This window comes from Heliconius melpomene, chromosome 2 (genome assembly GCF_056956725.1).
Source record: "Heliconius melpomene rosina isolate 202511_hmr_F chromosome 2, ASM5695672v1, whole genome shotgun sequence".
Classification (NCBI taxonomy): Eukaryota; Metazoa; Arthropoda; class Insecta; order Lepidoptera; family Nymphalidae; genus Heliconius; species Heliconius melpomene.
The window spans coordinates 7,039,030-7,183,208 of record NC_140390.1 but is presented as its reverse complement, the minus strand read 5'-3'; the positions used below and the strand labels follow the sequence as shown (position 1 = coordinate 7,183,208).

Here is a 144,179-nt window from a genome sequence, read left to right as displayed (position 1 = left end):
AAAAATTAAACTTTTTATAAGATAATACCTCAAAATTCAACCTTGTATGTTTCATTGTAACTGTTAAAACCTAAAATAATAATCGTTTCAAACTTTGATAGACTCAACCATACAATGCTATGTACTTTACATATTGTATACAATTTAAATTGAAATAAATTTTATTGCAAGATATTCACTGTTTTCTTTATCATTACTTTCTGGCTACTAACATCCTCTGTTCTATCAGCAAAATAGCTATGCGCTTCGTTGTCAGACACTGCGTACAATGAGAACTCCCTACACTATCTTGCATTTTTTTTTTCATAATTTATCTTTTTTTCATATAAATATTTTAGTTATCAATTTAATTAGAACAATAATAGGGAAGCTATAATGGGCTAGTAGTTATTTCTTATCTGTAAACGCATTAATTTAGCTTTGTGTCACTTGACATACATTCAAAATAAATCTAGAATAGGGAGAGAGAGATTGATGCTCTCAAACCATCGCTATGATATAAGCTTCGTAAGCTTCTCTGCACGTACATTAACATTACTATGAAAAAATATAACAGTTAGATGGTTCAAAGTGACAATTATTATAGAGAGAGAGAGAGTCAATAGAGTAATAGATTCGTTCGTCATTTTATAAAGCCTGAATGATTCTGTGCGCATACACCCAACACCGGTTAGTACTATCAGGGAATTTGAAACTATTAGGTAACTATTATGCAAAAAATACCTAACTTCCGTTAAATTATAAAGGTCAGTTTTCTTATATCTTCTTGGGGGTAATATTAGAAATGACGTTGTCTATTGCACGAAGAATCAGTACGCTGAAGTGGAACTGAGCCGGCCACGTTTCCAAACGTACCGACGGTCGATGGAGCCGATACGTGCTAGAGTGGAGACCGCGCTTAGGCAAGCGTAGTGTAGGACGCTCTGCAGCACGATGAACAGACGATTTAAAGAAGGTGGCTGGCACCAGATGGATGTGAGAAGCCCAAGACCGGGATGGTTAGCGCTTGATGAGGGAGGCGTACGTTCAGCAGTGCACGGCGATAGGTTGATAAAAAAAAATTGTTACATACTTAACATGGTTATAACTACCTGCCAGATACCCCCAAATCCTGTCCATGTATATTAGATTCGTCAGTGCTTGTAATTTATTAGAGTTTATGGTGGCAGAACGTATGTCTTAGTAGGTCATGGCGCTTGGTCGGTTTCCAAGAGGCGCGGGTTAAAATCTCGTTATTTTCAACTCTTTGTACGATTTTTGGCCCCAGACCTACATAATCTTAACAAAGTTGAAATCTCGAAGATTAATAAACTTATAGATAGTTAAGACTGTTACGTTAAAGTGGGGCCCTTTCAGAGGTAGCGCCAATTTAAAGTACACGCTCATCTACGCTTAAGTAGAAAGGCTCATATTTAAATATCGTCTTCACTCTGTGACAACTTCATGAATCATGTCTGTCTACGTCGGATATATTTACGAGTATATGTATTTATTATATACATATATTCTACTATATGTATGTATATTGTTTATTAATACATAGAGTATTGTACTATATTACAAGTGTCTATGTATCAGTATATTGTTTTGTATATATCTAAATACATTTATTATTTATTTACCCACCTTAAAATTATGACAGCTTCTTTTCACCCCAAAAGTTATCTGTAAGAGATGGCTACTTAGCCTTAATACTAACTTTTTGTACATTTGTTTTCTTTTTTGTTTTTTATTGTGTATTTCAACGTAAGTCAAATTAACGTCACCAATGGCGGGTTAAGATAGTTATGAAAGATATTAAGAAATATTGAGTAATTTTCAAAATTATAATATCTTATATATCTTACTAACAGCTTGACATAAACGAATTTACACCGGGTCACCCTCGGGTAAAAACGGTGTGGCAGTAGTTATTTCTCAAGAGCTTCAGAACTGGTTTCTTGAACCGGCATCCCCCACCACGTCGCCGTAATCCTGGCGAACTATCTCACCGGCAGGACGTTTAGCGTAAGGGTGGAGAGTGAGATCTCGTCCAGCCACCCTATCGCCGCAGGCGTCCCCCAAGGCAGCATATTATCGCCTGCCCTATACTCCTTGTACACCGACGACATCCCGACGCATCAAGACGCAACTCTGGCGCTCTACGCCGATGACATTGCCCTCTTTACGAAGTCACTTAACCCCAGCACGCAGCCGTGAAGCTCCAACGCGCCCTCGACCTGCTGCCGGACTGGCTGGCGGAGTGGAGGCTCGCACTTAATATCGCCAAGACCCAAGCGATCAGCTTTGGGCCCCACCACAAACTGCCTCCTCCGCTGAGCTTACAGGGCCAGCAGGTCCCCTGGAGCAGCCGAGCCACCTATCTGGGCGTGGTGATCGACCGAAGACTAAACATGGCAGGGCATATAAAAAAAGCAGCCAGCGCGGCCAAAATCGCGCTCTCCTTGTTGCGTCCTCTATTCCGATCGAAGCTCCCCCTGAGAACGAAGTTGTCGCTGTACAACGCGTACGTCAGGCCGCACCTGTCCTACGCTGGCCCGGCGTGGTACGCGCTCACCGCGAAACACAAAAGAAGATCCTGCAGGTAGTCCAAAACGTTGCCCTCCGGCGCTTTACCCAGGCTCCCTACTTCGTCAGGAACGCTACCCTTCAGCGTGACCTGAGGATAGAGAGTCTGGAGGATCACATCGGCCGGCTCGCGAGCAACGCGTATCGCCGCGCCGATGCTTCGGACCACCTGCACTTACGCAGCATCGCTCCGCTCCACACTCGACCGCCGGATGCCACCAAACGCCCGCCGAGGGATATCATCCCCCCATCCCCTTCAGACTCCGACTTCTGAGCAGCCACCTCGGTCGCTGGTCGTCTAGCTGGGCCTCTCTTGGGGCAACCAAGGGTCTCACCCGGCTGGGCTGACCGCCCAGGTGGTAAACGCTTATCCCCCCCCTCTCTACCCCTTCAAGCCTCCACTTCACTATGCCTGCCTCGGCAGGCACAATCCCACCGGGCCTAGTGCCCATCCCAACGACGTGGCCATCTTAATGACCACCGCAAGAAACCACGGTCAGAGGGCATCTGCCTGTAACCGTTTCCCGGCGCCACGGCGCCGGAGGAAATGAAACCGAAACCGATAAGGCGATTCCACTACCAGCACTCTTATAGTTAAGAACTAGTTTTAATAAAAATTGTATTCTATTTTAGTAAAATAGTTTTTATATACAAAGTTTAAGATATTTTTACTGGCGCCCATCGGTGGGGCCTAGCTAAGTGAACAAAACGCGCAATCATAAGTAATTCGGCAAAAGTTTCGCGAAGTCTCTCAAGACTATGGCTAGGCAACGAAACCAAATAAATACGTAAAAATACTGTTATCAGTGGAAGAAATGATCAAGGAAGCTGCTGTCGTGAGCATTCTGTAAGTACCAAGTAGCATTATCTTTGTCACCATTCCTTCCCATCTGAAACTCCCAACTTTTGTATATAATAGCTATAGGAATACTAGTAGTGTTGTTCACTCTCCTTCTAATAGTGAGAGTAGTAAAGTAGCGCGAGTCAGTCGTCCTACCATTTTAGAGTCCCGTGTTTACATTAAACAATGGATCCAAAAACATTACTTTCGTTCGTTCCTTCATATAATGGCGATGCATTTACTTTATATAATTATATTATTGTGCTAAGCAATAACTACAGATAGCGGGTGGAGATACGCCACAAAATGTTATGTTATTATTAAGTAAATTAGAATCTAAAGCTGCTATATCAATATCTATGATTGAGCATGATTTTAAATGGAATGATATAGAATTAGCATTAAAAAGAGAATGCGGAGATAATAGAGATTTAAATACGTTATTAATAGAGTTAGGAAATGTTAAGAGAAAAGGTTTATACAAAGATTTAATATTCGAATTAAAACAAAAGTTATTTTTTATTAGAAGTAAATTATTAGATAAATATAGTGAAAAATTTTTAGTAGATGAGGTAATGGAGCCGTACATAAATACCGCCCAGAATACCTTAAGAAATAGTTTACCGTATCATGATCAAATATATGTATCTAACTGTAATTTTAATGAAACGGCAACTAGAATATTGCAATTAGAGGCAGAAGGGAGATATAATAAATTTAAACAAAATTTTTCTAGTGTTTTACCGCCGCCGCGTAATGTACATCAAAATGCGTATTCGCAATATAAATCGAACTTTAATTATAACCAGAGACAAGCTTATCCGTCTATATCGCGATTGAATAATTTTCCGATGCGACATAATTATAATAATAATTTTATAATAACAATAATTACAACCATAATAAAAGTCAATGGACTCCGAATGCAAATATTTTTTTTTACTAGACCGCAGAATACTTATTTTAAAAGGAATCAATATCATCCTAATACAAATAGGATCCCGCAGGAAATGGGGGATGTTTCAATGCAATCAGCCCCTCCATTGCGTCCTGGTCGGGTCAATTTAGGGAAAGGTATTGTTGCTGAGGAAGTTTTCCACCATGAAAATAATTTTGATAATATTAATTTAAATTTACACGAAATTGCCGACCACGACAATACATCACATAGAAAAGAACATGTGAAAGATAAAGAGAATCACGATGCAGATGCATTAAATATAATTGAAATATTCCAGACAAGTTGGGATTTATTACAAGCTCATTGTGGTGAGGAAATATAGTTAGAGTACACCATGTGAAATAAAAATAGAAAATCCTGTAAATACTGAGTCCAATTCACGGCTTTCAGACAATAAAACATTAAGTAAAACAATACATTCATGCCAACAAGATAGTGATAGTGGCATACCAATTATTAACAATTATCCACCGAAACGTTTGAGACGTGTAGTGTTTGAAAGTGCGCCTTACGAAAACGCGAAATATGAAAAAAGTATGTGGTATTTTTATATTTCACCAAACAATGAGGAAAAAGTTATTAAAAATTTTATGTTAGAATATTTAAGTAAAGAAAAATATGCGTTTATAATTCCTAATGAAGAATTATATTATAAAGTTTCAGAAGTATATAGGAAATATTTTGATCATAGTAAGTTTAAGCCAGTTAGATATACTAAGTCTTTAATAGAGATAGATAATAAAGAGAAACAATTACATTTGATTAAAGAATGTGTAAACGGTCATGGTCAATATGTTTAAATTATCTCAATGTACCCCCTTTCACTTACATTTGTTAATTGAGTATTTGATTTTCTTTCCTTTTTGTTATTTACCATGTTTTGCTGATTCCGACGCTCACATTGTTTAATATGTATTTATTTAAGATAACTCTGTATTTCTCTTTAAGTGAAATGTAATTTCTTTTGAGAAATAAATAAACTCTTTAACCACATTTATTAAATGATAGACATGCAGGTATTGAAAGTGTTTATAAGCAATTACGGAAAAAATATTATTTTGTAAACATGCGAAAGATTATTAAGAAATATATTTTAAGTTGTGAATGTAGGAAACAAAAGAATTATAGGAATGATAGATTGAATAAGCCTCCAAAAGTATTTAAAATAGATGATAAGGTTTATTTAAAAAATTCAATGGTATATAGGCACAAAACGAAATCAAGATTTCTGGGTCCATACAAAATCTTAAGTATAGAACCGCATGATAAATATAAATTAGAAAGATGTAAATCACATATATCAAATTATAAATATTATTTTAGAAGATATTAAAATATTATTTTTTTTTCAGTAAATACTAGATTGTATTGTAAATTTAATTAGATTTTTTAATTAATAATTGTGTAAAGTAGTATATAGAAAATATGAAATATTCTACCTATTATCCAATACAACCTTCCCTGTTCCTATCCTATAATGCGAACGGTAATTATAGCATACAATATATGATGTCGAAGATTATACTGAACTAGAACATTAATATGCAAAGGAAATATTTTATAAAGAAATACTTGTGAATAGCGGAAGATGTCAAATGAAAAAAAAAACCATCAATGGAAAAAAGAATTACAGCTGATGAAGATGGAGAATAAATGAAATTCCAACATTAAACTATGAAAATCACAATATAGTATAATATGGTTGACAACTATTATAACTATTATAACTATTATTATATTGATATACCTAATTTATGATTAAATTCTCAGATCCAGGTTTCGTTCGAAATATGTACTTCGAATTTGGAGGGGGACAGTTAACCTAGTCTAACATTGTTGTAACACATGGTTTAAATAAAAGATAATAAATATAAAACAAGTGCTCGACGGCATGTGGGCCCTTGGTAGATTTATGACTCCGAGAGAAAGTTCTTTAAAAGCATTACGAGAACCCAGCCGCACATGTTGGGGCACATGAACATTTGGATGTCGATGTCAATAGGCTGATAGATTTCCGACTTCCAGGGAATTTCATATAATAACTCCATGAGAAACAAAGCATCGTGGGAAACGAGTCACAGGGGTGGGGACACCCGAATTTGTATTAAAGCCGACCAACCTTAGGGATAAGGCGATTCGGATCGCCTGCCCGCCGTCGAGAAAACACCTCTGCATACTCCAGCGGCACGAGTCCTTACCAGTCCCAGGAAGTCTCCAGTATTTAGTTACCATATAGATTGACCGCGCGATCGCTGGCGGCCATCTTTCGGCCCAACCCAAGCGAATGCCCAGATTGCCACGCCAGCATGGAGGCAGAGGTCCTCTCTCGCCTCGCCTCCCCTGCTCTACCCCTGTCGCCGCCACCATTTTTCTCCCCGTCCGCCGTGAGGAAGGCGATCTGCCGTCTCAAGCTCAGGAAGGCGCCTGGCCTGGACGACATCACCAACGGAGCACTACGCCACCTACCACTGAAGATCGTCGCAGCATTGGCCAGGCTCTTCAGCGCCGTTCTGCGCCTGGGCTACTTCCCCCAGGCGTGGAAGGAGGGCCTGGTCATCATGCTCCCCAAGGCCGGCAAGAACTCCCGCCGCCCTGATGCCTACCGGCCAATCACCCTGTTGAGTTCTCTAGCCAAACTGTTCGAGAAGCTACTCCTTCCGCTTCTCCTGCGGCACCTCCATCCGCGGCAAGAACAGTTTGGCTTCCGCAGCGGCCACTCAACCACCCTCCAGGTGGCCAGGGTGCTTCACTTCGCTGCAGCAGCTGCTAATAGGAAGGAGAGTGCTGCTGCAGCCTTCTTCGATGTCGCCAGCGCGTGCGACCGCGTCTGGCATCCGGGGCTCCTGTTGAAGGTGCTCCGCGCTGGCACCCCGCACCACATCGCAGCCATCATCTCCGCCTTCCTCAGCGGGCGCTCGTTCGCGGTGAGGGTTGAGAACGCCCGCTCCCGCTTTCACCCGATTGCCGCCGGTGTACCCCAGGGGAGTATTCTCTCCCCTGCGCTCTACTCCTGGTACACCGACGACGTGCCAGCCGCCCAGGACACGCTACTCGCCCTGTACGCGGACGACGTCACCCTGATGACCAAGAGCCTCAACGCCAACCACGCCGCCGTAAAGCTCCAGCGAGCACTCGATCTGCTGCCGGACTGGCTCGCGGATTGGAGGCTCTCGCTCAACGTGGCCAAGACCCAAATCCTTTCACTTGGGGGCCACAGGAGCCGGCCTCCCCAGCTAAGCGTGCAGGGGCAACAGATCCCATGGAAGCCCACCGCGACGTACCTTGGCGTCGTGGTTGATCGGAGGCTCTCAATGTCGGGGCAAGTGAAGAAGGCCGCTAACGCAGCGAAGGTAGCGCTGTACCTGCTGCGCCCCCTCTTCCGCTCTTGCCTACCGATCCGTCTGAAGATCTCTCTGTACAAGACGTACGTCAGCCGCACCTCACCTACGCCGACCCGGCGTGGTACGCCCTCGCGAGTCCGCGACAACGCAACATCCTGCAGGTGGTCCAGAACGTCGCCCTCCGGCGCGCTACCCAGGCTCCCTACTTCGTCAGGAACGCTACTCTCCAGCGTGACCTGAGAATAGAGAGCCTGGAGGATCACATCCGCCGGCTCGCGTCCAACGCGTTCAGTCGTGCGGATGTCTCGGACCACCTGCACCTTCGCAGCATCGCGCCGTGGTACACGCGGCCCCTTGACGTACGACGCCTGCCGAGGGACCTCCTCCCTCCCCCTGAATCCGATCCCGAGTCCGATTCCTGAACTGCCACCTCGGTCGCTGGTCGCTTAAGCTGGGCCTCCCTCGGGTCTACCGAGGGTCTCACCTGGCTGAGCTTGACCGCCCAGGTGGCATCTAGCTCATCCTTCCCCCTGAAACAATCCCCCCCCCCGTGCCCCTGTCACACAAGACAGGCAAAATCCCCCGTCCCATAGGTAAACTGCCACCCCAATGACGCACCCATATTAATGGGTGGAGATAGCAGCCGCGATAATAGGGCTAACGCCCTGCCATCGCTTCCCGGCTCACGGGCCGGAAGAAAGAACACAATGTTCAATAAGGCGATTCCACTACCAGCCCTCTTATAGTTAATAAGAACTAGTTTTAATAAAAATTGTATTCTATTTTAATATAGGTAATAGGTTTTATATACAAAGTTTAAGATATTTTTACTCGCATACACTTTTACCTACTTTTTAGACTATTAATCTTCATAATTATCTTTGATCAAAATTACTTTGAAACTTATTGAAACAAAATTATCTTTGATCTATCTCTAATAAATAAGTCTAGTCTATTCTAAGTCTAATAATTCATTTTATAATAGAAAACGGTCAAGCGCGAGTCGAGCTCGCCCAGGGTTCCATACAAAACAGGTTAGACTTAGCCTGAGCCCTTTCATCTGACACCTCACTTGAACTAGCGCCTCTAATACCAAGTTTTGCCCCCCCTCTAAGGGTATTATTTTTAGGGTTCAACCGAAAATGCTTAGTTTCCCTGTTTTTTCGAAAAAACCGCGGGCGGGTCGCTAGTATTGTATATTTTCAAATAAATTTAAATTTGTTGCCGTCTATTTTTTGAATTAACAAGAAAAAAATAAGAAAATAACTTTTTCTGTGTGTAAATTTAATAACGAAAATAACGATCTACAAAATTCGAAAAAGAAAATCAATTTATTGCGTTTCAGAAGTTAAGACGCTAAACAATATGTTTTCTAGAAAAAAATATAGCTCATCTAAATTAGTTAATTAAGTTGAGACTATCAACATTTTATTGACAATCAAATTAAAGTAGTTCTATTTAATACTTGAATATGTGTTACCTTTACGAAAACTAAAGAATAAAATCAGCTTTACGCTGTATCCCGCACATACACAGGATAGGCAGAGGGAACCTTAAATACACTCCACTTTCCGCCGAATTTTGGAGGCATTCCGTGTTGAGTGGCAGAACTCAACGCCGCTCTTTTTCTCGATACCAGAGCAAAGCGAACATATAATTAAATCAGTAAATATTTATTTCATTTCCTCGATTGGAGATCGAACCCACAACTGTCGCGTTACAGTCACGTTCTTGAGCCGCTGCGCCACCTCAAACCTAAAACCTTTTTATAACAAATTATCGTGAATGTTAAAACTATTTATATAAAATCATTACTTATATAGATAACAAGTTACATGCTTCATTGTTAGTCTTTCATTGTTTGAACGTCAAACAATTTACCACCAGTTCATCAGTAAAATTAATGCCTAATTTCTATGGTTTCTAAGAGGCATGGGCTCGAGTTCCGCTATGTTCAAATTTTATACGTTTTCTATATAAGTATTTTTATTTTCTAAATGTGAAATGACACTTTAAAAATGTTAAAAATATATATAATAAACTAGCTGCCCGCCCGCAGCTTCGCCTGCGTGAATTACTTTATTATTATTTCTGTCTCCATGAGTACCTACGTCCTATAAGTGACGTCTATGCAAAATTTGAAACTCCTAGCATTTGTAGTAACGAAGTTTCATATAAACTATCAACCCCAAAAACAACCCCTTAGGCGTCGAATATTGCAAATTCCCGTCCTAGCGAGCACCCACGTCCTATAAATAACTCCTCTGCAAAATTTGAGATTCCTAGCACATGTAGTTTCTGAGATTTCGTGATGAGTGAGTGACCTTTCGATTTTATATATATAGATAGCATACTAGCCAGGCTATAACTCTTAGCAACTATCATAGGGTAGCGAACTTTTGTAAAAATCTCCCTACAGAGATACAACTAACAACATAAATAAGTTGTAACAAGCGTATAAGAATTTCGATGTAGCTTGATGAGAACGTATGTCTTAGTAGGCAGAGCGCCTGGACGGTTTCGTATGTTTTTCTAAATAAGTATATTTTTTCCCTGAGTGTAAAAATACACTTTAAAAATAATAAAAAGTCTTATACTTGATAACGCGTACATACCTACATAAAGGAAACATTCCTTTATCTCTTGCCAATTGTAGTTGTTGTAGTTTTCTTCCTTTCTCCGGTCTCGAGACCATTTGTTTTAGATAGTCTTCTTTGATATAATAATGCGTATCTTTTACTTCCTCTTTTGTTTCATTATTTTTATTTTTGTACCTAATGTTGAGAAAGTATCCGATCCCTTCTGTATCCCGCACAAAGCAGGGTAGACAGAGGGACAGAAGACACTCCGTTCCCCAGTTTTTGCCGAATTCTGGAGGCATCGCGTGTTGAGTGGTAGAACTCAACGCCGCACTTTGCCTCGACACCAGACCGAAGAAATGGAAATATAAACTCAAATAAATATTTCATGTTCTCGAGTAGGGATCGAACCGACATCCAGTCGGCTTTACAGTGACACTCTGTGCCCCTCCGCCACGACCACGGCCTCAACTACTATTAGACGTGTTCTTTCACTTTTTTCCTATTTTTTACCCTTTTTCTATTCTTTTATGCTAAGTCCAGTAATATTTCTTATCAACAAATAAAAAAATATATATAAATGAAACAATTAATACAATTAAAAAAATATTTTAGTTACCTATTGTTCGTTAGTGCTTCATTTTAAAACTTGTGCACTGGCCGAATAAAAAAGATCTGTTCTTTGATTGGCATATTTAATAGAAAATCTAATAAAAAATAACTTAAATAGTAACTTTTTTCTGTCAATTTTGTCATTAGCATTGACGTTTGCGTATTTTTGCGTCGAATTTAAAATGAAAAACTAATTTGTGTGTTAGGATACTTTCTACGTACGTAGGAAGTATCCTAACGTAAGTATCCTAGTACGACGTACTCGTGCGGTCATCATGTGAGTGAGAACAAAAATCGAGCTCTATAGGGTTAAACTTTATGTAAATATAGCATCCAAAAAAAGAATAGACGATCTACACAATTGAAAGTCTGTAGGAAGACAATTCATCTTCCATTCCATTTGTATATTAATATAAATTGTTTGTTCAAGTGTTCTTCAAAAAAAAATTATATTAAAGTATAATAAATCGAGGACGAATATATATAATTCTTATGACATCATAGCTACTTGATAAGAATACATATGTATGTATAAGATGACATTCTTATCAATTAGTTTTTACATTTGTTGTTTTATTTCTACAATAAATATTACTTTGATCTGGGGTAGTTATTATACTATACTTATGATTAATATAAAGTCAAAGTCAAATAATTTTATTCAAAATAAGAAGTAACATGCTTCATTTTTTAACGTCAACCAATTTACCACCAGTTCATCACTTGAGTTGTAATTACAATATATATTGATCTTTCCACATATTATACTTTATTTTATTAAATATTTTTCTGTAACTTGTTATGGCAAAGTATATCACATATATACAAGAGCATCATCCGATCTGTTCTTTTATACGGCACCGAATGTAGGCCAGCACTATCTCGGCACACTCAGGAAACGGAGGACGGGAAGACATCACGGAATGAAGATGGTGATATGGATATGCGGCGTAACGCAATCTGACCGCATAAGTAACGCATTCATTCGAGGCAGTCTTGGGGTCCATGACGTAGCGGGTAAGCTCTAGGAGCGTCCCGAGATCGTATGGCCACGTAGGAACTATGTCGGATTGAAGTGCCTTGCTATGTCTGTATCTGTATCGGAGCTAGACCTTCCGGACGCCCAAGGGAGCGCTGGTTAGATGTCGTGATGCAGGACATGAAAGCCGATGGTCTGACCACTGAGGACGCTAAAGATCGTGCATAGTGGTAGGCAGACCTTATTAACATACGCCGGGATTAATGGCAAGAAGGAGGAAGAAGAAGATCTCCAGGCGTTCTTCAGATAAAGGGTCTTGATAAACAAACAGACAGACAGACGGACAACACTGTGATCTTATAAGGATTCTTATCTTCTTCAGAATGTACGAAGGCCTAAAAATCAAACGAATTCTTCCTTTTTATTATATTAAGTATATATAGATAAGCAAATTAAAACACAAAATCGCGTGGCTAATTATGAGCCAGCCCCACGACGCCGCACAGTGGGACGGAATGACCCGCTTCGTGTCAAAAATCCGTAACTCATTCAGTTTTCATCGCAAAGTGTTGAAATTTTGCATATATATACTTGAATATATTTGCTATCAATGACATAAAATAGATATTAATAAAAGTCATGAGTTATTTAATAAAAAAATATCAAAGTTAGAAATTTCCATAAATAAGAGCATATTAAGATGTTTAAAAATTATTATTATTTTTAAATCATTAAAAGTAACTTAAGTATACTGAATCTAGGCTGTTAAACAAAAAACTGATGTATCATATGTAATATAAAAATATTTTTTATAAAAATAGTGACGTAAATAAGGAATTTATTCTGTGATTTGCAGTTCTTTAGCTTCGTCAAACAGTTCGTTAGATACTTTTGTAATCCTTATTTCTTGCTTCCTGAGCGTCTTCAGAAAGTTGCCCAATAGGAAGAATCGCATAGTACTGTATAATTTGAGCTCCATGTATAAGAATTTTATGCACCGAAGGAGGCATGTAATACTTGTTACATTTGTTAACATACAATTGGGCAATTCGATCAATATACACTTATGTATTAATTTTTCGACATTTACGGCAGGTCCTGATGACATAGTGTGAAGAATTATATAAAAAAAATTTTTTAATGTTGTTCATTATAGTTTGTACGTCTGATGACAATAAATTGAAGTTCTCCTTTTAAAAGTTTTCTATTTCAGAAGTATTTCTCCCCTCAATTATAAAAGTGCATAAGTTACGTCTACCTCAAACGAATTCACTCATGTTGCACAAAATATATGTATATCTTTTAATAAGTTAACAGTATTAGAAACAATGCGGAAAAGTCCGGTTACTCTAATGAAAGCAACTAGTTATAATTGGTCTTTTTATACTTGTCCAGAAAAGTGTTTTGTGCAAAACCATATCAAATTAATTAAATATTTTATTTTGTATTCACATAATATTGATTATTCACATAAAAAATTATAATTTTGTCATGTTCGTAGTTGGAATGACCACAATAAATGTTATATTTCAAAACAAATATGCTCTTTCAAAAATAGACATATTATTATTTTCCATGTTAAAAAAAACATTCTGATAGTTTTTTTCTACTTAAAGAACAAAAAAGAACTAAATAGGACGCCAATTATTTAAAATAAAAGCAGTATTCATGAAATATCAAAAATTGACATTTTACTACATTTTGGTTCTTTTGCTCTAAATCAAAATGGCGCAAATATGCGCAAAATTTTATTCTTTCCCCTAATTCTTGAATAGTTTTTGTATACATACATATAGTTTTCTCGGCAGCGGCAGCCAGCGGCAACAATGAAAACTCCAATTGAAATTATGAAAATGTTAAAATATAACAGTTCTAAAAATTTTAAGATATCTTTTTAAATATAGGTTTTTATTATACACTAATTATATTTTCTTAAAAAAAAAACAATGAGCTTTATAAAAATGTATAACATAAATATAGTTACTATAGAAATTTATTAAGAAACTAACGCTTAAATATCGCTATATGCAGTATGGAAAATAGGGAAATATCGAAGTGTATTGTTTGAAGGTCATTTTGGATACTTTAAACTGCTATCAAAAATAAAAATCTTGTTGTGTTGAAAAGATTCTAGTATAAAGAACAATCAACAGAACTTTGAAATTACGACTTTTGTTTCGACCATTTTTGGCACGCTTTTATAGAAAGCGTCCCATAGTGCGCCGGGTTAAAATGGAATTATTTCAGTTTTTTATCAATATTGGTACAGATAATATTTAAATAATATATTACACAAAAACAATGTTTTTACAAGTGCGTTTACCGAATTTTATTATATATCGTAATTGTTCACGTATGTATATATTAACTAGGGGGCACAATTTTTAATCATTGTATTTTTGTACTTCTTAGTTAGTGTAAGTGTCTTAAAAATCTCTTGCTTAGTAGATATTTCTTATATAGATATTATAAGTATAGACTATGTTATTAAGAACATAGACATAAATTAGTAGACTTAGATTATGAACAATATTGTTTGTTATTTATTTCATTGTCGATAAACATTTTACTAATTTTAAGTTGTTCTTACAGCATTTAAGATGATTAGACTGGGGTTATTATTATGTATTTTTGCAAAGCTAGCGACGTCATTAGAAGATCGTGTTATAAACATTGATCAAGGACCAGTACGCGGCTACCGACCCGAGGGAGCAGGTTATTTTGAATATTATGGTATACCATACGCTACAGCACCACCTGGATGCGATAAATTTGGTGTAAGTAATAATAATCATTTATCACTAGGTCACAAAAGTTATTTAATCTAATATTAAAATAATCTTCATGATTTGTTTGTCATTGCCTTATTCCTACATATTAATTACTAGCGACCCTCTTGCGGCTTCGCCCGCTTTTACTACTGGATTATTCATATAATGTATGTTTGCAAAGCACTTAAGATAATGTGAAAATGAATTAAACCCTAATACAACCCGTATTTTCGTACTTTCAATAAGGATTTTCCATATGTTTTACACAGCAAGGATTTTTTAGTAGGTACCGTAATTTTAAATGTGTGCTACTAATCTTTTCAAGTACTTATTAAAATATATTTAAATGACTATTTTTAGATAGTTAAATGACTATTTGTCAACGGAAGAAATTATAAACATAAATCTACTTACTAATAACTACTACAAAAAATATGAAACCAAATATATCGCGCTGAAATAATACATTCAACTCCAATTATCCAATACGTGCAAACGTATCTAAATCTTCGTTGCTATAGAGGCAGGCGGGTTTTTTTTTCGTGCTTGTGGTTAATGCTGAAGAGGGTATTCTGTCCCTGATGAAAAGCAAGCACTATGTGGCTGCCAGTGAGGAAAATTAAATAGAATGCATCGGCCGGGAATCGAACCCGGGCCGCCCGCGTGGCATGCGAGCATTCTACCACTGAACCACCGATGCGTGTAAGGCAAGCGGGCACGGCGGACGCATGGCGAGTGGCGAGCCGTTTCGCAGCAAGGATTTTTTTGATACTGTAACAACTTCTAAAGTACTTATTAAAATGAAAAACAGTAAAAGACAGTTTTGATCTACATTAAATGGCCAACATAACTAATATACTTATTTATATACTGAGAGTATGGGATAAGTGAAACTTGAGTAACATACAGCTGATGTGTCAATGGCGTGATGTGTCAAGGATTAATACCATTATGGAAAAATATGACTCACAATAAAAAATATATTGGAATTATTATTTTTAGACAGAAAAATGATCACTACACGTTATACTTAAAATATATGAAGATGCTATCGCGGACTTTTTTGTAGATCTTATTAAGAGGAACAATACTTTATATTGTTCCTTTTTAAGAATAACGTGTAGTGATCATTTTTCTGTCTAAAAATAATAATTCCAATATATTTTTACAATATAAAGTATTGTTCCTCTTAATAAGATCTACAAAAAAGTCCGCGATAGCATCCGGTACATTTTTTTCATGTAGTGCTTACCATTAAAGCAGCGCATGCGCGAAAGTGTCTCAACGGGTAGGACTTTATACACATTTGTCGTATTTATGTTAATTTACATAAGAATGTACAAATAATAAACTATATATAAACCTTCTACGAAAAATACTCGACCTAATGGTGAAAACGGCATCAAAATCTGTTGGGTGGTTTAGAAGAAGAAGAGTTAGAAACAACAGACAGACACGAAAAGCGACTTTGTTTTATAAGATATAGGATAAAGTATTTCATATTTCTTTATTCGTTCTCTTAAGCATTCTGTTTTTGCAATATATACGATTCAGATATAAATATTATAAATTTTCTTCGTTTATCACACTTATTTATATTTTCAGGCACCTCTTGCAGCACCAAAATGGAATAAGACATTAGAAGCAGTTCAAAATTTTGTGGTATGTCCACAAGGAGCTCGTACTCGAAATGGTAAAGTAGTAAACAAAAATCCTAAATACAAGACTCAAGAAGACTGCCTAATTGCCAACATATTTGCGCCTGATACAAATGAAACTAGCTTACCAGTACTAGTATTTTTCCACGGAGGAGCGTATCAGTTCACTTATGGTGCTATAAGATCACCAACTCATTTGCTAGAGAGTAAAAAAGTCGTTATTGTAAATTTTAACTATCGTCTTGGACCACACGGTTTCCTGTGCCTGGGTACTAAAGACATACCCGGTAATGCAGCTATGAAGGATCAATTGGCTTTATTACGATGGGTTCAAAAAAATATTGCGAAGTTTGGTGGGAATCCCAATGACGTAACTATTGATGGATGGGATGCTGGAGGCGCATCTGTTGATCTTATGATGCTTTCGAAAGCAGCAAAAGGATTGTTTCATAAAGTAATCCCAGAAAGTGGAAATAGTGTTGCGCCAAGGAGTGTCCAAATTGATCCCCTGGCGAATGCAAAGAACTTTGCAAGCCAATTAGGTTTTGTTGATGTCAATGATTTAGAAAAGTTACAAGCTTTTTATAAAAATGCCTCATATGACAAGCTCTTTTCCATCGATTTCGACCACAGTACTGATAGTTCAACAGGATTTGGACCCTGTGTAGAAGCTGATGTTGGACAAGAACGTTTCCTCGATGATTATCCTATTAATATTTTAAAAAGTGGCAATTTCACAAAACTACCTATGCTGTATGGTATTACTCCTATGGAAGGCGTTTATCGTATCGATGATTTTAAGTCGTCGATTGATAAGATTAATAAAAATTTTAGTCAATTTCTTCCTATGGATTTGAAATTCAAAGGTAAAGAAGACCAAAAAGAAGTAGAAAATGAAATTAAACAATTCTATTTTCACAATACGCCTGTGGATAAAAAAGATGCTTTAGAGTTTGTACAATATTATACAGACATTATATTTGCTGTGGGAGCAGCAAGGTGTGTAGAATTACAAGTAGCTGCTGGCAACAAACAAGTATATTTATATCAATACGAATTTGTCGATAAAAATGAACCATATGTTAACTTTACACATACCCGCGGCGCCGGACATACCGCCGGAAATTATGCGCTCATGGATTCAGGAGATGAAAGTATTCTATCACCAGAGTACAAGAGTATGAAAAAAGTAATGAGAGACTTGTGGCTTAATTTTATTACAACTGGGTAAGTAGAGTATTGACATATTTTAAGTATCTTATTACTTTATTGTCTCTTTAGAAAATCTTTTTATTATGTTATTTAAAGATAATAAAAATCATCATCATCATCATCATCATCATCAGCCTGTCCTCGTCCACTGCTGGACATAGGCCTCTCCAATGGCACACCACTGAGCTCGATCTTCAGCTCTTCGCATCCAGCCGCTGCCCGCTACTTTGCGAATATCGTCACCCCTTCTAGCTGGAGGACGTCCTACATTACGCTTGCCGAGGCGTGGTCTCCACTGTAGAACGCGCTTACCCCAACGGTCATCGGTTCTGCGGCAAATGTGATCAGCCCATTGCCACTTCAGCCTGCTAATTCTTTGGGCTATGTCGATAGCATTGGTTCTCAGTCGGATAACTTCATTTTGAATTCGATCCTTTAGAGATATTCCAAGCATAGCCCTTTCCATAGCACGCTGAGCGACTTTAAGTTGGTGGACCAATCACACTGTCAGTTTCCACGTCTCGGCTCCGTCTGTCATAACTGGTAGGACGCACTCATTAAAGACCTTCGTCTTTAGACTTTGCGGTATTGATGACGATAAGACATCACGCAGTTGCCCATATGCCGCCCAACCAAGCTGTATTCTTCTGCGAGCCTCCATCTCGAAGTTGTATCTACCTAACTGTACAGTTTGACTAAGATAGACATATTCCTGAACAACTTCGAGAGATACTCCATGAAGTGCAATCGGTTCCGGAATTACAATATATTGTAAAATTATGGGGTAAAAATTTAAATATCAACATGTCTTTCCCACAGGCCTTCAAATGATAATAGTGTCTAGCAAAAGGCAAAATTGAAAATTAAAAGATTCACGTTTTTAGAAAACGAATAAAAAATTGAACGTAGCAAGCTTTGAACCCGCGCCAGTAAACTAGTACTTGGCGCTAGGACAGTTTTTAAATTCCGCTACGTTTAAATTTTTATTACATATTTATATATTAGCTTAAGATTAAATAGATTTTTTTTTTCAGAAACCCAGTAAAACCTTGTTCTCCATATCCAAGGTGGCCTACAGTAAGCCAAGAAAATCTTAATTATATGGTATTAAATAGTACTTTATCTGTAAAATCAGATTTCCACAAAGACAGTCTAAAGTTTTGGCATAAAATTTACAAGAATCATTATAAACATCCCATTCCTCCTAAAAATAAAAATTAAACCTTGTATAAGATAATACCTCAAAATTCAACCTTGTATGTTTCATTGTAACTGTTAAAACCTAAAATAATAATCGTTTCAAACTTTGATAGATTCATAACCATACAACGTTATGTACTTTACATATTGTATACAATTTAAATTGTAATAAATTTTATTGCGAAATATTCACTGTTTTCTTTATCATTACTTTTGGCTACTAACATCCTCTGCTCTATCAACAAAACAGCTATGCGCTTCGTTGTCAGACACAGTTTAGTTTATGGGTGGTATGTCTTAGTAGATCATGGCGCTCGGTCGGTTTCCAAGAGGCGCGGGTTAAAATCTCGTTATTTTCAACTCTTTGTACGTTTTTTGCCCCCAGACCTACATAATCTTAACAAAGTTGAAATTTTGAAGATTAATAAACTTATAGATAGTTAAGACTGTTACGTTAAAGTGGGGCCCTTTCAGAGGTAGCGCCAATTTAAAGTACACGCTCATCTACGCTTAAGTAGAAAGGCTCATATTTAAATATCGTCATCACTCTGTGACAACTTCATGAATCATGTCTGTCTACGTCGGATATATTTACGAGTATATGTATTTATTATATACATATATTCTACTATATGTATGTATATTGTTTATTAATACATAGAGTATTGTACTATATTACAAGTGTCTATGTATCAGTATATTGTTTTGTATATATCTAAATACATTTATTATTTATTTACCCACCTTAAAATTATGACAGCTTCTTTTCACCCCAAAAGTTGTCTGTAAGAGATGGCTACTTAGCCTTAATACTAACTTTTTGTACATTTGTTTTCTTTTTTGATTTTTATTGTGTATTTCAACGTAAGTCAAATTAACGTCACCAATGGCGGGTTAAGATAGTTATGAAAGATTTTAAGAAATATTGAGTAATTTTCAAAATTATAATATCTTATATATCTTACTAACAGCTTGACATAATCGAATTTTCGTCTACAGACGTGTCTGTACAATCTGGTGGGAAAATAACTTATAGGTTCTGATGATACGGCGAATAAAGTGAACAAACTTAAAAATTAGGTTTGTGGCTAGTCGTGGCGCAGGGGTACGAGGGCACTGTACTGTAACGTGACTGGTAGTGGTTTTGGTTTTTCCCACTCGAGGATAAATCAAAATTTATTTTCATTTTTGCGCTCTGGTGTCGAGGCAAAGCGCAGCGTTAATTTTCGCCATTCATCGCGCAATGCATTCAGAAATCGGAAAAATGTGAGAAACGAAGTGTCTTAACACTAGGTTCCCTCTACCTCTTCTGCTGGGTACTGGAACCTAGTGAGAGAACCATATAGCGATATGCTGCAATAGCAAAGGGAACTACACAGCAATGGGCGGGATACTGCGTGAAGCTGATTTTAGTTCGACAAATTTGGTAATTTAAGTTTTTTTATACAATTATTTTACTGAATTGGCTGAATGAGTGATCACATGAACGAACGCATCGAACGCAGTGTAGATGACACATACAATAAAATTTAAATAAACTATAAAATTTCAAATTTTATGTTATTGAGGGGTGGTGTACACAGGGGCGGACTAACCCCGTCGGAGGCCCGGGGCGGTGTCGTTGAATGAGGCATGTAATTTTTTTTCATGTACAAATTGAAAAGGTGGAGGCCGATCATCTGCTCTAGATGTAAAATCTGATCATTCTCAATTCATAAGCTTAGTTCCAATATAGATAATATTTTATCATCATAAGCTAGTTCACATGCTATAGTAATATTAGTTCCGCGTATAAAATAAAATAGACTGAGATCCCAAGACCCCCAGACCTACGTCATCTTAGTAAAGCGGAAATTTTGAAGATTAATAGTCTAATAAGTAGGTAAAAGTGTATGCGTACTTATTAACTTGAAAGTGAGGCCCTTTCAAAGATAGCGCCAATTTAAGGTACACGCTCACCTATGTTAAAGTAAAAACGCTCGTATTTAAATATGGTTTCGAGAAAAATGTAAAAAAAATATATATTATAACCAAACCCTTTACGAAGGCTTTACTCTTGCCAGACGTCCTAAATATTGTTTAAAATTGGGACAAAATACGCTATACTTCTTCTTCTTGGCATTGATCCCGGCTATTTCCAGGGTCTGCCTTCCTACTCAACCTACTCGTACGTACGTATAAAATAACAGGTATGCTCTTGTATATCAGCCGTAACTTCTGCTTCCTAGCAGTCTGCATCGGTCCATTTAGCTATCATCACTTGATCTGCGGCTTAAGTTTCACGGCTATGTTTTTCTTCGGCGTGACGTTAAAGTCCAGATGAAGACGATGTTGGGCCGTCAGGCTTTCGCCTGGAATTACTTTACAGTAAGTAAGTGTGCCCATATGACACCGTCTGGTCAATAAGTAGTCAATTTGAGTTGAGTGGGACCCAATTTATACGTAATAAGGTGCTGAGGGTTCTTTTGGAAGAACGTATTCGAGACGGCCATATCAGACGCAATATAGGTTCTCAGAATATTTTCCCCAACAACAAACAACAATTTCGGTAGACGGTATAGCAAGTAGAACCTCTTCATTCTGCTTTCAGAATGACTCTTTTTCGGACACGCTACAGTCGGCCTGCGGCGCATAAGAACTAATTTAGTTTGTAGTTACGCCTTCAATCAGCACCCTTATACGCATAAAGCTTTTGCAGCGACCATCAGCTTCAAGAAACCTGTTCTGAAGCTTTTGAGAAATAACTGCTGCCACACCGTTTTTACCTGAGGATGACCCGGTGTACATAAGCCGGTAACCCCCTCCGTTATTGCGATGCTTATTGCCCTTTCAGCAAGCTTCCTGGAAGAAAGCACACTGGATCCGAAGTCTCATAAGTACATCTGCGAGTTCTCTGCTGTTAGAGAGCCAATATTCCACGTTGCAAAGCAGAGTTTCTGTCTAGATACTAGCGTTTTAAACACTGTTCGTACTTGACACGTTGTTGCGTTTTGCGGATGGCGGTTTTTAAATGGACCAACTGCCATTTGACTTCCAAAACCACTTTGAAAAAGTACGCTATAAATTTACATCTATATATATAAAATCGAAAGGTCACTCACTCATCACGAAATCTCAGAAACTACAAGTGCTAGGAATCTCAAATTTTGCATAGGAGTTACTTATAGGACGTAGGTGCACGCTAAGACGGGAATTTGTAATATTCGATTTCTAAGGGGATGTTTTCGGGGTTGAAAGTTTGTATGAAACTTCGTTACCACAAATGCTAGGAGTCTCAAATTTTGCATAGACGTCTTATAGGACATGGAGACAGAAATTAATAATAACGTAGTTCACACAGGCGAAGCCGCGAGCGGGCCGCTAGTATTATTTATGGACTATTATAAGACCCATTATAAGCACCCAAACCGATCTGATGGCTCAATCATCCTCCCAGACAGAGATGTACCTTTATTTTGCGCAACTTCTGGAAGGGCCCCACTTTCAGGTTAGTGAGTACGCAAACTTTTATAAAATGACGTCGGTCTGGAGGCCCTAGGAACTTGAAGTAAAAAACTACGAAACTGGAACCACATGCAAACTAAATGGACAGTAGAAAGATAAAAGAAATTTTGAATAATATAATATAAACTACCAGTACAGGCTGAACTAATCCTTGTACTTATTTGTTTATTGGAGGCCGTCTCCAACCTCAAACTTAAACAAACAAAAGGCTTATTTAAGATTTGATCAAGGGAATTTAGACCATTTGGAGGTCCCCCAGGACCGAGGCCCGGGGCGGACCCCCCCCCCCCATACAGCATAAAGCTAGCATAAATAGTTTTACCAAGACCTGACTGCTCTACGGTAGCTAATTCTTCGGGTTCAGATTCGAAAATATCTGCAGTCATATTTCACCGCTCATAAAGATACTAGCATGCAGGTCTACAGGGGAATATATATATATATATATATATATATATATATATATATATATATATATGTAGAAGCATCAGAAGGGGCCTCAAAGCGGTCTTGGCTGTTTCTATTCATTTGTGGGCGTTGTAGCAACAGAGATGTTTAAATAAAAGTCACACTTATATTCTGCAGTATCTTATTACTCGTTTACATAACAGTTTTACAATAAATCTCATAAGATTAACAAAATTACGATAGATTAGGAGCCAATAGGTTAATTGGTGAACATCTCACGCCATAGCTGTCAACCAATGACGTCTGCTATTATTCGTGGCTACACCTACTACCCTATTCGGGGTTACCCGCTCCATTTTAAATATTCTTCTAATATAATCCATTACATAAATCATTTAAAATCGAAATGTAATAATTGCGAGATTATAATTAAAACTAATACATAGCAACGCGCCGTCACGGCCGTCCTGCATCGTCACACGTCCTCGTGTGCATAGGTTCAATCTGTGAACAATAAACATAGTGCTTTGCAATACGTCCCGTTCGGTCTTCCTGACCACACAATATCTCCCCTTAGTGGATGTAACAGTGAACTCATAGTGATTACAATTTTATAAGTGTATTACAAATACTACGAAATGTTTCGTATAAGGCAAACATAACAATCTTACAAATGTCAATACCACATAGGCTAACAGTCACACAGACAAGTCATTGCCACAACAGTTAGTAATTGCCACACAGGCCCGTCATTGCCACGCAGGCCCGTCATTGCCACACAGGCCAGTCATTGCCACACAGGCTACTTTTTGCCACACAGGCCAGCCATTGCCACACAGGCTAGTACTTGCCACATAGGCTAGTCATTGCCACACAGGCCAGCTGCTGCCACACAGGCCAGCTGCTACCACACAGGCTACTCGTCGCCACACAGGCTACTCATCGCCACACAGGCTACTCGTTGCCACACAGGCCACTCGTCGCCACACAGGCCACTCTTCGCCACACAGGCCACTCGTCGCCACACAGGCCACTCGTCGCCACACAGGCTACTCGTCGCCACACAGGCCACTCGTCGCCACACAGACCACTCGTCGCCACACAGGCTAGTCGTTGCCACAAGGGCTAGTCGTTGCCACAAAGGCTAGTCGTTGCCCCAAAGTCTAGTCGTTGCCACAAGGGCTAGTCGTTGCCACAAAGGCTAGTTTTTCTTTTTTTTTTTTTGGTTTTTTTTTTGTTTGTTTTGTTTGTCTTAGCTTTGTTTGTTTGTCTTAGCCACACACGCTACTACAGGGTAAAAGGGGTATGTAACTATTTAACATGGCCGTCATCGGCACATTCTGACTTTATTTTGTTGCTTGCAATTTCCCGCACTACTACGTGCTACTAGAATTGAAAGCCAATTACTACGGGCTTACGGGCTCTTTTAAGAGTCTTTAAAATTTTGGGTCAAGCTTGGTTTGGTTACAGCACATAATCACCTACTTAATTCTTTAACATTGCTTTACGTTTATCAAACTAAACCTTCTCAGAAGAAGCATTAGCTTCTTTCACTCGTGTCGATTGCTCGATAATAAGATTCAAATCAAATTCATCCGTTGCTAATTACATTAAGTTTAGAGGCATAGAAACCTTTACTACTAACAATTCTAAAGGACTTGCCCTGGTTATTCTACTCATAATAGCTGCGCTAATGGCTAGCTGATTGTCAGGTAGTGCATCTTGCCATGACTAATTATTATCTACCTCGACAGAGCTTACTTTATTAAAGAGCATTCGGCAACAGAGCCGAAACAAAATGAAAACTTCTCACCAGATTCATCTAAGAAATGATGCATAGCTAGTTGAATGGAGCAAACATTCACCCATCGTTCAACCCGTTCATCGCTTGCCTTGGTATCCATACTAATGCAGCACATTGCGATGTGGCCGCATTTACCACTCGTGAAGCAAGTTGGAGTAATCACCTTCATATGCACACCAACTTCCTTAGACTGTAGAGATGAGGTAGTATCTGAAAACTCACAACGTAAATAAGAAATTGCTATTACAACTACTATTGCCACAACAATCACTGGGTACGTGACCCTGCTCGTCACAGTTATAGCATCGCTGTGATGTTTCTATTAGTGGCTTTTTCACTTCCATAGTCGGAGTAGTCTTCTCACTAATCGGATGTCCTCTTTTTCTTTGAAAGAGACTGAAGCGAGCATTACATTCCCAAGGCGTGTTATCATTTATAACATCATTAATTTGGTAATAATCTTAGCTGGCAGCTATCCTGCATGACATTCAATAGACATTATTTTCATACATTTTTATCCTCTAAATATTTCTGAACAGTGTAATAAGCTGCGCCCGACATACGCAGATAAACACTCGTCTTCCCTTGGACCATCATTGTGTAATCGCCATAAATTGCAGCTGGAGTCACAACAGTATCAAATCTAGCTAAGAACAGATATTTTAATTGTGGCCATTTAAATCCGGGAAAAATTAGATTGAGCAAATCAAGATGACGCCGATCCCTTGAGTACCTGAGCATTATAAAAGGCTTTTTCCCAGGTTCTCCTTTTACTAGTAAAACGGTGTCATCAGTAAAAGACACAATTTTTCAAAAGTTTATAGGTAAATTCAATATTAAAATAGTGTTGGTCCCAATATACTTCCCTGTGGAATGCCATGTATGATAGGAAGGTTTATGCTGATATATTCTTCTATTTTAGTGCTTTGAATTCTATCCGTGAGATAGCTTTCGAATAGTTTGTGTTCATTACCCCTTACACCAAAATCACAGTTAGATTTTAACGAATCTATAATTCTTACAACTTCAATTTCATCAGTATCAAGTAAAACGAACGACAATTTGATGTTATCTACTTGTGGTTTTCCACTAATATTAGGAGACCTATTTTTTTTATCTTCTCGGCAAGATTTCCACCAATGCTGACAAATTATTCATTAACTATGTCAACTGAATCCTGCGAGAACTTGAGTTCCGCATTAAATCAGAAGCGATATTCTTACTGTCACGAATACTTAACTTATTTTTTAATACTTTCCTTTACAATTGCAATCAATCTCGGATTTGTCAAATTCTCTCTTAACTCTTTTTGTGCCTTGCTCATTGTAATTATCAAATCACTGCCATAAATAAGTTTTTCTTATAAACATATGTCACACCAAGTGAGAACGTCGTGGTCTGCAGCATCAGAATTAAACTTTCGTAACATTTTTTAAATGTCAGATACTAATGGCTCCCGTAAAATTTTGTTTCTGCATGTCAAAAATAAATTTTCAACTTCACATTTTTTTACAATTTTCACATCTTGTCAAATTTTAACACTTTATCCTGTATTTTGTTCCTCATTAGTTGCTGGTAATCCCACTTCTGATGTAGAAGCATCAGAAGGGGCCTCAAAGCGGTCTTGGCTGTTTCTATTCATTTGTGGGCGTTGTAGCAACAGAGATGTTTAAATAAAAGTCACACTTATATTCTGCAGTATCTTATTACTCGTTTACATAACAGTTTTACAATAAATCTCATAAGATTAACAAAATTACGATAGATTAGGAGCCAATAGGTTAATTGGTGAACATCTCACGCCATAGCTGTCAACCAATGACGTCTGCTATTATTCGTGGCTACACCTACTACCCTATTCGGGGTTACCCGCTCCATTTTAAATATTCTTCTAATATAATCCATTACATAAATCATTTAAAATCGAAATGTAATAATTGCGAGATTATAATTAAAACTAATACATAGCAACGCGCCGTCATATATATATATATAAATATATATATATATGTAGAAGCATCAGAAGGGGCCTCAAAGCGGTCTTGGCTATTACCATTCATTTGTGGGCGTTGTAGCAACAGAGATGTTTAAATAAAAGTCACATTTATATTCTACAATGTCTTATTACTCGTTTACATAACAGTTTTACAATAAATCTCACAAGATTAACAATATTACAATAGATTAGGAGCCAATAGGTTAATTGGTGAACATCTCACGCCATAGCTGTCAACCAATGACATCCGCTATTATTTTTGGCTACACCTATTACCCTATTCGGGGTTACCCGCTCCATTTTAAATATTCTTCTAATATAATCCATTACATGAATCAATTAATATCGAAATGCAATAATTGCGAAATTATAATTAAAACTAATATATAGCAGCGCGCCGTCACGGCCGTCCTGCATCGTCACACGTCCTCGTGTGCATAGGTTCAATCTGTGAACAATAAACATAGTGCTTTGCAATACTTCCCGTTCGGTCTTCCTGACCACACAATATCTCCCCTTAGTGCATGTAACAGTGAACTCATAGTGATTACAATTTTATAAGTGTACTACGAAATGTTTCGTATAAGGCACACAACAATTTTACAAATATCACATCCATTAGTCAATACCACATAGGCTAACAGTCACACAGACAAGTCATTGCCACAACGGTTAGTAATTGCCACACAGGCCCGTCATTGCCACACAGGCCAGTCACTGCCACACAGGCCAGGCATTGCCACACAGGCTAGTACTTGCCACACAGGCTAGTCATTGCCACACAGGCCAGCTGCTGCCACACAGGCCAGCTGCTGCCACACAGGCTACTCGTCGCCACACAGGCTACTCATCGCCACACAGGCTACTCGTCGCCACACAGGCCACTCGTCGCCACACAGGCCACTCGTCGCCACACAGGCTACTCGTCGCCACACAGGCCACTCGTCGCCACACAGGCTAGTCGTTGCCACAAGGGCTAGTCGTTGCCACAAAGGCTAGTCGTGGCCCCAAAGTCTAGTCGTTGCCACAAGGGCTAGTCGTTGCAACAAAGGCTAGTTTTTCTTTTTTTTTTTTGGTTTTTTTTTTTTTTGTTTGTTTTGTTTGTCTTAGCTTTGTTTGTTTGTCTTAGCCACACACAGGGCAAAAGGGTATGTAACTATTTAACATGGCCGTCATCGGCACATTCTGACTTTATTTTGTTGCTTGCAATCTCCAGCACTACTACGTGCTACTGGAATTGAAAGCCAATTACTACGGGCTTGCGGGCTCTTTTAAGAGTCTTTAAAATTTTGGGTCAAGCTTGATTTGGTTACAGCGCATAATCACCTACTTAATTCTTTAACTTTGCTTTACGTTTATCAAACTAAACCTTCTGAGAAGAAGCATTAACTTCTTTTGCTCGTGTCGATTGCTCGATAATAAGATTCAAATCATCAAAAGTTCAGTGCAATTCAAATCATCCGTGGCTAAGTGATTACATTAAGTTTAGAGGCATAGAAACCTTTACTACTAACAATTCTAAAGGACTCACCCTGGTTATCCTACTCATAAGCTAATGGCTAGCTGATTGTCGGGTAGTGCATCTTACCATGACTTATTATTATCTATCCCGATAGAGCTGACTTTATTAAAGAGCATTCGGCAACAGAGCCGAAACAAAATGAAAACTTCTCACCAGATTCATCTAAGAACTGATCCATAGCAAGTTGAATGGAGCAAACATTCACCCATCGTTCAACCCGTTCATCGCTTGCTTTGGTATCCATACTGGTGCAGCGCAGTGCGATGTGGCCGCATTCACCATACGTGAAGCAAGTTGGAGTAATCACCTTCATATGCACACCAACTTCCTTAGACTGTAGAGATGAGGTAGTATCTGAAATCTCACAACGTAAATAAAAAATTGCTATTACAACTACTTATGCCACAACAATCACTGGGTACGTGACCCTGCTTGTCACAGTTATAACATCGCTGTGATGATTCCATTAGTGGCTTTTTCACTTCCATAGTCGGAGTAGTCTTCTCACCAATCGGGTGTCCTCTTTTTCTTTGAAACAGACTGGAGCGAGTATTTCATTCCCAAGGCGTGTTATCATTTATAACATCATTAATTTGTTAGTAATCTTAGCTGGCAGCTATCCTGCATGACATTTAATAGACATTATTTCCATACATGTTTATCCTCTAAATATTTCTGAACAGTGTAATAAGCTGCGCCCGGCATACGCAGATAAACACTCGTCTTCTCTTGGACCACCATTGATTAATCGCCATAAATTGCAGCTGGAGTCTCAACTGTATCAAATCTAGCTAAGAACAGATCTTTTAATTGTGGCCATTTAATTCCGGGAATAACTAGATTGGGCAAGTCAAGATGACGCCGATCCCTTGAGTACCTGAGCATATTAAAAGGCATTTTCCCAGGTTATCCTTTTACCAGTAAAACGGTGTCATCAGCAAAAGACATAATTTTTCCAAAGTTTATAGGTAAGTTCAATATTAAAAATAGTGTTGGTCCCAATATACTCCCCTGTGGATGCCATATTTGATAGGAAGATTTATGCTGGTATTTTATTCTATTTTAGTGCATTGCATTCTATCCGTGAGATAGCTTTCGAATAGTTTGTGTTCGTTACCTCTCACACCAATTTCAAAGTCAGTTTTTTTTATCGAATTTATAATTATTACAACTTCAATTTCATCAGTATCAAATAAAACAAACGACGATTTAATGTTATCTATTTGTGGTTTTCCACTGATATTGGGAGACCTTTTTTTATCTTCTCGGCAAGATTTCCACCATTGCTGACGAAATATTCATTAACTATGTCAATTGAATCCTGCGAGAACTTGAGTTCCGCATTAAATCAGAAGCGATATTCTTATTGTCACGAATACTTAACTTATTTTTTAATACTTTCCATAATTTCTTATTATTTGATTTTTCTTTCACAATCCAATTTTGAATTCCAATCAATCTCGGATTTGTCAAATTCTCTCTTAACTCTTTTTGTACCTTGCTCATTGTAATTATCAAATCACTGCAAAAAATAAGTTTTTCTTGTAAACATATGTCACACCAACTGCGAACGTCGTGGTCTGCAGCATCAGAATTAAACTTTCGTAACATTATTTTTTTAAATGTCAGATACTAATGGCTCCCGTAAAATTTTGTTTCTGCATGTCACAAATAAATTTTCAACTTCACATTTTTTTTACAATTTTCACATCTTGTCAAATTTTAACACTCTGTTCTGTATTTTGTTCCTTATTCGTTGCTGGTAATCCCACTTCTGATGTAGAAGCATCAGAAGGGGCCTCAAAGCGGTCTTGGCTATTACCATTCATTTGTGGGCGTTGTAGCAACAGAGATGTTTAAATAAAAGTCACATTTATATTCTACAATGTCTTATTACTCGTTTACATAACAGTTTTACAATAAATCTCACAAGATTAACAATATTACAATAGATTAGGAGCCAATAGGTTAATTGGTGAACATCTCACGCCATAGCTGTCAACCAATGACATCCGCTATTATTTTTGGCTACACCTATTACCCTATTCGGGGTTACCCGCTCCATTTTAAATATTCTTCTAATATAATCCATTACATGAATCAATTAATATCGAAATGCAATAATTGCGAAATTATAATTAAAACTAATATATAGCAGCGCGCCGTCATATATATATATATATATATATATATATATATATATATATATATATATATATATATTTTTTAAAAACTACATCCACGGGCGCATAGTTGCCCGTGCCTTTTTTTATTTTAAGAAAGTTCTTTTAATGTGGCGTACTTAATTTTGGGACAATTTAAACTGTACTTATATCTAAAGCTTATACTAGAGGGGTTGGATGAGACCCCTACCGACAATTTTTTTTTTTTTTTTTTTATTTTAAACATATATTATTATAGTCTTTTGTATAATTATTATAGTCTTTTGTATAATTATTATGTATATATGTATATGTATATGGAATTTTAGATTTGGCCTGGCTTATGCAGAACGCCTTCCTTAAGTTTTTGGATCAGTGCCTCTATCACCCTATCGTCTCTTTGTGACATTGCCCCTTTTAGGTTCGCCTCCACCACCTCCGTAAATGAAGCGCCCACCGCTCGGCTGATGAAGTTGCCTATTGCGTCACCGCCATCGTCAGAGTAATAGACACAGGTGTTGGTGTGTCTCGTCACTGCGACGACTGCGTGAGAGACGCTCTCATGTACTCGGATCCGTGCGCGTCCGGTTCGAACGATGACGACGTCTACGAAGGTCTGCCCCTGGGCCTCATGGATAGTCATGACTCGCGAACCTGCTCCAGCTCCATATCCCTGGTCTTTCAGCTGCCTCTTCTCCTCCTGCGTGTGGACCAGATATAGGGTGCCGTCGTTACAGTGTGGTATTCGCGCGTCGGTATATCCGAGAACCTTTAGGGAGTGGACAATGGGGCTTGCGGAGTAAATGCTGTTATATACTCCGGCGAGGGCATAGGCGACGTCCATTGGGCTCCGATGTGTGCAAGGCAACTCGCATGTGATGTTGGTTGTCAAGCTAGGCCTACAGTACCTTAATTCGAATAGATTTTGTCTGTCGATGTAAGGCAGCTGATTGATGTCGGATGGAAGTGCCTTGCTATATCTGTATCTGTATCGAAGCTAGACCTTCCGGACACCCAAGGGAGCGCTGGTTCGATGTCGTGATGCAGGACATGAGAGCCAATGATCTAACCACTGAGGACGCTAAAGATCGTGCAAAGTGGCAGACCCTGTTAACATACGCCGGGATTAATGCCAGGAGGAAGAGGAAGATCTCCAGGCGTTCTTGAGATAAAGGGTCTTGATAGACAGACAGATAGCCAGACAGACGGACAACACTGTGATCCATTTTTCTTCAAAAAGTACGAAAGCCTAAAAAACAAAAATAATCTTCCTTTTTATTATATTAAGTATAGATAAGCAAATTAAAACACAAAATCGCGTGGGTAATTATGACCCAGCCCCACAACGTCGGGTTAAAATGGAATTATTTCAGTTTTTTATCAATATTGGTACAGATAATAGTTAAATAATATATTACACAAAAACAATGTTTTTACAAGTGCGTTTACCGAATTTTATTATATATCGTAATTGTTCACGTATGTATATATTAACTAGGGGGCACAATTTTTAATCATTGTATTTCTGTACTTCTTAGTGTAAGTGTCTTAAAAATCTCTTGCTTAGTAGATAGTTCTTATATAGATATTATAAGTATAGACTATGTTATTAAGAACATAGACATAAATTAGTAGACTTAGATTAGGAACTATATTATTACTAAATTACTTCTTTGTCTATATATAGTTTGGCTAATTGTAAGTTATTCTTACAGCTATCAAGATGATTAGACTGGGGTTATTATTATGTATTTTTGCAAAGCTAGCGACGTCCTTAGAAGATCGCGTTATAAACATTGATCAAGGACCAGTACGAGGATACCGACAAGAGGGAGCAGATTATTTTGAATATTATGGTATACCATACGCTACAGCACCACCTGGAGAAAATAAATTTGGTGTAAGTAATAATAATCATTTATCACTAGGTCACAAAAGTTATTTCATCTAATAGTAAAATAATCTTCATGATTTGTTTGTCATTGCCTAGTTCCTACATATTAATTATAAATTATTTCATATTTCTTTATTCATTCTCTTAAGCATTCTGTTTTTGCAATATACTCGTATAAGATTCAGATATAAATATTATAAACTTTCTTCGTTTATCACACTTATTTTTATATTTTCAGGCACCTCTTGCAGCACCAAAATGGAATAAGACATTAGAAGCAGTTCAAAATTTTGTGGTATGTCCACAAGGAGCTCGTACTCGAAATGGTAAAGTAGTAAACAAAAATCCTAAATACAAGACTCAAGAAGACTGCCTAATTGCCAACATATTTGCGCCTGATACAAATGAAACTAGCTTACCAGTACTAGTATTTTTCCACGGAGGAGCGTATCAGTTCACTTATGGTGCTATAAGATCACCAACTCATTTGCTAGAGAGTAAAAAAGTCGTTATTGTAAATTTTAACTATCGTCTTGGACCACACGGTTTCCTGTGCCTGGGTACTAAAGACATACCCGGTAATGCAGCTATGAAGGATCAATTGGCTTTATTACGATGGGTTCAAAAAAATATTGCGAAGTTTGGTGGGAATCCCAATGACGTAACTATTGATGGATGGGATGCTGGAGGCGCATCTGTTGATCTTATGATGCTTTCGAAAGCAGCAAAAGGATTGTTTCATAAAGTAATCCCAGAAAGTGGAAATAGTGTTGCGCCAAGGAGTGTCCAAATTGATCCCCTGGCGAATGCAAAGAACTTTGCAAGCCAATTAGGTTTTGTTGATGTCAATGATTTAGAAAAGTTACAAGCTTTTTATAAAAATGCCTCATATGACAAGCTCTTTTCCATCGATTTCGACCACAGTACTGATAGTTCAACAGGATTTGGACCCTGTGTAGAAGCTGATGTTGGACAAGAACGTTTCCTCGATGATTATCCTATTAATATTTTAAAAAGTGGCAATTTCACAAAACTACCTATGCTGTATGGTATTACTCCTATGGAAGGCGTTTATCGTATAGATGATTTTAAGTCGTCGATTGATAAGATTAATAAAAATTTTACTCAATTTCTTCCTATGGATTTGAAATTCAAAGATGAAGAAGACCAAAAAGAAGTAGAAAATAAAATTAAAAAATTCTATTTTCACGATACGCCTGTGGATAAAAAAGATGCTTTAGAGTTTGTACAATATTATACAGACATTATATTTGCTGTGGGAGCAGCAAGGTGTGTAGAATTGCAAGCAGCTGCTGGCAACAAACAAGTATATTTATATCAATACGAATTTGTCGATAAAAATGAACCATATGTTAACTTTACACATACCCGCGGCGCCGGGCATACCGCCGGAAATTATGCGCTCATGGATTCAGGAGATGAAAGTACTCTATCACCAGAGTATAAAAGTATGAAAAAAGTCATTAGAGACTTGTGGCTTAATTTTATTACAACTGGGTAAGTTAAGTATATAAAAATAATAAAAATATATTGTAAAATTATATCATTTTATAAAAAAATTATGGGGTTAATATTTAAATATCAACATGTCTTTGCTACAGGCTGTCAAATGATAATAGCAAAAGGCAAATTTGAAAATAAAAGATTTACGTTTTTAGAAAACGTATAAAAAATTGAACGTAGCGGGCTTTAAACCCGCGCCAGAATACAAGTACTTGGCGCTTGGACAGTTTTTAAATTCCGCTACGTTTAAATTTTTATTATTTATTAGCTTAAGATTAAATGGATATTTTTTTTTTTCAGAAACCCAGTATTAGATTCTTCTCCATATCCAAAGTGGCCAGCAGTATGCGAAGGGAGTCTTAATTATATGGTATTAAATAGTACTTTATCTGTAAAATCAGATTTCCACAAAGAAAGTTTACAATTCTGGCACAAAATCTACAAGAATCATTATAAACATCCCATTGCCCCTCAAAATTAAACCTGGTATGAGGTAATATACCTCCAAATACAACAGTGCATTTTTCATTATAACTATTAAAACTTAAGGAATGTATTCCTTAAATAATAATCGTTTCAAACTTTGATAGTCTCATAACTATACAATGTTATGTACTTACATATTGTGTACAATTTGAATTGAAATAAACTTTATTGTAAAATATTCACCATGTTTTCTTTATCATTTCTGTGTTCATATCATCATCATCTGGCTACTAACATACTCTGTTTTATCAGCAAAATGGCTATCCGCTTCGTTGTCTTATATTTATCTTAATGAGAAGAATCTTCTACACTGTTTTGTATCAATTGGTTTCAAATAATAATGTTGAAACCATTATCATGATGTAGTAGATATTTAGTATTTGTAAACCCAATGGGGAATGCATCAATTGGTCGTTGTGCCACTTGACATACAATCTTACGTACTTCCTTTCCTTTCACGCGCCACGCAACTATGGAATGTCCTACCTGTGGCAGTGTTTTCAGGTGGATACGACATAGGTACCTTCAAAAAGCGCATCTATCTCCACTTTAAAGACCAACAACGCACCAGTAGCTCCACTTATGTTACACGGAGTTGTGGGCGGCGGTGATCACTGACCATGAGGTGACCCGACTCGTACGCTCGTTTGTCTTGTCTTTTTCTATAAAAAAATCTCACAGATTTCAGTGGAAAGTGAAGAAAGCAACCTTTTATGATCATATAAATTGTGTACAATGAGGTTATGAGTTGACAGATAAAATTTAAAAGACAAATTTTATTTTCTCCTTTTTAGAGCATTTAAATAAAAGCTTTTTCTAAAAATTATTTTTTGCTTATAATTTATGTTTTACTTTTTAGTTACCACTGGCTAGGTTGTTCTCACACTAGATGTCACATTATTTTTCTAATTATTCTCGGCAAGCCCTTACATTTGATACCCGTATTGCAGATGTGCATAAATAATAACTATTCCGCCATCTAGATGTTCCGTCATATTGGATTTACAAAAACGTCACATTATTTTTCGAGTTACGCTCAACGAGTCCTTTCAGTAGATATCCATACTGTAGAATTAGACTTAAAAAAACTATTCGGCTATCTTGGATAGTCTGCCATATTGGATTTAGAATGACGTTACATTATTTTTCGAGTTACTCTCAACGAGCCCTTTCATTTGACATCCATATTGGAGAATTGTAAAAATAATAACTATTCTGTCATCTTGGATGGTCCCCCATATTGGATTTAGAATGACGTCACATCATTTTCCAAGTTGCTCTCAAGAAGCCCTTTCATTTAATATCCATAATGTACAAGTGCATAAAAAATAACTACTCTGTTACTTTGGATGGTCTGCCATATTAGATTTAGAATGACGTTACACTATTTTTCAAGTTACTCTCAACAAGCCCTTTCATTTGATACCCATATTATAGAAGTGCAATAAATATAACTATTCCGCCATTTTGGATGGTCCGTCATATCGTATTTAGAATGAAATAACAAATCTTATCATGCATTGTCATCTAAACCAAACGTGTACACAAAATTTCAGCTCAATCTTACGAACGTACCTTTCATTATATGAAAGCACAAAAAACTTGAATCGTGTTGAAATAAGTTGGATTTCAAGTGATGTCACATTATTTTTCTAATTGTTCTCGGCAAGATCTTTCATTTGATACCCATATTGCAGAAGTGTATAAATGATAAATATTACGCCATCTTAGATGTTCCACCATATTGGATTTAGAAAAACGTTACATTATTTTTCGAGTTACGGTCAACGACCCATTTCACTTAATATCTATATTGTAGAAGTAGACTAAATAGATACTCGGCTATCTTCGATTTCCTCCTTATTGGATTTAGAATGACATCACATTATTTTTCGAGTTGCTCTCAACGAGCCCTTTCATTTAATACCCATATTGTAGAAGAACATTAATAAAAAAAAAATTAAAAAAAAAAAATACAGTCGAATTGATAACCTCCTTTTCTTACAGAAGTCGGTTAAAAATAACAATTCCGCCGTCTTGCATGGTCCGCCATATTAGATTTAGAATAACGTCACATATTTTATCGTGCATTATCATCCAAACTAAACGTGTATACAAAATTTCAGCTCAATCGGTTGAAGATATCTACTTCAAAATCGAGCTCAAAGATTTCACCCGAACCCACATACATACATTGCAAGTTAAATAAAAGCTTTTAAAAAATAAAATCCGACTTCTAACAACGAACTAAAAAGGGAAAAATAATTTGACAAAGATTTTATAATTTTGAAGTCGGTGCCGAGTAAAACAAACAGGCTTAGTAATTTGATATTGAAGTAAGGTTGTTGTAGCATTAGCTTGATTGGATCGGAGCGGATCTCATAATCGTAACCTAACCAAACTTTCACCAAATTATCCTTGAAGTGTATCCTTTCAAATGAAAAAAGAATCATCAAAATCGGTTGGCGCGACATTGAGTTATTCGTCTATTTGTCGCGCACATACCTAATGCAAATTTAAGACTTATGTGATTTTCTCATAGATACCATTGTCAGACATGGACCAAAAAAAATGGGACCATTCGCGAAGCGAAAGGTGAACCTTTCAAATTAAAAAAAAATATTAAAATCGGTTCACCCAGTCAAAAGTTATGAGGTAACAAACATAAAAAAAAATACAGTCGAATTGATAACCTCCTTTTCTTACAGAAGTCGGTTAAAAATAGTACCTAACCTTCGTTAAATTGTAAATTTCAATTGTTTTATACGAGACTAGCGGACGCGCGCAGCTTCGCTTGCATATTTAGGGGTGAATTCTAATAAACCATCAAACATGTGTTCAATGAACTATTTTTAAGAGTCAAAATTTCAAATTTTATAAAAATCTGTGGCAATTTGTAGATTTTTCCATACAAACTTTCAACCCCTTATGTGCAATCTTAGGGGGTGAATTCTAAAAAACCATGAAATATGTGTTCAATTAAATACTTTTAAGAGTCTGAATTTAAAATTTTATAAGAATCGGTGCCGATTTCATTTTTTTTCCATACAAACATTCAACCTCTATTTCAGGGGTGAAAGGATATTAGGATTTAAATTTTTCAAAATCCCTTCTTAGTGGATGTCCAGATTATGAAAGTAAACATCTGTTCAAATTCCACGTTTCTACCATCAGCGGTTACGGCTGTGCGTGCGTCTTACCTCAGTCAGTGACAAGTCCTTTTATATAATTATATAGATTATACTCGTATATATTTTTTTAATAGTGATGAAACAGAATTGATTAACGTTTATCTACCTTATATAGAATGTAAAGTCATGATTTTAAAGTATTTTAACTCTGTAGCATAATTGACCAGAATGGAAGAAAATTATAGTATGTCGTTCCCAAATCGCGAGAATTAAACATATTTATGTGAATAGATATATTAGTATAGGTTTGTTTATTATCATGAGATATTAAGCAAAATTCTTATGTTAAAATAAAACTATTAAATCAGTATTGAATTATTATTATTATTATTGGTTGGTAATTAGTATAGATGATCAAGCTGTAGCAATATACATAGTAGCTTAATTTACGGAATCGGAAACTTTTAGATAATAAACTGTTACAACATATATTACAGAAAAATTTACGCAGTTTTAGTATTCGAAAACGATCTTTTCTCCGCTTGTTTGTTCTCATGGACACCTTCGCCCAATATAGTGTACATGTTTGGATCGGATTAGTGTGTCAGTGTTGACTACATTAAGATTCTCCAGGTGATCATTTTCCATATGAGAGAAATAAGATAAGGTTTTTATTCGAAACACTCAAGAAGAAGAATTGCTAAATAAGAAGAATTATCGTTTGATGAGCAGATACGTGTTACGACCTCACCTAAGTGAAATTTAGGATCGAGTGTAATTTTTGTTGTACGTCTTTTAAAAGAAATAAAAATGTGCTTAATGTAATTCAAGTAGGATAGCTCATATCTACTGATTCGATATAATTTAAGTTGTGTTAAGACTGTGCCTTATCGTCAGCTTAAATTTCCATAATCCGTCGAAATTAAATTTCCAAAAATATTTTTATTTTTTCCTCTAACTTGTTATAGCAAAATGTATCACATATTTATTTTTGGACATGAACAAAACACGGTCTCTACGGGGTAAACTGTATGTAAATATAGCATCGAAAAGAAGAATAGCCGATTTACACAATGGAAAGTCTGTAAGGAAGACAATTCATCTTCCACTACAATTGTATATTAATATAAATTGTTTGTTCAAGTGTTCTTAAAAAAATATATGTTAAAAATATTTTTTTATATAAAAATTGAATTACAAAAAAATATATAGAGGCCATAGGCCGTTGCGCAGGGCAGCAAAGTGTGATTGTAAACCGACTGGTTGTGGGTTCGATCCCCACTCGAGCAGATGAAATATTTATTTAAATTTATATTAACATTTCTTCGCTCTGGTGTCGAAGCAAAAGCTTGGCGTTGAATTTCGCCATTCAACACGCAATACCTCCAGAATTCGGCGGAAAGTGGAGAACGGAATGTCTTTTCACTAGGTTCCATACAGCGTGAAGCTAATAAAAATATACAATAAATCACATAATTATAACATATATACTTCTACATTTACATCTAAACATATATAATTCTTGTAATGTACGTTCTCGTATAAGATAAAATTCTCATCTTTACAAGCTTTTTACACTTGTTCTTTTATTTCTATAAATAGAGTAGGAATGTATATAGTAAGTAAATCTGAAAAGAATAGATGAACCGAAGTAAGTTAGAATAACTCACTCAATAAAATTTAACTTAATGGTGGTAATTTCATAAAGAAAGTCGTGGATTTGACCTGAGCTTAACATTATTATTTTTTTTCAATAAATTCACAAAATAAGATTTTTTTCTATTTATTTATATAATCTCTTTATACTCAACACGCAATGCCTCCAGAATTAGGCAGAAACTGAGGCACGAGGTATCTTAACACTAGGTTCCCTCTGCTGTGAAGCTGATTTTTTATCAAAAGCTTTTTAAAAGCTTTTATTTAACTTGCAATGTATGTATGTGGGTTCGGGAGAAATCTTTTAGCTTAATTTTGAAGGATATCGAAGATAGCCGAGTATCTACTTAGTCTACTTCTGCAATGTAGATATTAAATGAAATGGGTCGTTGACCGTAACTCGAAAAATAATGTGACGTTATTCTAAATCCAATATGGCGGAACTACTAAGATGGCGGAATAGTTATTATTTTTTGACTTCTGCAATATGGGTATCAAATGAAAGATCTTATCGAGAACAATTAAAACATAATGTGACATCACTTGAAATGCTACATATTTCAACACGATTCAAGTTTTTTGTGCTTTCATATAATGAAAGGTACGTTCATACGATTGAGCTGAAATTTTGCATACACGTTTGGTTTGGATAACAATGCACGATAAGGTGTGTGACTTCAATCTAAATTCAATATAGCGGACCATCCAAGATGGCGGAATAGTTATATTTAATGCACTTCTATAATATGGGTATCAAATGAAAGGGCTTGTTGAGAGTACCTCGAAAAATAGTATAACGTCATTGTAAATTCAATATGGCGGACCATCCAAGGTAACAGAATAGTTATTTTTGATGCATTTGTACATTATGGGTATCGAATGAAAAGGATTCTTGAAAGCAACTGGAAAAATGATGTGACGTTATTCTAAATCCAATATGGCGAACCATCCAAGAAAGCCGAATGCTTATTTTTAGCCTACTTCTACAATATATCTATTAAAAGGGCTCGTTGAGAGTAATTCGAAAAATAATGTGAAGTTTTCCTAAATCCAATATGGCGGAACATCTAGAAAAATAATGTGACACCTAGTGTGAGAAACCTAGCCAGTGGTAACTAAAAAGTAAATAATAAACTATAAGCGAAAAAACATTTTTAGAAAAAGCTTTTATTTAAACGCTCTAAAAAGGAGAAAATAAAATTTGTCTTTTAAATTTTAACTATCAACTCATAACCTCATTGTACACAATTTATATGATCATAAAAGCTTGTCGCGTTAATCAATATTTAATTAAATTGATACTTTAAAAATTGAAACTTAGCAGATTTTACATTATTAAATTAGTACTAGTTTAGTTATACAAGTACATCGCGCGACCGCGATTCGCATTTCCAGATTCACGTGTCTAGATCCTCGAAAATTCTTTCTTGATATTCCTCTTTGAACAATCGACCTTGAATCTATTAGTATTATCTAGTTTCATATGCCACAATTAGATTCCAGGTAAATAAGAAGAATATTTTTATAAGTATAAAGCATTTTGTGTTTGATTTCGGGTCATCTTTATTATGGCAGCCTATGAGTATTAGGTACTGTCTATGTGAAACGTTTTCTTTGTGTTTAAATACGTATATAGCACTCCTCAGGAATGTAGCTTTCACACAATTAAAAAAAAGTAAATCCGAGCAGTAGTTCCGGAGATTTTAGAGCTTAAATAACAAACAAACTCTTCCGCATATTAAGAACAGACAATCAAATTAAAACTCGAAAACGCGTAGGTAATTATGACCCAGGCCCCACGACGGGTTGAAATTGAAATATTTAAGATTTTTTATCACTATTATTGTAACTAATATTTATTTAACATATTATTCAAAAATAAAATGTTTTTTCAAGTGATTTTACTGAATTTCATTATATTATATTGTAAATATTCACGTATATAAATATCAGGTGATGTATTTTTTAAATTATTATATTTCTGTACTTCATTCAGTGTAAGTGTTCCTATTTCTCTATTAGATATTTCTTATATAGTTATTATAATCATAGATATATGTTACTTCAAATATAGATATAAATTAGTAGACTTAGATTATGAACCATATTATTACTAAATTACTTCTTTGTCTATATATAGTGTGGCTAATTGTAAGTTATTCTTACAGCTATCAAGATGATTAGACTGGGGTTATTATTATGTATTTTTGCAAAGCTAGCGACGTCCTTAGAAGATCGTGTTATACACATAGATCAAGGACCTGTACGAGGATACCGACCCAAGGGAGAAGATTATTTTGAATTTTATAATATACCATACGCTACAGCACCTTCTGGAGAAAACAAATTTGCTGTAAGTAATAATAATCAATATTTACTGTTTCAAAAAATTAATTTAATTTAACATTCATGTAATATTCATGTTTAATATCTGTTCGTACATATAAATTATGTAAATTATTTCACATTTTTTGGTCGTTCTGTTAAACATTCTGTTTTTGCAATATATGTGACTGTGAAACTGAAAAGGTTAAATTTTTTAAATTTGGAGTTATTAATAGTTTGTGAAACTACATAAAATTACTTATCTAAAGAAAAAAGATCTATAAGTACAACCATTATTTTTTTATAATTTTATTAATCGTAATCTGTGTAAACGTACAAATTGATAAAATTGTATAAGAAGTTTATGGTAGTGAAAAATATACTTGTGCTGCGAAGTTACAGAGTAATAGATTTCTAATTAGATTTCAAAGCTTTGATCAATTATAAGAAAATATGATTTAGATAACTAAATTAATCGACATTTCATACCTCAAGCTATTGAAATGAAATAAAATATAAACAACTACAGCTTTTTAATATTTTATATTTTAATTTCAAAATGAACAATTAATTTATATTGCTCCTTAACTCGAATAAATTATTTTTTTTAAAATAATATCACACAATCACAACTATACGAAATATTTTAGACAAGAAGCCATAGATATAATTTTCGATAAATAAGTTTAGTATCTTAATTCTTTTTTTGCTAAAAAAATTTGGGGATTTGCTGAAGTATCAATAATAGTAAAATTTCTATTTATTATTTTTGATAGTTAACTCGGCAACTAGAACTTCGAAAGTTGTACCTTTAGCCAGACACACATAAGATTCACATTTAAATACTATACATTTTCTTCGTTTATGACTCTTATATTAATATTTTCAGGCACCTCTTCCAGCACCAAAATGGAAAAAGACATTGGAAGCAGTTCAAAATTTCGTGGTATGTCCACAAGGAGAACGTACTCGAAATGGTAAAATAGTAAACAAAAATCCTAAATACAAGACTAAAGAAGACTGCCTAATTGCCAACATATTTGTGCCTGATACAAATAAAACTAGCTTACCAGTACTAGTATTTTTCCACGGAGGAGCGTATCAGTTCACTTATGGTGCTATAAGATCACCAACTCATTTGCTAGAGAGTAAAAAAGTCGTTATTGTAAATTTTAACTATCGTCTTGGACCACACGGTTTCCTGAGCCTGGGTACTAAAGACATACCCGGTAATGCAGCTATGAAGGATCAATTGGCTTTATTACGATGGGTTCAAAAAAATATTGCGAAGTTTGGTGGGAATCCCAATGATGTAACTATTGATGGATGGGATGCTGGAGGCGCATCTGTTGATCTCATGATGCTTTCGAAAGCAGCAAAAGGATTGTTTCATAAAGTAATCCCAGAAAGTGGAAATAGTATTGCACCAAGGAGTGTCCAAATTGATCCCCTCGCAAATGCAAAAAAGTTTGCAAGCCAATTAGGTTTTGCTGATGTCAATAATTTAAAAAAGTTAGAAGCTTTTTATAAAAATCTCTCATATGACAAGCTTTTTTCGATCGATTTCGACCACAGTACTGATAGTTCAACAGGATTTGGACCCTGTGTTGAACCTGATGTTGGACAAGAACGTTTCCTCGATGATTATCCTATAAATATTTTAAAAAGTGGCAATTACGCAAAACTACCTATGCTGTATGGTATTTCTAAAATGGAAGGCGTTTATCGTATCGATGATTTTAAGTCGTCGATTGATAAGATTAATAAAAATTTTAGTCAATTTCTTCCTATGGATTTGAAATTCAAAGATAAAGAAGACCAAAAAGAAGTAGAAAATAAAATTAAAAAATTCTATTTTCACGATACGCCTGTGGATAAAGAAGATGCTACAGAGTTTATACAATATTATACAGACATTATATTTGCTGTGGGAGCAGCAAGGTGTGTAGAATTGCAAGTAGCTGCTGGCAACAAACAAGTATATTTATATCAATACGAATTTGTCGATAAAAATGAACCATATATTAAATATACACATACCCGCGGCGCCGGACATACCGCCGGAAATTATGCGCTCATGGATTCAGGAGATGAAAGTACTCTATCACCAGAGTACAAAAAAATGAAAAAAGTCATGAGAGACTTGTGGCTTAATTTTATTACAACTGGGTAAGTAGAGTGTTTTTATTATATTATTTAAATATTATACATTTTATACAAAAAATAATGGGGTAAATATTTAAATATCAACATGTCTTTACCACAGGCTTTCACATGATAATGGTCTCTAGCAAAAGGCGAAATTGGAAATTTAAAGATTCACAACGTTTTTAGAAAACGTATAAAAACTTTTATTAATTCAACATTAGCTTAAGATTAAATATCTATTTTTTTTTCAGAAACCCAGTAGTATCTGGTTCTTCATATCCAAAGTGGCCAGCAGTATGCGAAGGGAGTCTTAATTATATGGTATTAAATAGTACCTTATCTGTAAAACCAGATTTCCACAAAGAAAGTTTACAATTCTGGCACAAAATTTACAAGAATCATTATAAACATCCCATTGCCGCTGAAAATTAGACCTGGTATGAGGTAATATACCTCCAAATACAACAGTGCATTTTTCATTATAACTATTAAAACTTAAGGAATGTAATCCTTAAATAATAATCGTTTCAAACTTTGATAGTCTCATAACTATACAATGTTATGTACTTACATATTGTGTACAATTTGAATTGAAATAAACTTTATTGTAAAATATTCGCCATGTTTTCTTTATCATTTCTGTGTTCATATCATCATCATCTGGCTACTAACATACTCTGTTTTATCAGCAAAATGGCTATCCGCTTCGTTGTCTTATATTTATCTTAATGAGAAGAATCTTTTACACTGTTTTGTATCAATTGGTTTCAAATAATAATGTTGAAACCATTATCATGATGTAGTAGATATTTAGTATTTGTAAACCCAATGGGGAATGCATCAATTGGTCGTTGTGCCACTTGACATACAATCTTACGTACTTCCTTTCCTTTCACGCGCCACGCAACTATGAAATGTCCTACCTGTGGCAGTGTTTTCAGGTCGATACGACATAGGTACCTTCAAAAAGCGCATCTATCTCCACTTTAAAGACCAACAACGCACCTGTAGCTCCACTTGTGTTACACGGAGTTGTGGGCGGCGGTGATCACTGACCATGAGGTGACCCGACTCGTACGCTCGTTTGTCTTGTCTTTTTCTATAAAAAAATCTCACAGATTTCAGTGGAAAGTGAAGAAAGCAAGCTTTTATGATCATATAAATTGTGTACAATGAGGTTATGAGTTGACAGATAAAATTTAAAAGACAAATTTTATTTTCTCCTTTTTAGAGCATTTAAATAAAAGCTTTTTCTAAAAATGATTTTTTGCTTATAATTTATGTTTTACTTTTTAGTTACCACTGGCTAGGTTGTTCTCACACTAGATGTCACATTATTTTTCTAATTATTCTCGGCAAGCCCTTACATTTGATACCCGTATTGCAGATGTGCATAAATAATAACTATTCCGCCATCTAGATGTTCCGTCATATTGGATTTACAAAAACGTCACATTATTTTTCGAGTTACGCTCAACGAGTCCTTTCAGTAGATATCCATACTGTAAAATTAGACTTAAAATAACTATTCGGCTATCTTGGATAGTCTGCCATATTGGAATTAATATTACGTAACACTATTTTTCGAGTTACTATCTATATTGTAGAAGTAGACTTTAAATAACTATTCGGCTATCTGGGATAGTCTGCCATATTGGATTTAGAATGACGTTACATTATTTTTCAAGTTACTCTCAACGAGCCCTTTCATTTGACATCCATATTGGAGAATTGTAAAAATAATAACTATTCCGTCATCTTGGATGGTCCCCCATATTGGATTTAGAATGACGTCACATCATTTTCCAAGTTGCTCTCAAGAAGCCCTTTCATTTAATACCCATAATGTACAAGTGCATAAAAAATAACTACTCTGTTACTTTGGATGGTCTGCCATATTAGATTTAGAATGACGTTACACTATTTTTCAAGTTACTCTCAACAAGCCCTTTCATTTGATACCCATATTATAGAAGTGCAATAAATATAACTATTCCGCCATTTTGGATGGTCCGTCATATCGTATTTAGAATGAAATAACAAATCTTATCATGCATTGTCATCTAAACGTCGATATCAACGTCAACGTCGATATGCGCGCGAGCGAGCAAGTAAACGTGTGACAGTTGCTCCCGAGTATTTAATTGTTTTACAAAGAAAAAGTACATCTAAACTATTAAAAAGTGCAATTATCTCACCTTAAATTCTTTATCTCAGTGACAGTTTACGTGGTTAAATAATATATGCAGTGTATAGATCTAAACGAGTAACAATCAGTTTAGTGCAGCGGAGCTTTGTTTTTGCATATTACCCTCGCAACTTTTTATGCGAGAGCGGTTATTACTGCGCAAAAAAATAAATAATTTTTTTTGATATCTTCAGAGCATTTATTACTGTATAATAATTTGTTAAATAGTTTTCTTTTTTTTTTTGTGACATTTTTTGCTTAAAATTTAAAAATGTCTTCGCGTTTATCTTGGGGATGTTGCATGAATAAACATAGTACGAACGAGAAATTCATACGTTGCTCTGTGTGTAACATGGCGTATCATTGGAGTTGTTTGTACGGTAAAGAGCATCAAGAATATGACACTACTGTGGAACTAACTTCGGAATGGAAATGTCCGCTATGCAAGTCCAAAAAGAAAAATATTTCTTCTGATAATACTCCTATAAAAGTGAGACCTGGAACCAAATATAAGGAAGATTCTAACATAACCAAGAGATCGAAAGAGCGGTTAGCAAGCTCTTCCCCTCGCAGTGAAGAACCTAGTTCGCAAGTTACTGCAGAAAATATGCAGCATATTATCGAAGAAATTATGGATTCTCACAAAATCGAACTAGTTACGGAAATAACAAACTCAATGAAAAGCCTACTCTCTGAAGAATTACAATCGGTACGTGAGGAGTTTACAGATATGAAGAATTCTATAAATTTTTTAAGCAATCAGTACGAAGATCTTCTCAAGGAACATAAGTCAACCTTAAATACGCTTAAAACATTACAAGAGGAAAATAGCACAATGCACTCGACTGTAAAAAAATTAAGTTACCGAATTGACTTAATGGAACAGCATGCACGTTTAAATAATATTGAAGTACAATGTGTCCCAGAAAACCGACAAGAAAGCATTATAGAGATAGTCACTAAATTAGGTAAATCAGTGGGTTGTAATATTACGGAAGATACAATAGCAGCATGTAGCCGGGTTGCAAAGTCTAATCGATCCAGCAATCGCCCCCGTTCTATAGTTGTTCAATTGACATCTCAAAAAATTAGAGACCGCTTATTGGCAGCTTGTATAAAATATAATAAATCGCATCCCACGGATAAACTGAATACATCTCATATTGATATCAAAGGACATAAACAAGCTATTTATGTAGTTGAACATCTGTCACCCACAAATAAGGCATTACATGCTGCTGCAAGGGTAAAATCTAAGCAAATTAATTATAAATATGTATGGGTCAGAAGCGGAAAAATTTATATGAGAAAAGATGATAGCTCAGAGTTTAAAATAATAAAAAGTTTTGATTATTTAGAAAAAATAAATTAGAATTAATTGTGTTAGTGTAATTCAAATAGATAATTTGCGTAAAATTCTCGTCAATAACAATTTATTATCAAAATGTTCGTGGTTTACGAACAAAAACAAAAGATTTTTATTGTAATTTATTGTGTGTGAACGCTGATATAATTGTGCTTACGGAAACCTGGTTAAATGAAACTGTTTGTAGTAATATGTTGTTTGGGAATAATTATAATGTTTTTAGGAGAGATCGGATGATTGATAGTAATTCTAAAAAGAAAGACGGAGGTGGTGTCTTGATTGCTGTAAAAAAACATATTTCTTCTAAAAATATGATTGAATGGCAAAGCAATTGCGAAGATTTGTGGGTTGTTATAAATACACCTATAAATAATAAACTTTGTCATATGGTTTTATCTGTAGTATATTTACCACCACCAGTAAATAAAACGTTACTCGAGACTTTTTTGGCTAATTATAATAGAGTATCTGAAATCCATAATCTTTACACTTGCCTTGTTGGAGATTTTAATCTCAATAACATAAACTGGAGTACATCTAACACTCACTACATTCAACCGATCTCTTCAATTTGCCAATCTTTAGTGGACTTCTGTGCAATGAATAACTTACGACAGTGTAACAATGTAATGAATTGCTCAAATAAAATTCTTGATCTTGTGTTAACTGATATACCAAACTGTAATGTGACAGAATCAATTGACGTTTTATGTAAGAGTGATCCATTGCACCCACCAATTGAATTTAAAGTAAACACAGAAACATCAGATAGACTAACAATTAATGCAAATCTCAAACGATTAAATTTTTATAAGGCTGACTATGGTTCTATAAATAAATATTTAGCGGATATAGATTGGCATACAGAATTTTATAAATGTGAATGTATTGATGAAATGGTGTTAACATTTTACAACATACTAAAAAAATCTATTGACATGTTTGTACCTTTATCTAAGAATAAATGCAATAATTTCCCGGTTTGGCTTCCTAAAAAATTTATTAGACGTCTAAATGAAAAAATAAAAATAAAAGAACGATATAAAATATATAATAATCCTATGGATGAACTAACTCTGAGATTGCTTAGCAGACGTTGCCAGAAATTAGCTTCTGAATCATTTCAGACGTACATTCAAAACACTGAACAAAGTATAAAAAAAAATCCTAAATACTTTTTCAATTTTGTCAAAAATTCACAAAAACATCAGAGTACATATCCAGCTACTTTAAGTAACGGCAAAGTAACTGCTAGCAACGGGGAAGATTCTTGTAATCTCTTTGCTCAATATTTTGCATCTGTTTGTAATTCTCCTTCAGGTTCCAACGATATTAATGCAATTAGAAATGTTTATTCTGTTCAAAAAAATAATACCCCATTATCTTATGTAGAAATTTGCGAAAAACATATACTTGATAAGCTCAAAACACTTGATATTTCTAAAGGAGCTGGATCGGATAATATTCCTTCTATATTTATTGTTGAGTGCGCGAGTAATCTTTCATTGCCACTTTATTACTTATATAATGAGTCGCTTAGGTCTGGAGTATTTCCTGTGAAGTGGAAAGAAGCTAAAGTCGTTCCTGTGCATAAGCAGGAAGATGAAACTATGGTCAAAAATTATCGACCGATATCAATACTGTCGCACTTTGCGAAGGTATTTGAGGATCTTAACTGTCCTATTATCAATTCCCACTTTAAACCTTCCTTGATAGATCAACAACACGGATTTGTAAAAGGTAGATCAACTATCACAAATCTTGTTACTTTCACCGATTCTGTAATTCAAGCGATTGATGAGAGATTACAAATAGATGCAATTTATACTGATTTGAGCAAGGCATTCGATCGTGTGCCGCATGATATTTTATTAAAAAAACTGGCCGCCTATGGTTTTATGGGTCCATTAATAAAGTGGTTTTCATCATACTTAAAACATCGTTCTTTTTATGTTGTATTAAACGGATATAAATCAAATATTCAAGTATGCTTATCAGGAGTACCTCAAGGTTCCCATTTGGGTCCTACTCTTTTCAATATTTTCATAAACGATATTATAGTGTGTTTTCAGAACTCAAGTCCGTATATATTTGCTGATGATGTTAAATTTATTAGAGCCGTAGGAACATTGGAGGACTCAAGTTTACTTCAAGAGGATATTGACCGCCTAGTTGAATGGTGCAATGATAATGGCATGAGCGTAAATGCAGCTAAATGTAGACACATAAAATTCACACGTAATGCACGATCTGTTCCTTCATTTTACTCCATTAAAGAAATTATACTTGAAGAGGTCACAACATTAAAGGACTTAGGCGTAGTCTTAGATTCAAAACTAACTTTCTTGCCACATATTGAACAGACGATAAAAAAGCATCCAAAAAGTTATGGTTTGTAATACGCATGTCAAAATTTTTTCTCAAACCAAACACTAAAATTATTTTATATAATAGTCTCATAAAAAGTATTTTAGAATATGGCAGTGTAGTGTGGCGACCACATTATGCTACACATATTTTGAGACTGGAACGTCTTCAAAAGCGTTTTTTGTGGAATCTGTCATTTTCTACAGGAAACGTTAAAAAGTTAACTTCGTACAGCGAGAGGTTCAAATATTTTAAAATGATATCACTGGACAATCGCTTAGATTAGATATTCGCTTTATTTATAAAATATTAAATAATTATATCGACTGTCCTCAATTGTTAAGTAGCTTTAATTTCAAAGTCCCTCGTTGCTATCCTAGGTCTAAAATTGCACCACTATCTATCCCATTTCGTCGCACTGTACTCGGTTCAAATTCAGCAATTCCTCGTTTGAGCAAACTTCTAAACGACTATAGTATGGTTGCGGATGTATTTTATGATTCGATAAATAAATTTCACAATAATATCTTGAAAAATCTCAAATAATTTTCATTAACTAGTAGGTAGCACTTAAACTGCATACAGGTTGATTAGAATTTGTTTTTATAAACATTAGATTTAAGTAAAACAATTATGTGATTGCATGCTGTGTTTACCTTTATATAGTTGTACAATTAAGTTCTTTTTAATTGCATGTGTTACTATTATAAGTATCATTGTAACAACTGCTGGTGAACCTTTTACAAATAAAATAAAAAAAATAAATAAACCAAACGTGTACACAAAATTTCAGCTCAATCTTACGAACGTACCTTTCATTATATGAAAGCACAAAAAACTTGAATCGTGTTGAAATTTAGGGGTGCATATTTAGGGGTGAATTCTAATAAACCATGAAACATGTGTTCAATGAACTATTTTTAAGAGTCAAAATTTCAAATTTTATAAAAATCGGTGGCGATTTATAGATTTTTCCATACAAACTTTCAACCCCTTATTTGCAATCTTAGGGGGTGAATTCTAAAAAACCATGAAATATATGTTCAATTAAATACTTTTAAGAGTCTGAATTTAAAATTTTATAAGAATCGGTGCCGATTTAATTTTTTTTCCATACAAACATTCAACCTCTATTTCACCCCTTTAGGGTTTAAATTTTTCAAAATCCCTTCTTAGTGGATGTCCAGATTATGAAAGTAAACATCTGTCCAAAGTCCTTTTATATAATTATATAGATTATACTCGTATATATTTTTTTAATAGTGATGAAAAAGAATTGATTAATGTTTATCTACCTTATATAGAATGTAAACTCATGATTTTAAAGTATTTTAACTCTGTAGCATAATTGACCAGAATGGAAGAAAATTATAGTATGTCGTTCCCAAATCGCGAGAATTAAACATATTTATGTGAATAGATATATTAGTATAGGTTTGTTTATTATGATGAGATATTAAGCAAAATTCTTATGTTAAAATAAAACTATTAAATCAGTATTGAATTATGGCTATTGGTTGGTAATTAGTATAGATGATCAAGCTGTAGCAATATACATAGTAGCTTAATTTACGGAATCGGAAACTTTTAGATAATAAACTGTTACAACATATATTACAGAAAAATTTACGCAGTTTTAGTATTCGAAAACGATCTTTTCTCCGCTTGTTTGTTCTCATGGACACCTTCGCCCAATATAGTGTACATGTTTGGATCGGATTAGTGTGTCAGTGTTGACTACATTAAGATTCTCCAGGTGATCATTTTCCATATGAGAGAAATAAGATAAGGTTTTTATTCGAAACACTCAAGAAGAAGAATTGCTAAATAAGAAGAATTATCGTTTGATGAGCAGATACGTGTTACGACCTCACCTAAGTGCAATTTAGGATCGAGTGTAATTTTTGTTGTACGTCTTTTAAAAGAAATAAAAATGTGCTTAATGTAATTCAAGTAGGATAGCTCATATCTACTGATTCAATATAATTTAAGTTGTGTTAAGACTGTGCCTTATCGTCAGCTTAAATTTCCATAATCCGTCGAAATTAAATTTCCAAAAATATTTTTATTTTTTCCTCTAACTTGTTATAGCAAAATGTATCACATATTTATTTTTGGACATGAACAAAACACGGTCTCTACGGGGTAAACTGTATGTAAATATAGCATCGAAAAGAAGAATAGCCGATTTACACAATGGAAAGTCTGTAAGGAAGACAATTCATCTTCCACCACAATTGTATATTAATATAAATTGTTTGTTCAAGTGTACTTAAAAAAAAAAATATGTTAAAAATATTTTTTTATATAAAAATTGAATTACAAAAAAATATATAGAGGCCATAGGTCGTTGCGCAGGGCCACAAAGTGTGATTGTAAACCGACTGGTTGTGGGTTCGATCCCCACTCGAGCAGATGAAATATTTATTTAAATTTATATTTCCATTTCTTCGCTCTGGTGTCGAAGCAAAAGCTTGGCGTTGAATTTCGCCATTCAACACGCAATACCTCCAGAATTCGGCGGAAAGTGGAGAACGGAATGTCTTTTCACTAGGTTCCATACAGCGTGAAGCTAATAAAAATATACAATAAATCACATAATTATAACATATATACTTCTACATTTACATCTAAACATATATAATTCTTGTAATGTACGTTCTCGTATAAGATAAAATTCTCATCTTTACAAGCTTTTTACACTTGTTCTTTTATTTCTATAAATAGAGTAGGAATGTATATAGTAAGTAAATCTGAAAAGAATAGATGAACCGAAGTAAGTTAGAATAACTCACTCAATAAAATTTAACTTAATGGTGGTAATTTCATAAAGAAAGTCGTGGATTTGACCTGAGCTTAACATTATTATTTTTTTTCAATAAATTCACAAAATAAGATTTTTTTCTATTTATTTATATAATCTCTTTATACTCAACACGCAATGCCTCCAGAATTAGGCAGAAACTGAGGCACGAGGTATCTTAACACTAGGTTCCCTCTGCTGTGAAGCTGATTTTTTATCAAAAGCTTTTTAAAAGCTTTTATTTAACTTGCAATGTATGTATGTGGGTTCGGGAGAAATCTTTGAGCTTAATTTTGAAGTAGATATCTTCAACTGATTGAGCTTGTGGCGGACCATGCAAGATGGCGGACTTGTTATTTTTAATGTACTTCTACAATATGGGTATCAAATGAAAGGGCTCGTTGAGAGCAACTCGTAAAATAATGTGATGTCATTCTAAATCCCATAAGGAGGATATCGAAGATAGCCGAGTATCTACTTAGTCTACTTCTGCAATATAGATATTAAATGAAATGGGTCGTTGACCGTAACTCGAAAATTAATGTGACGTTATTCTAAATCCAATATGGCGAAACTACTAAGATGGCGGAATAGTTATTATTTTTTGACTTCTGCAATATGGGTATCAAATGAAAGATCTTATCGAGAACAATTAAAACATAATGTGACATCACTTGAAATGCTACATATTTCAACACGATTCAAGTTTTTTGTGCTTTCATATAATGAAAGGTACGTTCATACGATTGAGCTGAAATTTTGCATACACGTTTGGTTTGGATAACAATGCACGATAAGGTGTGTGACTTCAATCTAAATCCAATATAGCGGACCATCCAAGATGGCGGAATAGTTATATTTAATGCACTTCTATAATATGGGTATCAAAAGAAAGGGCTTGTTGAGAGTACCTCGAAAAATAGTATAACGTCATTGTAAATTCAATATGGCGGACCATCCAAGGTAACAGAATAGTTATTTTTGATGCATTTGTACATTATGGGTATCGAATGAAAAGGATTCTTGAAAGCAACTGGAAAAATGATGTGACGTTATTCTAAATCCAATATGGCGAACCATCCAAGAAAGCCGAATGCTTATTTTTAGCCTACTTCTACAATATATCTATTAAAAGGGCTCGTTGAGAGTAATTCGAAAAATAATGTGAAGTTTTCCTAAATCCAATATGGCGGAACATCTAGAAAAATAATGTGACACCTAGTGTGAGAAACCTAGCCAGTGGTAACTAAAAAGTAAATAATAAACTATAAGCGAAAAAACATTTTTAGAAAAAGCTTTTATTTAAACGCTCTAAAAAGGAGAAAATAAAATTTGTCTTTTAAATTTTAACTATCAACTCATAACCTCATTGTACACAATTTATATGATCATAAAAGCTTGTCGCGTTAATCAATATTTAATTAAATTGATACTTTAAAAATTGAAACTTAGCAGATTTTACATTATTAAATTAGTACTAGTTTAGTTATACAAGTACATCGCGCGACCGCGATTCGCATTTCCAGATTCACGTGTCTAGATCCTCGAAAATTCTTTCTTGATATTCCTCTTTGAACAATCGACCTTGAATCTATTAGTATTATCTAGTTTCATATGCCACAATTAGATTCCAGGTAAATAAGAAGAATATTTTTATAAGTATAAAGCATTTTGTGTTTGATTTCGGGTCATCTTTATTATGGCAGCCTATGAGTATTAGGTACTGTCTATGTGAAACGTTTCTTTCTTTCCTCCTGGCATTAATCCCGGCTATTGCCAGGGTCTGCCCTCCTACTCAACCTACTCCACTTTGCACGGTCCTTTGCATCCTCGGTGGTTAGACCATTGGCTCTCATGTCCTGCATCACGACATCCAGCCAGCGCTTCCTTGGGCGTCCAGGAGGTCTCACTCCAGGAACTGATATAGCAAGGCACTTGCATCCGACATAGTTCTTAGGCCGGCGCATAACGTGGCCAAACCATCTCAGGCGGCGCTCTTGGAGCTTATCCGCTACGTCACGGACCCCAAGACTACCTCGAATGAATGTGTTGCGTATGCGGTCAGACCGCGTTACGCCGCACATCCACCTCAGCATCTTCATTTCCGTGACGTGAAGCTCCTGAGTGTGCCGAGATAGTGCCGGCCAACATTCGCTGCCGTATAAAAGAACCGGTCGGATGATGCTATTGTATATCAGCCCCTTGAGCTTGGGCGGTATTCTGCGGTCGCAGACCACACCAGTGACCTCCCGCCATTTGGCCCAGGCAGCGCTTATCCGCCCTTGGACATCGTGATCGATGCCTCCAGACTCGTGCATAACGGATCCAAGGTACCTGAACTTCTCCGACTTAACGGCTGGCTCAGGACCTATAAGGATGGTGCTCGAGTCCCGGCTCCCGCAGGCCATGTACTCTGTCTTCGACACATTTAGTTTAAGACCGCCGTTCTCAAGCGTACCCTTCCAGAGGTTCACTTTACGCTCCAGCGTCAGTCGGTTCTCGGCAATGAGTGCTATGTCGTCGGCATACATCATCAGCCATGGAGGCTGGTCCTGGATGTGAGCCGAGACAGTATCGAGCACTACATTGAATAAGAACGGACTAAGAGCCGAGCCCTGGTGAACCCCCACTGTAATCGGGAAGGGTCTAGTGTCGCCAACAGCAGTCCTAACCATAGAAGCGGAATCGTGGTACATGTCTCTGATAATCTCAATATAGGCCTCAGGGATCCCTTTGGATCGCAATGCCCACCAGATACACTGACGAGGCACACAGTCAAAGGCCTTCTGCAGATCTAAAAAGGCCACATGCAGAGCTCTCCTTTTTTCCCTGTATGCCTCCATCAAAGTTCTGAGGGCGAAAATGGCGTCCATGGTGCCCGATCCTGGCTGAAATCCATATTGAGACTCAGAGATAGTACACTCTTGGCGGAGCCTGAGGTCGATCATGCGCTCGAAGAGCTTCATGGTATGACTCATAAGCTTAATGCCCCTATAACTACCACAATCTTGAACACTGCCCCTTCCTTTGTAAATAGGGGTAATGAAGCTAAGCCGCCACTGATGCGGCATCTTACCAGTGTTCAAGATATGGTTAAAAAGGTCAGTAAGCATGAGCACACCAAGAGAGCCCAACGATTTCCACGCTTCGATCGGAATGTCGTCAGGTCCCACCGCTTTTCCGTTCTTCATGCGTCGAAGGCAATTACGTGTTTCGTCAAGGGTTATTGGGGCAATAAGTCCGAGGTTAGGCGGTGGGTCGTGATGAAGACTGCATGGGTGCTGAGTATTCAGCAACTCCTGGAAGTAGCTTCTCCACCTCTCCTTCACAGAGTCATGATTACAGAGCAGCGTGCCCTGGGAATCTCTGACGCAAAGACATTTTGCAATATCTTGCGTCACTTTATCCCGGGAACGTGCCAGTTTGTAAATGAGCTTCTGCCCCTCCACAGTTTCAAGTTTATCATACAATGGTGACAAACTTTCACTGCGGGCTCTGGCTACAGCTCTTTTACAGGCACGTTTAGCTACTGTGTACTCCAGTCTGTCTTCAGGAGAGTTGGATTCCTGCCACTTCTTAAAGGCAGCCTTCTTTTCACGAGTCACCTCCTGCACCTCGTCATTCCACCACCATGTCTCCTTGTCGATGACACGTCCTCCCCTAGAAAGGCCAAGAACTCGCCTGCCCGCCGCAATGATTGCCGACTGAGCCCGATCCCAAGCATCTTGAGCAGTCTCGGTGTTCGTCGAAATATCGTGACTTTTCACCTCTGCCAGGAAGTCGGTCTGCATCGGTCCATTCAGCAACCACCACTTGATCCGAGGCCTACGTTTCTCGGCTACTTTCTTCTTCGGAGTGACGTTAAAGTCCATGACAAGAAGACGATGTTGGGCCGTTAGGCTTTCGCCTGGAATGACCTTACAGTTAGTTACCCTGCCCATATGACACCGTCTGGTCAACAAGTAGTCTATTTGAGTTGAGTGGGACCCGCTCTTATACGTGATAAGGTGCTGAGAATTCTTTTGGAAGAACGTATTCACGACGGCCAGATCAGACGCAATACAGGTTCTCAGAATGTTTTCTCCCTCTGCATTGCGAAGACCGTGCCCAAAACCCCCGTGAACATGTTCATACGGCTCAGCAGCCTTACCGACGTGCCCGTTCAAGTCCCCCCCAACTAAGACCACTTCGGTAGACGGCACAGCAAGTAGCACCCCTTCATACTGCTCCCAGAATGTCTCCTTTTCGGCCGCGCTACATCCCGCCTGGGGAGCATAGGCACTGATTAAGTTTGTGATAACGCCCTCAATCAGTACCCTCACTCGCATCAAGCGGTCGGAGCGACGGTCAACTTCAAGGAGCCCATTCTGAAGCTCTTCAGAAAGCACTACCGCTACACCGTTTCTACCCGAAGGTGACACAGTGTATATAAGCCGGTAACCCTGTCCGATGTTACGGGACTTATTGCCCTTCCAGCGAGTTTCCTGGAGGAAAGCACACTGGACCCGACGTCTCATGAGTACATCTGCGAGTTCCCTGCATCGTCCGCTTAGAGAGCCAATATTCCACGTTGCAAAGCGGAGTTTCCTTCTGGGTACTTGCGTCTATAACCGTGCCCGTACTTGACACGGTAGCCCTTGCCCACTTGTCGCAGGTGTAGGGCGATGTGCCTGCGCGTCGTTTCGCGGCGACGCCCTAGCCGTACCCAGTCTGTTGTTGGTCCGTTCCATATTGTGGCTGTTTGTGGTTTTCCTGGAGCGACTGCCGTCTGACCTCCAAAACCCCCTTTGTGGGGAAAAACCGAAGGGAGAGGAAAATAGAGGGGGGTAGGATAGGTAAAGGAGGGAGCTGGAGAAAGGAGGGGGAGACGGGGGGGGGACACCATTCTTACGGACTGGATGAGGATATAAGAGTGGCGACTCGAGGATCCGGGGTCGCGTACCCGTATGCCCACAAACCAATATCGGACAGGTATTAGTCTGGACACCCTCTGGACGTGCCCTATGTGAAACGTTTCCTTTGTGTTTAAATACGTATATAGCACTCCTCAGGAATGTAGCTTTCACACAATTAAAAAAAAGTAAATCCGAGCAGTAGTTCCGGAGATTTTAGAGCTTAAATAACAAACAAATTCTTCCGCATATTAAGAACAGACAATCAAATTAAAACTCAAAAACGCGTAGGTAATTATGACCCAGGCCCCACGACGGGTTGAAATTGAAATATTTAAGATTTTTTATCACTATTATTGTAACTAATATTTATTTAACATATTATTCAAAAATAAAATGTTTTTTCAAGTGATTTTACTGAATTTCATTATATTATATTGTAAATATTCACGTATATAAATATCAGGTGATGTATTTTTTAAATTATTATATTTCTGTACTTCATTCAGTGTAAGTGTTCCTATTTCTCTATTAGATATTTCTTATATAGTTATTATAATCATAGATATATGTTACTTCAAATATAGATATAAATTAGTAGACTTAGATTATGAACCATATTATTACTAAATTACTTCTTTGTCTATATATAGTGTGGCTAATTGTAAGTTATTCTTACAGCTATCAAGATGATTAGACTGGGGTTATTATTATGTATTTTTGCAAAGCTAGCGACGTCCTTAGAAGATCGTGTTATACACATTGATCAAGGACCTGTACGAGGATACCGACCCAAGGGAGAAGATTATTTTGAATTTTATAATATACCATACGCTACAGCACCTTCTGGAGAAAACAAATTTGCTGTAAGTAATAATAATCAATATTTACTGTTTCAAAAAATTAATTTAATTTAACATTCATGTAATATTCATGTTTAATATCTGTTCGTACATATAAATTATGTAAATTATTTCACATTTTTTGGTCGTTCTGTTAAACATTCTGTTTTTGCAATATATGTGACTGTGAAACTGAAAAGGTTAAATTTTTTAAATTTGGAGTTATTAATAGTTTGTGAAACTACATAAAATTACTTATCTAAAGAAAAAAGATCTATAAGTACAACCATTATTTTTTTATAATTTTATTAATCGTAATCTGTGAAAACGTACAAATTGATAAAATTGTATAAGAAGTTTATGGTAGTGAAAAATATACTTGTGCTGCGAAGTTACAGAGTAATAGATTTCTAATTAGATTTCAAAGCTTTGATCAATTATAAGAAAATATGATTTAGATAACTAAATTAATCGACATTTCATACCTCAAGCTATTGAAATGAAATAAAATATAAACAACTACAGCTTTTTAATATTTTATATTTTAATTTCAAAATGAACAATTAATTTATATTGCTCCTTAACTCGAATAAATTATTTTTTTTAAAATAATATCACACAATCACAACTATACGAAATATTTTAGACAAGAAGCCATAGATATAATTTTCGATAAATAAGTTTAGTATCTTAATTCTTTTTTTGCTAAAAAAATTTGGGGATTTGCTGAAGTATCAATAATAGTAAAATTTCTATTTATTATTTTTGATAGTTAACTCGGCAACTAGAACTTCGAAAGTTGTACCTTTAGCCAGACACACATAAGATTCACATTTAAATACTATACATTTTCTTCGTTTATGACTCTTATATTAATATTTTCAGGCACCTCTTCCAGCACCAAAATGGAAAAAGACATTGGAAGCAGTTCAAAATTTCGTGGTATGTCCACAAGGAGAACGTACTCGAAATGGTAAAATAGTAAACAAAAATCCTAAATACAAGACTAAAGAAGACTGCCTAATTGCCAACATATTTGTGCCTGATACAAATAAAACTAGCTTACCAGTACTAGTATTTTTCCACGGAGGAGCGTATCAGTTCACTTATGGTGCTATAAGATCACCAACTCATTTGCTAGAGAGTAAAAAAGTCGTTATTGTAAATTTTAACTATCGTCTTGGACCACACGGTTTCCTGAGCCTGGGTACTAAAGACATACCCGGTAATGCAGCTATGAAGGATCAATTGGCTTTATTACGATGGGTTCAAAAAAATATTGCGAAGTTTGGTGGGAATCCCAATGATGTAACTATTGATGGATGGGATGCTGGAGGCGCATCTGTTGATCTCATGATGCTTTCGAAAGCAGCAAAAGGATTGTTTCATAAAGTAATCCCAGAAAGTGGAAATAGTATTGCACCAAGGAGTGTCCAAATTGATCCCCTCGCAAATGCAAAAAAGTTTGCAAGCCAATTAGGTTTTGCTGATGTCAATAATTTAAAAAAGTTAGAAGCTTTTTATAAAAATCTCTCATATGACAAGCTTTTTTCGATCGATTTCGACCACAGTACTGATAGTTCAACAGGATTTGGACCCTGTGTTGAACCTGATGTTGGACAAGAACGTTTCCTCGATGATTATCCTATAAATATTTTAAAAAGTGGCAATTACGCAAAACTACCTATGCTGTATGGTATTTCTAAAATGGAAGGCGTTTATCGTATCGATGATTTTAAGTCGTCGATTGATAAGATTAATAAAAATTTTAGTCAATTTCTTCCTATGGATTTGAAATTCAAAGATAAAGAAGACCAAAAAGAAGTAGAAAATAAAATTAAAAAATTCTATTTTCACGATACGCCTGTGGATAAAGAAGATGCTACAGAGTTTATACAATATTATACAGACATTATATTTGCTGTGGGAGCAGCAAGGTGTGTAGAATTGCAAGTAGCTGCTGGCAACAAACAAGTATATTTATATCAATACGAATTTGTCGATAAAAATGAACCATATATTAAATATACACATACCCGCGGCGCCGGACATACCGCCGGAAATTATGCGCTCATGGATTCAGGAGATGAAAGTACTCTATCACCAGAGTACAAAAAAATGAAAAAAGTCATGAGAGACTTGTGGCTTAATTTTATTACAACTGGGTAAGTAGAGTGTTTTTATTATATTATTTAAATATTATACATTTTATACAAAAAATAATGGGGTAAATATTTAAATATCAACATGTCTTTACCACAGGCTTTCACATGATAATGGTCTCTAGCAAAAGGCGAAATTGGAAATTTAAAGATTCACAACGTTTTTAGAAAACGTATAAAAACTTTTATTAATTCAACATTAGCTTAAGATTAAATATCTATTTTTTTTTCAGAAACCCAGTAGTATCTGGTTCTTCATATCCAAAGTGGCCAGCAGTATGCGAAGGGAGTCTTAATTATATGGTATTAAATAGTACCTTATCTGTAAAACCAGATTTCCACAAAGAAAGTTTACAATTCTGGCACAAAATTTACAAGAATCATTATAAACATCCCATTGCCGCTGAAAATTAAACCTGGTATGAGGTAATATACCTCAAAATACAACAGTGCATTTTTCATTGTAACTATTAAAACTTAAGGAAAGTATTCCTTAAACAATAGTCGTTTCAAACTATGATAGTCTCATTACCATATAATGTTATGTACTTACATATTGTATACAATTTGAGTTGAAATAAACCTAAAATAAAATAATCACCATGTTTTCTTTATCATTTCTCTATTCATATCATCATCATCTGGTTTCTAACATCCTCAACATCAGCAAAATGTCTATTGCCTTCGTTGTCAGACACTGCGTAGAATGAGAATTCCCTACATTATTTTGTATACGGTTTTTTTTTATCTTTTTCATATTTAAAGCAGAGGGAACCTAATGTTACGATACTCCATTACCCACTTTCAGCTGAAGTCATCGCCGCGCTTTGCCTCGAGACCAGAGCGAAGAAATGAAGATATAAATTTAAATAAATATTTCATTTCCTCGAGGTCAGTCAGGTTCCTTCCAGGTCAAATCCACAGCCAGTCGCGCTGACAGTCACACAATTACCTCTACTATAGTTTCAGTTTCACACTTTGTAATGCAAAAAGCAGAGAGAATCTAGTGTTACAATATTGTACTTACCACTTCAAGTATAGCACATATATAAGCACATAACCTAAATATAAATTAATATTTAATTTGATCATTCGTAATATGAATGTTCCCTATAAAAAGAAAGAATTAGTATATTGATTGCAAACTCAAAATGTTATTTTTCCTTAAATAGCTCAATAGAAAAAGAGAGCTTATCTTAAAGCTCTTCACGTTTTTACCTCAAAGAGAGTTCATTTACATTTTAAATACGGTGTTTGCAGAATTGGTTCAGACTGCAGTTAGAGGGTGATTTTTTAAATATATCTATTTATAGCATTATTTTTTTATAACATAAAGATTAGTGAGCAGAGAGAAATTAATGTTAAACTACATTCTCTTAAAAAAGTAAGAGATTAAGTTTATTTTTCTATTTTCTCCCTTTTTAGCTATAAAACGTAGTAGCGCTGCCACACAGTATGTGACTGTAAATTGGTTGGTCCGATTTCCACTCGGCGGAATTTATTGTTTTTATTTCCACGCTCTGGTTTTAACAAGCAAAGTCCCGAAAATGAGCAAAATATGGGGAACAGTGTTTCAACACTATATTAGCCTACCGTGTCATATGCAGGATACAGCGTGATAGCTTCCCTTAAAACCCTCGATAATGTTATACTTTTGATCCAAATTATAAGAACATGTTATATAACCTAATTATCTACCAAATACTAAAAGCCATTATTTTCACTTTGTAAAATTAGTCTTAAACAGCCCAATTTATCACAGTAAAGTGGAAACAAAGCATTTTTATTTAATTATAAAATATTAAAGACAATTTCGACGCTCAGATTTCATTCCGTAACTATGAAACATGAGAGGCGGCGTTATAAATGAGGCCATTTTCAGAAATGTTGGCAATAATTCGAGTGAAAATTGTTCTGTTGACAAGAAATACTAGTTGTGTTAGCTACACATATAGATTCAAACACTTACAGTTTATTTTATTTCAAAATATATTTTGTACTAGCGACCCGCTCGCGGCTTCGCCCGCATATACTATACTAGCGGACGCGCGCAGCTTCGCTTGCCTATTTAAGGGTGAATTCTAATAACCCATGAAACATGTGTTCAATGAAATATTTTTAAGTCTAAATTTCAAATTTTATAAAAATCGGTGGCGATTTAAAGATTTTTCCATACAAACTTTCAACCCCTTATTTGCACCCTTAGGGGGTGAATTCTAGAAAGCCATGAAACACATGTTTAATTAAATATTTTTAAGAGTCTAAATTTCAAATTTTATAATAATCGGTGGCGTTTTAAATATTTTTCCATACAAACTTTCAACCCCTTATTTGCACCCTTAGAGGGAGAATTCTAGAAATCGATGAAATACGTGTTCAATTAAATACTTTTAAAAATCTAAATTTCAAATTTTCTGAAAATCGGTGCCGATTTAATTTTTTTTTCCATACAAACTTTGAACCCCTATTTACCCCTTTAGGGTTAAAATTTTTCAAAATCCCTTCTTAGTGGATGTCCAGATTACGAAAGTAAACATCTGTCCAAATTTCACGTTTCTACCATCACCGGATACGGCTGTGCGTGCGTCTTACCTCAGTCAGTGAGGACAAGTCCTTTTATATATATAGATAATTACTTGTTTGCTTATTTGACTTACTTTCGTGATTTAATAACATTATCATATTAGATTTTTCATTTTATAGAAATTACAATATCGATATTTATGTTATAAAAATTTTAATCATTTATATATATTTAGATTTATTAAGTTTTGTTACTATTTATTTTATAGATACTTATATTTAATTTGATTTTAAATTATTCATTATTTTTATTGTTTGTTAATTGTATGGACCCCTTTCGGGTAAAATCCTCCCCAAGGAATGCCACGATTCCTATCCTTAGCAGTGTCCAGCCATCGTACCTAAATATGTATAGATATAATAAAACTATAATGTATAGTATATTATATTTTACTGCAATTTTGCTCGCATAGTTAAATAGAAAAACTAATACTATCTAAATTACAAGCTCAAGCTTTCCTTTGAAGTTGAGATTCATTTGAAGCCAGTGGTAGCGAAGGCATACGAGCGTATACGATTTCCACTCGAGCAAATGAAATATTTAACATTTTCGTTTCCTTGTTCTGGTGACAAGGCAAAGCGTATCGTTGACTTCCACCATTAACATGCAATACTTGTAAAATTTAGATAAAATAAGAATGGAGTGTCTTAACACTAGGTTCACCTATTCTGACGTGTAAATAGGAAAGTAAGAGGCAATTTCAATGTACCAACTAAACTTCTATTAAAGCAAGATCTGGAATAACATTATATCGATTGACTTTCAATAGACTCCTTCCTCGCTTTAGATCGTCCAATGTGCCTTTGATGAATTTTAAATAGAGTTAGATTTTGTTATACTATTTTTATTACATATTTTGTGAAAGTGAAGTGGAACAAGCTTGTGACTTTAAACGCGGTTGTGGGTTCAACTCCCAGTCGAGGAAATAAAATATTTAATATTTTCATTTCTTCACTCTGGTGTCGAGACAAAGAGGGGTGTTGAATTCCGCACACTCAACACGCAGTACCTCCAGAATTCGACCGAAATGGAGAACGGAAGTGTCTAAATGGGAACAGAGTGCCTTAACACTAGGTTCCCAAGTTTGGTCTATCTATACTGCAATGCGCGGGATACACTCTACATGAGTTAAAAAAAGAAATAAATATTATTGAAAATATATTGAACATATATTAAAGATTTAATTAAAATTTTTATTAAACAATGATTTCATTAATATTAAGAGTAATTGGTAGGGTGTTGTTAATCACACGACGCAACGTTAAAAAGTAACCATCCATATTTGAGATTTCACGGCTTGTCTCGTAATTGGTGTAGGAACTGAAGCGTGAAATATACATGAATAGAGATATTTTAAGCAATGATTTCATCAAATACATAAGTATTATTACAATGTGATATTGGCGAAGTGATAGTGTTATTATAATTTATCGATCTTCGTTATCCAAGTAGTTTGTATATGGGTCATAATCAGAAAAAGTGACCATTTTGTGTCTTTTCTTGTCCCGCTACTTTGAATGCGTTTTAAAAATACAATTTTAAAGATAGCTTAAATATTTTGCCATTTAAGATAAATTTACTTATTAACTTAAAGATTTTTGTAATATTTTAAATGTATTATGGCTAATAATAGTATTTTTTGTTAGTTGCAAAAATCCTTTCAAAATGCTTCCATACAATTTTTCGTGTCCCATTCACCACTTTACTTTTTAAAAATAGATTTGTTACGAATATTTATGGTTTTATTTGATTTCAGATGTGTTTATATTACTTTACATTATGCATAATATTAAATAGAACTACTTTTATTGATATATTATTTAGTAAATAGTATATATTAGTTCAGTAAATTTGTCCCAAAATATTGTCTTTTTGTTACTCAGGGCTAGTAACGTACAATTAAATTATGAACGCAATTATTTTGAATGATATTTAATATTATTTTTTATTGTGGCACCATAATTCTTAAAGTCAATGCTGTCGTAACTACAACCAGTAGTGTTCTCTCAGCAGTTGAGGGGTTCAAATGTTTTAGAGGGAATGCGTGAAATTACATCTCAGGGTTATAAACGGCTTTTATTTTGGTAAGTATTTTATAATTTCGTTTTCTTGTTTATGTTATTTGCGTCTTTTTACAAAATCTCAAAAAAGAACTTCAGTGCTTGCACATGCAACACGTGGCTTATGAGCAAATATTTAAAAAGGTTAGAATTTCTCAGATTTTATTCTCAATTTTGTTATATTTCGTTACGTAACGGAACTGATAAAATATGAAGCCTAGTTCATAATTACGTTACCATAGGAAGATTATGTATATAAAAAAAAAAGCTGGCATATGAAAAAAATAATTAGTGACTTTTGATAACGTGAAGTAACCAAAAATAATGATTTTTAAGTTTTTTGTCTGTTTGCTTGTTTGTTTAATGTGTTTGTGCACGCTTATCTCAGAACGGCTTAACCGATTTAGTTAAAAACATTTTTTTATTCTTCCTGAAATTAGTTGTGATTTTGTAATTTTTTTTTTCTCTGGAGATAGTGCATTAATAAATATGTAGCTCAAGCGGGTGAGGCTTTTATTTAAAAACAAATAGGTTCTGTACTAGACAATATACATGAAATATTATTAAATACCTATTGATAACTATTTTTTATTTTCAGTAAGCGTCATGGCTCCTATGTCAAATGCTGATAGACAAAAAAGATATAGAGAACGTCTTAAACAGACCAATCCTATTAAATATGAAGATATGCGGAATAAACACTTACAAAGAATTAAACTTAATTCCAGTGATAACGACTCAAATTTTGATATATTTTAAAGTGGATTTAATTTTATCATTAACTTTGTGATTTCTAACTAGAAATATAAGTTTATTACGTTACGAACTAGCGTTATTATATAGTTAATATTGTCACTTTGTTATGTTTTCTTACATTTATAATCTATTAATTCAACGATTGAATCTTTAAAATTTTAATTTGTGTCTCATTAAATAAAAAAAACCAATAGTTTTATTCATATAATATTCTTATTTTGTTGTGTATAATGCCTTATGTCATCAGTTTCGTAACAAACATTATCAGTATTGTTACTTATCAGTTACGTTACGAATTCGAAAATGTCCACTTTTCTGATTATGACCCATATATTCTATTAGAAAGTACTTGTTTCATTATAATTTTATTTAAAACTTGTATAAAAAGAAAAACAAAACACACTGGCTTTTTTTGTTGTCATCTAATATTATTTAAATATTCTAATACTTGTTACTATATTTACTAATTCCCTAAATTTTATTATAGTATATACATACATGATAGCAATCTTAAATTATTATATATAATAAATTATTTAGCATCATAGTTTAAACTAAACTTCATCAATCAAATTATCGGTCAAAGAGAGCACTTTGGGGTGTTTAATTTTTTCCACTTTTGTCCACACAAGCTTATAAAATGTAGCAGCCATTGCTCCTCCAAGTAGCGGCCCAACCCAATAAATCCAATGTGAAGTCCATCTTCCGGTCCATATTGCAGGTCCCAAAGATCGAGCTGGATTCATGCTACCTCCATTTAGAGGACCTCCCGCAATAGCTAAACCAGAAACTGTAAGACCAAATTTAACAGAATTCGATTCGTTTTTCCCTTCGTTAACGGGATCCCACACAGAACAAACAATAAAAGCCAACGCGGCTGTCAAAAGTACTTCTACTAATAGTGCTTGGTTAACAGTATGCTTCAGATGAGGTTCAGTAATACAAATTCCACCATGTAGAGAATCTGATGGTAATAATTCCATTAAAATGCCATATCCTAGAATTGCACCAATACATTGAGATACAGCATACGCTACGCCTAGATTAACAGACATTTTACCCCAAATAACAGCTGCTAACGTAACTGAAGGATTCATGTGAGCTCCAGATATATGTCCAAAAGCTTGTATATTGAATAGTACAACGAATCCAAATCCAAGAGGAGCATATAGAGGTGAATTAATATTCACACCATCTAGAGGTACACAAGTCATGCAGCCAAGGAACACTAGTAAAGTTGTCGATACCAGTTCAGCTAAAACAGCTCTCCAATGTAGATGCCACCATGGAACAGTTCTGCACGGCCGTTTTTTAACTTCTTTTATAACTATGTCTTCAGTCACGGAAACGAGGTGTGTGTTCACTGCCATCTCGTACTTTAATAACGGGCTAAGGATAACGCACTGTGATTCACCTTATAGGTTGTGTAAAATCCGTTCGATGTAACAGTTCTATGTGTGCTCTCTACCACTTTTTATTGTCTTCTGAGATTTTCACCAGAATTCGTTATTTATAATTTACAGCACTACTATCTGTGGGCCAAACTTTTAATCGATTAGTTAGTTAGTTAGTTTAATGAAGCGTGAAAAAAGCTCTAAACAATTATTTTTATGCAAATATATGGGAAAATAATTTAATTCATATTTTTGGTTTTAGTGACCCTATTATGACGATGATTAAATATTTCGTGAGCACAATAATGAAATATACCTATTTGAATATTATAAGTACCATTTAAAGTAACTCCAGTTTTTACTACGTTAAGGGAAGTAATACTTATTATTTAAAACTTTAAAACATTTTTATTATAGTATTTTGTATTTCTCATATTGAGTATATAAAATTGTTTTAGTAACAACAGGAAAATTTATTAGCTACTGACTAATATCCGTTGAAGTGAATGACCTTACTACGTGTGCTGTATTTTTAGATTTACCGATAACACTGTAAACAAGCAGTCTTTGAACTCTATCGAAAGTAGGTTATAGAGGCGTTGGAATTGATGTCAAATGTATGGGACTATTGTTATCAGATTTTCCATTAAATGACTCATTACGTCATAGAAAGACATATAAACTGAGAGTTTTAAAAGTTGAAATGAAGATTAATAAGACATAATCAACCTCTGGCCTTTGAAATTGAAACAACAATTAGGTTAGGTTAAGCACGTCTATAATTATGTACTCGTATGGAAATCTATTTTTATAAATTTGCTGTCATATGTAAATGATTACAATTTTTAAATGAATTTACAAACGTATGACGATATTTGCTCATGTCTAATTATTTACGCATCAGATCTCACGTGCAACTGATATCAAATATTTAAACATGACATTCACTATTATAAATGACAGTGAGGTGGGCAAGCCCTCGCTAGAACAAAGGAATTAAATATTTAATGAGTTTTAATTGATATCTTATCAGATATCACTGACGTTGCTTTGACATATATGTATTAGCCCAAGATCCCAGAGCCGCCAGATCTTCGTCATTTTAACAAAGCTGAAATTTTGAGAACTATTATTAGTTTCATATGAACTTAAGACAGCGTGCCTACTCACTAACTTGAAAGTGGGGCCCTTTCAGCTGGCGCAAAATAACGATATATAGAGATATACCGTTATTTGGCGCTAAATTTGGCAGAAAGAGTTCTGGGAAGATAATTGAGCCATCTGATTGGGTCTGGGTGCATTTTTTACATTAGTCTTAAAAAAATATTTATAAACGAGCGTTTCCTACTTTAACATAGCTAGATGTGTACCTTAAATTAGCGCTGTCTCTGAAAGGTAGGCCTACTTTAAAGTTAGAGAGTATGCATACCGTCTTACCTACATTTTAGACTATTGATGCTCAAAATTTCAGCTTTGCTAAAATGACATTGGTCTGGGGGCTCTGGGATCTCAGTCTATATGTATTATATACAGGGTGGAATTGTCAGCGCCACTTTAAATGAAACCACAGTTTTAACTACTCTATAAAAGCCTAATATAATTCGGAAAAAAAATAATTCTCAAAAATGAAAAAGTTTTTTTTTTCAAACAAAATAAATAATAAAATTATCGTTTTAAAATAAAACGCCATTTGTAAAGTATAACATAGGCACGCACACACTTACCTGTCAAAGCGGCAACGTAGCACACATATGTGTGCGTCACACGAAATACAGGTATGGATAAAAATCGTGAAATGAAAAAAAAATCCTACGTCCAAACCGTTGAGGTACCTTGATTATTTTTTTTAATTCTGGGTTTGAAATATTTTACCCTATATACGGTTTCAGTAAAAGAAGCGCTGCCTCTTCCACCCTGTATATTGTTCAATAAATTATGTTAATACAGGCTGCATTTCGCGGATGCACCCGCGATTGTTAGTTGAAAAGATTTATTAATATGAACAAAAGTGTCATAACATTATACGAACATTTTATGAATAGTAATGAGCAATTTCTGAGAATATGAATAACTTAATTATAAAATATATTTCTATCAAATATAGAGGCCGTCTGGAAGAGCGACTGTTGTGGATTCGATTCCCACTCAGAAGAATGGATTATTATTTATGAATATTTTCATTTGTTCACTCTGGTATCAGTTCTGCCACTCAACAAGCAATGCCTTGAAAATTCGGCGGAAAGTGGGGAACAGAGTGTCTTAACACAAGGTTCCCTCTGCTTACACTGCTATAGGTACACAGAACATAACGTAAAGCTAATAAAAATATATGTACACTATTGTTTGACAATTTACAATATAACTACAATTTTTATTTTGATACACCCATCCTAACTTTAGGATCTGGAGATCTGGCATTAGCAAAAAAAAAACTAGTGACAATAATTTTTCTGACAAATAAAAAAAATAATATTTAGTATGACTAAACTTTACAATTTTTAAAACATTAAAATATTATAGCTTATGTTAATCACATTTGCCGCAGAACCTATAACCGTTGGGGTAAGCGCGTTCTAGAGTAGAGACCACGCCTCGGCAAACGTAATGTAGGGCGCCCTTCAGCTAGACGATATTCGCAAAGTGGATGGCAACGGCTGGATACGAAGAGCTGAAGATCGAGCTCAGTGGCGTGCTTTTGGAGAGGCCTATGTCCAGCAGTGGACGACGACAGGCTGATGATGATGATGTTAATCACCTGTACTTATCTATACATATAATAAAATTATTACTGATGGTTGAACATGGAAGATATATAAAAATCTAATATTGGCGTCATGTATCAATGTAATAGAAAACATCGATTTTCTGTCTGTGCGTTTCTTCACGCTAATCTGAGAAACACGCTTAAATTTAACTGGAATTTTCACTATTGTATTTATATTTCTATGGAAAGCTGAAAATAATTCAATAATGTCACGACGACTGTCACGAGTTACGACGATTCAATAAATATTCGTATAGTTCAAGCGGGCGAAGCCGCACAGGTCCGCTGGTAATTAAATAAATCTTTGTTTTCTTAATAAATTTTTAATTAACAATTAATATCGTTTATCATAGATTATATTATTAAAAGGAATAATAAGATTAAAATTAATTATCAAATATATACATTATTTATTTATAAATTATAAACAAATAATAATATTTTTGATTAAAAATAGCGGTCAAGTCCAGGTCGGTCTCGCCTGCCGGTTCCGTACCAATTTCATGATTGTAAGCCAAAAGGAAGGGAGGAAGGAAGGAAGGAAGGACTTATAAAAGTTTAATACAAATATAAGCTTCACGCTGTATCCCACACACAGCAGAGTAGGCAGAGGGAACCTAGTGTAAAGACACTCCGTTCCTCCTTTATCACCGAATTCTGGTGACATTGCGTGCTCTTCTCAATTTTTGAATATTATAATTATAGGTCCACAGGAAATATCCTTTAAGTCTTGAGTCACGACGAATTTCATCATAAAACATTTTAATTTCATCAAAAACTAAGTGCATAAATGTTCTTATCTTTTCTGTGCTCCATCCACTTGATCTCGAGAACGAAACGAACAATAAAGTGGGAGGATTACGCTTTTTTCTTTGGAGGAACAGAACCCTAAAAATAGACCCTATAAAACGTTAAAATATTGTTTCAACTCGAACCACTAGTTCCTGAGACAAATGCATTCTATATTATTAGGGGTATATTTATGAATATTAATATTTAATAATAATAAATGATAACTGACAAAATAAATGTAAAAATAGTTTCCTAAAGTATATTGCAAGTCATAAGTATGTAGATTTTTCATATCAGTAATTTATTTATCACCAATCTGTTATTGTTTAATAAATTTAATCAACTAAAGACAAATATAGGAAAATTATTACAAAATTAATTTACATTCATACTGCAAAAAAAATCTATCACATTATTATCAGATTAATATTAGATATAAATATGAATGTAAGTTTGTTTGTTACGCTTCTAGGCCAAAACTACTTAAATTATTATCATAAAACTTTGTACACATTATATTCTTAGAGATTTTATATTTTTAATTAAAAAAAACAAACAAAAATATTTTCTTTATATGGCTATATATATTTCACGCGAGCGAAGCCGCGTTAAAGTGCCTAATCTATATATATAAAAGGACTTGTCCTCACTGACTGAGGTAAGACGTACGCACAGCCGTAACCGCTGATGGTAGAACCGTGAAATTTGGACAAAAGTTTACTTTCGTAATCCGGACATCCACTAAGAAGGGATTTTGAAAAGTTTTAACCCTAAAGGGGTGAAATAGGGGTTCAAAGTTTGTATGGAAAAAAATTTAAATCGCCACCGATTTTTATAAAATTTGAAATTTAGATTTTTAAAAGTATTTAATTGAACACGTGTTTCATTGTTTTCTAGAATTCTCCCTCTAAGGGTGCAAATAAGGGGTTGAAAGTTTGTATAGGTTTTTTTTAAATCGTCACCAATTTTTATAAAATTTGAAATTCGGACTCTTAAACGTATATAATTAAACACATGTTTCATGGGTTATTAGAATTCACCCTTAAATACGCAAGCGAAGCTGCGCGCGTCCGCTAGTATTCTATAAAATAAAGAATCAGTCTTAAATATTACGTTATATACAATTATCACCATTTACATCAAGGGTCAACGATTGCATTGGGGGTTCCTTATATTTTTCGACCTTCATCCAAATATATTTATAAAACACAGTTGAAACTATGGCTCCAATACATGGTCCAACCCAATACACCCAATGTGCAGTCCACCTTCCAGTCCATATTGCAGGCCCAAGAGATCTTGCTGGATTCATACTAACTCCACCTAAAGGTCCACTGCCGATTGCTAATCCAATAACTACAAGACCAAATTTTAGTGCATTAGCCTCAGTTTTATCTTTGTTCACTGGATCCCACATAGAACAAACTAAAAGCGATAAAGCACCAGTAAAGAATATCTCGACGAAAACTGTTTGGAATACCGTATGTTCTGGATGAGGTTGATTGACACATACATCTCCAGGTAATAAATTTACAGGGGAATATATCACCAAAATACCATAACCAACTATGGCTCCGGCGCATTGTGCTATACTGAATGCTATTCCAAGACTTATTGATATATTCCCACAGATGACAGACGCTATTGACATTGCAGGATTCATTAACGCTCCAGAAATATGCTTAAAAACTTCTACACACAGAATTATAACCATTCCAAATCCTATTGGAGTGTAAAGGGGTGGATTTTGATGAAGACCATCAAGTGGTAAACATGTAAGGCAGCCAAGTGCCAGCAGCAGACCTGTTGCCGCAAATTCTCCGAGTATTGCCCTCCAGTGCCAATACCATCGTGAACCACCATGCTTTTGTCGAGTCATGGTGGTATGTATTCAACCACCAAGAAAGTATGATGATGGTATCCTGCAAACTTATCACGCACGTCTGATCACTGTGCTTATTAATTGTACTCTGAGAAGTACTTGATGGCTGATTTATAAAAGACAGTTGTGTGCTTATATTTTATCATTATCTTGTTCGTAAATATTGGATAATAAACAAACTTTTGTTTTTTGTTTAAGATAAAATCATTATTTATTTAAATTTGTTGTGTTTATTTTTAGCTTATTCCGCATATAGCGAATAAACTCTGTTCATCACTTTCCGGCGAATTTTCGAGGAGTTGCGTGCTGCGAGTGGCGGACGCCAGGCTTAGCCTTATTATCAGAACAAAGTAATGAAAATATTAATAAATAATAATTCATTTCGCCGAGTAGAAATCGAACCCACAATTATCGCGCTTGCAGTTACGCGCTTCTGTCACTTCAACTCGATGACCTAAATTATTATTTATTATATGAGATTATTATGTTTGTTGTAAAAATAAAATCTTATACATTTTTTTGAATCTTCTCGATATATTTACCAACATGTATAGTTAACACCACATCGTCCTTGTATCTGGAAATGTTATATACAGAGTTTCAGTTTATAGACAGTGCAGTCTTCTGTTTAAGAAGTAATAGAGGCCATTAAAAAGGTAAAACCTGACAAAAACTCGAGATCAGATAATATTACCAATGATGTCTTAAGAACAGGTCTGTACTGATTTACAAAAAAATGATTCTAAGGATATCTGAAATTATAGGCCCATAAGCCTTATGTCGACGTTATACAAACTTTTTGCAACAATCATAAGCCAAAGAATAAGATCTACTTTAGAACAAAAGCAACCTACTGAACAGGCGAATTTCAGGAAAGGAATTTCACATGATATGGGGATTCAAATGGGATAATTCAGTTAAAAAAAAATATTGAATAGGTAGGTACTTAAATTAAAAAAAAAACTTTATAACTATAGTGTAATTTATTTATGAGAACTAATATATATTTTAAATTATTTACTTTATCATTATCTACTATTTACATTTATATACACTCACAAGTCGACTCAAAATTGTAATTGACAGCTCCAACTTTAAAATACTACACCCTAACGCAATCCATTTATTCACTGTCTTCCTGATCTGATCCTTTAACTGTCCTCTACCTGTTAATATCAGTTATCCCAGCAGATGCGATAGGTAGCGACAACATAAGCCGACGCATCATTTTATTAACTCTAAATTCAGTTCTTCCTTTCTTGTCACATTTTTAACTGGTCCCTATCCTCTTCCGAATTTCATGATGCTTGGAGTCATGCACTAGTGATCCCTATTCCAAAAATATCTTACCCCATTTCTTTTTCAAACTATCGTCCGTTGAAGAAAAAATATTGTATATGGCGGTTAATATGAATAAGAAAGTAAAAAGAATATTTCCCAAGTAAATTTTTTCTACTGTCTATTTTAAGAACTATAAAAACATACAAAAGATAATCACTAAAATTTCTTTGATTCCATTGTTGAATTCTAACGAAATATCTTATGTTACAAATAAATTATATTCAGATTTATATTTACTTAAATATTATGTTATATACAATCTTTGACATCAAGTGTCAAAGCTTGCACTGTGGATTCCTTGGTTTTTTCGACCTTCATCCAAACATATTTATAAAATACCGTTGCAACTATGGCTCCAATATATGGTCCAACCCAATACACCCAATGTTTAGTCCACCTTCCAGTCCATATTGCAGGCCCAAGAGATCTGGCTGGATTCATGCTAATTCCACCTAAAGGTCCACTGCCGATTGCTAATCCAACAATTATAAGGCCAAATTTTAGACCAATAGCCTCAGTTTTACCTTTGTTCACTGGATCCCACATGGGACAAACTACAAGTGATATAGCACCAGTAAATAATATCTCTACAAAAACTGCTTGGAACACCGTATGTTCTGGATGAGGTTGATTGACACATACACTTCCAGGTAATAAATTTATAGGGGAACATATTACCAAAATGCCATAGCCGAGCGTGGCTCCCGCGCATTGTGCTATACTGAATGCTATTCCAAGACTTATTGATATATTCTCACAAATGACAGACGCTAATGATATTGCAGGATTCATTAGCGATCCAGAAATATGACCAAAAGCTTCTACACAAAGAAGAACAATCATTCCAAATCCTATTGGAGCGTAAAGGGGTGGGTTTTGATGAAGTCCATCGATTGGTACACATGAAAGGCAGCCAAGTGACAGCAAGAGACATGATGCCACAAGTTCTCCGAGAATTGCCCTCCAGTGGCAATACCATCGTAAACTAATATTCTTTTGTCTGGTCATATGGTATCCTGAACACACACTTGTCACGCCTGATGACTGTTCTCACTAATTGTACTATGAGAAATATTTGGTTGATTTATAAAAGACAATGTATACTTATATTTTATCATTATCATCTTCGTTAATATTGGGTAATAAGCAAATATTTGTTTTTGGGTTAAGATAAAATAATTATTTATTTTAACGTTTTAATTTTTTTTATTTGTTTTATTTATTTCGGACTCTATCAGCTGATATCTGCATTGTTCGTAATGGTGGTATCTTACTTCGCACTTTTTACATTCTGAAATTTATACAAAAAATTGGATCATATCTAATACATTGTAGAGACATTATATGCTTAAAATTGCTCTACAAAAATATAATATAATTAAAATAACACTTATTATTTGCATTAAAATAGCATCAGCAAAAAAGAAACAATTTTAAATCATCTTCGAAAAGGAAACGAGTCTGCCTTAAATCGACATTAGACGTTTTTAATTTTGCTTGTTCTTAGAACAACTACAATTTTTTTAATATTGGATGATGTTTAATCCAACCTCCCATTAAGAAAACGTTCGCAGTTATACACAATATACTATATAGACAGATGGTATTTTTGCTCTTATACACTAAAAAAATGAAATATATATTAAATAACTATTATTTATTTATTATTTGTTGTATTTTTTAATGTTATTTTTAAGCAAATAGGTCTAAAAAAAGAAAAAGATGATAAAGAAAACAAACTAACAAAAGTGTTCACAACTTTATATTGCACCGTGTAACATTTGTATAACAACTGGTTCTACGCACAGAAACAATTTTATGTACAGTTCGCTTAAGAAATTATACTTATTAGTAAGCGATGGTGAACTTCTATAGACTTTCAATATCTGATAGCTTTTTCTAAGCTCGTTTTAGATTTTGTAAATTTAATTAGGATTGATTGACGACCATAAAGAAAATTTATTCTGTAAACCATACATTTTTATTTATACAAATTACTTTTGGACTTTCCATTTCTGTTGTCGCTGTTTTTGAGGTCCACATAGTAATATTACCTTTTTTTTATTTTTAGTATACCATTATATGCAATGAGGAAATAATAATTAGGGGATATATACCGGAATATAGCAAAAGATTGATTGATAATTTTATATATAAATATAAATAAATTTGATAAAACTAAACTAAATATAGGTTCAGCATACATACAATTTTAACATTTAAAACAGAAGAAGATTTAATAACTTGATAAAAAAAGTAATATTAAAACTAAACGTGACAATAGTGAAAATTAGATTTAAATTGTTAAAGCCGTTTCTAAGACTGGCGTGCACAAATGGCCAGACAAACAGACAAAAATTAAAAAAGCATTGTTTTAGGTTCTATTACATGATACAGGCTCTCAATAATAGTTTTTCTGATATAATCTTCGGTGTACCGATAGTTACATTTTCATTACATTTAACTTTAATTAAACATTAAGGTACAATTACTTAACTTAACTTAAAATCATTTGCATTTTGTACATTTTAATAATACACAGTATTACCATAATTGGGTTATGATATGTTGAAAGTGTTGCCCTATAAAATAAAAAAAATATTATCTAAAGCAGTAAGCGGCAAAGGACATAATAATCTTTGTATACAGAGTGGAAGAGGCAGCGCTCCTTTTACTGAAACTGCATATAGGGTAAAATATTTCAAACCCAGAACTAAAGAAATTAATCAAGGTACCCCAACAGTTTGGACGTAGGATTTTTATCCATACCTGTGACGTATCGTGTGACGCACACATACGTGAGCGACGTTGCCGCTTTGACAGGTAAGTGTGTGCGTGTTCATGTTATACTTTACAAATGGCGTTTTATTTTAAAACGATAATTTTATTATTTTTTTGTTTGAAAAAAATACTTTTTCATTTTTGGGAATTATTTTTTTTCTGAATTATATTAGGGTTTTATAGAGTAGTTAAAACTGTGGTTTCATTTAAAGTGGTGCTGACAATTCCATTCTGTATATTTTAACTAATACAGATATTATTTTAAAAGGAAAAATATAATATTGTTACTTGTTATGTGTAGAAACTGTTTTTCAAAGCCTGGAAAAGAAAGAAATACAAAAGAAAAGATTATTTTTATTTTCTGGCCGTAGAAATCAAATAAACATACTTATTATTGCTATTTCTACATATATATATAACTAAGTCTAGGTAAGCACAACGCGGAGTTCAATTGACGAAACAACATTCATGTACGTAATTATAATAAATTTAATATATATATTTAACAAGAATTGTTAGCAGAATTATAATATTTTATTAAAAAGCTCTTGGTTTAGTCATTTTTTTGGCAGAAATGTGTCAGTATTTAAGTATTATTACTATTATAACATATTTTTATGGACAAAATATATAGAAAAAAATATATTTAGATACCAAGCAGAAGATAAAGCCTCAGTGTACCAAACAACACATATCTACAAAACTTCCTATTTCTAACTAAATTCCTAGTTTTCTATAACATTAGATAATATTAAACAGTGCCTTATAATAATTATTATTTATTAATAATAAACAACATGAAGTTCACGACGGTTAAAATCTCTCTCGATCAGTTTATTGTTACAAAGATCTAATTCGGAAGGTTAAGTAGAAAAGTGTAAAAGTACCCTGTCACGATATTCTGTTTCTTTCTGGCTCCAGCCAACCGTTATCATGTGCATGAAGTTAAATTTTAAAATATAGAACAATCTACTGATATTGAAATTATCTTTTTTATATACAAATAAAGTAAACAAAAATTATTAGATTTTTTTAATCGTAGCTCCATGAAAGCTCTATCGTTCTCTAATTAAAGGATCTTTCAAAGAAACGGCTCACCTATTTGCAGCCAAACGTACAGACTCCAAAATAAACTTGAAAAAAGAATTGAAAAATAATATGTATGTACATATAAATATATTTTAGGTTTCGAGATTACACGGAGTTTAGCGACGCACTTTTTTTGTTTTGCAGGAGTGGGGAAATGAATGTAGATAAAATAAAGCATAAAGTATTTGCGATAACATACGAGTACATACAATTTATATTATCTTTATCGAAAAATATATTTTCTATTAATTATAGGGTATAAAATTTACTTTTTTGAATTTCTATTTAAATACTAAGATATTTTTTTTAAATATTTTCTATCTTTCTTATATACTTTTTTTAACCCCCAATCAAATTTAAATCCCATACTACGAAAATGCAGTTTTAATTTAGCATTTTGTTATTTTTACAATTTTATGTTAAAACTAATAAAATGGCAAAAACACATTCAAATAAATGAATACCAAAGGTAATATAACACAGCATCTATACAATACATTTAAAATCGCGCATTTTAATTGTAAAATAATTTATTAGTAACTTTTTCCTTAGATTAGTTGACAGGTGTATATTTAATTTTTCTGTAAGTTTCACTTTAGAGTCACTCATCGTTACGTGATTTAGTGCAAACAGGAAAATTTTTAATTAATATTCTTATCTACGACAGAGTAAGAATTCAAATTTGCCCAATGACTTTATAATTTTCTGAGATCAAACGATAATTGTATGAAGATAACAATTGGCCGCATAAATAAATATCTTTTGTACCAAAGATATTTAATAAGCCATAAAAAAAAACAGAATATCGGCATGAAATTTAATGGTGAATATAATTATTAAAGCTTTAATTTAAAAAGTCCTTAATTATTATATTACTAATGATTTCTTATGACATTACAAAAATATAGAGAACAAGCGATATTTTTAGACTTATTATTAATGATTTAAACATTGAACGTCTGTAGAATGATTTCAAAAATCTTGTGTAATTTATATAATTATATATTTATTAATATTACCGTAGGTGCAGAAATAGAGGAGATCCGTGCCCACCCCACAAAAAAAAATAGTTGAAAATTAAAGAGAAAATATCTCTAGAGAAATATTTAATTGAATACGCTTAAGTTACGTATGAACCTTTAAAATTCACAAAGACGCAAACAATACCTTAAATTACATCTTATTTGAATTCATAACAGAATAATAAATAGAGAACAAAAGGGCCCTTTTATTCAACTTTTCCCATAACGTATTATATAGATGGCCTAACGAACCCTGAAACACTCTCGTACAATTAATTCTATTTCAATCTGTAGGGATTCGGAATTGGAATTTTATTTGTTATCGTAAAGTACATTTCAAAGGTCTTGTTTTTTCCTTTTTTCTTTTAATGGTTCACGCAGGAGGGGAATTATATTGATTATCTCGTTAATTAGAAATTTAGATTCTAACAGATTTATAGTCTTTTATCTTCACCAAAAAGAATCATTAAAAAACTTTTTCCAGACAAAGGTACGCCAGAAACTCCTCCACCTCCTACATATTATTAAATTGAGAAATTTTCTCTTAAACTGAGTGTCTTAACACTAGGTTCCCTCTGTCTACCCTGCTGCATGCGGGATACAGAGTGAAGCTGATTTCATTTTATTTTTTTTCTCTTAAATTAATTTCATACATATCACTAGAACCGCATCAATTACAAAGCAACAATCAACAACTATATAGTCCACTCACTAAATCTTTAAAACTTATAACGATTTAGGAAACCCAATGTTTTGAACACAAATTTTGGTAATCAGAAGTGCTAAGCAACAACACAACGATTATCATTCGAGGATCCGCCACCTGTCGATGAGTCTGGCAGAAGCTCAGAACTCTTTCCCCCACCGCTCCACTCTAAAGCATCTATCATCTCCATCAGTTCTTTAAACACAGCTATCACCCGCCAATTGTATTTAGCAGAGCATTCCACATAACCACACTTCCAATGTTTACGAACTAAATTTACAATGTTCCTGCGTTTTTCTCTTGAATCACCACATGCGCTTTCAGCCATAGCGAGTTGTTGAAGACCACTGGATGCCGAAGGGGCTGTATTACATAGAAGATCTTGCTTGTTACCAACGACCAAAACTGGTACATTTCTCATATCCCTACTTTCTACCATTTGATCTCTCAATGTTCTTATATATTGAAATGTTTCCACATTTGACAAATCAAATACAAGGATGTATGCTGTGGCATTTCTGAGACCATAGAATCGATAATGGGCCCATTCGTAGTAGGAATTGATAGGGAAGTATGGTATAACAGGCACGTCGGTTATTTTCACTTCATATAAATGTTCATTGATGATCACTGATGGATAGAATGTGTGCTTTCGATCGGTAGGCACGTACTCTTCCGAGAAGTCGCTCCAGACGAATTGCTGTAACAAATAAGTATACTTAACAAAAGTATAGATCAATAGACTGTTCTATAAAATATTAATATACAAAAGAATAAATAAATAAATAAAGATTATTTTGGAGTCCAGTCGTGGTGCAGTTCAAAGTGCGCTGTTGTGTCGAGGCAAAGCGAGGCTTTCAGTTCCACCACTCAATACACAAAACATCCAGAATTCGATGAAAAATTGGGAACGGAGTGTTTCAACACTAGGTTTCCTTTGTCTACACTGCTGTGTCCAATACAGGGTGATGCTAAACAAAAAAAACAAAAACAAACATTTCTGTAATAAAAGAGAAACATCATACAGTCATATTCAAAGGCACGTATCGGAATAATGAGTCATAAATGGAATCTATCGGTACTAACGAGTACGTGACTCCTGACTTCATTAGCGATATATATGAGAACAACGAAAACATACTACAGTCTATGTAACAATACAAGTAGGTATATATTATTTATAAGGCTTATTAATAGCTAACCTTATTATGTTATTAATAGCTATTAATAGCTATATATGTTATTAATAGCTATTAATAGCTTATTAATAGCTAGCCTAATTATGTTTAAACAAGAGAAATGTTATATAATCGTAATTAAATAATCGTAATTGTAAAATAATGTAGGTTGTATTTTGTAAGAACCTTATAAGGTTAAATATTTATCAGATATTAAAAATTTGTAGATTAAGAATTATTATAAGTGCATCACTAATTTATAGTGAACATGGTTTTTTTTTCGAATTTTCGTCTGTAGATCCTCAACATGGGTCCTCGATACAAGCACAAATTATTTTTTTATTCATATTATAGAGCTTATTTAGCAATTATAGAATTTCAAACTCAGTGACTGACACACACGTACTCTTTCAAAAGTCGTTACCTAATTTTAAAATGCTAATTAAATAAATAATTTTAAATTGAATCGCTTTTTTTTATAAAAATAAAACTAATTTATTAAATAAATTAATATTTTTATTTTTATAAATTACTATTCCATTTGAAACTAACATCCTGTAGACACGTTATTTATTTGTCGGTACTGGACTGAGAACTTTTAGTAGTGAAAATGAGTTACCGTTGTCACATACGAGTTGGATGAATAGAGTCCCAACGCTTTGTTATTTTATGGATGAAAACTAAAAAAGATAAAATAAGATAGGGTAAGATAGAATATATCTTTAAACAAATAGACAACTAGCAGCCCGCCCGCGGCTTCGTCCGCGTGAACTATGTTATTATTAATTACTGTCCTCATGAGTACATACGTCCCAAAAATGACGTCCATGCAAAATTCGAGACTCCTAGCATTTGTAGTAACGAAGTTTCATACAAACTTTCAACCCCAAAAACAACCTCTCAGAAGTCGAATATTGCAAATTCCATCTTAGCGAGCGCCTACGTTCTATAAATAACTCCTATGCAAAATTTGAGATTCCTAGCACTTGTAGTTTCCGAGATTTAGAGTGAGTGACCTTTCGATTTTATATAAATAGATTATTATAACATTATACTTTTCATAGTTCTGTAAACATAATATATTATGGCTATTATTTTAAGATATAATTTCATTATGTTCACTGTATGGAACACTTGTGTAAACAAAAGAAAAACTGTAGCTAATTTTTATTTTCTTATTAAATAATGTATGTTTGTAAAATACTTATGTATAATTTATAGGCCTTTTTGACAGTTAAATATCGAGGCCACCTAATTTTTTTTTATAAAATATATTTTATATATATACTAGCGACCCTATTGCGGCTTCGCCCGCTTTTACTACTGGATTATTCATCTAATGTATGTTTGCAAATCACTTAAGATAATGTGAAAATTAATTAAACCCTAATGCAACCTAAGCTAAACAATAAGGATTTTCAAATTGTTTTACACAGCAAGGATTTTTTAGTAGGTACCGTAATTTTATATCTGTGATACTAATGTTTTCAAGTACTTATTAAAATATATTTAAATTACTATTTTTAGATAGTTAAATGACATTAAATAATACATTCAACTCGAATTATCCAATACGTGCAAACGCATCTAAATCTTCGTTGCTATAAAGGCAGGCGGGTTTTTTTTTCGAGCTTGTGGTTAATGCTGAAGAGGGTATTCTGTCCCTGATGAAAAGCAAGCACTACGTGGCTGCCTGTGACGAAAATTAAATAGAATGCATCGGCCGGGAATTGAACCCGGGCTGCCCGCGTGGCAGGCGAGCATTCTACCACTGAACCACCGATGTGCGTGTAAGGCCGGCGGGCGCGGCGGACTCGCTTGTATAAGCATAACGTCGCGAGGCGCGTTTCGCAGCAAGGATTTTTTGATATTGTAACAACTTCTAAAGTACTTATTAAAATGAAAAACAATAAAAGAGAGTTTTGATCTACATTAAATGGCCAACGTAACTAATATATTTATTTGTATGCTGAGAGTAAGGGATAAGTGAAACTTGACTCGATACAGTTGATGTGTGAACGGCGTGATGTGTCAATAATTAAATGCGTTTTTCTCTAAAACTATTCGCAATTTCGAAATAGTTAAAAAAGCAAATTTTATCTTCGTTTAACGTAGAAATTTAATAAAGTATTTTAAAGGATAAGGATTAATACCATTATGGAGAAATATCCTTCACAATAAAAAATATATTGAAATTATTATTTTTAGACAGAAATATGATCACTACACGTTATTCTTAAAAGATACGAATATGCCGTCGCGGACTTTTTTGTAGATCTTATTAAAAGGAACAATACTCCAGTACATTTTTTTCATGTAGTATTTCCCATTAAAGCAGCGCATGCGCGAAAGTGTCTCAGCGGGTAGGACTTTATACACATTTATCGTATTTATGTTAATTTACATAATAATGTACAAATAGTAAACTATATATAAACCTTCTCTGAGAAATACTCGACCTAATGGTGAAAACCGCATCCAAATCCGTTGGGTGGTTTAGAAGAAGAAGAGTTAGAAAGTTCAGACAGACACAAAAAGCGACTTTGTTTTATAAGATATAGGATAGGATATAGAGATATTTCATACTGATATTTTTTTTTAATCATATTAATATTTAAGATTAGTAAATATGATAAAAAAATAAGCTACTAGTATAGAATATAAATATTTATCAGCAAATATAGGACATCTGAATAAAGAAGGCCGTCGTAGCGCAGCGACACAAAGGTGTGACTGTAACGTGACGGTTGTGGGTTCGATCCCCACTCGGGGAAGTGAAATATTTATTTACGTTTATATTTCCATTTCTTCGCTCTGGCGTCGAGGCAATGTGCGGCGTTGAGTTCTGCCACTCAACACGCAATGCCTCCAGAATTCGGCAGAAAGCGGGTAACGGAGTGTCTTAACACTAACTTCCCTCTGTCTACCCTGATGTGCGGGATAAAGCGTGAAGCTGAAAAAAAATTAGGATATTAGAATAAAGAAGAATAGTGTATTTAACCGAATGTATGTATAATAAATAACAACAATATTAGAGACGATCACGACGAGACAGTTATTGCGCATATTATTTCGTACATTTTCAAGTTATATCATATTCGGGATAGCATATATGCATATAAATGAGCTGAAGGAACGTGTTTACGTATACTCTACAGCCTAAATTGCTTGTGGGGTTGAAGGGGATTGGTTTTATGCTTACTCATATGAAAAATTCAGGCTCTATGGAAAAAAATAGATGTAAATAATCTTGTTAGCAGAGCGAGGGAAAGCGTAAATAAATCGTTACCCCGAGGTGAAATCGAACCCAAAACTTCCACGTGTATAGTGAAATGGTATGTCTTGGCGTCACGGCTGCCAAAAAAGCGAAATACTTTCTTTTTTATCTATTTTTTTATCATTTTGAGAATTCTTATTACAATTTTCTACCATATCGTTCATAATTCATATTATAGGTACATAATATTTCCGCGTCGTTAATTATTTCGATGATCGTAATTAATATAGTATATGTAATGAGGTCTACTGTTTGTTTAACTCTTGAAATACTGCTAAATATAAAATTAAAAAAAAATCTTACAATAAAAATGATAAATAAAAATTCATAAAAGAATTTAGAAATATATTAATCCAGTCTATTGGACAGAACAGTTGTGTATTAAATTATGTTATCTTTATTAATTTAATAGAAAATACATGTGTCATCTTTTTTAAAAATTTTATTGTGTGAACCTTTATCTTGTCCATGTTAAGAAAAGTTCCATTGAAAAACAAAAATAGAACACAAATAATGGTAAGGGATGTTTTGCCACTGTCCAGGAAATAAGTAATTAGGGGAATAAATAAGGGTCAGAGGGAAACTAGCCGTGTCGTCCCCCTAAGGGAACTTTTTCCTGTTACCAAGAACTTGCCGTCGTCATTGAATTTATTTATACTGGAATGTATAAGATTATCAAACAACTTTGTTTGTATGTGGATAATTGAAACTATTTGCTTATAGTACCTATTCATATTTATTCAATATAATTAATTAAATATTAGTGTTATGAGGAAAAGAAATGTTATTTTTTTTTTCATTTCCTCGGCCTGGTTCAATCTTTTATCAATAAAGTGTTGCCATTGAGATACTTCCGTTCCCCGTTGAGTGGCGAAACTCAACGCCACGCTTTGCCTCGACACTAAAGCGAAGTAATGAAAATATAAATTTAAATAATTTCTTTGAGTGGGGATCGAACCCACAACCAGTCGCGTTTACAGCCAACCCCTGTGCCAAACCCATCGCGCCACGATGACCTTATTACATTTATATAGAAAATCATCTTAAACCTTTTCACTAAGAAATAGATATCTCATTATAAATCAAAGAGCACGTGCAAACTTTTAACAAGTTTTAAGTAAAATTTAAAACTGATAAGATATCGTCCGTTATTCTAATACCAGAGCAAAATTAAAACTTTCATATAAACTAGAAAAGCTCGGTGTAAAGTTTAACATAATATAAATTTGTCAAGAAATGTATTGTTCATTTGAAGTTCTGGAGAACCTGGAAACCTAGTGTTAAGACACTTCGGTTGCCCATTCCTTTGCTGACGAATTCTGGAAGCATGGTGTGTTGAGTGACGGAACTGAACGCCGCGTTTTGAGTTTTTGCATGATTTTGTACAATAATATGATATACTTATTATAATAATTAATTGCTCTGAGTATCGAATCCACAACCACCATGTTTACAGTCAGATGCTCTCCTTCTACATCATGACGATCGATGACCTCGAGATATTGAAAGTACTTTTTTATTTTATACTTGTTTACATGACGGCTTACTTCGTTCAATAGGGATCACAAATACGATCCTAATCCTACCGCTATAGCGCTTCAGGAAAAATATATAGACAATAAATATGTAGTATAGGAGGCCATTGGACTGTTAAAAATGAGATCCAGATCCAAAAAACTTTGAAAATAGAAACAGATATTTATAGATAAAAATAAAAAAAATATAGCATGTAATAATAGGAAAAAGAAAGTACTAGAACTACTTCTAGAAGATACTTTTATTCTACGCTTATCTAAAAATGTAAAACACAAATATCCACCAATGCGAAGTCGGGACGGGCTAGTATTATAATATACTTAGCAACAACATTAACATCAGCTTCACGTTATATCCCGCACACAGCAGGGTAGGCAGAGAGAACCTAGTGTTAAGATACTCCGTTCCCCACTTTCTGCCGAATTCTGGAGGCAGAACTCCACGCTTTGCCTCTGAAATATAAACGTAAATAAATATTTCACTATATACATATATATTTAGCAATTATTCATATTTATTGTAATTTCGACCTAAATAAATAAATACCTGTCACGTCTGGCAAATTTCCTTTCTTGTTATTAGGCTACTATTTATTATTCAACGTCTAAAGTAGCTGTATAAACCCCACCGTGAAATACATGCCCGTCTTCAAGGCGTCAGGTAAGCAATCTTAGTAAGCTCTTTACTAAGCATGAATATTTTAAAAATCATATTAGCAATGTAAATACAAGTTTACATACATAAAATGAATTTAGTTAACGCAGATTTTTTGTTGTTCAAATTTCGCTTTGGATTTTTTTTTATATTTTTCTGGTCATATGGTCCTAAACTATAAAACCATGGACTCGAGGCTTGATTGGTCAGTTGACAGCGATTGATCTAAGCAGGATCTTTGTTATTTGGCATTAATATACGCAAAAAGATTATAATGAAATATGTATGTGAAAGTCTATATATTAGGAAATGTTTAGAGTAGCGATGGATTTTTAGACAAACCATACATATAAATAAAATTAAAGATTCCGTCTATGATTTTAAAATAACTGTGTTTTTAAATGCACATATAGATAGTTTTTATACGATACTAAAACACAAACAAATTATTTTTTTTGGGGTAATCTCCGGCAAAGCTGAACCGATTTCTATAGGACTTTGGCTGGAAGATACAGCCAAACGAGGACGATTTACCAAATATATATAACAACAACTATCGTAAAGTTCAAGCGAGCGAAGCCGAGGACGGGCCGCTAGCTAATAAAAGGAATTCTGTCAAAAATAGTAAATTAAAAAAAAATCTGCTTCACGCTGTATGCCACACACAGCAGGATAGGCAGAGAGAACCTAGTGTTAATACACTCATTGCGTGTTGAGTGGAGGAACTGAACGCCGAGTTTTATGTCAGTTTTAGTAATGATACAGGATTACATCGTACTATCCACGCAAAGCTAGATGATTAGCATTTGTATTATGTATGAAATAGTTAGTTATTTGGTTATACCGTCAACTCCGACACGACAAACGTTAACCGTAAAATGTAAATTTTCTCATACATTTTAATAGGAATGGAGTTTTTAACCCAAAAAATGTAGACTATATGCAAAACGTAATAAAACTAACTGAAAATGAACATGTTTTTTAAATAAAATGGTCAGTATAATTAAAATTTTTATTAAGCTGTATGTGGGATTACACCATAGGCAAAATTTTATTTAATGGATCTAGTTTATTTACATCTTTTAACTTGTATGGTATAACATTTGGTTGGTTGGTTTGGATGGTTGTGAGTTAGATCCTCTTGGGGGGAATCTGATCACATTTATTTCGCTGCTCATCAAAGAGAACCATTTTACCTTAGTATATTTATATAAGTATGTACTAAATATCCTATTTACCTGTATTATACTAGTTTTTCCAACTGCTGGTGCACCCAACAGAACGACCTTGATGAGATCTAAGCTGTCTGGGCTGGGCTCAACACTGGGCGCCCCACCCACCGTCAAGTTGCCGACGCCACCCCTCTCCAGGTAGTCCAAATCAAGTTCTAAACAAAAGAAAAATGATTATTAGTTTCTTAATTAAGTGTTAAGGTCACGTACGAGTGTCTACCGAGTTGTTAGTAATTCGACTAATTCCCTTGTAGAGAATGTAGATGAATGTAGGTAATTTTTAACAGCTTTGGTAAATAATATTTTAGTTTTATTTATGACACAGCTGATATTAGAATTTACAAATAAATAAAAAGTTATTAAATTACCACCTATTAGAAGAAAACTGAAAAATTTTAGAAATATCTGTGTAGATTTAGAGAATGTAAAAATATTAAATATTGCGAAAAAATTTTTTTCTAAGAAGATATAAACTGTTTGTAAGATTTACAAAACATATTTTTATGACAAGAATATTTTGATCTTAGTTATTAAGTTTTAGAAATGCTGAGGTACATCGCTAACTTGGATTGCCCTGATTTTTTTTTATTTTATTAAATCTAATTTAATCTATACAGAGAGCAAATTTCTAATTTACAATAACACCGTTTCTGAAAGTCAACCATTTTTATCTATCTTTTCTTTATACATATAAAAAAAAATTTGGATTTTATCATTATTAAAAATAGTGCGTGAATTATTTTATTAATTTCAGTTTTAAGAAAAAAATATATTAGTTAATATAAAAATATAATATAAAATTAAGCCTTAAATTCTCTCACAATAGGCCAAGATAATATGATTAATGTGACGTGAGTCAGCTCCTCCCTCGTCCTCTTGATTGCAATGGAATTACTTGTCAGAGCCTAATGAATATCGTATCGCCCATTAAAAGCTACTCAAATATTAATCATTATTTGGAGCAACAGCTCATGTTTAATTAATTACTTCTCATATCTTCAAATTCCATTCCATACAGATGAAACCTAGTGTTACGATACTCAAGTTATGGGTGTTGATTGGCGGAACTTAACGCCGCGCTTTGCTATCGTTAGTAGAGCGAAGAAATGTAATATTTCCTCCAAAGGCAATCGAATTTAAGACCTGTTGCGTTTACAGTGACACGATTGTGCCTCTGCTCTACGATTGGTCTCTGGTTATTTTATTTTAACTATTTTAGATAAAGATTTTTTAAATAATTTCTATTTAAATATTGTCCAAATAAACAATAGACTTTATATTAATACAGATTTAATATAACATACACAGAAATACAAATAACATTGTTAGGTTATGCAATGTTAGCCTCTAGGGAATGCAATAATAATTTTGGTATAATTAATGTTCACATATTGCCAAAAGAACCTAATAAATCTACAAGCAATTGTATAGCAAATCCATGACCTATTTTCAATATTTGTTTCTCCGATTAGAATTGAAAGATGGCCATAGATGGCAAGTGTAGTGGTATGTTACTCCGTTCTTTTAATTTTTAATATTTATATTAGTATGTATGCTTTATTTAAATTTATATTTTCATTTCATCGCCCTGGTATCGAGGTAACGCGGCGTTGAAATCCGCCACTGCACAAACAAAGCAATAGCAAGGATTAAGCGGAAAATGGGGAACGGAGTGTTTTAATATTTAGGTTCCCTCTGCCTACCCTGCCGTATGTGGGAAGTGAAGCCTGATTTAATTTTTTAATAGCAAAATTGATTCAGGTAAACAAATTACTTCTTACGTCTGAACTGCACCTTGAGATATTTTCTTATTATATACATTGACTAATTCACGCTTAAAATTTAGTATTATAAAATGTTAATCACATATGAAATATGACTTTTATAAATATACTTATCTATATATGTATATAAAAGGACTTGCCATCACTGACTGAGGTAAGACGCACGCACAGCCGTAACCGCTGTGCGTAGAAACGTGGAATTTGGACAGATGTTTACTTTCGTAATCTGGACATCCACTAAGAAGGGATTTTGGAAAATTTTAACCCTAAAGGGGTGAAATGGGGGTTGAAAGTTTATATGGATTTTTTTTAAATCGTCACCGATTTTTATAAAATTTGAAATTGAGACTCTTAAAAATACTTCATTGAACAAATGTTTCATAGTTTATTGGAATTCACCCCTAAATAAGTAAGCGAAGCTGCGCGCGTCCGCTAGTATTTTTATAAACAAAAACTACCTAAAATGTACGTGACTAAGAATAAATTTCGCCAAAACAATTTCCTTCCTGTTTCTCAATACATTTTATTTATAAGCTTGTTGTTCTGTTCAAACAGGAAAAAATAACGGGGATGTTTTGCAAACAAAGTTATAAATTTGCTGTCGCCAGAAGTTATAGTTCCCATTCCCAATGCTATAATACTGTTATTGTTTGAATTTATGTTTTCTCTTATAATTGTTAGCTGTGACGATTTTTTGTATTTGTAAAATTAAATTGAATTAAATCAGCTTCACGCTGTATCCCGCACTCAGCGGGGTAGGCAGAGGGAACGGAGTGTCTTAACACGGTAAACCGAAACCGTCTTGTTTTCAATCAGACGCCTTAAATTAAATACATTACATAGACTGCCTTAAATTAAATACATTACATATATGTGAGTTCGATTTTCACTTGATCATTTCGATGAAATTAAATATTTCATATTTTCATTTTCTTGGCTGTGGTGTCGAGGTAAAACGCGGCGTTGAGGTCCGCCACTCAACACACAATGCCTTATAATTTGGTGGGAAATATATAATACTCGGATCCCTCTACCAACCCTGCTACATGCGGGATACAGAGTGATGCTGAAAATAAAATTACAAAGGTAAACGTACCTGTTTATAACGAAATGTAAAATTATTCTTCAAAGGTCGTTAAGGCAATTATAAATATCGGAAAACAATTGACTTATCGAATATCCGCTCTTACAAGCACTTTATATGAATGTCGAGATCAAAGGAATTATGCTATAATAAAATGTTATACGATATTTATTAGATATACGCATCTTATTATAAAATTGAATTTTATAACATTTGTTCCATGTGTATTAGCGTAACTCAACGCCGTGCTTTGTATGGTTATCAGAACGATATAATAATTCATTTCTACGAGTGGGAATCGAACCCACAACCATCAAATTTACTGTTAGACGTAGTGCCTCTGCGCCACGATGTCCTTAAACGTTATCTTCTTAATACCTACATAAAAGTTTAATTGTTTAGATACGAGTTTCATCCTTGTTAATAGTTTATGTTTGTAAAATTAATTTAAAATTTTGTTTTAATTTTAGTTTTAAATCTGGATAACGAGGCTAGTTTGAGGCCAGTCGTAGTGCAGAGGCACAAACGTGCTACTGTAAGCTTTACAGGATGTGAAATAGTTATTTGCGTTTGTTTCCATTTCTTCGCTCTGGTGTCGAGGTAAAATCCGGTGTTGAGTTCTGTCACTCAACACAATGCTTCCAGAATTCAGCAGAAAGTGGGGAAAAGTCTTAACACTAGGATCCCTCTGTTTATCCTGCTGTGTGCGGGATACAACGTAAAGCTGATATAATTTGATTTTTGAAAATACTTTTAAAGTAATTCGCGTCCTTTTCGACGTAGTCACTTAAGAGCACTCACTGCGAGGTTTCTTCTATATAATTACATTACTACATTAGAGCTAAGAGAGGCAAGATATTTCATTACGGTTAATGCAATAGATCTTGTTTCATATGTATGTACGTAAATGGAATGAAATCCTTAATTTACTTAAGATATTTCTATTTTATTTTCTTTTTAAGGATTCAAAACAAATTAATTTCAAAAGAAAGGCTGTTGCAAGAATATAAAAGGGCGTCGTAGCATAACGGCGTAGCACAACGGCGTAGCGCCTGATTAAAGCGCGATATATATGGAATTATACACGGTGGAATGATATATTTTCATTTTCTTCTTCTAGTAACAAGTTAAGGCTTTGACTTCCACCACTCAACGGCTACGCTTCGAAAAAAATGAAAATGAAATTTATTTTGCCTATTTTATAACACTGATTTATCATCGTGTTAAGCTAACGATTTAGATTATTCCTTCAGGCTGTATCTCTGGTATCCATATAAACAGGGTAGATAGAGGCAACCTAGTGTTAAAACACTCCGTTCCGCGTTTTCTGCTCGAATTCACGTCGTTGTGTGTTAAGCAGCGGAATCCAACGATTTTGTTAACCCAAATTGTTAAAATGAGGTTTGTTTGTTTTTCCAAAAAAAATTATCATATTTTTAGAAAACCAATGAAATCTATCAAAAAAACTTAAAACAACACCACCAATGCCTAACAAAGAGATAACAAGTATACTCTGTGAGGTCTAGGCCATCACTTTTCTCATTTGCCAGCAATGTCACAGTTGATTTCCCAATGGCAAACGATATTCGCAAATACGGTTCCGGGATTAATCGAATCGCCAAGAGGATTGCTTGATCTAAGTTACAGTACACTGGAGCGATTCCATATTTTATGTACATTATGTATCTATATAATACCTATGTATATTTAAATTTGGTAAATATTTGTTAATGTCTATTTTTTTTCAGCTTCCCGCTGTATCACGCATGGAACTGGGTAGGCGGAGGGAGCCTAGTGTTAAAACACTCAGTTCGGCACTTTCCGCCGAATTTTAATGGTATTGCGTATTAAGTGATAGAACTCCACGCTGCGCTTTTTGCGTCGATACTAGAGCGAAAAAACGAAAATGTTTAATATTTCCAATTTCCCTCGAGTGGGAATCGAACCCACAATCTTTCGTGTTTACACGTAGTTACACGCTTCTGGTTAGGCATGGATTCAAAGCACGCTGTGGTCAAAGTTTGATACATTTTTTAAAAAGAATATTTCCGTTTTCTAAGTGTGGAATAGCATTTTAAAAATGTTATAAAAATATTTCTAATTAAAAACGTAGGCGACGCCGCGGAAAATGAATTTAAAAAAAAAGTAGTCTAATAGTAGATATCAAACGATTTTTCTTTATAGTCGATTTTAACGACCAGAGGTTTTCAAGCCTAAGTATATTTATTTTAAGAGTAACATTAATATAAATTATTATTTCAATCAGTATATTTTCATATTTGACTTCTTTCAAAGTTATTTTATAAACGAAAATATCGGCAGTATTCGCTATTACCGCGGCTACTGTGAAAGGTTCTGCGGTTAGTAACCAATTTGAGAGAAATTGACTTACAAGAGTGCTTAGAGTTCAAAGCACCCTATATTGTGAAAATGAAAGCAGCGGAGTATGAATTCAGTTAATTAAAGTAATATTTTCAATAAAAAGCCCTAACTTCAAATTTATAGTAATTAAAAACCTTATCTTATATACTTATAATAAAATCATAGCAGATCGGTAACTGTACATGGAAGATATAGAAGAAAAAAATGTTATAGAAGGCATTATGTGGCAGAACTCAACGCCGCGGTTTGCATCGATATTTCATTTCCTCGAATGAAAATCGAACCCATACCGTGTCACACGCTTCTACCCCTGCGCCATAGCTAGCTCAGTATATATATGCTGCTTATAATTATTAAGTAATTGGGAACATGGGTTTCATAGAAATTGTATGTTAGAGCAAACTTTGCGGGACCAACAAGCAGGCCGGTTCTAGTAAATCGTGACCTGAATATTTATGGTGAACAATAAGCATTACCATCAACCTTTTAATAGAAATATCAGTGAAAATACGGTATTTAATTTCATTTTTATATTGTTTTGTTTTTTTTGTAAAATATAAATATCATATTAAAAATGTGATGTGAGAAAGATATAAAAATATATAGAGCGAAGAAATGAAAATTAATATAATCATGCCGAGTGGAAATCGAACCAACACCGCGACCTTTACATACTTTTGAATTCATACTTAAGGTATTAGTAATAAATGTTAACAGAAATTGTATCAATATAAATATATTATTCAGTTTAAGCTTTTAATCTTGCTGAAATTGCTTTTTAAGCAATGTAATTTAAAGATTAATTTCTACAACCAAGTGAAAGCTCAATGATTTTTAAGGTATTTTTTTCTATACGAGTATATTTATATTTTTTATATAGCAGCTGTATATAGGCCATCGTGGTCATCAGGGTATAGCGCAGTGGTTGTGGTTTCAACCTCCAATTGGCGAATTGAATTGTTTCCATTTCTCCGCTTTGGCTAGAAAAAGCGTGGCGTTCAGTTCCGCCACTCAATACTTAATTAATCCAGAATTATGCGAAAAGTGGAAAAAGGAGGATCTTAACACTAGGTTCCCGGGTTTCCCTCTGCTTTCATTGCTATGTGTGGCATACAACTTAAATCTAAATAAACAGCCAGTTATCAGAGCAAGCAAAAGAAAAGATTAAATATTTAATTTCTTTGACTGGAAATCGAACCTACAGTCTGACATGTTTAAAGTCGTACGCTTGTACCATGCGCCACGATTTTCCTCCTTATAATAAATATTATATCATCTTAATAATATTTATCCGTAATGTTTCAAAGGTTGTCTGGTAGAGATTGCTTAAAGCAATAAGACCGCCTTTGCATACGTGTTTTTCTTTCATTTTTATTTATGTTATTCTTTATATATATTTCTTTTATGTGTGCAATAAAATATGTTCTGTTCTGTTCTGTTCTGTTCTGTTCTGTTCTATTCTATTCTATTCTATTTTATTCTATTCTACGCACCCAATATTTTGTTTTGCTTCGTACAGTTACCTCGCACACTCTCATCGTCCTTGTCTTTTGGTGAACTCTCCAGTCTATTCATTTCCGACCACTAACACTTACACTACACTTATTTTTTATCACGCACATGTTTATTTACTCACATGGTATTATTTCGTAATAATTTTAAGGGAAACAGAAACATACGAAGGAAAACAGAAAATCTGGCAAAATTTTCTAACGTGTTTTAGTTCAAAAGCACTAATTTAATATTCATTTTGACATACACTGACAGAAACACCTATTATCTATGCACTAAGAATTTTTTTAATAGATATTTTAGATGATACTTATAAAATACTCTATTTTATACGTAAAAATTGGCGGCAAATCGTCAAAGTTGGGATACGTCTGCTCTCCGAGAGACAGATTCATGTACTAACGCACTGAATTGGGCATCTCGGGTTTACGGGATGCTGGGGTGAGGTGTGATGAGAAAATCGCTTTTATAACAATCGGATTAAAGTTGACAGGTTGCAAGATGGATCGATTTCAATTTATAATATAATATATTTTATCAAAAGTGAGAGTAAAATCATTTTAAAAGGTTTTTTAACAAATTTTCATTTAATTCCCTGTTACCTTTGGTATTCAAACGACATAAGATTTTAGGCTTTTGACTCTAAAGATTTCCTATAGAAGCCATTCATTAATAATATTTTTATTTATTTCTAAAATAAACATAGTAAATATAATTGAATTTTATGTAATTATAGGAACATTTTGGGCAATCAGCCAGCTATCACGAACAGACTTACAGAAATGATTATAGATCGTACTAAAGAAAACGTCAAAACGAAAGAAAGTAAGAAAGGCTTTATCGCTGGCAGCAATCTATTTCAGGTAAATTTAAGATAGAGTTGTATATTAATATAATTTATATGATTATTTTTTTTATCGATAGGTATATGAGAAAATGATTATTAAAATACCTAAGTTGTTTTCGGAAATTAATATCTATATATATAAAAGGACTTGTCCTCACTGACTGAGGTAAGACGCGCGCACAGCCGTAACCGCTGTGCGTAGAAACGTGAAATTTGGACAAAAGTTTACTTTTGTAATCTGGACATCCACTAAGAAGGGATTTTGAAAAAATTTAATCCTAAAGGGGTGAAATAGGGGTTCAAAGTTTGTATGGAAAAAGATTTAAATCGGCACCGATTTTTATAAAATTTGAAATTCAGACTCTTAAAAGTATTTAATTGAACACGTCTTTCATGGTTTTCTAGAATTCTTCCCCTAAGGGTGCAAATAAGGGGTTGAAAGTTTGTATGGAAAAATCTTCAAATCGCCACCGATTTTTATAAAATTTTAAATTTAGACTCTTAAAAATATTTAATTGAACACATGTTTCATGGTTTATTAGAATTCACCCCTAAATAAGCTAGCGAAGCTGCGCGCGTCCGCTAGTATAAATATATGAGGCTATTTTAGCAATAATTATGGGTTCGATTTCTACTCTCCGCTCTGGCAGTACCTACAATATTTAAAAAATCTAAAATATTTGTTTTGCTTTGCGTACATGAACTTCATTGTAAATAGCAAGGTAGGCAGAGAGAATCTGGGAATGTAGTGAGACACTTCATTACCATTAGGAACCTCTGCTTCTCTCTTTCCGCCGAATTCTTGAAGCGTTGCGTGTTAAGTGGAGGAATTTATCATTGCCTCGTTACCAGAGCGAAATGAAATGAGAATATTAAGTGTTTCATTCTCCCGAGTGAGAATAGACACCACAGTCACACGCTGTACGCCTGCGCCAAGACAACTCCTTAAATTGTGATAAATAAGAAATAACAGAGTGTCTTGACTCCAGCTCCACCCTACTATATATACAAAAAGAATTTGAAAAGAAAAATTAAAGTATAGAATTGTACGGAAATATCATTAAAGAGACAAATTTGTAGCATTCCTTCAGGCCAAATACCATGTCAGATGTGACATACACTCGTAATTCGATGTCACCGGCACGCGTCTCCTAACGGAAGACGGTGGAGGAAATTGGTAAGGGTTGTCGAGATAATATTATTTATTCATATTTCTTATTATTATGAAATAGCATATTATTTAATAGAAATTATAGGCATTTTCCTGCTGAAATTGAAATATTATTTACTCGTATTTACTTTACATACACTTATAAGCTCATTTATCTTTATTAGCTTCATGTTGTACCCTGTATATAGAAAACAAAGGACAATTAGTGTTGACACACTCCGTTCTTCACTTTCCAGAACGAGGAAATAAAAGTAATTTATTCAGACGAATGGGAATCGAACTCAGAAAAGCTGTACAGCTGTCAAAAGCTGTTCCATTGGGCCACGGTAGCCTCATTTATTAAACGTTAATTTGAATTACTATGTAATGCTATGTTCTAACAAACACCATTTTAGGATTACAGATAAAACAATAATTGCATACACACCGCCTCGTTAGCTTTTACAAGAGATTTATGTGTAGGAGATAAATTCCAACATGGTTTGGTCAGTACACAGCAATTTCCGTACCTAAATTGTTATGCGACAAAATAATTAGTAAATCAGTTTCACGCGCTATCCCGCAAACAGCAGAGTAGGCAGAGGGAACCTAGTGTTAACACACTCCGTTTCCCACTTTCTGCCGAATTCTGGAGGCGTTGCGTGTTGAGTGGCAGAACCTAAAGCCGTGCTTTGCCTCAACACCAGAGCGAAGAAGTGGAAATATAAATTTAAATAAAAATTTCGTCTCCTCGTATGGGGATCGAACCCGCAACCAGTCAGTTTTACAGTCACACTTGGTGCCCTGCGCCATGACTGGCCTCATAATAAAATTAATCTATTTATACATAATATGAACAACAATATAAGCCATATTAAATGCCAAAGTTAAACCTTTTGACAGTATTAAACCTAAATTTGGCCAAATTTTGCGTTGATTCCAATGGAATTCAGTAAATGAACAGTGTTTTGAAGTTAGGTTTCAACTAACGTCGCTGTTAATTTACATTTTCTCTTTGGTAATTTAACCGGGTAAATATTAATCGCCTTAGCAAGCTTCAGTTGGAATAATAAACTTAATTAGAACCAAAACCACGCTTGGAAAGTTTATTAAAATATGCTTGAAACAAAAAATAAATAAATCAGCTTCACGTTCTATCCCGCACATAGCAGCGTAGACAAAGGGAACCTAGTATTAAAGCACTCCGTTCCCCACTTTCTGCCGAGTTCTGGAGAGATTGCGTATTGAGTGGTAGAACTAAACGATACGCTTTGCCTCGACACGCGAGTTCTGGTATTGTCTGGTTTTAATAAGTCTCACAAGGTTCCCAGGTTCCCACCTACACCGCTATGTGTGGTATACAGCGTGGAGCTAAAAAAATATTAAGGAAAAAGGTGTACAGATAATAAGGTAGTTGAACATTACAATAAAGGAATAGAAAAAATGATATCACGAAACGTTCTCATATTTCATCTCTATTACGTACCTTTCAAGAATGATTGGGATCACATTTCTTACCTCCCCTGATGATGGATCACGGGCCATAGCTCATAGCTCACAAGAGGACCCTAATACCGTTATTACGGGACGCACATAAGGCCTACGGCAAGGTCCTTTAGACCGGTTTAAAGCTTATATTGTATACTAACAGTTTATAGAAAATAGCAATTATTGTGATTTTTTTTTAATATTTTATTTATTTCTAACGTTATTACAATTTTTACGATTTAAAATCTTGTCGCGAGTTTTACTTGTGTAGATCAACAAATAATTTAACTAACATACTTGGTCTGAAACAAGTTTTTAAATGAACTTATGTTCATATAATAGTTTAAAAATTACATTTTAAAGCGATTTGAGGTCTCCGTGGTGCAGTACTACTTCGTCTGACTATAAAAGCAAAGAATATGGGTACGATCCCTACTGGGGGAAAAAATATTTTAATTTCTTCGTCTTTTATCGTAAAGTAAAGCGAAAAGATTTATTACGTAATAAGATTGCAGTTAGTTCAAAATTATACGTATTATAGTAGAAAATAAAGCTTTCCTTGGAACCGCTTGAGAAACAAGCCGAAAGTATTTTAAATAATAAAAGAATTTTATTAAATTCAAAGGTACATAAAGTTTACATTTTTGTTGACTGTGCTATTTCTACTTTTGTATAAAATAAAAAAAAAATGTTTTTAATATATCTTGCATTTTATTAAGAAATAACCTACTCTATTTTCTGACTTTGGATTCTCAAGAAAGTTCCTGAATGATGTCGAAATGTAAAGAGAGTAAAAAAAAAGAGAATATTATGTTTTCTAATTTATAATTTTGTAAATAAACAAATATAATAACATTTGTTTATCTGTTAAAATCGATAGCTTTATAAGCTTCGAACATTTAAACTGATTTTCATTCTCAAAGCGGGTTAGCCCAATTATTTTCTCAGCGAATTGACGATGTACCCTCAAATACAATTTGATTGAAGCCTCGAGTTGACACTAAGACCTATCGATATTCAATTAAAGTCTCACAAGTAAATCAGTTATAACGACATCTTACAAAATCTACTAAGAAAATTTACGACGAGATTGAAAAATTTTGCGGAACAAAATAACAGTCTCAGATATCTTCGGTCCTACACTGGCGAAATTCCAATATTTCTTATACTAACTAAGGTTGGAAGAAATTTATTAAATATTTTTTTGGCAATGAGATTACTTAATTAGAATATCTAATAAGAATATTCGTACCGAATAAAGAATGCTTTTAAATTATTTTTAAGGATTAATGGCGTAAGAAAACTCGTTTAGGTATTAGGCTTAGAGTCAAATATTTAAATAAATCCTATTGGTCTATTTAATACCTTAGTATTATCTATAACCCTTTTTTCGATTTTATCTATATATATAAAATCGAAAGGTCACTCACTCATCACGAAATCTCAGAAACTACAAGTGCTAGGAATCTCAAATATTGCATAGGAGTTATCTATAGGACGTAGGTGCCCGCTAAGACGGGATTTTGCAATATTCGACTTCTAAGGGGTTGTTTTTGGGGTCGAAAGTTTGTATGAAACTTAGTTACTACAAATGCTAGGAGTCTCAAATTTTGCATAGACGTCACTAGGACGTAGTCATGGAGACAGAAATTAATAATAACATAGTTCACGCGGGTGAAACCGCGAGCGGGCCGCTAGTTTTATATAATTTTTAAAGTTAACAACGTCGACATGAATTATCTACAATAACCTTTAAAGCCACACAAAAGACACTCAATACATAAAAAATGAATTCATTTGATTTGAAAACATTCATTCTTTTCTATACAAAGCTATCATTGTGAATTTATTGAAGTTTTTAGGTTAAATATTGCTATTTTTATTTATGAAGAAAATATTCTACAAAGCTATATTGTTCTGTACTGACTTAAACCGACGGATTTGGGTTCGTTTCTCAACGTAAATTTGAACTAATTCTGTTATATTATAAAACTACTTACTTTGCAAATTATGTGCATATATTACATGAAAATAGAGCAAAAATATATACAAGAATAAGAACTTTCCGTAGAACATTTTTAACTATTACTGAGCGCTATGCATACCTAACTGAATCTTGGGCGAGTTTATAGTAGTTTTTGTTGTATATCTATACTATTATAATAAAGCGGAAGAGTTTGTTTGTTTGTTTGTTTGTTTGTTTGTTTGTTTGTTTGTTTGTTTGTTTGTTTGTTTGTTTGAACGCTAAGATCTCTGGATCTACTGGTCCGATTTACTTGTTTTTGTTTTGTATGAAAGCTGCATTCTTCAGAAGTGCTATAGGCTATATAACATTACATTACACATATATACTAATATATTTTAAACTACTTTCTAATTTGACATGCAATTTATTCTGCCATGTTAATAACAATTGTCGCGTCGCTACGCAACCGTTACCGCGACATTTTGATATTCATCCTTATGAAAATAAATATAATAGTCACTTTTAGCATTTTATCTAGATTGAAATTATAGTTTACTGTATAACGTTCTAATAAATAATTAAGATGTCACTGATTCTAAATGACCTAGCCTACGAGTGGTACAGTATGACCGACGCGAGTGGTATAGTATGACTGTTTTATAAATTTTCATACATTTTCGAACTATTGTAAAAGTTTATGTAATTATTTGCTGTTTATAATTAATTTAAGCTACACTTTGGTTCTCTTCTTATTTTATTTGATATTGCCCGCTAAAATTATCCTACTTAACAGAGAGAAATGTTTAGTTATTTCGTAGAGTCGATATCTATGTACGCACGCACGAATAACTTTAGGTACTTTTTTTAATATTAAGAATACCTATCCTTTAGTTACTTTTAATCCTTTTGTTGGTTCATTTCAATAACTCAGATAATTTTTTCTAATAATATGTATCTACTTATTATTCTTTTTGATTATTTAAGCTTATATTTTCTTACTAATTCTATTGAAAATTGAAAATAATTTCATGAATATATTTAATAAATATTCTTATAGTTGAAGCAGGCGTAGCCGCGTCCGGGTCCACTAGTTCAAAATAAAAATACATATTTAGTTAGTTTTTAAAAGTTTTCCTGAACTTGTATACTACGCTCTTGAGGCAGGTCTTTGGTTTCCTTAGTTTAGACAAAGAAGTGAAATAAAAAGAATATTTTCTAACAATCATAGATAGCTTAACCATACATCCTGCACATAGCAAGGGCGACCGAAGTAACCTAGTGTTCAGACACTCCGTTTTCTATTTTCTGTTCAGTTTTCGAGACATTGCCTAGAGTGGTAGAAATCGTCACGTGGCCGCACTTTGTCTTATTGCCAAAGCCAGGAAAAAGAAAATAAACAAATAATAGATGAATCGAGGCCAGTCACGGCGTAGTGGCACAAAGTGTGACTGTACGCCGACTGGTTGTGGGTTCGATCGCCACTCGAAGAAATAAAATATTTATTTAAATTTATATATCGGCGAGAAATGGCAAACGAAGTGTCTTACCTTCAGGTTCCCTCTGCCGAACCCGCTATATGCGGGATAGGAAGTACACCATGAAGCTACAGTTTAAATACTGTACTGCATAGGGTATTCTTAGTAATGTTATTTTACCTTTTACATACGAAAATAAAAGGTAATAGGTAAAACGCGTATCCAAATATCTACTTGGCGCAATAAGCGGTTATGCTGGCCAAGGTTGCTGTGATATAGCTTTGGGTATGAAAATGGTCTGCCATGCCCATTTCTTATAGTACAAAAAGCATTCAGATTTAGTTGTTATAAATTTTATTGGAAGTCTGAGTGTAAATTTGACTTTTGTGGGTTGGAAATTATTGTTCAGCTATTAAAAAAAAATCTAATCAGCTTCCCGCTGTATCCCGCACACAGCGGGGTAGGCAGAGGGAACCTAGTGTTAAGACACTCTGTTTCCTACTTTCCGACGCATACTGAAGACATTACGTGTTGAGATGTGGAGCTCAACGCCGCGCTTTGCCTCGATAATGCGAAGAAATGAATAATAAATGTAAATAATTTCCTCGAGTGGGGATCGAACCCATAACCGTCGTGCTACAGTCACACGACGGCCTATGTTATACTATAGAGGTATAAAATCTAAATATGAGAGCAAAATAAGCTTGAAAATATTGTGATGACCAAAACAAAGTTCCCAAGTCCCAAGTTTCATCTCACGATCGATCTTTAAGGGATATATCTTCATCAAGTTAATCTATCAATATCAGAATTTGTTGTACGAAAATAACATACTGATTTACAATTATTTCCTCTTTATATACTTCTAAAAGATACATTATTTAGATGAAGTATTAAATAACCAATTAATATGTCAGAAATTATAAATATATAAGGAAAATAGCAATAATACTGCAAAGTAAAATTTACAATCTAACCTTAATAAGTGATTAAAATATTTGAGGTCATCCTGGCACAGCGTATGACTGTAATCGCGACATTTGTGGGTTCGATTCCTATTTGGGGAATTGATTTCTTTCTTACGGGGTGACGTTGAGTTTTGCCACTTAACGCACAATGTCTGGTAAATAAGGCGGCTTGAGAAGCGGAGTGTCTTAACACTAAGTTCCCTCTATCTAGTATACGTAAACTAGCTAACAATATAATAAAATACAATATTCATCAACTAAATTAACTAATTTCTATTTCCATACTAACTTCATAAAAGGAAAGCCCTCATCGTATAAGTAGAAAGTCAAACACCAACAGTACTATCCTATATAAATGTGGGATAGTAAGTAAATATTAATTAATACATACATTTCCAAACATATTATTGTATATTTTAAATACACACTACATCTGGCACATAGCAGAGACAGCAGGCGGAACCCAGTGACAAGACACTCCGAAGAGGGAACTCGTGGGAATCGAACTCACAACTGTCGCGTACAATGAGAAGCTTTGCCAGAATATAAAAAAAAACATATATCTTATTATTTATATGCATTTTACTTAATACTTGTTAAGAGCGGTGGCCTCCAGTCATGTATAAAATTTTAATGATATAGCCTCTAGTATATAGATCATAATATGATTTAACGTTTATTTCTATCAACATTTTCGATAATAATATAATATAAGATAAAATAAATTAATTAAATACAAAATAAATTGGTAATCTGTTCTTTAGACATCGACAGTACAAAATCTTTAGAAATCGAAACCTAGTTTATCAATTATTTTAATTTTTTCGCTCTGGCGACAAGACATGACAAGATGAAACGGGGCGTTAAGTTCCGCTACTAAAGACGCAACGTCTCGAAAATTCTTAGGAAACTGTAAAATGAAGTGTCTTAATAGACACTAGGCCTACAAATTGCCCTAACACTTGAAAATGAAATAACCCCCAACCCCAAAACTTTGCCGAACCCCGATGGTGTCAGTAAGTATACAAGTATAACTACAAAAATCTGCCATCGCCAGAAATAAATCCTCAGAAGCACCAAATAAAGGCTCCGAATAACAAAGCGAATGAAAATGGATTAACCGATAGACCCGAGGGAAGCTGGAGTTCTGTTCAATCAATCTATGTTTTAGGTTTTTTTTGTCGGTCTGTTCAAAAGAATTGAAGTTTCATAGTTATGTTTTTATAGAAATAGTAGATGGCATTTCTATGGAAATGGAAAAAAAAATGGAAAACTTATTTTGTACACTTTTTTTGGCTTCACTCCTAGTAGGCTGAGGGAGTGTAGTGCTAAGACACTCGCTCCCCCCTCCCCGAGACCCCCGCTCGTGGGGGGGGGGGGATATTAATGAACAAAGCGATTAAGCCGCCGAACTTATGTTCATCATGTATTTCGTCTGTATTTGTAGTTCTATTACCAAACCTTAGTTAGCCTGGGGCTATTATTTCTAATGGTTTACTGAAATGAGGAAGATAAATTCCAGTTAACGTTGATTTATTCTTAATAGCCTATTCTTTTTGTTTAGAAAGGTAAGGCTAGAAAAAGAGGGGGCAGAGGCACAAGCGTGTGACTGTAATCGCGATAAGTTGTGGATTCGATTCCCACTCGAGTGAAATATTTAATATTTTCATTTACTCGCTCTGATAACGAATAAAGTTCTGTCACACAACAAGCAGTGCTTCCAGTATTCGGCGGAAGGTGGTGAACGGAAATATCTTAATGGGAAAAAAGTATCTGATCACTAGGTTCCCAGGTTCCCTCTACCTACCCTAATAAGTTCGTAAAGCATATAAAAACTTTCGCACTTTCAAAAATAGGTAGATAGAGAAAGCCTGAATTATCTCATAACTTCATGTTATTTCCTCCTAAATTTATAGGAAGGCTAATTATTAATTTTCTACAAAGCTTACTAAGCATTTCGATGTGACTTGAAGTGGATCATTTTAATTGGTGCCTCGCCAAAATTTTCCTGCATTCGCTGAATTACATAGGTTGCCGTTAGTTATACTATTACGCTACTGACATAGATAAAATGTAAGTATTTTTAAACGCAATAGTAGTGGGTTCTTATCCTACTTAAAAAAAAATATATCTTTGTATAAGTAAAACAAAGTTGCTTCCAATTGATGAGATTGCATTTAAATCTTTTAAACTACGTGCGTTACGGATTTTAATGCGATTGTCACTAATAGACGGAGTGACTAAACACTGCCAGTTGGACTCTCGCGCACGAAGGATTCCGAAACCATTATCTATAATAACAGCAACATAAATATATCAACTCATTTCAAATGTATAGGTATCACGGCTTATTTGAGGATATCCTGGTGACAGATGGACAGATGGAGGTCTTAGTGAGAGGGTCTCGTTTTACCCTTTGGGCCGTACCCAACCCTAGAAGTAAAGATACGTACATAGAAATAGCCATAAGCGGGCGAAGTAGAATACTTGCTTATAAAAAATACTATGCCTAAATATATACATCATCATCATCATCATCATCAGCCTGTCCTCGTCCACTGCTGGACATAGGCCTCTCCAATGGCACGCCATTGAGCTCGATCTTCAGCTCTTCGCATCCAGCCGCTGCCCGCTACTTTGCGAATATCGTCACCCCATCTAGCATAATATATACATAGATAACTTTAATATTTTAAAAATATATGAAAGTCAATATAATTCGAATATATTTTTATAAATATTTAAAAAAAGTACGTAAAACTAAATCCAGAATCATCGGCAACCATTATGGCATAGGTAAGAAAACTTTTAAACGGAACACAAAAAGATCAGTCGTTAGGGGAATGATAAATTAGACGTCATCTTTTATACATTTTAGATAAAATTATTTTTTTTCAACAAAACTTCTTAATGACGAAAGGAAAAAGGAGGAATTTTAAAACTTATCATTTAAATAAGCTTACGCTGTATCCCGCACACAGCAGGTAGGCAGAGGGAACCTAGAGTTAAGATATTCCATTCCCCACTTTCTGCTGAATCCTGGAGTCATTGCGTGTTGAGTGGCAGAACTCAACGCCGACACCAGAGCGAAGAAATGGAAATATAAACGTAAATAAATATTTCACCTTTTCGAGTGAATCGAACCCACAACCGTCGCGTTACAGTCACACCCTTGTGCCACTGAGCCACTACGGCCTCAGTCAAATAACATTTTAAAAATAATTTTAACACATTTTTCACAGCCATAATTTCCTATTTCTCTCGTTTTGTCCAGCATTTTATCCAGGTTGCGGCAAGGAGAGGCAGTGGAAATGAAAGCTTAATTGTCTTTGCGATACGGATGTGGCCATAATTGCGTCGCTTTGGAAAATTAATTGAGAATTTTCCATAGGAAATTGTTCTTTATTAAAAGTCTTCTGCAAAAATAAAGAATATTTATCCGAACGAGATATTTTTTTCTATAAATCTCATTAAGTTAACTTTTAGTAAGAAAATTGTGAAAATAAATGAATTACATTTTAAATAACAAACAAGCAAGACGCTACCCTCCCAGTATAAAACTTTCACTATCGTCCATATACAATTTTATTTCAGATTCACGCTGAGCTGAGCTTAGTTACAGAGTAGGAAGAGGGAACCTAGTATTAAGAAACCTCTCTCTGTACATTTCGCCGAATTCTGCCTTGCTCTGCCTTGACACCTGAACGAAAAAATTGAAATATAAATTTAAATAAATATTTCATCTCTAGTGGGGATCGAACCCACGACCAGTCGATTACAGCCACACGAAAATATTATTCGTTAATACTGGAACTACTATATATTAGAACCCAACATACAATACATACAAGTTATCCATACCTATATTATAAATTCGAAAGTTACTCTGTCTGTCTGTCTGTCTGTCTGTCTGTCTGTACTTTACGCAATCAGGGCCAAACCGCTAATTAAATTGTGATAAAATACTCATATAGAGATACTTGAGGGTCCCGGGATGAACATAGGATACTTTTTTTTTCTCATATTTGTAATATTTTCGATATATACCAATATATTAAAATAATTAATTTGACAAGCAATTTATTCCGCCATGTTAGAAACAATCGTCGCTACGCGTTGCTAAGCAACAGCTTGCAAAGTTTGTTGTTTTAAGAAAACGTCACCGGCGCGCGCCGATATAGATTTGTATACATTAACAAAAATTAGATGATTTCTATAATTTGATATTCATCCTTATGAAAATAAATATAATAGTCACTTTTAGCATTTCAACTAGATTGAAATTATAGTTTACTGTATAACATTCTAATAAATAATTAAGATGTGACTGATTCCAAATGACCTAGCCTACGAGTGGTATAGTATGACCGACGCGAACGGGCAGATGACTTTGAAATAAAATAAATAAATTTTTATATATTTTCGAATTACTATTATTTTTTATGTAATTATTTGCTGCTTATAATTAATTTATCTCAGTTCGGTTATCTATACCGATGTTATGCACTTAAAATATCGTAATTTAAATCATTTGGGATTTTATTTAATATTGTTCGCAAAAATTAATAATTATTTAATATAGAAAAATGTTTAGGACGCGCGCACGGCAAACTTTAGGTACTTTTACTTCTTTTGTTTGTTCATTTCGGTTACTCAGATATTTTTTCTAATAATAAATCTCCACTTATTATTATTTTTTAACTTATTTTAGTTATTTAGGCTTATATTTTCGCGGGCGTAGCCGCGTCCGGGCCCACTAGTTTTAAAATAAAAGTAAAATTTAGAGTCAAACTAAGCAGTATTTTTTTAATTATATAATAACTATTTTTCTTCCTATTTATACATTTAAAATATCAATTTTATCAACTATTTCAAACACTAAATATATTAGTATTATATTTCTTATACTAGTTTGCTGTGAAAATACCTAGCTAAATATTTAGCTTTATTCGGTTACATAGTATAAAGTGGTTCTACATTCCTAATCCCTTGACAAGATCAGTTTCACAGACCAATAGCTCGCGAGCCGTAGACTGATAGCGGTCAGGCAGTTACTAGGGGTGTTGAAAAAAATATCGATATAAAATATCGAGATATCTGTACAAAATATACAATTTAATTTTTAAAACAAAAATTCTATCAAACTCCATTCTTTTGCAATTCTCTAAAAAAACGAAAGCACATCCTATAAGTCGATACATCGATATTTCTTACCCAATATACGTATCGACGTAGATATTGATATTTTATCGATATATCGATATTTTTTTCCACTTCCGACATCCCTTTTTAGTACATTTACGCTTAGCTAAGCGATCCGAATATCGGATTTTCGGCCGTAAACGAGGGACTACTCTGGATTAACGTAACTAAGTGCACGATATTAGTTTGTCAAGTAAAGGCCCCTTTGGGTTGCTCTGGAGTTTTAATTATTATAAAACCAACTGCTTGTGGGTTCGATCCTCACTCGAGGAGATCTTATATTTATTTACATAAATATATAGTTCCATTTCTTCGTTCTGCCATTCAACACATAAAGCCAGCAGAATTCGCCAGAAAATGGGTAACGGAGTGTCTTACAACTAGATTTTCTCTGCCTACTCGACAAAAACAAGAAACCAATGGCTACAGTACACGAATTTCATAATTCAAAAATAATAACTGTATAATCTAACATTATCATATTTAATCTCACAGGAACTTCCATCCCCTAGATAAATTACTAGCAGAAAATTATATTTAGGTTGGCACAGTTGGTATATATTTATAATTACTTCGCAACCTCAGCAACCAACTCTTATCCCTGGAGATTACTTTGAATATAAATTGTATATATTCAAAAACATATTTCACATTTTGAAAGTTAACAAAATAAATATCTCTTTTACAAAATAAATTTGACAGTACTGTCTCTTCAACGAGCTAAATTGCCATATTATATTACTTCTGACAAAGTAGTACCATCATATTTCCCGGACGTCAAGTTCCTACTTTGTTGGAAATTGTATACGTATGAAAGGAAAATAAAGGGAAATAACTGAGATCAAATATTTAAGCCAGTTGGCGTGTCTTCGTGGAAATTAAATGGATTTATTTTTGAATTTGAACAACAGATATTTATATTTTTTTTATCTTTGGCGATACATAATTTATCTTGAGAATTTGAGTTACTACTTTTTGCATATGGTTAAAAAAAATCTAATACAAATATTTTCTATGTCTAACCAGTAGTTTCTGAGATTAGTGCAAACAAACAAACTCTTTACCTTTATAATATTAGTTAAGTCTAGCATAGATCGCAGCAAGCAAAGCCAGTAGTATATATAGTACATATATTACTGTAGGATAAAGTAATGGAATATTTTATTTTACATTTCCCAAGTGATGTAGCTCGTAGGTTGGCTGCATTGCATATGATATAGACCGCACTGCAGATATATATGTAAATATAGAGACAACATATATACATACATAACTAGATTCCCCTATTGATTCAAGTTTTTAAACCGATATTTTTAAATAATTAAATTAAATAAATTTTAGATAAATCTTTCAACAATAACAAGCACAAGTTTTAACTAATTTTCCACTCATTTGTCAATCGATCTACGAAACGAATTGAAAACGAATTTGTTTTTGAAAAACCCATTCTTTTTATAGATTAGACGTATTATATATAAAACATATTTAAATATATTTATTCTTTAAGTTTCACGCATTATCCCGCACTTAGTAGAGCAAACATAGAGCACCTATAAAACACTCTCTTCCCCACTTCTGCACCGAATTTTTGTGGCATTGTGTGGCGTTTGCGTAACTCAAACCCGCGTTTTGAGTCCACAATAGAGCAAAGAAATGGAAATATAAATTTAAATTAAGTAGATTACAGTAGTTAATATCATATTATGTCATATATATCCTGTTATTTTTATCTTTGTTTTTTTTTTCAATTATATTTATTATGTTATACTAGGTAAGGGTAGTCCGAAAAAAACGAAAATACTTATTTAGGAGTCAGTCAATATGAACGATGTCAACAAACACTGCGTGTTGAGTGACATAACTCAACACCGTGCTTTGCCTTTTATTATAACAAGTATAATATATAAACATGTTAAATTAAAACATTTCTACAGTATTAACAGTATTTACAGTATTAAGATTTAATGTGTATATTTAACACCAAGCATTAGAGACATTTATCTGACAAAAGGGATTCCTAAACAAATATCTCGTTGATTATGTGATTAGAAGATAACGAGGGTACGTAGTAGCAGAGCCTAAAAACAAAATTACCTTGGTTGCGAAAAGTAAAGATAAAAGAAAAGTTTTCTTTTCCTTTTTTTTGGTCTATAAATTCCATTAATGTGAAATATTATGTTTCTTACAAAATCTAATTTTACTTCATGTTTTTTTTTTTCGAAAAAATGTAGTATGTAGTGTTACCAGTTTGAATAGTTTTATTCTGGGTATAGGGTAAGGAGAAGATAGTGCTAGGACACTCCGCATTCCGTCCTCATTCGTGGTATCGTGGGACCAAAATGTCAGACGTAATCCCAATTTACAGGGAACGTCGTGGCCCTAGGTCACAAGCGTTGGACTGTAAACGAGAGAGATTGAAAGGAGATGCAGTGCCTCGAGAATTTAGCGGGAAGCGGGAAATGCTAGACTCGGTCTAGTGTCATAATGGGGAACAGAGTCTTAATTCGTAACACTAGGTTCCCAGGTTCCCTCTGCCCACTATACGTGAGAGGGATACAGAGTGAAGCTTAAAAAACCTAACCTAACTTAAGTTATATACATATTGATTCTTTGTTTATTTAAATTTGCATAAAAAAAACTAAATATAACATTGTTTTTTGTCTTCAATTGTCATAATTTTCGCAAAAAAAACACAGTTTTTAAACGGTTTTATTTAGCTCACCCCGTTTGTTTATTAAACGGTTTTATTTAGCTCACCCCGTTTGTTTGTTTGTTTGGGTCAAATTTAGTAATTGAAATTTAACCCTCTTCCCGTTAACCGATTGATCTGAAATTTGGTATAAGTGAATCCAAGATGGCCGCCGCTACAAGATGGCGGACAACTTAGTTTTTTTCAATCCCATCAATATGGATATCAAATGAAAGGGCTTGTCAAGTAGAATTCAGTGGACTATACAAAATCAAAATCCAAGATGGCCGCCACTATAAGATGGCGGACAAGTTAGTTTTTTTCAATCCTATCAATACGGGTATCAAATGAAAGGGCTTGTCAAGCAGAATTCAGTGGACTATACAAAATCAAAATCCAAGATGGCCGCCGCTACAAGATGGCGGACAAGTTACTTTTTTCGATCCCATCAATATGGATATCAAATGAAAGGGCTTGTCAAGTAGAATTCAGTGCACTATACAAAATCAAAATCAAAGATGGCCACTGCTACAAAATGGCGGATAATGTAGTTTTCAATCCCATCAATATGGGTATCAAAATAAAGGGCTTGGTAAGTATAATACAGTATACTATACACAATTACAATATGAATCTCCCACCTAAGTCAAGATCTGGTATCCTGTCGAGGACTGTGTGGCTATAGGGTGCCTAAAAATGATACGTCGCTAGGGGTACCACCCAAGGTAAAAGGTAAAAGCGCGCCGAGAACTGTATGGCACTAGGTGGATAAAAATGATATGTCGTTAGCGTTTTCCCCTCAAGATTCAGGCACATCTTGTTGTACATAGCCTTGCCCCTCTATTGGACCTCTGGGGGGGTCGATCGTAACATTCTCCATTAACCTTGCAATAATGAGGCACTCAACGAATTGAATAGCATGAGAAATAAAAACTAAAAACTTAAAAATAAAAAAGTATAAAAAAAATTTTAAGTTAAACGGTTTTATATTGCAGATAAATGTACTAAAAGCTAAAAAATAATTTCATAGAAATTATGATTACTAAAATAAAATCGTGGGGACACTTGCTACTTACTAGGTGGGTGAAGTCTCACGCTATGTCTTTCAATTGTAGATATTGGACGTGCCCCACGATTAAATTTTAGTAATCATAATTTCTATGAAATTATTTTTTAGCTTTTAGTACATTTATCTGCAATATAGAACCGTTTAACTTAAAAAATTTTTTATACTTTTTTATTTATTTGTATATTTGTTTGGGTCAAATTTAGTAATTGAAATTTAACCCTCTTCCCGTTAACCGATTGATCTGAAATTTGGTATACGCTTTTGATTCTGGTGACAATACAATTATCCATATTCAATATTATTGTGAATCCAAGATGGCCGCCGCTACAAGATGGCGGACCACTTAGTTTTTTTCAATCCCATCAATATGGGTATCAAATGAAAGGGCTTGTCAAGTAGAATTCAGTGCAGTATACAAAATCAAAATCAAAGATGGCCACTGCTACAAAATGGCGGATAATGTAGTTTTCAATCCCATCAATATGGGTATCAAAATAAAGGGCTTGGTAAGTATAATACAGTATACTATACAAAATGACAATATGAATCTCCTACCTAAGTCAAGATCTGGTATCCTGGCGAGGACTGTGTGGCTATAGGGTGGCTAAAAATGAGACGTCGCTAGGGGTACACCACCCAAGTTAAGGTAAAAGGTAAAAGCGCGCCGAGAACTGTATGGCATTAGGATGGATAAAAATGATATGTCGTTAGCGTTTTCCCCTCAAGATTCAGGCACATCTTGTTGTACATAGCCTTGCCCCTCTATTGGACCTCTGGGGGGGTCGATCGTAACATTCTCCATTAACCTTGCAATAATGAGGCACTCAACGAATTGAATAGCATGAGAAATAAAAACTAAAAACTTAAAAATAAAAAAGTAAAAAAAATTTTTTAAGTTAAACGGTTTTATATTGCAGATAAATGTACTAAAAGCTAAAAAATAATTTCATGGAAATTATGATTATTAAAATAAAATCGTGGGGCACGTCCAATATCTACAATCGAAAGACATGGCATGAGACTTCACCCACCTAGTGGTAAGTAGCAAGTGTCCCCACGATTTTATTTTAGTAATCATAATTTCCATGAAATTATTTTTTAGCTTTTAGTACATTTATCTGCAATATAAAACCATTTAACTTAAAATTTTTTTTTTACTTTTTTATATCATACGATGACGATGATATTGGTTTTACATCTTTTTATGGTAGGATGTTGCAAAAATTAAAACTTATTTTCGACTCACGAAATATTAATGAACCTTAATGGTTTACTTTAACCAAGTCACGATCCTGACGTAAGCCTCTTTGAATGAGTATATTCTTATATTTAACATACATTTATTAAAGTAATTAATATGAACTTATATTATCGAGGTTGTATTATTATAGGCAAAGAGAACCTAGTGTTAAAACACTCTGTCTTCTTAGTTTCCGCCAGTACTATATTTAATGTATAAATAAATATTTTTACTTGCTACTGTAAGTGCGACAGCTTGTGGGTTCCATTCTCACTCGATGATAAGAATTATGTAACAACGTAATTTGATGATTTATGTAAGTTGAAGATGATGATGTTATAAATTATATATTTTCAGCTGCACGCTGTATCTCGCACATAGCAGGATAGGCAGAGGGAACCTGGGAACATAGTGTTAAGGCACGTCATAAAGCCACTTCCCCTAAAGACACTTTACTTCATCACTTTCTTCCGAATCCTGGAGGCATTGCGTGTTAAGTGGCGGAACTCAACACCGCGCTTTGCTTCGTCAGAGTATCATTTCCTCGAAAGAGAATCAAACCCATAGCCTGTCACATTAACAGACGCACGCTTGAGCCACTGCGCCATGACTGGCCCCTGTTCTTATTTAGCTCTAATAATAAACTTTATTTTTGTAAGGCTATCTAATCTATTTATACAAAGCCTTTCATACAAAGCTATATACGTAAAACGCCAAAGTCGTCGAAGTTTTATAATCATATTTTCCTTCTATTCGATGACACATTTCCATATTTCAATAGAGAATGTATGCTATGCCAATATTTTATATCATAATATTATTGGCACGGCAATGGATGTTTCCATCATATATTTATATTTTTAACTGACATAAAGATATAATTTTTACCAAATACGATTTTTTTTGCCAATAGTTTCTTTCGTTTCTTATCTGATTTCCAATACTACAATCAGCTAGCCATAGGAAAAACAAGCATAATGAATAAATGGAGAAGAATAATCATCTCCTTTTTGCAGTTAAAATACAACGTTATTAAATACCATAACAAGTATTATTTACATATTGTTTAACTTTTATAATAACATTTTTGACAAATATCTATAAACAAAAAATGAAAAACGATTTTCAAAAATTGTCACGTAGAAGTAAGTCTCCTTCTTGAATATTTCACTATCAATGGACAACTCCAAAAGCTGTTTCGCATTCGTGAGGAATGAAACCTCACTTAAGGTAATACGATCCAGTCACTTCTTTGTATGTATCGCACTTTTGATAATGGAAAAAGTATATTTTTTAGCTTTATGATGTATCTCGCATATAACATGGTAGATAGAGGGTAGCTAGTGTCAAAACTCTCCGTTCTCCACTTTCCGCTCAATTTTCTAAACGTTGCGTGTTGAGTGGCTGAACACAACGCCACACAAAAAAATTACACAAGTTTTTGTTTCATAAAGTTTTATAGTAAAAAGCATTAATAATATTTAATGAATAGTTCATATTCAACAGCAGTTATATATTAGTCAATTTATTTTGAGCTAATGGTTAAACTTGAAATAAGGATAAGACTATAACTTTTACTTTAACATTGTAATTTAAGTCGGCGTTTAAGTTACTTAATATTTTTAACGTTTTTAATGTGTTTGACACGCTGTATCCCGCATATAGGAGGGTAGACATGGGGAACCTGGGAACCTAGTGCTAAGACATTTCATTCCCATTTATAGACTCGCGTTCTCCATTTTCCGCTCAGTTCTGAAGACATTATGTGTTGAGTGCTTTACTAGAGCGAAGGAATGTAAATATTGAATATTTTATTTCCTGAGAATCAAACCCACTACCTATCGCGCCTATTGTCGTACGCTTTTGCCTCTACGACACTGGTGGCCTCAAATTTCACACTTAAGAAGAAGAATGCTCTTATAGAAAACGCATAATTTTTTTAACATAGACTACATACATTTTCTAAAATATAAAAATTATATAAAATAGTATCCCACCAACTTCCTTAATTTTGTTTACATATCACAATTACTAACAAAAACTAAGTATTTTTTATGGTAAATGTTTTGAAGGGATTGTCGTTTGTCACAGGAACTAGGAGCAAAGTACATTAAAACTTTAGGGTCTGAAGGGCCCATATAGAATTAAATTACATAAGTAGGTAAATGAAAAAAAAATGTTTCACATACAAATATCTTAGTCAAATATTTGAATTTACCCTTATTTCTTTTCCTCAACTCATAATTTATCCAAAATGTGTATATGTATAGATAAACGCTACTGGTTGTGGGTTCGATCCCCACTAGTTGAAATTTTTATTTAAATATTTCCATTTCTTTGCTCTAGTGTCCAGGTAAAGCGCAGGGTTGAGATCCGCCAGTCAACACGCAATGCCTCCAAACGTCGGCGGAAAGTGAGGAACGGAATATCTTACCATTAGGTACCCTCTGCCTATCCTGCAGTATGCGGGATACAACGTGTTTATTTTGTTTTTTATTAATGTACAAAAACTACGTTGGATTTTAATTATCTATTAAGCATAAAAAATTGTGGGTTCCATTCCCACTCGGGAAAATGAAATAATAAATATTTTCATTTCCTCGCTCAGGTAACGAGAACGCAATTGTCTCGAGAATTCCGCCAAAAGTGGGAAACGGAAATGTATCATTGGGAACGGAGTGACTTGACACTAGGTTCCAAAGTTACTGACTACCATGCTATACGGGTTACATCTAATAAATAAATAAATATTTAATACATAGTACATATATTAAAGCAGTATATTATAACATATAAATACAGTAGAGTACAAATCGACATTGTTACAACTGAGACAGCCATATTATAAAGATTTAGCGACCGCAATGAATACGCCAGTCGCCATTTTATCTTATTATTTCCTGAAACACGATTTCTTGGCAGTGTCGACTAAGCACGTAGACACTGCAGCTATGAGAATCGACATCCAGATATTTTTTATATTGGACGTTATTTCTTTTCTTTTTTAAGCGTGGAATTCTATATAAAAAATGTTTGAATATTGTATCGAAAGTATTGCTACATAGTAAAAGCGATGGTTGTGGGTTCGATTCCCACTTAGAAAAAAATATTATTTCAATTTCCTTACTCAGGTAAGAAAACAAAGCGGGAAATGGAGTATCTTAACACTAGGTTCCCAGGTTACCTCTGCCAAAAAAAAATATATGCATACTTTGCAATTAAAATAAATACTTACCCAGAAATAGTTTCATATATATATTTCTTAATCTATATATATAAAAAGACTTGTCCTCACTGACTGAGGTAAGACGCACGCACAGCCGTAACCGCTGTGAGTAGAAACGTGAAATTTGGACAGATGTTTACTTTCATAATCTGGACATCCACTAAGAAGGGATTTTGAAAAATTTTAACCCTAAAGGGGTAAAATAGGGGTTGAAAGTTTGTATGGAAAAAAATTGAAATCGGCACCGATTTTTATAAAATTTGAAATTTAGACTCTTAAAAATATTTAATTGAACACATGTTTCGTGGTTTATTTTAATTCACCCCTAAGGGTGCAAATAAGAGGGCGAAGCTGCGCGCGTCCGCTAGTAAAATATATAATATAGACTATATTAAACAGTTTAATTAAGCTTAAACTCCTAACTAGTGATCTCATAATAATTCCAGAACTGTATAGTGAACTGTAATAACAGTTTCGGTTTATTTAAACATGGTTACTGTGAAAGCCTTATCTGGAGTGTTCAATTTCTAGTTAAAATATTATTATATTCTATTAACAAGCTTCAAGCTTTATTATGATTTGTGTTAAAGGTACTATTATTAAATAATAGGGTAGACAGAGGAAACCTAGTGTTAAGACACTACGTTCTCCATTTTCGGCCGAATAATGAAGGCATTTAAATATTATTTTCATTTCCTCGAGTAGGAATCGAACCCACAACCAGTTGCTTTTATAATCACATATTCCCCTGCGAAACGATAGGCTTATCTTTCTGTCTAACCTGCTATATGAGAGACAGTGCGTGAAAAAGTCATATATGATATAAAGAAAATTATATTTGTCACTAAGTCACTAGTATTTTTAAAGGCAAAAACATCTTTTATCGTGTACTTCCTTTACAAAATCGCAATACAGTAGATTTTCCTTATGATGCAATGGCAATCTGCAATCTAGATGTTTTTGTTTCAAAGACACCAGAGAGATAATACTTGGCTCTGTTCCAAGTATAGAAAAATAGTAATAGCTTATCTTGTATTGAAGGGCTTTTGACAATGGCAAAGTCACCTCAGTGGCTTCTCCACCTTTTAAGTATTTAAGTATTTATTTATTGTACCTGATTCTCTAAAAATATCAATATTTGCCATGTTAAAAATTTCATTATAGTTTTTCATGGCTCGGTTTATAGGGGCATTTGTACCCAGGTTAGATCTTACTTTTCTACTTAGAAAAGTGTATTTTTTCTTTGCTCGTACTCTTGCATTTTGTCTTGGTATAGCAAGCCTAATTTTTTGAAGCAGTTTACTGCAGTCCACTTCTCCATTTATAAGTTTGTGCAAAAAACAAATATCGAGCATGACTCTACGGCTGGATAGGGACAGCGTTTTATAAAATTTTAAAATATCTTTGTACCTCTTATTTTTGTTTATCCCATTATCCTTATAATATAAATATTTAAAAAATTTCTTTTATACTCTCTCTATCCTGTCAGTATGTATGTATTTGATAGAAAAGATTCCAAACAGCGGAACAATATTCTAGCTTACTTCTCACCGTTGAATTAAATAATATTAGTTTAGTCTTTGATTTTTTAAATTCTTTGCTGTTCCTTATGATAAATCCTACAGTCTTTAATGTTGTTTTTAACAAATTATCAATATGAGGTACAAAGCTTAACTTATTATCAATTGTGATGCCCAAGTCTCTGATTTGTTTTGTCTTATTCAGTGTCTCTCCATTTAAGTTATAATTAAAATTAAAGTTATGTACCTTTCTACAGAACGTAATAGCAAAACACTTCTGATAGTTTAGTTTATTTCTAAAAAACAGTAAAAATAATTGAATTTCATGTTTTGCAATCATTTTGGGCAATCCAAAATCAAAGCCGGCTATCACGAATAGACTGACAGGAATTATTATAGATCGTACTAAAGAAAACGTCAAAATGAAAATAAAAAAGGCTTTATCGCTGGCAGCAATCTGTTTCAGTATATTTCAATATAATTTATATGATTATTTTTTTTCGTTAGGTATATGAGTAAAGGATTATTAAAATACCCAAGTTGTTTTCGGAAATTAATATATAAATATATGAGGCAGTTTAAGTAATGATTGTGGGTTCGATTTCTACTCCCCGCTCTGGCAGTACCTACAATATTTAAAAAATCTAAAATATTTGTTTTGCTTTGCGTACATGAACTTCATTGTAAATAGCAAGGTAGGCAGAGAGAATCTGGGAATGTAGTGAGACACTTCATTACCATTAGGAACCTCTGCTTCTCTCTTTCCGCCGAATTCTTGAAGCATTGCGTGTTAAGTGGAGGAATTTATCATTGCCTCGTTACCAGAGCGAAATGAAATGAGAATATTAAGTGTTTCATTCTCCCGAGTGAGAATAGACACCACAGTCGTCGCGTTCACAGTCACACGCTGTACGCCTGCGCCAAGACAACTCCTTAAATTGTGATAAATAAGAAATAACGGAGTGTCTTGACACCAGCTCCACCCTACTATATATACAAAAAGAATTTGAAAAGAAAAATTAAAGCATAGAATTGTATGGAAATATCATCAAAGAGACAAAATTGTAGCATACCTTCAGGTCAAATACCATATCAGATGTGACATACACTCGTAATTCGATGTCACCGGCACGCGTCCCCTAACGGAAGACGGTGGAGGAAATTGGTAAGGGTTGTCGAGATAATATTATTTATTCATATTTCTTATTATTATGAAATAGCATATTATAAATAGAAATTATAGACATTTTCCTACTGAAATTTAAATTTTATTTACTCATATCTAATACTTTTACATACACTTATAAGCTCATTTATCTTTATTAGCTTCATGTTGTACCCTGTATATAGAAAACAAAGGACAATTAGTGTTGACACACTCCATTCTTCACTTTCCAGAACGAGGAAATAAAAGTAATTTATTCAGACGAATGGGAATCGAACTCAGAAAAGCTGTACAGCTGTCAAAAGCTGTTCCATTGGGCCACGGCAGCCTCGTTTATTAAAAGTTAATTTGAATTACTATGTAATGGTATGTTCTAACAAACACCATTTTAGGATTATAGATAAAACAATAATTGCTACACAACGCTTCGTTGGCTTTTACAAGAGATTTATGTGTCCGAGATAAATTCCAACATGGTTTGGTCAGTACACAGCAATTTCCGTACCTAAATTGTTATGCGACAAAATAATTAGTAAATCAGCTTCAGGCGCTATCCCGCAAACAGCAGAGTAGGCAGAGGGAACCTAGTGTTAACACACTCCGTTTCCCACTTTCTGCCGAATTCTGGAGGCGTTCCGTGTTGAGTGGCAGAACCTAACGCCGTGCTTTGCCTCAACACCAGAGCGAAGAAGTGGAAATATAAATTTAAATAAAAATTTCGTCTCCTCGTATGGGGATCGAAACCACAACCAGTCAGTTTTACAGTCACATTTTGTGCCCTGCGCCATGACTGGCCTCATAATAAAATTAATCTATTTATACATAATATGAACAACAATATAAGCCATATTAAATGCCAAAGTTAAACCTTTTGACAGTATTAAACCTAAATTTGGCCAAATTTTGCGTTGATTCCAATGGAATTCAGTAAATGAACAGTGTTTTGAAGTTAGGTTTCAACTAACGTCGCTGTTAATTTACATTTTCTCTTTGATAATTTAACCGTGTAAATATTAATCGCCTTAGCAAGCTTCAGTTGGAATAATAAACTTAATTAGAACCAAAACCACGCTTGGAAAGTTTGTTGAAATATGATTGAAACAAAAAATAAATAAATCAGCTTCACGTTGCATCCCGCACATAGCAGGGTAGGCAAAGGGAACCTAGTACAGCACTCCGTTCCCCACTTCCTGCCGAGTTCTGGAAAGATTGCGTATTGAGTGGTAGAACTCAACGATACGCTTTGCCTCGACACACGAGCTCTGGTATTGTCTGGTTTTTAATAAGTCTCACAAGGTTCCCAGGTTCCCACCTACACCGCTATGTGTGGTATACAGCGTAGAGCTAAAAAAAATATTAAGGAAAAAGGTATACAGATAATATAGGTAGGTAGTTGAACATTACAATAAAAAAAGAATAGAAAAGATGATATAAACGTTCTCATATTTCATCTCTATTACGTACCTTTCAAGAATGATTGGGATCACATTTCTTACCTCCCCTGATGATGGATCACGTGCCATAGCTCATAGTTCACAAGAGGACCCTAAAGCCGTTATTTAGGGGGCGTAGCACATAAGGCCTACGGCAAGGTCCTCTAGACCGGTTTAAAGCTCATATTGTATACTAACAGTTTATAGAAAATAGCAATTATTGCGATTTTTTTAAATATTTCATTTATTTCTAACGTTATTACAATTTTTACGATTTAAAATCTTGTCGCGAGATTTACTTGTGTAGATCAACAAATAAATTAACTAATATACTTGGTCTGAAACAAGTTTTTAAATGAACTTATGTTCATATAATAGTTTAAAAATTATATTTTTAAAGCGATTTAAGGTCTCCGTGGTGCTGTGGTACATCGTTCGACTATAAGAGCAAAGAATATGGGTACGATCGCCACTGGGGGAAAAAATATTTTCATTTCTCCTTCTTTTATCGTAGAGTAAGTAAAGCGAAAAGCTTTATTACATAATGAGATTGCAGTTAGTTCAAAATTATACATATTATAGTAGAAAATAAAGCTTTCCTTGGAACCGCTTGAGAAACAAGCCGAAAGTATTTTAAATAATAAAAGAATTTTATTTAAATTGAAAGTTACATAAAGTTTACATTTTTGTTGACTGTGCTATTTCTACTTTTGTATAAAATAAAAAAAAAAATGTTATTAATATATCTTGCATTTTATTAAGAAATAACTTACTCTATTTTCTGACTCTGGACTCTCAAGAAAGTTCCTGAATAATGTCGAAATGTAAAGAGAGTAAAAAAAAAGAGAATATTATGTTTTCTAATTTATAATTTTGTAAATAAACAAATATAATAACATTTATCTGTTATAATAGATAGCTTTCTAAGCTTTGAACATTTAAACTGATTTTCATTCTCAAAGAGGGTCTTAGCCCAATTATTTTCTCAGCGAATTCACGATGTACCCTCAAATACAATTTGATTGAAGCCTCGAGTTGACACTAAGTTCCTATCGATATTCAATTAAAGTCTCACAAGTAAAGACATCTTACAAAATCTATTAAGAAATATTACGACGAGATTGAAAAATTTTGCGGAACAAAATAGCAGTCTTAAATATCTTAGGTCATATTCTGGCGAAGTTCCAATATTTCTTTAACTAACGAAGGTTGGAAGAAATTTATTAAATATATTTTTGGCAATGAAATTACTTAATTAGAATATCCAAAAAGAATACTCGTGTCGGTAAAGAATGCTTTTAAAGTATTTTTAAGGATTAATGGCGTAAGAAAACTCGTTTAGGTCAAATATTTAAATAAATCCTATTGGCCTATTTAATACCTTATATAATTTTTTTTTATATAATTTTTAAAGTTAACAACGTCGACATGAATTATCTACAATAACCTTTAAAGCCACACAAAAGACACTCAATACATAAAAAATGAATTCATTTGATTTGAAAATAACCCATTCTCTTCTATACAAAGCTATCATTGTGAATTTATTGAAGTTTTTAGGTTAAATATTGCTATTTTTATTTATGAAGACAATATTCTACAAAGCTATATTGTTCTGTACTGACTTAAACCGACGGTTTTGGGTTCGTTTCTCAACGTAAATTTGAACTAATTCTGTTATATTATAAAACTACTCACTTTGCAAATTATGTGCATATATTACACGAAAATAGAGCAAAAATATATACAAGAATAAGAACTTTCCGTTGAAAATTTACTAACAACAAACAACTACTTGGGGAATTGATTTCTTACTCTAGTAATAAGACAAAGCGTAACGTTGAGTTTCGCCACTTAACGCACAATGTTTGGTTAATAACTCGGCTTGAGAAGCGGAGTGTCTTAACACTAGATTCTGCCAAGGTACATGTGAGAAATATCTTGATAATTATAGTTTATTTAATTAACAGTCAGCTAACTAACATTATAATAAAATACAATATACATGAACTGAACTAACTAACTTCTATTTCCATACTAACTTCATAAAAGGAAAGCCCTCATCGTATAAGTAGAAAGTCAAACACCAACAGTACTATCCTATATAAATGTGGGATAGTGAGTAAATATTAATTAATATATACATTTTCAAACATATTATTGTATATTTTAGTTCCACACTACATCTGGCACATAGCAGAGACAGCAGGCGGAACCTACGTGGCAAGTGACAAGACACTCCGAAGAGGGCAACTCGTGGAAATCGAACTCATAACTGTGGCGTACAATGAGAAGCTTTGCCAGAATATAAAAAAAAAACATATATCTTAATATATATGCATTTTACTTAATACTTGTTAAGAGCGGTGGCCTTCAGTCATGTATGAAATTTTAATGATATAGCCTCTATTATATAGATTTAACGTTCATTTCTATCAACATTTTCAAGAATATTATATCAATAAAAAAAAATTAAATACAAAATAAATTGTTAATCTGTCCTTTAGACATTGACTTTACAAAATCTTTAGAAATCAAACCTAGTTTATCAATTATTTTAATTTTTTCGCTCTGGCTACAAAATGAAACGCGGCGTTAAGTTCCGCTACTAAAGACGCAATGTCTCGAAAATTCTTAGGAAACTGCAAAATGAAGTATCTTAATAGATACTAGGCCTACAAATTGCGTTAAAACTTGAAAATGAAATAACCCCCAAACCCCAAAACTTTGCCGAACCTCGTTAGTGTCGGTAAGTATATAAGTATAACTACAAAAAAAATCTGCCATCTCCAGAAATAAAACCTCAGAAGCACCAAATAAAGGCTACGAATAACAAAGCGAATGAAAATGGATTAACCGATAGACCCGAGGGAAGCTGGAGTTCTGTTCAATCAATCTGTTTTAGGTATTTTTGTCGGTCTGTTCCAAAGAAAAATTAAGTTTCATAGCTATGTTTTTATAGAAAAAATAGATTGCATTGGCTACACTCTGTATCCCGCATCTGTAGACTGAGGGGGCTTAGTGTTAAGACACTCCGCTGGCGAGGGAACACTAATAAACTAAGCAATTAAGCCTCCGAACTCATGTTCATCATGTATTTGTAGTTCTATTACCAAACTTTTGTTAGCCTAGGGCTATTATTTCTAATGGTTTACTGAAATGAGAAAGATAAATTCCAGTTAACGTTGATTTATTCTTTATAGCCTTTTTTGTTTAGAAATTTGAGGCGTAAAAAGAAAGGTATAAGTTATGGGTTCGCGATAAATTGTGGGTTCGATTCCCACTCAAGTGAAATAAATATACTCGCTTTGATAACGAGTAAAGTTCTGTCACACAACAAGCAGTGCTTCCAGTATTCGGCGGAAGGTGGTGAACGAAAATATCTTAATAGGAAAAGAGAATCTGATCACTAGGTTCCCAGGTTCCCTCTACCTACCCTAATAAGTTCGTAAAGCATATAAAAACTTTCGCACTTTAAAAAAAAGATAGATAGAGAAAGCCTGAATTATCTCATAACTTCATGTTATTTCCTCCTAAATTTATAGGAAGGCTAATTATTAATTTTCTACAAAGCTTACTAAGCATTTCGATATGACATGAGGCACCAATTAAAATGCTCCACCATTTTAATTGGTGCCTCGCCAAAATTTTCCTGCATTCCCTGAATATAACATTTCAAAAGTTGCTGTTAGTTATACTATTACGCTACTGACATAGATAAAATGTAAGTATCTTTAAACGCAATAGTAGTGGGTTCTTATCCTACTTGAAAAAAAATATATCTTTGTATAAGTAAAACAAAGTTGCTTCCAATTGATGAGATTGCATTTAAATCTTTTAAACTACGTGCGTTACGGATTTTAATGCGATTGTCACTAATAGACGGAGTGACTAAACACTGCCAGTTGGACTCTCGCGCACGAAGGATTTCGAAACCATTATCTATAATAACAGCAACATAAATATATCAACTCATTTCAAATGTCTATGTATCACGGCTTATTTGAGGATACCCTGGTGACAGATAGAGGTCTTAGTGAGAGGGTCTCGTTTTACCCTTTGGGCCGTACCCAACCCTAGAAGTAAAAACCTATACGTACATAGAAATAGCCATAAGCGGGCGAAGTTGCGAGTAGAACACTACCTCATAAAAAAAAACTATGCTTTTTTAAAAAAATATATATTTTAAAAATATATGAAAGTCAATATAATTCAAATATATTTTTCTAACTATAAAAAAATCCTACTATTTTAAAAAATTATATAAAACTAAAACCAGAATCATCGTCTACCACCATTATGTTATAGGTAAGAAAACTTTTACACGGAACACAAAAAGATCAGTCGTTAGGGGAATGATAAATTAGACGTCATCTTTAATACATTTTAGATAAATTTAATTTTTTTCAACAAAACTTCTTAATGACGAAAGGAAATAGGAGGAATTTTAAAACTTATCATTTAAATAAGCTTACGCTGTATCCCGCACACAGCGGGTAGGCAGAGGGAACCTAGAGTTAAGATATTCCGTTCCCCACTTTCTGCTGAATCCTGGAGTCATTGCGTGTTGAGTGGCAGAACTCAACGCCGACACCAGAGCGAAGAAATGGAAAAATAAACGTAAATAAATATTTCACTTCCTCGAGTGGGGATCGAACCCAGAACCGTCGCGTTACAGTCACACCCTTGTGCCACTGAGCCACTACGGCCTCAGTCAAATAACATTTTAAAAATAATTTTAACACATTTTTCACAGCCATAATTTCCTATTTCTCTCGTTTTGTCCAGCATTTTATCCAGGTTGCGGCAAGGAGAGGTAGTGGAAATGAAAGCTTAATTGTCTTTGCGATACGCGAACGGATGTGGCCATAATTGCGTCGCTTTGGAAAATTAATTGAGAATTTTCCATAGGAAATTGTTCTTTATTAAAAGTCTTCTGCAAAAATAAAGAATATTTATCCGAACGAGATATTTTTTTCTATAAATCTCATTAAGTTAACTTTTAGTAAGAAAATTGTGAAAATAAATGAATTACATTTTAAATAACAAACAAGCAAGACGCTACGCTCCCAGTATAAAACTTTCACTATCGTCCATATACAATTTTATTTCAGATTCACGCTGAATCCCGCATGTTAGTTACAGAGTAGGTAGAGGGAACCTGGTATTAATAAACCTCTCTCTGTACATTTCGTCGAATTCTGCCTTGCTTTGCATTGACACCTGAACGAATAAATGGAAATATAAATTTAAATAAATATTTCATCTCCTCGAGTGGGGATCGAACCCACGACCAGTCGATTACAGCCACACGAAAATATTATTCGTTAATACTGGAACTACTATATATTAGAACCCAACATACAGTACATACAGGTTATTTTAAAAGAAAAGTAAAATGTAGAGTCAAAATAAGCAAACATTTTTAAATCATATAATAACTATTTTTCTTCCTATTTATTCATTTAAAATATCAATTTTATCAACTATTTCAAACACTAAATATATTAATATTATATTTCTTATACTAGTTTGCTGTGAAAATACGAATATTTAGCTTTATTCGGTTACATAGTATAAAGTGGTTCTACATTCCTAATCCCTTGACAAGATCAGTTTCACAGACCAATAGCTCGCGAGCCGTAGAATGATAGCGGTCAGGCAGTTACTAGGGGTGTTGAAAAAAATATCGATAATTTAATTTTTAAAACAAAAATTCTAACAAAATCGATTCTTTTGCAATTCTCTAAAAAAACGAAAGCACATCCTATAAGTCGATACATCGATATTTCTTACCCAATATACGTATCGACGTAGATATTGATATTTTATCGATATATCGATATTTTTTTCCACTTCCGACATCCCTTTTTAGTACATTTACGCTTAGCTAAGCGATCCGAATATCGGATTTTCGGCCGTAAACGAGGGACTACTCTGGATTAACGTAACTAAGTGCACGATATTAGTTTGTCTAGTAAAGGTTCCTTTAGGCTGCTCTAGAGTTTTAATTATTATAAAACCAAATAGTTATGGGTTCGATCCTCTCTCGAGGAGATCTTATATTTATTTACATAAATATATAGTTCCATTTCTTCGTTCTGCCATTCAACACATAAAGCCAGCAGAATTCGCCAGAAAATGAGTAACGGAGTGTCTTACAACTAGATTTTCTCTGCCTTCTCGACGAAAATAGGAAACCAATAGCTACAGTACACGAATTTCATAATTCAAAAATAATAACAGTATAATCTAACATTATCATATTTAATCTCACAGGAACTTCCATCCCCTAGATAAATTACTAGCAGAAAATTATATTTAGGTTGGCACAGTTGGTATATATTTATAATTACTTCGCAACCTCAGCAACCAACTCTTATCCCTGGAGATTACTTTGAATATAAATTGTATATATTCAAAAACATATTTCACATTTTGAAAGTTAACAAACATAACTCTTTTAGAAAATAAATTTGACAGAACTGTCTCTTCAACGAGCTAAATTGCCATATTATATTACTTCTGACAAAGTAGTACCATCATATTTCCCGGACGTCAAGTTTCTACTTTGTTGGAATTTGTATATTGTATGAAAGGAAAATAAAGGGAAATAACTGAGATCAAATATTTAAGCCAGTTGGCGTGTCTTCGTGGAAATTAAATGGATTTATTTTTGAATTACAACAGATATTTATATGTTTTTTTATCTTTGGCGATACATAATTTATCTTGAGAATTTGAGTTACTACTTTTTGCATATGGTTAAAAAAATCTAATACAAATATTTTCTATGTCTAACCAGTAGTTTCTGAGATTAGTGCAAACAAACAAACTCTTTACCTTTATAATATTAGTTAAGTCTAGCATAGATCGCAGTAAGCAAAGCCAGTAGTCTCCTTATATAGTACATATATTACTGTAGGATAAAGTAATGGAATATTTTATTTTACATTTCCCAAGTGATGTAGCTCGTAGGTTGGCTGCATTGCATATGATATAGACCGCACTGCAGATATATATGTAAATATAGAGGCAACATATATACATACATAACTAGATTCCCCTATTGATTCAAGTTTTTAAATCGATATTTTTAAATAATTAAATTAAATAAATTTTAGATAAATCTTTCAACAATAACAAGCACAAGTTTTAACTAATTTTCCACTCTTTCTTTACGATCTATGAAACAAATTGAAAATGAATTTGTTTTTGAAAAACCCATTCTTTTTATAGATTAGACGTATTATATATAAAACATATTTAAATATATTTATTCTTTAAGTTTCACGCATTATCCCGCACTTAGTAGAGCAAACATAGAGGACCTATAAAACACTCTCTTCCCCACTTCTGCACCGAATTTTTGTGGCATTGTGTAGCGTTTGCGTAACTCAAACCCGCGTTTTGCCTCCACACCAGAGCACAGAAATGGAAATATAAGTTTAAATACATTACAAATTACAGTAGTTAATATCATATTATGTCATATATATCCTATTATTTTTATCTTTATTTTTTTTTCAATTATATTTATTATGTTATACTAGGTAAGGGTAGTCCGAAAAAAACGAAAATACTTATTTAGGAGTCAGTCAATATGAACGATGTCAACAAACACTGCGTGTTGAGTGACATAACTCAACACCGTGCTTTGCCTTTTTTTATAACAAGTATAATATATAAACATGTTAAATTAAAACTTTTCTACAGTATTAACAGTATTTACAGTATTGAAATTTAATGTGTATATTTAACGCCAAGCATTAGAGACATTTATCTGACAAAAGGGATTCCTAAACAAATATCTCGTTGATTATGTGATTAGAAGATAACGAGGGTACGTAGAAGCAGAGCCTAAAAACAAAATTACCTTGGTTGCGAAAAGTAAAGATAAAAGAAAAATTTTCTTTTCCTTTTTTTTGGTCTACAAATTCCATTAATGTGAAATATTATGTTTCTTACAAAATCTAATTTTACTTCATGTTTTTTTTTTCTCGAAAAAATGTAGTATGTAGTGTTATCAGTTTCAATAGTTTTATTCTGGGTATAGGGTAAGGAGAAGATAGTGCTAGGACACTCCGCATTCCGTCCTCATTCGTGGTATTGTGGGACCAAAATGTCAGACGTAATCCCAATTTACAGGGAACGTCGTGGCCCTAGGTCACAAGCGTGTGACTGTAAACGAGAGAGATTGAAAGGAGATGCAGTGCCTCGAGAATTTAGCGGGAAGCGGGAAATGCTAGACTCGGTCTAGTGTCATAATGGGGAACAGAGTCTTAACTAGTAACACTAGGTTCCCAGGTTCCCTCTGCCTACTATACGTGAGAGGGATACAGAGTGAAGCTTAAAAAAACCTAACCTAAATGTATATAACATATAGATTTTTTGTTTATTTAAATTTGCAATAAAAAAACTAAATGCAAAATTGTTTTTTGCCTTCAATTCTCATAATTTTCGCAAAAAAAAAAAACAGTTTTATCTTACGATGACGATGATATTGGTTTTACATCTTTTTTGGTAGGATGTTGCAAATATTAAAACTTATTTTCGACTCACGAAATATTAATGAACCTTAATGGTTTACTTTAACCAAGTCACGATCCTGACGTAAGCCTCTTTGAATGAGTAAATTGTTATATTTAATATACATTTATTAAAGTAATTAATATGGACGCTTACATTATCGAGGTTATATTATAATATACCGAGTAACGGCAGTAACGTTTTTATTATCATAAGATAGGCAAAGAGAACCTAGTGTTAAAACACTCTGTTTATTAGTTTCCGCCAGTATTATATTTAATGGATAAATAAATATTTTTACTTGTAAGTGCGACAGGTTGTGAGTTCAATTCCCATGCGTGGATATGTAATATGATGATTTATGTAAGTTGAAGATGATGATATTATAAATTATATATTTTACAGCTATACGCTGTATCTCGCACATAGCAGGATAGGCAGAGGGAACCTGGGAACCTAGTGTTAAGGCACTCCAATCCCATTAAGCCACTTCACTTCACCACTTTCCGCCGATTCTGGAGGAGAGAATCCTTCTTATCTATCTCTAATAATAAACTTCATTTTTATAAGGTTTTTCTTTGTATCTACTTATACAAAGCCATTCATACAAAGTTCGTCGTATGTACGTAAAACGCCAAAGTTGTCGAAGTATTATAATAATCCCATCAAAAACATAAATGTAAAATGAAAGCCAAGTTCAGTAATAAAACATATGCTTTCAGCGATAAAAGAAGTGAGATGTAAATGTATGCCAAGTTCAATGGTCAGTCCTGAAATTAATTTTAACAATATAAAATATTTTATAACAACTGAAAATGTCCATTCTTCTTACAACTTGGAGACTTTATTTATGTGTAATATCTGACTTGGCCAGTTTTCATATAAATTTACAATAGAATCTGAATAGAATAGAATTTGAATACATTTATTTATATCGATGTAAATTAATTTGAAAACTGGCCAAGTCAGATATTACACATAAATAAAGTCTCCAAGTTGTAAGAAGAATGGACATTTTCAGTTGTTATAAAATATTTTATATTGTTAAAATTAATTTCAGGACTGACCATTGAACTTGGCATACATTTACATCTCACTTCTTTTATCGCTGAAAGCATATGTTTTATTACTGAACTTGGCTTTCATTTTACATTTATGTTTTTGATGGGATATCATTACTTTTTGTACAGAAATCATAAGTAGAAAGGTTTATAATGTAATCAAAATCAAAATATTCTTTATTCAATTTGGCCATTACAAGTACTTTTCCTATAGGAAGCTACTACGGCAAGAAACTCAATAGTTGCTCTTTTTAAAACATAGTTTAGAGTAAGGGCTTCATAGGACATTTCTGTTCGCCGAATAAACCAAGTAGGACACCATTGTGATAATACACTTCTATCTATATCTATATATATAAAAGGACTTGTTCTCACTGACTGAGGTAAGACGCACGCACAGCCGTAGCCGCTGTGCGTAGGAACGTGAAATTTGGACAGATATTTACTTTCGTAATCTGGATATCCACTAAGAAGGGATTTTGAAAAATTTTTACCCTAAAGGGGTGAAATAGGGGTTCAAAGTTTGTATGGAAAAAAAATTAAATCGCCACCGATTTTTATAAAATTTGAAATATAGATTTTTAAAAGTAATTAATTGAACACGTGTTTCATCGTTTTCCAGAATTCTCCCTCTAAGGGTGCAAATAAGGGGTTGAAAGTTTGTATAGATTTTTTTTTTAATCGGCACCAATTTTTATAAAATTTGAAATTCAGACTCTTAAAAGTATTTAATTGAACACATGTTTCATGGTTTTCTAGAATTCTTCCCCTAAGGGTGCCAATAAGGGGTTGAAAGTTTGTATGGAAAAATCTTTTAAACGCCACCGATTATTATAAAATTTTTAATTTATACTCTTAAAAATATTTAATTGAACATGTGTTTCATGGTTTTCTAGAATTCACCCCCTAAGGGTGCAAATAAGGGGTTGAAAGTTTGTATGGAAAAATCTTTAAATCGCCACCGATTTTTATAAAATTTGAAATTTAGACTCTTAAAAATATTTCATTGAACATAAGTTTCGTGGTTTATTTTAATTCATCCCCTAGGGGTGTAAATAAGGGGTTAAAATTTTATATAGAAAAATCTTTAAATCGCCACTGATTTTTATAAAATTTGAAATTGAGACTCTTAAAAATGTTTTATTGAACACGTGTTTCAAAGTTTATTATAATTCACCCCTAAGCAATAAGCAAGCGAAGCTGCGCGCGTCCGCTAGTACTGTACAAATCTACTGCAGCCTTTATTTCGGAAGTAGCTCCGTACGTAGTTAAGCAAAGCATGTCTTCTTTAGAAGAGTAAGGATTCCCGTTTCGAGCGCTAGTGTAGATACTTAAATCATTCCAGTTACGACATACGTACTCTACTATAGTCTCGCGCAATTTATTAGTTTGTTGTATATCAATACGCTCAAACGAAGAATATGCAATAGCATGGAAGAGACAGCTCCCATCGGGAGGCATTGGAACAATTCGGTGTAAGTTCTTGTTTCAACCACAAGCAATTCTATTGAACGACTCATTGTTCAACATGTCTTGGAAAAAATATAAACAATAAGTTTACTAAGTGCTGACGGTACCAATCTGAATTGATATGATCCCAAGGTCGACTCCGTTCTCTGCCGTTTTCACAAGTGTTCCTAAAACCAGTAAAATCATGAAACTCAGGCCAAAAAAACCATTAAAATATGAGCGGCTTCGTACAATAAAATATATCTAATATAATTAGATATTTACTTTTTTATTATGGTCAATAATATTATGTTTTATTACTCTTAAGACGATATTTAATTATATATGAAAATAGATTATATTTATCTATGATCTCGACTATAGTTTTTATTTTGTTGATTAAATGACAGTTGTCAGATTTGAAAGTAATGAATGTATGCTGCGTTTAGAAATCTGATATATTAATTAATATTTTTTTCTAATTTTATTATTTTGTTGGAATAACTCAACACGCAATGCCTCCAGAGTTCGATGGAAAGAGGGGAACTGAGTGTCTTAACAGTAGGTTCCCTCTCTCTACCCCGCTATGTGTGGGATACATCGTAAAGCGGATTTATTTATTTTTTATTATTTTGTTTAAGTAATTTTTAATTTTCTCTTTTTTTCTCTTATTTTTTTTACTAACAATTACTTAAATTTTTACTGTTAATAATTACTTTATAATTACTTCTGTTAAGATAGCTGGTAGGCTGACAATATATCAAATTAAAAATAAAATCAGCTTCACGCTGTATCCCGCACACAGCAGAGTAGACAGAGGGAACCTAGTGTTAATACACTCAGTAACCCCACTTTCCATCGAATTCTGGAGGCATTCAGGAGGAATTCACAAGGCACTCAACACGCAGTTGAGTCGCGGAACTCTCCGCCGCGCCTTGCCTCGACACCAGAGCGAAGAAATGGAAATATAAGTTTAAATAAATATTTCATTTCCTCGAGTGGGAATCGAACTCACTACCAGTCGGTTTAACAGTCACACTTTGTGCCCCTGTGCCACGACTGACCTTACAGATAGTATATTATTCTTAAATTTTATATATATTTCTATCAATATAATTATTTTTTTTATATTTATTTTTTTGTGTATTTTTTTTCTGTTTTAGGGTTCTGTACCTCGAAAGCAATAAATCAGAACCCTTATAGGATCTTATATAGGACTTAGTACTTAAATATTGTAATAATAATTTAATATCAAATACGTTAATCGACTATGCAAATACTCTTAGTATAATAAGTACTAAAACATATGTTAAATTATAATAAATAATAATGAAGGATGTTAATCCATTTATTATATTTTTATATTTTTACGTGAAGCCCTTGAAGTCCACATGATGGCAGGCTTTGTCAGGACATAAATTAGAGGCATTTTCAGCTACAAATGGAGACATATCTTATCTTAAAATATACTTGAAAGCATCGTGTTGTTTTAGATGGCTTACGTAAGTAATAGTGAAGTTAGTCTACAAAACGAATAAAATATTTACTAACGTGTGACATAAATAAAAGCAAATATATATAAATAATGCATTGCTCTTATTTTGTTGGCAGGCGCTACACTATAAGTAAATGTTCCTAATTGAATCTATTTATTGAAAAATTATAAGAAAATGTTAAAAAAATACTAGTTTCGGATTTTTTCCTTTACATACACCCAATTACTTAACCGGATGCTAAATTTCACCATTCTAGGTCATCTGGAACTTGGTTAACATTAAGGTCTATAGGTCAGTCACCCCCCTAAAAATTTACGATTTTTGGACGTCATTATCTAAATAACTGTTTGAGCTGTGTTTATGAAATTTAATGCACGTATACAGATAGGGGGTCTAAATATTTGAGCCAAATATGACAGCTTTAGATGGAATAGTTTTTGAGTTACGAATAGGTAAAAAGTGGCTTCAAATGGTTCGTGTAAAATAACACACGGTGCTGCTCGCCAGTTTTGTTTGTAAAAAAACTTGGCTACGCGCGGCCGCGCGTTTTAAATATTTTCCTTCTATTCCAAGGCGCATGACTTATCTGACACATTTCCACATTTCAATAGAGAATTCCACATTTCAATGTTAACATACATTCTCTCTGCCAATATTTTATATCATAATACTAGTGGACCCGAACGCGGCTACGCCCGCTTGAACTATACGAATATTTATTAAATATATTTATGAAATTATTTTCAGTTTTCAATAGAGATGCGTTAAGCAAGCTCATTTTGGGTGACGTTTTCTAACAACAAACTTTGCAAATCGTTGCTTAGCAACGGTCGCATAGCGACGGTTGTTCTTAACATGGCAGAATAAATTGCATGTCAAATTAATAAGTATTTTAATATATTGGTATATATCGAAAATATTACAGATATGAGAAAAAAAGTATCCTATGTTCATCCCGAGACCCTCAAATATCTCTATATGAGTATTTTATCACAATTAAATTAGCGGTTTGGCCCTGATTGCGTAAAAGACAGACAGACAGACAGACAGACAGACAGAGTTACTTTCGAATTTATAATATAGGTATGGAGGTATGGATAAACAAAAATTGAAAGACGATATTCAGAAATTGTCACATAGAAGTTGTAGTCTCCTTCTTGAATAATTCACTATCAATGGATAACTCCAAAAGCTGTTTCGCATTCGTAGCGAATGAAACCTCACTTAAGGTAATACGATCCAGTCACTTCTTTGTATGTATCTCACTTTTGATAATGGAAAAAGTATATTTTTTAGCTTTATAATGTATCTCACATATAACATGGTAGATAGAGGGTAGTTAGTGTCAAAACTCTCCGTTCTCTATTCTCCGCTCAATTTTCTAAACATTGCGTATTGTGTGGCTGAACACAACGCCACACAAAACAAATTTATATAAATTTTCATTTAATACATATATAAAATTTTATAATAAAAAGCATTAATAATATTTAAAGAATAGTTAATAGTCAATTTATTTTGAGCTAATGGTTAAACTTGAAATAAGGATAAGACTGTAAATTTTACTTTAACATTGTAATTTAAGTCGGCGCTTAAGACTAATATTTTAACGGTTTTAAAGTGTTTGACACTTTTTTTAGCTTCACGCTGAATCCCGCATATAGGAGGGTAGACAGAGGGAACCTGGGAACCTAGTGCTAAGACATTTCCATCCCATTAATAGACACTTTCCGCTCAATTCTGAAGACATTACGTGTTGAGTGCTTTACCAGAGCGAAAGAATGTAAATATTCAAAAATTTATTTCCTAAAAATCAAACCCACAACCTATCGCGCCTACAATCGTACATTTTTTGCACAGCTGGCCTAAAATTTTACACTTAGGGAACAAAAATGCTCTTTTAGAAAACGTATAAATTTTTTAACATTGTAAGACTATATTTCCTAAAAAGTAGTTAATAGGTGTTAATCAAATATTTAAAATTATTTGAATAAAATAATACCCCACTAACTTCCTTAACTTTGTTTACATATCACAATTACTAACAAAAACTAAGTATTTTTTTTACTGTAAATGTTTGGAAGGGATTGTCGTTTGTCACAGGAACTAGGGGCAAAGTACATTAAAACTTTAGGGTCTGAAGGGCCCATATAGAATTAAATTACATAAGTAGGTAAATGAAAAAAAATGTTTCACATACAAATATCTTAGTCGAATATTTGGTGTTACCCCTATTTAGTTTTCGTCAACTCCTAGTTTATCTAGATGTTCAGATAAATGCTACTGGTTATGGGTTCGATAACCACTTGTTGAATTTTTTATTTAAATGTATATTTCCATTTCTTTGCTCTAGTGTCCAGGTAAAACGCGGCATTGAGTTCCTCCACTTACGCAATGCCTCCAAAATTCGGCGGAATCTCTTACATTATAGCATACCGCATACTGCAGGATAGGCAGATACCCTCTGCCTATCCTGCAGTATGCGGGATATAACATGAAGCTAATTTATTTTGTTTTTTTATTAATGTACAAGGACTACGTTGGAATTGAATTTTCTATTTAGCATAAAAATCCTGTTATGGGTTCGATTCCCATTCGGGAAAATGAAATAATAAATATTTTCATTTCCTCGCCCAGGTAACGAGAACGCAATTGTCTCGAGAATTCCGCCAAAAGTGGGAAACGGAAATGTATCATTGGGAACGGAGTGTCTTGACACTAGGTTGCAAAGTTCCCTCTGACTACCTTACTACACGGGTTACATCTAAAAAATAAATAAATACATAATACATATATTAAAGCAGTATAATATATCGTATAAATACAGAAGTACAAATCGACATTATTACAACTAAGACAGCCATATTATAAAGATTTAGCGACCGCAATGAATACGCCAGTCGCCATTTTATCTTATTATTTCCTGAAACACGATTTCTTGGCAGTGTCGACTAAGCACGTAGACACTGCAGCTATGAGAATCGACATCCAGATATTTTTTATATTGGACGTTATTTCTTTTCTTTCTTTTCTATATAAAAAATGTTAAAATATTGTACTGAATGTTAGTATTAAAATTATTTATTGCTGTATTGTAAACGCGGTGATTGTGGGTTCGATTCCCACTTAGAAAAAAATATTATTTCGATTTCCTTGCTCAGGTAAGAAAACAAAGCGGGGAATGGAGTATCTTAACACTAGGTTCCCAGGTTACCTCTGCCAAAAAAAAATATTCAAACTTAGCTACTAAAATAAATACTTACACAGAAATAGTTTCATATATATATTTCTTAATCCATACCTATATTATAAATTCGAAAGTAACTCTGTCTGTCTGTCTGTCTGTCTGTCCTTTACGCAATCAGGGCCAAACCGCTAATTTAATTGTGATAAAATACTCATATAGAGATACTTGAGGGTCCCGGGATGAACATAGGATACTTTTTTTTTCTCATATTTGTAATATTTTCGATATATACCAAAATATTAAAATAATTAATTTGACAAGCAATTTATTCCGCCATGTTAATAACAATCGTCGCTACGCGTTGCTAAGCAACGGCTTGCAAAGTTTGCTGTTTTAAGAAAACGTCACCCAAAGTGAGTTTGCTTAATGCATATATGACGCGCGCCGATATAGATTTGTATACATTAACAAAAATTAGATGATTTCTATAATTTGATATTCATCCTTATGAAAATAAATATAATAGTCACTTTTAACATTTCATCTTGATGGAAATTATAGTTTACTGTATAACATTCTAATAAATAATTAAGATGTCACTGATTCCAAATGACCTAGCCTACGAGTGGTATAGTATGACCGACGCGAACGGGCAGACTTTGATGATTTTGTAAATTTTTATATATTTTCGAATTACTATTATTTTTTATGTAATTATTTGCTGCTTATAATTAATTTATCTCAGTTCGGTTATCCATACCGATGTTATACACTTAAAATATCGTAATTTTAATCATTTGAGATTTTATTTAATATTGTTCGCAAAAATGAATAATTATTTAATATAGAAAAATGTTTACTACGCGCGCACGGCAAACTTTAGGTACTTTTTCTAATATTAAGAATTTCCTTTAGTTACTTTTACTTCTTTTGTTTGTTCATTTCGGTTACTCAGATATTTTTTCAATAATAAATCTCCACTTATTATTTTTTTTTAACTTATTTTAATTATTTAGGCTTATATTTTCGCGGGCGTAGCCGCGTCCGGGCCCACTAGTAAAGTATATAATATAGACTATAATAAACATTTTAATTAAACTAAAACTCCTAACTAGTGATCTCATAATAATTTCAGAACAGTATAGTGAACTGTAATAACAGTTTCGGTTTATTTAAACATGGTTACCGTGAAAGCCTTATCTGGAGTGTTCATTTTCTAGTTAAAATATTATTACATTCTATTAACATGCTTCAAGCTTTATTATGTGTTAAAGGTAAATATAGATACTACTATTGAATAATAGGGTAGACAGAGGAAACCTAGTGTTAAGACACTACCTTCTCCATTTTACTCCGAATTCTGAAGGCATTGCGTGTTCAGTGGCTTAATCATCGCCGCGCTTTGCCTAGACACCACGGCGAAGAAAGAAAAATATACATTTAAATATTTTTTCATTTCCTCGAGTAGGAATCGAACCCACAATATATAAAATCGAAAGGTCACTCACTCATCACGAAATCTCAGAAACTACATGTGCTAGGAATCTCAAATTTTGCATAGGAGTTATTTATAGGACGTAGGTGCTCGCTAAGACGGAATTTGCAATATTCGACTTCTAAGGGGTTGTTTTTGGGGTTGAAGTTTGTATGAAACTTCGTTATTACAAATGCTAGGAGTCTCAAATTTTGCATGGACGTCACTTATAGGACGTAGGTGCTCATGGAGACAGAAATTAATAATAACGTAGTTCACGCAGGCGAAGCCGCGGGCGGGCCGCTAGTATATGATATAAAAATATTACATATATATTTTGTTGGATATACATCTTTATTTTATCGTGTACTTGTTTTACAAAATCGCAATACAGTAGATTTTCTTTATGATGCAATGGCAATCTGCAATCTAGATGTTTTTGTTTCAAAGACACCAGTGAGATAATACTTGGCTCTGTTCCAAGTATAGAAAAATAGTAAAAGCTTATCTTGTATTGAAGGGCTTTTGACTGGCAAAGTCACCTCACTGGTTTCACCTTTTAAGTATAAATATTTATTTATTGATTTTATTTATAAAATGTCTGCTTGTACTTAAAACATTGTTTAAAGGCAGGATTTGCATTGTAGGCAGAGGGAGCGAAGTGTTACGACACTTCGCTTCCCACTTGCCGTCTAAAACTTGGCGGAACTTAACGCTTTTGTTTCTACACCAGAGTGAAGAAATTAAAATATTAATTAATACGAAGGGAACCTACCTCAACCTAGGAACCTAGTGTTAAGACACTCAGTTCCTATTAAGGCGTTTTACTCGGATAAAAATTCAATATGATTATATTTTTGCAATAACCTATGATTTAAATAATGCCAACAAATAAAATAAGTTATTTTGTTTATATTTTCCGTATGAAATTTAAGAGAAAAGTTTTAAATATTTAAATGATACCCATTACAACTTTTATTATAACTTTAGAAATACAATTTCAACTTTAGCCATTTAAAGTTGAAGCTTTTACGAATGCTTACTATGTAATTAGCAAAGAAGGCCAATTAGTCACTAGACTTATTTATATCTATGAATTTGTTTAAGCAAAAATAAGAAGTTTATTTGGGTCTTTTCGGATTTTAGGTGTAAAAGAATTGTAGGTTGAAACCTATGGGATTCAATGTAGGGAAAAAGTAATCTTTATATAGAGTGAAAACGTTAATTCCCACCACCAACGCCGTACGCTTAGATCTCTGATTACTGAACTAATTTTGATGCAGTTTTCACTAGCTCAAATTGTTATTTTTTATTTAGGATTTCAAGAAGAAAGTTTGTAAAACATGCGTATTATTTTAACATAGTAAAGTGTGGAGCTGAAAAAAAAGAAGAAAGAAGCGATTTCTTTACATTTAAATAAACAAATCTTCTATTTCAACGTCTTAAATCATATTTGAGCATTTTTTTTTTATGGAAAAAAGACAAGGCAAACGAGCGTTCGGATCACCTGATGGTGATCACCGCCCACGACCCCGTGCAGCACCAGAGGAGCTACAGGTGCGTTGCCGGCCTTTGAGGTGGCTTTATTCCTATATAATAATATATTTATTAATTCTAATTACTTACGTATAGTATATTTCTTGTCTGAATGGCGCGATGCCCTCGTAGTCTGCGATGTCCGTCTCTTATACCTCATTATATATTCTGAAATTAATTTAGGCATCAGCTATTGCATATTAAAGACATGTATGTTTACATATAAATATTTAACGAAAATAATTCAATTGTAATATGTTTAAATTCGATTAGGTAGCACCTATCCATTGTAATTTTTTAGGGTTCACGCATATAGCAGGGTAGGTAGAGGGAACCTGGATACCTACTAATAAGCCACTTCGTTCCTATTAAAACTCTTCCGTTTCCCACTTTTCGCTGAATTCAAGAGGTATGGCGTGTTGATGGCGTAACTCAACGCCGCGTATGCAATAACGTTATCAGGAACTTTTAAAGTAAGAAAAATGGAATTCATTAGAAGTCGAGATAAATAAATTATATTACTTTAAACAAATACCATTACTAGGTAATATTATGTGCCTAATGTAAAGTAGGTATATTGCTATTCATATTTTACAAGGCGCCTTTAAATGTAACATTGTGACAGAATGGCTAATTTGCTAAGTAACAGCGACAGTTAAAGTGCAGCAAATTCTGTATAACTTAAAAGAGTAACTATTATAATATATTATTTTATATTAAACTAGCGAACGCGCGCAGCTTCGCCTGCTTATTGCTTAGAGGTGAATTCTAATAAACCATGAAACACGTGTTCAACGATATATTTTTAAGAGTCTAAGTTTCAAATTTTGTAATAATCTGATTTATTTTATTTTCTATACAAACTTTCAACCCCTATTTCACCCCTTTAGGATTAAAATTTTTCAAAATCCCTTCTTAGTGGATGTCCAGATTACGAAAGTAAACATCTGTCCAAGTTTAACGTTTCTACGCACAGCGGTTACGGCTGTGCGTGCGTCTTACCTCAGTCAGTGAGGACAAGTCCTTTTATATATATATATATAGATTGAGATATTATCTGATATTATCTGTGATATTATTATTATTAGAAGAGACCATTGTAGCGTCGTGGGTTCGATCCTCACTCGGGGAGATGAATTAATTCTATTTCCACGCTCTGGCAAGACATTGAGAACGCAGTGTCTCGAGTCTACCTATCCTATATTAAATGTAAACTTTTCTATTTTTTTTACCATCCATATGTTTATGTTCAAACGATGTTAATTAAGATGCAAAATTTCATGCACTTCTTTAGAATAAACCTTAGTAGTAGTAAAGTACAGCATTAATAATTAGAAACTTCTGATAGCCTCTGTCATAACTTAGTCGATGCCTAAAATTACGTCTAAACTTTCTAACGAGGGCTCCAACATTGAATAATGGACGCTTTGATACTTATGAGTCGATTTGATTTAATAAAAATAAATTGTTATAATTTTATCACTTTCATTATTAACTCAGTGAAGTTTCATTTAGCTTATCTTTGTATTATTGTTACCACGCAGTGTCTTAATGGGAACGGAATATATTACCACTAGGTTCCCACGTTCCCTCTGCCTACTTAGCTATATGCGGGATACAGTGAAAATCTAAAAAAAATATAATAAAAACATTAAAAGGCATAGTAGATCACATTTGGACCCTTCTTATGCTAAGAAATTCTATTTGTTAAATGTAAATATAGAGTTCGCCGTATCGTCGCCAAATCTGAACACGTACTTACTGTTCTGGCTCTTTATGTGCGAACACATTTCATTCTTTTGATTCAAGTTACAATTCTATTCTAGATTTTTTTTATTCTATCCTAAATTTTTGTAAATATTTGGAATATTTATCTTAATTTATATTATATTTTTCCGCTTATCTGTATCCCGAATAAAGCAGGATAGACAAAGAGAACCTAGTGATAAGAAAATCCATTACAAACATTTCGCACAAGTTTTGAGAGATCGTGTTTCACATTTATATTAATAAAAAAAATCAGCTTCACGCTGTATCCCGCATATAGCAGGGTAGGCAGAGGGAAACTAGTGCTAAAACACTTCTTTTCCCACATGCGCTAAGTTATCCACCGAATTTCAGCGGCGGGATTTTTACTTGGTTCCTTGAAGCGAAAAAAGGAAAATATTTATAAGGATCGAACCAATAACCATCGCTTTACTGTCACACCATTGTGCCCTTGCGACGGCCTCATTTATAATATTAGTATATTATAAAGTTACATAAAGTTAATAAGGTTTTTCTCATACAATATTAGAATAATGATTACATTTTAAATCCTCTCAGGTTTCCATTTGAAGAATTAATTTAAGTATAAATTTAGTTTAATCAACATGCAGGAAAAGGTAGTGCATGCAGTAGTGGTAAGCGTGGTGAGGTATATAATATTTCCTGCTTATATCAATATAAATTATGTGCGGTTATGAGAATGATATTTCAAATGAAATAGGAATCCACATAACAAAAATCGTGAGCAAAACAAATTTGAGGCCATCGTGGGGCTTTGGTTGTGCCACGACCGCCGTATGACGTGAACGCGACAAACGGCAAACAGAGCAAAGCGCAGCGTTTAGTTCCGCCACTTAATACGCAATTCCTCTAAAATTCGGCGAAAAATACAGAACTGAATATCTTAACACTACGCTTAACGCTACCCTGTTTTCTGCGGGATACAGCGTGAAGATGAAAAAAAACAAATTGCCTTAATAAATATTTTAAATATTTATCATTAAAGGAATTTTTATATTATTTTGTTTAGAATGTTGATTACGTCAATTAAATTGTAAAAAATATTTATTCCCCAGGCATAATCGACAAGACTTAATGCATAATCACTTCGTGTTTCTATGAACCTTGAGCTTATGAACGCTTATAGCATATTTAAGAATATAGTAATTAATTCGTTTGTAGATATACAAACATATCTAACCTTTCACTTTACCTGTTCTATTAAACTAGATAATTAACTTATTTTATTTTTATAACTATATTTACCTTTCACAGTCGACGAAATTTCTCCGATTTTACTAAGCACAACCTTAACACATTTAAGCACAACCTCAACACTTTAATATTTATCAACAGATATGTTAACACGGAAGACTATTTAACAACACTACATTACTAGTTCAACATAATAATTTATATAAAAAATACTGTGAATCTTTTATACATTCCTATAAATGCCACTTGTTGTTTTTCTGTACTGTAAATCAATAACTATTTCATTAACAAGATTCAATATAAAATAAACCACTGTATATTCATATTTCAGCACCAATTTCAGTTATTTTCATTCATAATTATTATTAATTTCGTTCTAAAGCGTAAATTTCGCTCCACTTCTTAATTTTGACGTTTATATCGAATGTTGCCAGAAATTATTCTGATTATTTTTATTTCCATTTAAATATATATTATTCAGACATATTTTCATATTGAAATGTCAATACTCAAATAATATTAGCAATGAAAGTAATTATACATTTTAGCAAAGACGATCGAAAATATAAAATTTATATAAAATGAAAAACCTAATTAAACCTAATTCATATCCCAAAAAAATGTGAGTAAGCATTATCCCTCGAAAATAAAAGTGAAGTAGAAAAATAGCAAAAAAAGATAAAAAAAACTAAAATAATATTTTCCTATCCCAAAAACTAGGGTAAATATTTTTTGCAATGGCAACACAAGCACACGCATGCGCAAAACAAATCTACATTCGCGCCAGATGTTTTGAGTTTTGGTAGTTTTATTGATTTGAGGCGTATCCCATGTTTATGAATAGCGTTCAAGTCACTTGACCTATCGGCTCCAATAATAAGCCATTTCTATAATTAGACTTAAATTAACTAACATAAGTATATTAGGAATACATATTTGTTATCCTAAAAAGAAATATTTTTACCATTCTTTTCTGTTATTTTAAGGAAGAATTTTGAAATATATGTTTATTTAAATATTTTAATTTACATTTAAATCAGCTCCTTTGCTATGGTTTTCAGCTTTACCCTGTATCCAGCACACAGCAGGGTAGAATATGCTTATAAGAGCTATTCCCTATGCTATTCCCTATTTATCGCTGAATTCTGGAGGCTTTTTAAATGCCATGACACCAAAAACACCAGAGCGAAGAAATGAAAGAAAAAAATAAAAACATTTGCTCGTGTGGGAATCGAACCCACAACAAGTCGCGTCTACAATCACACTTTGTGCCCCTGCGTCACGACTGAACTCAACGTCTTTTGATTATATTGTAATAATTTAATCTAAAAAATAAAATAAAATTTTAACTTAAATAATTAAATTTTAACATATTCATTAGATTGTAATTTAATGTATAGAAGTATGTATACTTAAATGACGTTACGACTTACGAGTATGTTACGGCGGCAACAGTTTAATCTATATTACTTTAAAGTGCTTTACCAAAGGCTTGCACTTAAAGGCAGTCTGTCTTAATTTAATTTCCTATTTGTATAAGATCGTTTAGCTTACTTTAGTTTAACAGCGTTATGTTCCGTCATGTTGAAATCCGTAGACGAACGCGGGTTACCGACATAGCTCTCAAAATTTGCAAGCAGAAGTGGCAATGGGCAGGCCATATTGTCAGGAGGGTCGACAACCGATGGGGAAGAAAGGTCCTCGAATGGCGACCCCGTCTCGGCAAAAGGAGCACAGGCCACCCTTCAACCAGGTGGATCGACGACCTTAAAAAGACAGCGGGAATCCGCTGGATTCAAAGAGCGCAGGACCGGACGGAGTGGCGAGAATTAGGGGAGGCCTATGTCCAGCAGTGGACGTTGAAAGGCTGATGGATGGATGGATGTTCCGACGCTCAACACGCAATGTCTCCAGAATTCGGAGGAAAGTGGAGAACGGAGTGTCTATCACTGTCTTGTGGTTCCCTTTGCCTATCCTGCTGTATGCGGGATACAGCGCGAAGTTTATTTATTAGATTCTATTCTATTCTACCTTTTCAAATATTTCTCATATCATCTAATTTAGATCGTATTATGAAAAATCCATAAAAAAACCTTTAAATTAAATCCCAAAACATTCGCTAAGGTCAAGGAGACGTGAAGGCAATGACTCACTAGTAAATATACAAGTACAACGACAGTGTTCACAGGCGCGTGCGCACGCGCAGTGCTGTTACGTGCTGAACGGTATGTTCTTTTGTTTTTATTTATTCTGTTTTTATTTTTGTTTACACCTTAAATTATACTGCCTAAGAATTAGATAAAAGAGGGTTTTATTAAATTTTAATTGCATTTTCAAGATATATAATTAGTGTATTTTATTAAGTGTAATAATTAAAAAATATTTTGATACTTTGTTTAAAAATGTCAACATGTGCCGGACTATAGTATAGAGATTGTCGCAGTAAGGTAGTCTAATCTTCAAGGTAGTTCCTACTACAAATATCTTAGACTTATATTTGTAAAGGAAACTTAAGAAAATAAGTGAATGTTGTTTTAAATTTACAATAATTTAATTAGCAATTTGTTTATAAGTATTTAACAACATATATATTTTACATTACATGAAGTGAGTAAAAACGGCTTAGATATACATATATAACATCCTCCATTTTTTTTGCTTGTTTAGGGAATTCCCCATTTTGGAAATAGGGCGATTTCCTAATAAATCACATTTAATATATCTACAACAAAGCAAATCTTAATGACATAATATAAACTAATATAATATGTATTTATTACCATGAAAATTATATGGAACCATATATCATGATTAATTCATACCCAGCTCAAATAGATTGTATTAATTGTAAGGCCACAGTACTAATACAATAGAATATTTGCACTAAAATAGCAAAGGATTATATACCCTTTATTATTATTATAATGGAAATTGTAATATATTTTGTTGTAAATTCTGATTAATGTTGAATAAAATAAAAAAAATAAATATTTAGACGATAGTTGATTTTTTTTTTAACTTTACGTTGTATCCTGCGCATAGCAGGATAGGCACAGGGAAACTGGGAACCTAGTGTCACTAAGTCCAAATTAAGAAACCATGTCCATCCCTTCCGCACATCTGGAGAGATTGTTTGTTAAGTAGCGAAGCTTAACGCCGTACTTTGTCTCGTTATTAGAGCGAAACACATTAAATATTTAATATTTCATTTCCTCGAGTGGGAATCGAACCCACAAGCAGTCGCGTTTATAGTCGCACGCTTGTGATCCTGCGCCACCCAAAAAATTGTATGTGGAGAAACTAATTTCACCATTT

At 33.9% G+C, this 144,179-nt stretch overlaps 9 protein-coding genes across 10 annotated transcripts in view; 5 read left to right on the top strand and 4 right to left on the bottom strand.

Moving 5' to 3' along the window:
- The window catches only part of LOC146540648 (venom carboxylesterase-6-like), a 5,112-nt gene extending 2,196 nt beyond the window's left edge, over positions 1–2,916 (top strand). Inside the window, exons 4-6 of the mRNA XM_085205545.1 lie at positions 1,854–1,889; positions 2,187–2,584; positions 2,670–2,916. Of these exons, the coding sequence (XP_085061671.1) occupies positions 1,854–1,889; positions 2,187–2,584; positions 2,670–2,916 (681 nt within the window). The remainder of the gene's footprint in view (positions 1–1,853; positions 1,890–2,186; positions 2,585–2,669) is intronic.
- A 9,071-nt stretch (positions 2,917–11,987) lies between these two features.
- LOC146540647 (venom carboxylesterase-6-like) lies at positions 11,988–18,366 on the top strand. The gene is made up of 4 exons (XM_085205519.1): positions 11,988–12,039; positions 14,474–14,658; positions 16,258–17,537; positions 18,342–18,366. The coding sequence occupies exons 1-4, from the start codon at positions 11,988–11,990 to the stop codon at positions 18,364–18,366; spliced, it is 1,542 nt and encodes a 513-aa protein (XP_085061645.1).
- A 13,475-nt stretch (positions 18,367–31,841) lies between these two features.
- Positions 31,842–34,017, top strand: LOC146540646 (venom carboxylesterase-6-like). Its single transcript, XM_085205508.1, has 3 exons — positions 31,842–32,018; positions 32,251–33,530; positions 33,837–34,017. Exons 1-3 carry the CDS (start codon positions 31,842–31,844, stop codon positions 34,015–34,017), a joined length of 1,638 nt encoding a protein of 545 aa, XP_085061634.1.
- Positions 34,018–40,985: 6,968 nt separating this feature from the next.
- LOC146540645 (venom carboxylesterase-6-like) lies at positions 40,986–43,714 on the top strand. The gene is made up of 3 exons (XM_085205495.1): positions 40,986–41,162; positions 42,024–43,303; positions 43,534–43,714. The coding sequence occupies exons 1-3, from the start codon at positions 40,986–40,988 to the stop codon at positions 43,712–43,714; spliced, it is 1,638 nt and encodes a 545-aa protein (XP_085061621.1).
- A 22,141-nt stretch (positions 43,715–65,855) lies between these two features.
- On the bottom strand, positions 65,856–66,672 carry LOC146540644 (aquaporin AQPAe.a-like). Its single transcript, XM_085203758.1, has one exon. It carries the CDS (start codon positions 66,670–66,672, stop codon positions 65,857–65,859), a length of 816 nt encoding a protein of 271 aa, XP_085059884.1. The 3' UTR covers position 65,856.
- A 4,197-nt stretch (positions 66,673–70,869) lies between these two features.
- LOC146540643 (aquaporin AQPAe.a-like) lies at positions 70,870–72,293 on the bottom strand. The gene has a single exon (XM_085203450.1). The coding sequence runs from the start codon at positions 72,129–72,131 to the stop codon at positions 71,367–71,369; it is 765 nt and encodes a 254-aa protein (XP_085059576.1). The 5' UTR covers positions 72,132–72,293; the 3' UTR covers positions 70,870–71,366.
- Positions 72,294–73,724: 1,431 nt separating this feature from the next.
- On the bottom strand, positions 73,725–74,604 carry LOC146540642 (aquaporin AQPAe.a-like). Its single transcript, XM_085205370.1, has one exon. The coding sequence runs from the start codon at positions 74,481–74,483 to the stop codon at positions 73,725–73,727; it is 759 nt and encodes a 252-aa protein (XP_085061496.1). The 5' UTR covers positions 74,484–74,604.
- A 616-nt stretch (positions 74,605–75,220) lies between these two features.
- On the bottom strand, positions 75,221–141,269 carry LOC146540641 (ras-like protein family member 10B). 2 transcript variants are annotated; one of them, XM_085200673.1, is made up of 4 exons: positions 140,916–141,269; positions 137,973–138,050; positions 86,957–87,105; positions 75,221–79,773 (listed from the first exon to the last, which is right to left on the bottom strand). In XM_085200673.1, the coding sequence occupies exons 2-4, from the start codon at positions 138,040–138,042 to the stop codon at positions 79,150–79,152; spliced, it is 843 nt and encodes a 280-aa protein (XP_085056799.1). In that variant the 5' UTR covers positions 138,043–138,050; positions 140,916–141,269; the 3' UTR covers positions 75,221–79,149. The 2 variants fall into 2 exon arrangements, with proteins under 2 accessions (XP_085056799.1, XP_085056791.1); XM_085200665.1 differs by lacking the exons at positions 137,973–138,050; positions 140,916–141,269 and adding an exon at positions 93,694–94,334.
- A 1,756-nt stretch (positions 141,270–143,025) lies between these two features.
- LOC146540640 (uncharacterized) overlaps positions 143,026–144,179 on the top strand; it is a 14,467-nt gene continuing 13,313 nt past the window's right edge. Inside the window, exon 1 of the mRNA XM_085201305.1 lies at positions 143,026–143,089. The gene's annotated coding sequence lies outside the window, so the exon portion shown is untranslated. The remainder of the gene's footprint in view (positions 143,090–144,179) is intronic.

Coding starts and splice junctions, on each gene's coding strand:
- LOC146540642 (XM_085205370.1), bottom strand. CDS start 74,483: ATGACCAGACAAAAGAATATTAGTTTACGATGGTATTGCCACTGGAGG.
- LOC146540641 (XM_085200665.1), bottom strand. CDS start 93,775: ATGAATAGACTGGAGAGTTCACCAAAAGACAAGGACGATGAGAGTGTG. Junction 87,106..93,693: donor GAAGCAAAACAAAATATTGG/GTGCGTAGAATA, acceptor TCTTTTGTTTAG/AACTTGATTTGGACTACCTG. Junction 79,774..86,956: donor GAAAAACTAGTATAATACAG/GTAAATAGGATA, acceptor TATTTGTTACAG/CAATTCGTCTGGAGCGACTT.
- LOC146540646 (XM_085205508.1), top strand. CDS start 31,842: ATGATTAGACTGGGGTTATTATTATGTATTTTTGCAAAGCTAGCGACG. Junction 32,019..32,250: donor CTGGAGAAAATAAATTTGGT/GTAAGTAATAAT, acceptor TTATATTTTCAG/GCACCTCTTGCAGCACCAAA. Junction 33,531..33,836: donor CTTAATTTTATTACAACTGG/GTAAGTTAAGTA, acceptor TTTTTTTTTCAG/AAACCCAGTATTAGATTCTT.
- LOC146540645 (XM_085205495.1), top strand. CDS start 40,986: ATGATTAGACTGGGGTTATTATTATGTATTTTTGCAAAGCTAGCGACG. Junction 41,163..42,023: donor CTGGAGAAAACAAATTTGCT/GTAAGTAATAAT, acceptor TAATATTTTCAG/GCACCTCTTCCAGCACCAAA. Junction 43,304..43,533: donor CTTAATTTTATTACAACTGG/GTAAGTAGAGTG, acceptor TTTTTTTTTCAG/AAACCCAGTAGTATCTGGTT.
- LOC146540643 (XM_085203450.1), bottom strand. CDS start 72,131: ATGACTCGACAAAAGCATGGTGGTTCACGATGGTATTGGCACTGGAGG.
- LOC146540644 (XM_085203758.1), bottom strand. CDS start 66,672: ATGGCAGTGAACACACACCTCGTTTCCGTGACTGAAGACATAGTTATA.
- LOC146540647 (XM_085205519.1), top strand. CDS start 11,988: ATGTCTGTATCTGTATCGGAGCTAGACCTTCCGGACGCCCAAGGGAGC. Junction 12,040..14,473: donor GGACGCCCAAGGGAGCGCTG/GTTAGATGTCGT, acceptor TTGTTCTTACAG/CATTTAAGATGATTAGACTG. Junction 14,659..16,257: donor CTGGATGCGATAAATTTGGT/GTAAGTAATAAT, acceptor TTATATTTTCAG/GCACCTCTTGCAGCACCAAA.